Source organism: Theobroma cacao, chromosome 10 (genome assembly GCF_053813885.1).
Source record: "Theobroma cacao isolate CCN51 chromosome 10, ASM5381388v1, whole genome shotgun sequence".
Taxonomy (NCBI): Eukaryota; Viridiplantae; Streptophyta; class Magnoliopsida; order Malvales; family Malvaceae; genus Theobroma; species Theobroma cacao.
Genome location: NC_142648.1, coordinates 974,400 through 1,112,592, shown reverse-complemented (window position 1 = coordinate 1,112,592; position 138,193 = coordinate 974,400). Strand labels below are relative to the sequence as shown.

The following is a 138,193-nucleotide window of genomic DNA, read 5'->3' as shown; positions in this document are numbered from 1 at the left end:
AGATCATACCAGCACTAATGCATGCAATTAAAAGTGTTTGAACTAGAGTAATACTAGCATAGATAAATAACATACATACTTCATAAACGCACATGTGAAAATTTCAACTTATTCAATTCACGATCCCAATTTTCTGACACTTCAATTATATTTGAGATGGTCAAAGATCTTGGATTCAGCAATTATATTACATCAAATTAGTATATATCTTACCGGCTTGATTAAAGTGACTTATCTCTTTGTCGGTTTTCTTTGGAAAATTATAGATAGGATTGTGGAGGAATTTCCCTACTGGCTTTGATTGATTACGTATAATCTATACATTTTCGTAATTAAATTCTTATATTTTTATGGTTTTCAAATTATTTTTTATTTGTATTAAGTTGAGCATCTATTCTTTTATTTTACCTAATTGAACTCTTATCTTATAAAGAAAATATAACAAATGTTATTTCCAACAACTACCTTTTGTATACATGAAATTTGACAAGACGTACTGATTTAGCATAATGAGAATTGATGATGTGACTTATCATATCACAAGAAATTCCTTAGCATTAGTTCTTAGTGTATTTAGTTAGCATGTCATGTTAAATTTTATGTATATATGAAGCTATCACTGCATATAAAGTTGATTACACTTTTGTTACAAGATAAGTATTTAATTGAGTAAAATAAAAAATAAGGATTGATCAATTTGATTACAAATAAAAAAAACTTAATTTAGTACCATAAAAATATAAAAAATTGTTGAATTTTTAAGGATTTTATATTTCTTTTTCAACTACAATTACTTTGTCAAAAGCCAGGCCACATGCATGTCACTGGCTTCCCACAAAGTGTACTGGAAGGGAGAAACGGTTGAAACATGGCCCATCTCTACCACTACTCCTTTGTCCTATTATTTTCTCTTCCCTATTGAAAACTATTGTGACCTCCATTATTAATATACAGAAGCTTTGTTGCTCCACTTGTTCTGCATTTTATATGCTCGATTTCCTCTGAAGTTATTTAGTTTTTTTTTTGAATATTTCAACAAAATTTAATTGTAAAAAAGCATGTAATTTAGAAACTTTTTTATTATTTTAGTGCATCTCTTGTAGTAACATTTATGTATCAGAAGCTATGAAAATTAAATTTGATAGTAATAATTTAGTACTATATATTGCCTTTAAAAAAAAAGTACTATATAACTTGCAATGTAGTTTCCTTTTTAGTCATGGAAGTCTTCTCCCTGCAGCTGGAGCCAACATATGCTTCAGCCAAAGACAAGTTTTTCTAGACCACCGTCGTAGACGGGATCTATGAGTCTCAATATTTTTATCGTATCCAATAAAGTCGTTTGTTTTATTTGCATCCAAATGAACCTGTATTTTTTTATTCTATTCAATTGAGTTTTCATTTTTAAATATGATGGGTCGTATTAATTAGACACAATAAAAATTGAGGATATGACACGTAATATCGATGAAAGTTTATCATCATTAATCCTTGTGTTTTGACACGTATCATCAACAAAAATTCCATATCATCAATCCTTGTTGCGTTCGGTCAATACACTTTCATTAAATTTCATGCATGTAGCAAACGGCACTAGATATATTATTCGTTACGTTTCTGTTAAAATAGAAGAGCACAATTGAAAAAAAAATAAAAAAAAATAAGTTTCAATTGAATATAAAATAAAAAAGAAAAAAATTAATTAAATATGATCAAAATATAAAAATGCATATTATAATTCAAGAATTGTTTTTATTATTTTGGGGTAAGTCTTATAGTATCATTCATAGATTAGAAGCTGTCACAACTTAATTTAACAGTAATAATTAGTACCATAAAACTTTAGTAGTTTCCCATTTCGTCATGGAAGTCTTCTCCCTACAGCTAGAGCCAACATGTCCTTCTGCCGAAGACAAGTTTTTCTAGACTAGGTATGAAAGTGATCAATGTTAAACTACTGGCACTAAAAGCAATCAAGATTCATGTAATTATAAAATTTTATTAATTCTTGGTAGCGTAGTTCCTGTTCTTGGTCAAAAGAGAAGACAAAGTTCTGTTTCTAATCTGTGGGGGAAAGTTTTCTTGTAATGAAGACCCGTCCCCTTTGGGTGAAGACTTTCACAGTCAATGTTATTTCTTTCCTACGTTCAATTACTTAGATGTGAACCTCCCATGAATGGTATTTCCAGCAGGGGCGAGCTAGTAGTCTTCAGCTATAGTGATTAGGCCTATAGCCTACCAATTCTGAAGCCTTTTTTGGCTGGGGTAAGAGAATTGGCAGGACATGGACACAAACCTGCTTGCTGCTCAATTCACTTCCTCTCCCAAGCTAATGTTCTTCAAAGAAAATGGGTAAATCATGCTTAGGAAACACATGCATCGTTGAGATTTAACTTGCTTATTTGCTTTGTTATTTCACTCAGCTTATTGGTACCAGGATCCCTGAAATTTGCATATGTTTACTTTACCAAAGTCGCATGCCTGCCCTGTCCTAGACAGCAATAAACAAGGAAGTCTCGCTCTTTAGTCATTATTGTACATATATTACATGAACTACTGGTTAGCTCTATTAAGCAGGCTTACTTGATCCTCTGATGCAAGAAAATTTTCTTGTAAGGAAACTCCTACAGCAGCCCTCAGCTACAAAATTTCATATAGCAACATCATAGACTAACATTTGCTCCTTCGATACCAACTTAATTGGAAGGATACAGAGAAAATATTTACTTAGTACACAAACTTTTACAGAAACCAGTTTCCAAATAACCTTATCAGATACTCCTTTCGTCATTTTATATTCAGATATTTATTTAATTTTGTTAAATGAATTGGCTTATCAAAACATTCTGTAGAATCATAGCCTTGATTACAGCTATAGGATTCTTGTGTTGGAGATGATTACGGGGAGGAGACCAGCAGATGATATGTTTCATGGTGGCTTAAGGCTTCATAATTTCTGTCAAAGGACACTGCCAGAACAGTTGAAGGACATTCTCCATTTTCGATTGCTTGAAGAAATTGGTGAAAAAAGGAGGAGACTGAGAAGTTGACGGAACATAGAAGGGCAGATAAGGGAATGCTTGGTCTCCTTCACTAATGTCGGAGCTGCGTTCTCGGCAGAAGCACCTGTGAAAGAACGGGGATCAAAGATAATGCTACCACAGAACCGCATGCAACTAAGGCAAGGTTGCTTCGGAAATAGAGGGAACAGAAGATAGGCAGAAGCAGCAGCAAGCCTATGTTGGCATGTATTCAGATCATCTAGACTAGGATTATTTTTCAGGAATTTCAAAAGAATTGGCTTCAGAAATTGAAAAAGATACATTTCTGACTAGTGGTGCTTGGTTTTCCTTTACCATCCCCTCTAGAGTCAAGAGACCTTTACAATTATCTGCCAATTATGCAAATATCAACTAGAGTTAGCATCGAAAATTTCAACTTATTCACTTCACCATCCCAATTTTCTGATAATTCAATTATCTTTGAGAAGGCTAAAGGTCCTGGATTCAACAATTTATTACATCAAGTTAGTATATGTGTTACCGGCTTGATCAAAGTAACTTTTCTCTTGGCCGATTCAACAATTCAAGAACTCTTTTATTATTTTAGTGTAACCCTTACAGTAACATTCATTATTTTATTTGGGTGTGGCCACGTGCTGCCTTTGTATTTGGGTGTCAGTGTTACGGGCAGCCCACAACGTCAGAGGTGCGGCGGCTCGGTGTCATGTTGCACTGTCTTTATTTTATTTTTTTTCTTGCTGTCAGTGCTAAAATGGCGTTGCCACAAAAATGAAGAAGTCGTCTTCCTCATTATTCTGTTCCATTCTTGGATTTTCTTTGAAACTTTCCAACTCTCATTGATGGAATTTCCAGCAAGGGCAAACGAGTAGTCTTCAGCTATAATGATTAGGCCTATAGCCAACCAATTCTGAAACCTTTTTTGGCAGTGGTAAGAGAATTGGGAGGACATGGAAAGTTAAATCTGCTTGTTCCTCAATTCAATTCCTCTCCCCAGCTAATTTTCTTCAAAGAAAATGGGTAAATCATGCTTAGGAAACATATGCATCCTTGAGATTAACTTGCTTGTTGGCTTCGTCATTATACTCAGATTATTGGTGCCAAGATCCCTGAAATTTGCATCGGCCATGGGGAACGAAACTGACAGAATAGCTTTGCTTTCTATAAAGGATCAGCTTGTCAGTGCTTATCCAGGAGCTCTGGATTCATGGAATGCTTCTCTCCACTTCTGTTTGTGGCAAGGTGTTACATGTGGTCATCGCTACCAAAGGGTCACTGGTCTGGACTTGGATGGTTTAAAACTAACTGGGTCCTTATTCCTTCGATTGGCAATTTGACCTTCCTCAGAGGACTCAATATGTCTGATAATAGATTGCAAGGTAATGTACCAAAGGAAGTTGGCTACCTAAGGCGGCTGCGTGTTTTTGAGCTGTTCCAGAATAATCTCCATGGAAGAATCCCTGTAGAGCTTGCCAATTGCTTAAACCTCACAAGAATTGATTTAACGTATAATAACCTGACTGGTAAAGTTCCTTTCCAGTTGGGTCATTTACCGAAACTCAATATCCTCTACTTGGGTGCCAATAAATTGGTTGGGGGTATTCCATCTTCTTTAGGAAACATTTCATCATTGTGGAAGCTCTCGCTTGCTCATAATCATCTGGAGGGAAATATCCCTGATGCTCTGGGCAGGGCCGTAAACTTGAGAATTCTTCTTCTCGGTGCCAACAGCCTGGCTGGTACTGTTCCTCTGTCAGTTCACAATCTTTCTTCCTTGGAAATGTTTGACTTGGCTATCAACAATTTCTCAGGGAGTCTTGCAGCTGTAATAGGTATTTCTTTTCCAAATCTTCGAGTCTTTAGTATTGGATTTAATCAATTAATTGGAACTATTCCAAGGTCAATATCTAATATGTCTAATCTGGAGACATTGGATCTTACTTACAATAGTTTCAGCGGATCTGTTCCTAAAGATTTGGGAAACCTCAAGAATCTTGAATGGTTTCACATAGGCGACAACTACTATGGAAATGGGAAGGCAGGGGACTTTGATTTTCTTTCCTCTTTGAGCAATTGTAGCCTATTACAATTTTTGAATATACAGAGTAATCGATTAGGTGGCTTATTGCCACCATCCATAGGCAACTTATCAATCCAGTTCAGCATACTTTATATAGGATGGAACTCGATCTCTGGAAATATTCCGGATGAAATTGGTAATCTTATGGGCCTAAATCTTCTAGATATGAGGAGAACTGCCCTAACGGGTTCCCTTCCAACTTCTATTGGGAAGCTTCAAAATCTTGAAAGATTGCTCATCGGTTGGAATAATTTTTTTGATGAAATCCCATCCTTTATTGGCAACCTTTCTCGTTTGTTTGATCTTCTTTTATATAGTAATAATTTTGAAGGAAGAATTCCACTTGTCCTTAGAAATCGCAAAAATATGCAAAATTTGGATATTACTGAAAATAAACTTAGCCGTAGTATACCAGATCAACTGTTTGGTGCTCTTACAAATTTGATTGTGGTTAACATGTCTTACAATTCATTGACCGGTCCCCTTCCATCAGATTTTGGTAATCTAAAGAACTTGGTAGAATTATATGTTTATGAAATTAAATTGTCTGGTGAAATTCCAAAGACACTTGGTGAGTGCTCTGAATTAGCGGTACTTGATATGGCAGGAAACTTCTTCCAAGGTAGCATTCTCTTGTCTTTTGGCTCTTTGAGAGCTCTTGAATTTTTAAATCTTTCTCACAATAATCTATCAGGTACCATACCACATGAACTAGAAAAACTTCCATTTTTAAGCAGTTTGAACCTTTCTTTCAATCACTTCGAGGGTGAAGTTCCGAAAAGAGGGGTTTTCAATAAATCTAATGGATTTTCAATTGTGGGAAACAAAAATCTCTGTGGAGGGATACCTGAAATAAAGCTCCTAAAATGCATAAATCCGAAGCCAAGGGAAAAACAAAATGCTCTATCGACCAAAGCCATCATTATTTTGATCCTTGGCATTCTAGTTGCCTCTATTTTGGTCGTGTTTCTTTTCATTTGTTGTTGCAGAAAAAGGTCTGGAAAGAACTTTGTCCCTGCCGCTTTGTTAGGTGATAGCTACTTGCGAGTATCCTACAAAGAGCTTCTGCAAGCAACTGGTGGTTTTTCATCTTCCAACTTGATTGGTGTGGGAAGTTTTGGCTCTGTGTATAAAGGAGTTCTTCATCGGCAAGAAAAACCTGTTGCAGTGAAGGTACTAAACCTTCAAAACCGTGGCGCTGCAAAGAGCTCCACGGTTGAATGCAAGGCTTTAAGGAAAGTTCGACACCGGAATCTTCTCAAAATTATAACTTCCTGCTCAAGCATTGATTACCAAGGCAATGATTTCAAGGCTTTAGTTTTCGAATTCATCCCTAAGGGTAGTTTGGACAGTTGGCTTCATGAGCAACATGAGTCAAGGTATTTGAACTTTGTTCAAAGGTTAGACATAGCCATAGATGTAGCCAACGCAATAGATTACCTTCATCATAATTGTGAGGTGGTAATTGTCCACTGTGATCTAAAGCCTTCCAATGTTCTTCTTGATGATGACATGGTTGCACATGTCACCGATTTTGGATTGGCTAAGCTCTTGTCTACAGACACAGACACTATGGGTAATGATCGAGCAAGTTCCTCAACGATGAAAGGAACAATTGGTTATGTTCCCTCAGGTAAAATTTTATAAATCTCTCTTCTGTTGAAATTATAACTGTAATTTAACGAAATCTTATTGATTTAATTTATAATATGTAACATTGCTATTTTCATGTTAACAACTATTAAACTTCTTATTAAACATATAAGTTGCACAATCTCAAGTCTCAACTCTTAATTAGATCTAAAAACAAATGGTTGGCATTAAAAGAAGCATTGACTTTATAACAAATTGTTGCAGAATATGGAATGGGTGGGGCTGTGTCTCCAGAAGGTGACATATACAGCTATGGGATTCTGCTCTTGGAGATGATCACCGGAAGGAGGCCAACGGATGGTATGTTTCATGGCGGCTTAAACCTTCACAATTTCTGTAACATGGCACTACCTGAACGGTTGAAGGAGATTCTCGATTCTCGCTTGCTCGAACAAATTTGTGAAAACAATGAGAGATCCAGAAGTCAGCCGAACATGGAAGGAAAGATGTTGGAGAGTTTGGTTTCTTTCACTAAAGTAGGAGTTGCATGCTCTGCAGGAGCATCTGGTGAAAGAATGGGAATCAAAGATGCTATCACAGAACTACTTGCAACCAAGGCAAGGTTGCTTCGGACTGGGATCCATAGAAGGGACAGGAGATAGGCAGCGGCCACTGGTGAATCAGAATAAACTTTTACTGCTTGTTTTGTATCAATAATTCATATTTGAACTTTGTTTTGCATGTCTTAAAATCGTTTAAACTAGGAGTGTCTGTAAAAATTTAAATTTCTACAAAATCTTGTTTTCAATTTGTATTTTCTGGCTTCCATGATAGATAAAAGGTATGTATAAAACTTTGAATCTTGTTTAACACCTCGAAAATTTCTTAAAGAGTCAAATTAAATTGGTAAAAAAGAACCAGCACTAGTTATACTAAAACCATGACTCTGGATAATGTCTCCTCTCCTCTTAATTTTCTTCATCAAAGAGTTGTATATATGAAAGAACTCGGTCAAGACTTAACGAGGTCCTGCTTTCCATATTGTTCCATAGCTCAACTTGATTAAAACAAAAAAAAGAAACTGCAACTCCCTTGACAAACTCTGCATAAAGTTATTATTGGTAGTAAATAAGTTCATTTTAGCATTTCATAAGAAATACAGAACTTAGAAATTTGAAACATTTTTATTAGAAGTGAAAGGGATTAAACCCTTTTATTTTTTATTAGATGTGACCTATCACATCATAATAAATTCGTTATCATTAGTTTTTAGTGTGTTTAGTAAGCACATCACGATAAATTTTATGTACATGTAAAGTTATCACTGCATATAAAATTCATTACTCTCGAATTTCAAAATAAGTATTCAATTAGATGAAATAAAAGAATAGGATTGACCCATTGGATTGTAAATAAAAAAAAAACTTGATTAAGTAGGACAAACGTATAAAACTTTGTTGAATTTTTAAGGTTTTATATATTTTTTTTCAATTATAGTTATTTTGTCAAAAGCCAAACCACGTGTATGTCATTAGCTTCCCAATAAGTGTACTGGGAGGGAGAACCGGTGTGGAAACGCGGCCCATCTCTACCACTATTCCTTGTCCTATAATTTTCTCTTTCCTGTTGAAAGCTATTGTGGCCTCCATTGTTAATATACAGAAGCTTTATTGCTCCACTTGTTCTTCATTTTTTATGCTCTATTTCGTCTGAAAGTATTTAGTTTTATTTTTGAATATTTCAACAAAATTTAATTGTAAAAAAGCTTATAATTCAGAAACTTTTTTATTAATTTAGTGAATCTCTTATAGTAACATTTACGCATCAGAAGCTATGAAAATTTAATTTAATAGTAATAATTTAGTACTATAAAACTTGCAATGTGGTTTCCTTTAGAGTCATGGAAGTCTTCTCCCCGTAGCTGGAGCCAACATGTCCTTCAACCAAAGACAAGTTTTTTCGGATCACCGTCTCAGACGGGATCTCTTAAGTCAACTATTGAATTAGTCGTACTAAAAGCGATCTGGATTCATGTAATTATAAAATTTCATTAATTCTTGGAAGTGTTGTTCCTTATTCTTGGTCTGAAAAGTCAAAAACAAAAGAGAAGACAAATTTCAGTTTCTAAACAAAAGGAAATACTTGATTTTAAAGATGTCCTCAAGTTGCCAAACTTTCCACATTGCTTGCCAGCATAACCAATATGCATTGATTCCGAGCCTAAAAAGGGTGACAAAAGCCCCATCAAAGAGTTTCCTCTTAGGACAAATTTTGTCAATATTACTCCATAACATCAGCTCTGTGTGCTCTCATGCTTTATAAAACAAAAAGGGACGGGGGGTTGATAGGGTTGATAGAGAAGACAAATTAGTATGTTTCTTACCGGCTTGATTAAAGTAACTTTTTCTCTTTGTTAATTTACCTTCGAATATCATAGATAGGATTGTGGAGAAATTTCCCTCCTGGCTTTGATTTATTAAGTATAATGAATACAATTTCATAATTAAATTCTTATAATTTTATGGTTTTCAATTAAATTCTTTCTTATTTGTGTTAAGTTGAGCATCTATTCTTTTATTTTACCTAATTGAACTTTTATCTTGTAAAGAAAATATAACAAATGTTATTTTCAACAACTGCCTTATGTGTACATGAAATTTGACAAGATGTGCTGATTAAGCATAATAAGAATTGAGGATGTGACTTATCACATCACAAGAAATTCCCTATCATTAATTCTTACCGAGTTTAGTTAGAACGTCACGTTACATTTCATATATATGTGAAGTTATCACTGCATGTAAAGTTTATTACACTTGGGTTACTAAATAAGTATTCAATTATATAAAATAAAATAATAGGGATTGATCAATTGGAATGTAAATAAAAAAAAACTTAATTAAGTAGGATAAAAATATTAAACTTTGTTGAATTTATAAGGTTTTTATATTTCTTTTTCAATTACAGTTATTTTGTCAAAAGCCAGGCCCATCTCTACCACTACTGCTTGTCCTATTATTTTCTCTTTCCTGTTGAAAACTATTGTGACCTCCATTATTAATATACAGAAGCTTTGTTGCTCCACTTGGTCTGCTTTTTTTATGCTCGATTTCCTCTGAATTATTTAGTTTTATTTTTGAATATTTCAACAAAATTTAATTGTAAAAAAACTTATAATTCAGAAACTTTTTATTATTTTAGCGTATCTCTTGTAGCAACATTTATGCATCAGAAGCTAATGAAAATTTAATTTTAATACTAATAATTTAATACTATATAACTGGCAATGTAGTTTCCGTTTTAGTAATGGAAGTCTTCTCCCTGCAGCTGGAGCCAACATGTCCTTCAGCCAAAGACAAGTTTTTCTGGACCACCGTCTTAGATGGGATATCTTAAGTGAACTATATTTCCTTATTCTTGGTCTGAAAAGTCAAAAACAGAAGAGAAGACAAGGTTCAGTTTCGTAGTGGTTTCTTGTGGCGAAGACCTGTCCTTTTTGGGAGAAGACTTACACAGTCAATGTTATTCTTTCCAACGTTCTGATCTTCCATGTGGACCTCTCTTTGATGGAATTTCCAGCTGGGGCAAACGAGTAGGCTTCAGCTATAATGATTAGGCCTTTAGCCAACCAATTCTGAAGCCTTTTTTGGCAGTGGTAAGCGAACTAGGAGGACATGGACAATTAAATCTGCTTGTTGCTCAATTCAATTCCTCTCCCCAGCTAATTTCAACTTATTCAATTCTGGATCCCAATTTTCTCATAATTCAATTATATTTGAGATGATCGAAGGTCCTGGATTCAGCAAATTTATATTACATCAAATTAGTATATTTCTTACCCGCTTGATTAAAGTAACTTTTTCTTTTTGTTAATTTACTTTGGAAAATTATGGATAGGATTGTGGAGAAATTTCCCTGCTAGCTTCGATTTATTAAGTATAATCAATACAATTTTGTAATAAATTCTTATATTTTTATGGTTTTCAATTAAATTCTTTTTTATTTGTGTTAAGTTGAGCGTATGTTCTTTTATTTTACCTAATTGAACTTTTATCTTGTAAAGAAAATATAACAATTGTTATTTCCAACAATTACTTTATGTATACATGAAATTTGACAAGACGTGATGATTAACTTCAATTACTAAATAAGTATTTAATTAGATAAAATAAAATAATAGGGATTGATCAATTGGATTGTAAATAAATAAATAACTTAATTAAGTATGATAAAAATATAAAACTTTGTTGGATTTTTAAGGTTTTTACATTTCTTTTTCAGTTACAGTTATTTTGTCAAAAGCCAGGCCACATGCATGTCACCGGCTTCCCACTAAGTGCATTGGAAGGGAGAAAAGGTATGAAACATGGCTCATCTCTACCACTACTGCTTGTCCTATTATTTCTCTTTCCTGTTGAAAACTATTGTGACCTCCATTATTAATATACAGAAGCTTTATTGCTTTATTATACTTTTTTTAAAATGATTTGGCTTATTAGAACATTTTATATCCTCACATATTTATAGCATTTAAAACTAGCTCAACAACTTCAAGCCTAAATCATGTGACCCTCAAAAGTTAAGTTCAAATTGCTTGTAGTGATTGATTTATATCTTTATAGGTTTTTAACAATCACATTAACATTTGGCATGGAATGAGATATCAGACAATATCCCGTCTCTCCGTACTCTTAAGTTGGAAAAATTGTTTGAAAAGTTCCCAATTCCGTTCTCTGGCTTTGTGATAGCATGCATGTGTTAAAACTGTTAACGGTTTTTGTAATTCCATTAAAACTTTTATGTAATAAAGATGCAAAATCTCAAGTCTCAACTCTTAATTAGAGCTAAAAATGAATAGTTGGCATTAAAATAAGTATTGAGTTTATAATAAATCGTTGCAGAATATAGCATGGGCTGTGTCTCCAGAAGGTGATATCTACAGCTATGGGATTCTGATCTTGGAGATGATCACCTGAAGGAGACCAACGGATGGTATGTTTCATGGCGGCTTAAGCCTTCACATTTTCTGTAAGATGGCACTGCCTGAACGGTTGAAGGAGATTCTTGATTTCGCTTGCTCGAACAAATTAGTGAAAACAACGAGAGATTAAGAAGTGAGCGGAACATGGAAGGAGACATGTTGGAGAGTTTGGTTTCTTTCACCAAAATAGGAGTTGCATGCTCTGCAGAAACGCCTGGTGAAAGAATGAGAATCAAAGATGCTTTCACAGAAATACTTGCAACCAAGGCAAGGTTGCTTCGGACTGGGATCCACGAGGGGACAGGAGATAGGCAGCAGCCATTGGTGAATCAGAATAAACTTTTACTCCTTTTTTTATCAATAATTCATATTTGAACTTTGTTTTGCATGTCTCAGGATCGTTTAAATTAGGATTGTCTGCAGAAATTTATATTTCTGCAAAATCTTATATTCAATCTGTATTTTCTATCTTCCTTGATGGATCAAAGATGTGTATAAAACTTTGAAATCTTGTTTAACGCCTTGAAAATTTCTTAAGGAGTAAAATTAAATTAGGTTTGTCTCCTCTCCTGTTAATTTTCTTCTTCACTTTGGTTGTAGATATGAAAGAACTTGGTCAAGACATAAGGACATCCCTACTTTCCGTATTTTTTCTATAGCTTAACTTGATTAAAAATGGAAAAAGAAAAACAGCTGCGAACTCCCTTGACAAACTCTGCATAAAGTTATTATTGGTTTGAAACATTTTTATTTCTTTCTGAGAGTAAAATTCATTTTCTAAAAAAAAAGTTACATGCCACTATTAGGGCGATCAGACCAATGCTACTGCATGGAATTAAAAGTGTTTGGACGAAAGTAATACTAGTTTGGATAAATAATATATATACTTCATATACTCACATGTGAAAATTTCAACTTATTCACTTCACGGTATCAATTTTCTGATAACTCAATTATATTTGAGATGTTCAAAGGTCCTGGATTCAGCAGTTATATTACATCAAATTAGTATATATCTTACTGGCTTGATTTAAGTGACTTTTCTCTTTGTCAATTTACTTTGGAAACTTATAGATAGGATTGTGGAGAAATTTCTATGCTGGCTTTGATCGATTAAGTATAATCTATACATTTTCATAATTAAATTCTTACATTGTTATGGTTTTCAATTAAATTTTTTTTATTTGTGTCAAGTTGAGCATCTATTCTTTTTTTTTATTATTTAATTGAACTCTTATTGTAATACCCCTCACAAAGTATTTACTATAAAACATTTAAATTTATTAAGCTATAGTTTTATAAACATAATAAGTAGATATTATTTTAGTATTTTATTTATTTATAATTATAACCTTGGGTGCCTTAATAATTAGGAAATAAAAAAAGGGTCTCTAAGTAAATGAAGAAGTATAATTAAAGTCAATTTTATTTATCACGTTTAAGTTAGTGGGATTAAGGGTCAGTTTATTTATCACATTTAAATTAGTGGGATATGTTAGTTTACAAGTTTTAAAAGACCAAACAATAGCTCACTTCAGTTATTTCCTCAAACTCAAACGATAGGCAGTCAGAAGAGTTTAGCACCAAGGAAGAAGCAAGACAAAGAAAAGGGAAAAGTATTGAAGGAATTGTTGATTAAGGTATGTTGGTATTGTATTTTCATAGTTTGGGCACAAAAACCCTAAATTATTTGTATTCCCTTACCTTTTTATTCAAATCCAATACTTTTTCGATGACTTTCCAGTAACATGATAGGTACCAATGGAAAGGTCTTGAAAAGATCTTTCCAATGGTTTTTGTAGCATCTCATTTGGCCTTATGGTTAGGAAGATACAAATTTTTGAAGTTAATTTGAAACCTGGATTTCAACAGTTTTGACAGCTCGATTTTGGGTCACCGGAACTCCATATTTCGGTAACATTTTTGGTCGTTCTTTTAGGGCTTTTGTAGTATGAAATGAGAGGTTTTATTTGGCGTCAATGGTTCGGCTCGAGGCTTCCTATGTTAAGAGAATTAAAGCCTCAAAATACGCTCGTTGATACTGGAAACTCAGAAATCTTGGTATTTCTATGATAATTTCTTTAATTTTTGGCTTTCGGAACTTAGGAATTTTGTGTTCTTTTTAATCGAAAAAATTTTGGTCTTGTAGTATGATATGAATACTTCAAATTGGTGTTGATTTCATCACTGGAAATAATTCGGGTTAAAAGTTATGAGAGCTTGAAGTAAGTCAAATTGCCATCCAGATTTTGAAAATTTCAAAAAACAGAAAATTCCTTTTTAATTTGTTTAAAAATTTGATTTTAATTAATATGTGATAAATTCTATTGTAAACTTCATAAATATTGGATATGTGATTTCTACTGTATTTTTATGTCAAGAAGTATGTATCTTTATATTTTATAAATTTATTTCTTAAATTAGTAGATTTTATTAAAATATCAAAAATTTATGAAAAATTATAAACATGATTTTTACAAGTGAAATTAGTGTTATTTCTCTATTTGAAATTAAAATCCTTACTGATTTTATGATTTAAGTTTAATTCTCAACCTTATTGAAAATTTTGTTTAATTCAAAAATATATATAATAATAAAATATTACCTTATTAACAAAAAATGTTCCTAAATTGTAATAGAAGTCGCTGCACACCCTAAGTGCTTAGGATGGTTAACGGAAAGTCACCTTGTAGGATTTGTTTGCAAATTTAGTTCTGATTTTTGTATGTATGTGTTTCTCGAAATATTAGGCTACTAGGAGGATTCTCTACTTTGCTACTTGAAACTGAAATTAACAACATCAGGTAAGTGACTAATATCCCTTCGGTGTTTTCACACCCTAAAAATTAGCCTTAATCTGAATTTGTACATGAGATATAATATTTTGTCCTATAATTTATTAAAATTGGATTGAACATGCAAAATGTATATGTATATGAGTTTATATATTAGATTTAGAATGTCGCTTATGCAAAACATGATATCTGATTTCGAAATTTATATATGACTTTGTATAATGTTTGCATATATGTTTTCGTGAATATAAACATAAATATTTAGTCTGAAACGAATATGCTTTTGAGGTGTATGAGATATGCTTGAGAAATTTAATATACTGTTTTATGAACTTTGGGTAATCTAAAAATATATATTTCTATTTTGTCTCCTAGTATTGCTATGCTTTGACCCTGCCAATGGGGGTTAAATGTTGGCCATGTCGACATGTATTCTGTGATTAGAGATCGATCTCCCAATCGCACCATCGGTTATAGAATATTGGTATTTGTGATATCTGTTCAGAGCAGCCAATGGTTGCTTTTGATATGCTTATGACCCGTGCCACCAGGGTTAATTGTGATTCTATTTCTGACCTATGCCACAGAGGTTCAGTGTGATCGTAGCATATTACAAGAGACTATTAAGATTTAAAGTATTTGTTAATTATGTTTGTTCAGCTATCTGAAAGTGAAAATTTTGAAGTATATGATTTTGAATAAGATTACCCAATATTTTGTCTTGGCATGTATAAATGATATTTTGGCCTAATGTTTTAAGCATGCTTAATCCGACTGAAGGGATGTTAGTTACTTACTGAGTAGTTGGACTCACTCCTTTCAAATTTTTTTTCAGATTGTGATTTGGTCAACCACGTGAAAATTTCGGGGAGTGATGTTTAATCTAGTAGCATTAAAATTGTTTAGGATCTATTTAAATATTATGAACATCGAACTATCTCAATTAGTATTCAGACTTTTATCTTGACATAGTAGCTTTATGATTTTGAAGATTTAATTCTGAATATTGTCAAATTATAATCTTTGGAATTTCTATCGACAGATTTAGTTTTATAAATCATTATATTCTTCAGGTACATCAATCTCTTTTAGTAATTGGTATAAGATATACGTTTTAGAGCCTTGTATGTTTGTGGGATTATCTTACAGGTATGCAGTGTTTGTCATGTCTTGAGTTTGGGGCGTGACACTTATCTTGTGAAGAAAATATAACAAATGTTATATCCATTAACTGACTTTTGTATACATGAAGTTTGACGAAACGTGTTGATTAAGCATAATAAGAATTGATGATGTGACCCATCACATTACAAGAAATTCCCTATCATAGTTTTTGATGTGTTTAGTCAACATGTCATGTTAAATTTCATGTATATGTGAATCTATCACTACATATAAAGTTTATTACACTTCTGTTACGATATAAGTATTCAATTGGATAAAATGAAAGAATAAGGATTGATCAATTGAATTGAGAATAAAAAAATTAATTAAGTGCAATAAAAATATAAAATTTTGTTGAATTTTTAAGGTTTTAATATTTCTTCTTCAATTACAGTTATTTGGTCAAAAGCGAAAACCATGTGTCATTGGCTTCCCACTAAGTGTACTGGGAGGGAGAAACGGTATGAAACGTGGCCCATCTCTACCATTACTTCTTGTCCTATAATTTTCTCTTTCCTTTTTTTTTTTTTTTTAAAAGATGAGTTTTATTGCAGATAAGCTGTAATGCCATGAGGAGTCTCAAATATGAAGACTCCTGTCAGCATAACACTATCTTGAAAAGAGCCTGTTCTGTACAATTACATAAGTAGCAGCTGCTCATAGAGCACTTGGCAGTATCTCAACACACAAAATCTCACAGACACGCAGTGTTCTGAAAATAAAAACCCCTACACAAAAATCAAAAACTAGCAAAACTCAAGCAGAGTGAAAAACGAAGAGAAACGTCTATGGCCCTGACCAATACATTTCCTATTCGAACAGAAGAAATATTCGAGTCAGAACCCCCACGAGTCTACCAAGATAGGCAAAACAGAGGTCACGCCACGGAGCCACCAATAACAAATTTTCTCTTTCCTGTTGAAAACTATCATGACCTCCATTGTTAATATGCAGAAGCTTTGTTGCTCTACTTGTTCTCCTTCTTTTATGTTCGATTTCGTCTGAAAGTATTTAGTTTTATTTTTGAATATTTCAACAAAATTTAATTGCAAAAAAGTGTATAATTCAGAAATTTTTTAATTATTTTGGCTAATCTCTTATAGTAACATTTATGCATCAGAAATTTAATAGTAATAATTAAAAATTGCAATGTAATATTCGGAAACTTTTTTATTAATTATTTAATTTAATACAATGTAGTTTCCTTTTCAGTCATGGAAGTCTTGCCCCAGCAGCTGGAGCTCACATGTCCTTCAGCCAAGGACAAGTTTTTCTGGATCACCGTCTTAGACGGGATCTCTTATGTCAACTATAGACTAGCTATGAAAGTTATCAGTGATGAAATAGTCGTACTAAAAGCGGTCTAGAGTCAAGTAATTATAAAATTTCATTAATTCTTGGACGTGTAGGTCCTTATTCTTCGTCTGAAAAGTCAAACAAAAGACAAGACAAAGTTCAGTTTCGTATGTATATGGTGGAGCGTTTTCTTGTAGCGAAGACCTGTCCTTTTTGGGTGAAGACTCACACAGTCAATGTTATAATTTCCAACGTTCTGATTTTCCATGACCATCTGGACCTCTCATGCATGAAATTTCCAGCTGGGACAAGCGAGTAGTTTTCAGCTATACTGCGTTAACCAATTCTGAATCCTATTCTTGGCTGTGCTAAGAGAATTGGTAGGACATGGACGGTTAAACCTGCTTGTTGCTCAATTCAATTCCTCTACCCTGATAATTTTCTTCAAAAAAAAAAAAGGGTAAATCAAGCTTAGGAAAGATACGCATCCTTGAGATTTGTTAAAAAACAAAGAATTCTGGAAATCTGATAAACACAAGAACAGGGGAGATAGCTAATTTGGAGAGAAATTTGTTGAGCACAGAAAACCAGTGCACAGCTGCAGCTCGCTTTTCATTGAAAACAAGAATGGTATTTCTAGGTGGTTACACGAGAGAGAAAATAAGGACTCAGCATATCAGGCATGAACACCTAGCTATACAAAACCGCAGAGAGAATATAAGGCAAACAGATCTGTGCTTTGATTCTCAAAACAGCTCACACAGCCTACTGGGTATAATAAGTAAAAAGACACAGTATTCAAAAAAATTACTGGTAAACCAAGTAGAAGGTAACTGGTCAAACATATAAAGAAAAAAACGACTAGAACAAAAAAAACTTAAACCGACATAAGCTATTCTTCTATCTGCAGCTATGAATTTTCCTGTAACCTTCAGCCTTTGAATCAGCTTGGCAGCAAGATGAAGCCATGTTTCAACACACCTCCTTGGTATTCAGCTTGCTGACCCCAAACAGATCTCTTAGATAAGTAAATTTCTCCTTATTCAAACTTTTGGTAAATATATCAGCTACCTGTTCAGATGTGCCACAATACAAAACTGAGATTTCTTCTTCCTTAACAGCTTCTCTGATAAAATGAAACGTAACCTTTATGTGCTTTGTCCTGCCATGATGCACTGGATTTTTAGCAATGGATGTCGCTGATTGATTATCAATCATCAAAGGTGTTCCTGACTTCTGTTTGAACCCCAAAGCTCCCAGTACTTTTCTAATCTAGATAACCTGATTTGCAGCTGTGCACTGGTTTTCTGTGCTCAACAAATTTCTCTCCAAATTAGCTATTTCCCCTGTTCTTGTGTTCATCAGATTTCCAGAATTCTTTGTTTTTTAACATGATTAACTTGCTTGTTTGCTTTGTTATTATACTCGGCTTATTGGTACCAGGATCCCTGAAATTTGCATTGGCCTTGGGGAATGAAACTGACAGAATAGCTTTGCTTTCTATAAAGGATCAGCTTGTTGGTGCTTATCCTGGAGCTTTCGGTTCATGGAATGCTTCTCTCCACTTTTGTGAGTGGAAAAGTATTACATGTGGTCGTCGCCACCAGAGGGTTACTGCTTTGGACTTGGATGGTTTGAAACTAGCTGGTCCCTTATCTCCTTCGATTGGTAATTTAACGTTCCTCAAAAGACTTAATCTGTCTGATAATAGGTTGCAAGGTAACATACCCAAGGAAGTTGGCTACCTAAGACGGTTGCTTGTTTTTGAGCTGTTTGAAAACAATCTCCATGGAAGAATCCCTGTAGAGCTTGCCAATTGCTCAAACCTCCTAATAATTGATTTATCGAATAATAACCTCACTGGTGAAGTTCCTTTCCAGTTGGGTGATTTGCCGACACTCATCGTACTTTCCTTGGGTACCAACAATTTGGTTGGGGATATTCCATCTTCTTTAGGAAATCTTTCATCATTGTGGAGGCTCTCACTTTCTTATAATCATTTGGAGGAAATATCCCTGATGCTTTGGGCAGGGCCTTAAACTTGAGAAAACTTTTTCTTACTGACAACAACCTGGCTGGTACTCTTCCTCTCTCAGTTTGCAATCTTTCTTCCTTGGAAGAGATTAGCTTGGGTATGAACAATTTCTCAGGGAGTCTTGCAGCTATAATAGGCCATCCTTTTCCAAATCTTCGACACTTCGGTATTGGAAGAAATCAATTAATTGGAACTATTCCAAGGTCAATATCTAATATGTCTAATCTTGAGATATTTGACATAGTTTTGAATGGTATCGGCGGATCTGTTCCTAACGATTTGGGAAAGCTCAGGAATCTTCAGCAGTTCTTGATTGGCGGTAACTACTTTGGAAATGGGAAGATAGGTGATCTGGATTTTCTTTCTTCTTTGAGCAATTGTAGCCTATTACAATTTTTGGATCTAGAAAAGAATCGATTAAGTGGCTTGTTGCCAGAATCCATAGGCAATTTATCAATCCATCTCAACATGTTTTTTATTGGATTTAATCAAATCTCCGGAAATATTCCTGAAGGGATTGGCAATCTTGTTAGCCTAACTCTTCTAGATATGGCGAGAAATGCCCTCACAGGCACCCTTCCAACTTCTATTGGGAAGCTTCAAAATCTTGAAAGATTGCGTCTCGGTTGGAATAATTTTTTAGGTGAAATCCCATCCTTCATTGGAAATCTTTCTCGTTTGTTTGATCTTTTTTTATATGGTAACAACTTTGAAGGAAAAATTCCACTTACCCTTAAAAATTGCAAAAATATGCAAATCCTGATTCTTTCTGAAAATAAACTTAACGGTGGTATACCAGATCAACTATTTGGTGCTTTTACAGGCTTGATTCTAGTTAACATGTCTTACAACTCATTGACTGGTCCGCTTCCATCAGATTTTGGTAATCTAAATAACCTGGTAGGATTATTTCTTTATGAAAATAAATTGTCTGGTGAAATTCCGAAGACACTTGGTGAGTGTCCCGGATTAATGTACCTTGATATTGCAGGAAACTTGTTTCAAGGTAGCATTCCCTCGTCTTTTGGCTCTTTGAAATCTCTTGAAACTTTAAATCTTTCTCGCAATAATCTGTCAGGTACCATACCACATGAACTTGAAGAACTTCCATATTTAAGCAGTTTGAGCCTTCCTTTTAATCACTTGGAAGGGGAGGTTCCGAAAAGAGGGGTTTTCAATAAATCTGATGGATTTTCAATTGTGGGAAACAAAAATCTTTGTGGAGGGATACCTGAAATAAAGCTCCAAAGTGCATCAATCAGGAGCCAAGGAAAAAGGGGAATTCTCCATCGACCAAAGCCATCATTGTTATGATCCTTGGCATTCTAATTGCTTCTATTTTGGTCGTGCTTGTTTTCGTACATTGTTGCAAACAAAGGTCTGGAAAGAAGCTTATCCCTGTAGCTTTGTTAGGTGATAGCTACTTGCGGGTATCCTACAAAGAGCTTCTGCAAGCAACTGGTGGTTTTGCATCTTCCAACTTGATTGGTGTGGGAAGTTTTGGCTCTGTGTATAAAGGAGTTCTCCATCAGCAAAAAAAACCTGTTGCAGTGAAGGTACTGAACCTTCAAAACTGTAGGGCTGCAAAGAGCTTTACCGTTGAATGTAAGGCTTTGAAGAAAGTTCGACATCGAAATCTTCTGAAAATTATAACTTCCTGCTCAACCATTGATTACCAAGGCAATGATTTCAAGGCTTTAGTTCTCGAATTCATTCCTAATGGGAGTTTGGATAGTTGGCTTCATGAGCAACATGAGTCAAGGCATTTGAACTTTGTTCAAAGGTTAGACATAGCCATAGATGTAGCCAATGCAATAGATTACCTTCATCACTATTGCCAGGAGGTAATTGTCCACCGTGATCTAAAGCCTACTAATGTTCTTCTTGATGATGACATGGTTGCACATGTCAGTGATTTTGGATTGGCTAAGTTCTTGTCTAGTGGCACAGATAAAATGGGAAATGATCAAACAGATTCCTCGATGATGAAAGGAACAATTGGTTACATTCCCCCAGGTATAATTTTATATCTTCTTTTGTCTTTCTTAATTTTGTTTATGTGCTGTTTCTTTTTTAATCCTCAAAAAAAAAAAAATTTTTTTATAAAATCATAGTCTTGATAACCCAACATATTTATAACATTTAATATGTAATGGTTTGGGTTTAAGCATTATTTGTTCAGCAACTTCAAACTTAAATTATCAGGTTTAAATTCAAATTGTTAGTAGTGATTGACTTAAATTCTGATATATAACCATCGCATTTGTATACAGCATGAATTTGGGTATCGCACCATTGCTTATTCATTCTTCAAGTTGCAAACTTCATCAATGCCAGATACAGAGGATACCCTGTCTCCCCACTCTTAAGTTGGGAAAATTGTTTGCGAAAGTTCCCAATTCCTCTCTCTGCTTTATGTTAGCATGCATGTGTTAAAACTGTTAAAGTTTTTTGTAAAGTCATTACAACTTTTAGGTAATAGAGATGCAAAATCTCAAGTCTCAACTCTTAATTAGAGCTAAAAACAGATGGTTGGCATTAACAGAAGTATTGACTTTATAACAAATTGTTGCAGAATATGGCATGGGTGGGGCTGTGTCTCCAGAAGGTGATATATACAGCTATGGGATTCTGCTCTTGGAGATGATCACCGGAAGGAGGCCAACGGATGGTATGTTTCACGGCGGCTTAAACCTTCACAATTTCTGTAACATGGCACTACCTCAGCAGTTGAAGGAGATTCTCGATTTTCGCTTGCTCGAACAAATTTGTGAAAACAATGAGAGATCAAGAAGTCAACCGAACGTGGAAGGAGAGACGTTGGAGAGTTTGGTTTCTTTCACTAAAATAGGAGTTGCATGCTCTGCAGAAGCACCTGGTGAAAGAATGGGAATCAAAGATGCTATTACAGAACTACTTGCAACCAAGGCAAGGTTGCTTCGGACTGGGATCCATAGAGGGGACAGGAGATAGGCAGCAGACATTGGTGAATCAGAATAAACTTTTACTCCATGTTTTGTATCAATAATTCGTACTTGAACTTTGTTTTAACAAAATCGTTTAAGCTAGGTTTGTCTGTAAAAATTTAAATTTCTACAAAATCTTGTTTTCAATTGTATTTTCTGGCTTCCTTGATAGATCAAAGATATGTATAAAACTTTGAAATCTTGTTTAACACCTCGAAAATTTCTTAAAGAGTAAAATTAAATTGGTAAAAAAGAACCAGCAGTAGTTATACTAAAACAATGACTCTGGATAACGTCTCCTTTCCTCTTAATTTTCTTCCTCAGAGTTGTATATATGAAAGAACTCGGTCAAGACTTAACGAGGTCCTGCTTTCCATATTGTTCCATAGCTCAACTTGATTAAAGCAAAAAAAAAAAAAAGAAAACTGCAAACTCCCTTGACAAACTCTGCATAAAGTTATTATTGGTAGTAAATAAGTTCATTTTAGCATTTCATAAGAAATAAAGAACTTAGAAATTTGAAACATTTTTATTAAAAGTGAAAGGAGATTAAACCCTTTTATTTTTTATTAGATGTGACCCATCACATCACAATAAATTCCTTATCATTAGTTTTTAGTGTGTTTAGTAAGCACATCACGATAAATTTTATATACATGTGAAGTTATCACTGCATATAAAATTTATTACTCTTCGATTTCAAAATAAGTATCCAATTAGATAAAATAAAAGAATAGGATTGGCCCATTGGATTGTAAATAAAAAAAAAATTTGACTAAGTATGATAAAAATATAAAACTGTTGAATTTTTAAGGTTTTATAGTTTTTTTTCAATTACAGTTATTTTGTCAAAAGCCAAACCACGTGTATGTCATTAGCTTCCCACTAAGTGTACTAGGAGGGAGAAACCGTATGGAAACGTGGCCCATCTCTACCACTATTCCTTGTCCTATAATTTTCTCTATCCTGTTGAAAACTATTGTGGCCTCCATTGTTAATATACAGAAGCTTTGTTGCTCCACTTGTTCTGCTTCTTTCGTGCTCGATTTCCTCTGAAAGTATTTAGTTTTATTTTTGAATATTTCAACAAAATTTAATTGTAAAAAAGCATATAATTCAGAAACTTTTTTTATTATTTTAGAGTATCTCTTGCAGTAACATTTATGCAGCAGAAACGATGAGAATTTAATTTAATTGTAATACTTTAGTATTATACAACTTGCAATGTAGTTTCCCTTTAGTAAGGGAAGTCTTGTCCATGCAGCTGGAGCCAACATATCCTTCAGCCAAAGACAAGTTCTTCTTGACCACCGTCTTAGATGGTGTCTCTTACGTCAACTATAGACTAGATATGAAAGTGATCAGTGTTGAAATAGTCGTGCTAAAAGCGGTCTAGATTCATGTAATCATAAAATTTCTTTAATTCTTGGAAGTGTAGTTCCTTGTTCTTGGTCTGAAAAGTCAAAAACAAAAGAGAAGACAAAGTTCAGTTTCAAAGTGTTTTCTTGCAGCGAAGACCTGTCCTTTTTGGCAGAAGACTTACACAATCAATGTTATTTTTTCCAACGTTCTAATCTTCCGTGTGGACCTCTCATGGATGAAATTTCCAGGTGGGCCAAAGGCGTAGTCTTTAGCTATACTGCCAAGGCCTAGCCAACCAATTCTGAATCCTTTTTTAGATGTGGTCAGAAAATTGGGAGGACATGGACAGTAACTAAACCTGCTTGTTGCTGAATTCAATTCCTCTCCCCCGCTAATTTTCTTCAAAGAAAATGGGTAAATCATGCTTAGGAAACATAAGCATCCTTGACATTAACTTGTTTGTTTGCTTTGTTATTGTCCTCAGCTTATTTCTACCAGGATCCCTGAAATTTGCATTGGCCTTGGGGAACGAAACTGACAGAATAGCTTTGCTTTCTATAAAGGATCAGCTTGTTGGTTCTTATCCAGGAGCTCTCGTTTCATGGAATGCTTCTCTCCACTTCTGTGAGTGGCAAGGTGTTACATGTGGTCGTCGCCACCAGAGGGTCACTGCTCTGGAGTTGCCTGGTTTGAAACTAGCTGGGTCCTTATCTCCTTCAATTGGCAATTTAACCTTCCTTAGAAAATTTAATCTGTCTGATAATAGATTGCATGGTAACATACCCAAGGAAGTTCGCTACCTTAGGCGGTTGCGTGTTCTTCACTTGTCTCAAAATAATCTCCATGGAGAAATCCCTCTAGAGCTTGCCAATTGCTCAAAACTCCAAGGGATTGCTCTGTTGTATAATAACCTCACTGGTGAAGTTCCTTTTCAATTAGGTGATTTGTCGAAACTCATCAGACTCTCCTTGGGTGCCAACAATTTAGTTGGGAGTATTCCATCTTCTTTAGGAAACCTTTCATCATTGCAGGATCTCTCTCTTTCTTTTAATCATTTGAAGGGAAATATCCCAGATGCTCTAGGCGGGGCCGTAAACTTGAGATATCTTTTTCTCGGTGGCAACAGCCTAAACGGTACTCTTCCTCTCTCAATTCACAATCTTTCTTCCTTAGAAATGATTGAGATGGCTACAAACAATTTCTCAGGGAGTCTTGCAGCAGTAATAGACCTTCCTTTTCCAAATCTTCGATACTTTAGTATTGGAGAAAATCAATTAATTGGAACAATTCCAAAGTCAATATCTAATATGTCGAATCTGGAGATATTTGACATTGCTATGAATGGTATCAGCGGATCTATTCCTAACAATTTGGGAAACCTCAAGAATCTTCAACAGTTAATCATTGGCAACAATTACTTTGGAAATGGGAAGATAGGAGACTTGGATTTTCTTTCTTCTTTGAGCAATTGTAGCCTATTACAATTATTGGATCTACAATGGAATAGATTAGGTGGCCTGTTGCCAGAATCCATAGGCAATTTATCAGTCCAGCTTAACATGCTTTACATGGAACGGAATCAGATCTCGGGAAAAATTCCTGAAGGGATTGGTAATCTTGTCAACCTAACTTTTATAGATATGAGGAGAAATGCCCTCGTGGGCAGCCTTCCCACTTCTATCGGGAAGCTTCAAAATCTTGAAAGATTGTTTCTCAGTTCGAATGACTTCTCAGGTGAAATCCCATCCTTCATCGGCAACCTTTCTCGTTTGTTTGATCTTGTTTTATTTAATAACAGTTTTGAAGGAAGAATTCCACTTGCTCTTAAAAGTTGCAAAAATATGCAACACTTGGTTCTTTCTGGAAATAAACTTAGCGGTAGTATACCAGATGTATTTGGTGCTTTTACAAGTTTGATTCTAGTTGAAATGTCTTACAACTCATTGACTGGTCCCCTTCCATCAGGTTTTGGTAATCTAAAGAACCTAGTGGAATTATTTGTTTCTGAAAATAAATTATCTGGTGAAATTCCAAATACACTTGGCGAGTGTCCTGGATTAAGGTCACTTGATATGGCGGGAAACTTCTTCCAAGGTAGCATTCCTTTGTCTTTTGGTTCTTTGAAATCTCTTGAAACTTTAAATCTTTCACGCAATAATTTGTCTGGCACCATACCACATGAACTTGAAAAACTTCCATTTTTAAGCAGTTTAAACCTTTCTTTTAATCACTTGGAGGGTGAAGTTCCGAAAAGAGGGGTTTTCAATAAATCTAGTGGATTTTCAATTGTGGGAAACAAAAATCTCTGTGGAGGGATGCCTGAAATAAAGCTCCCAAAGTGCATCAATCAAGAACCAGGGAAAAAAGCGAATGCTCTGTCAGCCAAAGCCATCATTTTTATGATTCTGGGCATTCTAGTTGCCTCTATTTTGGTTGTGTTTCTTTTCATTTGCTGTTGCAGACAAAGGTCTGGAAAGAAGCTTATCCCTGCAGCTTTGTTTGGTGATGGCTACTTGCGAGTATCCTACAAAGAGCTTCTGCAAGCAACTGGTGGTTTTGCATCTTCCAACTTGATTGGTATGGGAAGTTTTGGCTCTGTCTATAAAGGAGTTCTTCATCAGCAAGAAAAACCAGTTGCAGTGAAGGTACTTAACCTTCAAAACCGTGGTGCTGCAAAGAGCTTCACTGTTGAATGCAAGGCTTTGAGGAAAGTTCGACATCGGAATCTTCTCAAAATTATAACTTCCTGCTCAAGCATTGATTACCAAGGCAATGATTTCAAGGCTTTAGTTTTCGAATTCATCCCTAATGGGAGTTTGGACAGTTGGCTTCATGAGCAACATGAGTCAAGGTATTTGAACTTTGTTCAAAGGTTAGACATAGCCATAGATGTAGCCAATGCAATAGATTACCTTCATCACAATTGTGAGGCAGTAATTGTCCATTGTGATCTAAAGCCTACCAATGTTCTTCTTGATGATGACATGGTTGCACATGTCAGTGATTTTGGATTGGCTAAGCTTCTGTCTAGCGACACAGACAATATGGGTAATAATCAAACAGGTTCGTCAATGATGAAAGGAACAATTGGTTATGTTCCCCCAGGTAAAATTCTATATCTCCCTTTATCTTTCAATTTCATAGTCGTAATCTAATGAAATCTTAATAATTTAACATGTACAAAATCCTAGCGATTTTACTTATAATGTGTACGATTGCTGTCTATTAACGATCATTAAACCTCCCATTGAATAAGTTGAAAAATCTCATGTCGCAACTCTTAATTAGAGCTAAAAACAGATGGTTGGCATTACAAGAAGAATTAAGTTTATAACAAATTGTTGCAGAATATGGCATGGGCGGGGCAGTGTCTCCAGAAGGTGATATATATAGCTATGGGATTCTGCTCTTGGAGATGATCACGGGAAGAAGGCCAACGGATGGTATGTTTCATGGCGGCTTAAGCCTTCACAATTTCTGTAACATGGCACTGCCTGATCGGCTGAAAGAGATTCTCGATTTTCGCTTACTCGAACAAATTAGTGAAAATAAGGAGAGATTAACTAATCTTCCGAACATGGAGCGAGAGATGTTGGAGAGTTTGGTTTCTTTCACTAAAATAGGAGTCGCATGCTCTGCAGAAGCACCTGGTGAAAGAATGGGAATCAAAGATGCTATTACACAACTACCTGCAATCAAGGCAGGGTTGCTTCGCACGGGGATCCATGGAAGAAACAGGAGATAGGCAGCAGCAGCTGGTGAATCAGAAGCAAACATCTACTCAATGTTTTGTATCTATAATGGATATTTGAACTTTGTTTTGCATTTGTTCAAATCCTTTAAACTAGGATTGTCTACAGAGATTTCAAAAGACTTGGCTATGGAAAGTGATATTTAAGTTTATGGTGTGAAATTCATATTTATATTTATCTCCTTTTATCCTTGTTTGATTCCGAAGTCGAAATTTTCCGTTGGCTTAATTACAGAATGAGAGATAATCAATTCCAAGCTTTGTCCAACATGATGAATCGAAGCTTAGTAAGTAGAAATGAATCAGCCAACCTGGAGCCACTTGCTTTGGGAGACAAATCAACAGAATCCATTCTATTTCATCACTCAAAATACTTAACAGCCACAGAATGTGTTAAGAAGAACTAGAGATAACAGTTAATCTATCGTGCTTGATCCTTACTTTAGCGCAACATGCTATAAATTAACTATAGTAATGTCCGATTTTATATCTTCAACAAGACACACAGCAACAGATACTGTCCGTGGGTAGAACCTTATTTTATAGACAATCCTTGGTAAGAACAGAAATAATTTCTTCTAAAAACATGGAAAAACTGTAATATCCCTCACAAAGTATTTATTATAAAACATTTAAATTCATTAAGCTATAGTTTTATAAAAATAATAAGTAGATATTATTTTAGTATTTTATTTATTTACAGTTATGACTTTTGGTGCCTTAATAATTAGAAAATGAAAGAAGGGGTTTTTTAGTAAATAAAGAAGTTTAATTAAAGTCAGTTTATTTCTCACGTTTAAGTTAGTTGGATTAAGGGTCAGTTTATTTTACGTTTAAGTTAGTGGATAGGTTAGTTTAAGAATAGACAGAAACTAACGTCAGTTTGTTCATCAGACTCAAACAACAGGCAGTCAAAAGAGCTTGATACCAGGGAAGAAGAAAGATAGAGAAAAGGGAAAGAAATTACTGATTAAGGTATGTTTGGGATTATATTTTCATAGTTTAGGTACAAAAGGTTCTGAATTATTTGTATCTCCTTACCTTTTATTCAAGTCCGGTACTTTTCCGATGACTTTCCGGTGGCATGATGGGTACCAATGGAAGGGTCTTGAAAAGATCTTTCCAATGGTTTTTGTAGCATCTTGTTTGGCTTTGTGGTTAGGAAGATATGAATTTTTGAAGTTAATTAGAAATCTGCTTTTCAACAGTTTTGACAGTCCGATTTTGGGTCACCGAAACTCCATATTCCGGCAACGTTTTTAGTCTTTTCTTTGAGCGCTTTTGTAGTATGAAATTAGATGTTTAATTTGGCGTCAATGGCTCGATTAGAAGCTTCCTGTGTTAAGAGAATTGAAGCCTCAAATTAGGCCCGTTGATACTGAAAATCCAGAAATCTGGGTATTTTTGTGACGATTTTGAGAATTTTAGCTTTCGAAACTTGGGAATTTTGTGTTCTTTTTAATCGAAACAAATTTTGGTGTTGTAGTATGATATGAATACTTCATATTGGTATTGATTTCATCACTGGAAAATTTTCGAATTAAAAGTTACAAGTGCACAAAGCAGCCCAACTGGCCATCTGGATTCTGAAAATTCCAAAAAAAAAAAATTTCTTTTAATCTTTTTAAATTTTTTTAAAATTTGATTTTAATTAATATATGATAAATTCTGTTGTAAACTTCAAAAATACTGGATATGTGATTTCTACTATATTTTTATATCTAAAAGTATATATATTTACATTTTATAAATTTATTTCTTAAATTAATAAATTTTATTAAAATATCAAAAATTTATGAAAAATTTTAAATATGATTTTACAAGAGAAATTAGTGTTATTTCTCTATCTGAAATTAAAATCCTTACTGATTTTATGATTTAAGTTTAATTCTCAACCTTATTGAAAATTTTGTTTAATTAAAAAATATATATAATAATAAAATATTATCTTATTAACAAAAAAATGTTTCTAAATTGTAATAGAAGTCGCTACACACCTTAAGTGCCTAGGATGGTCAACGGAAAGTCGCCTTGTAGGATCTGTTTGCAAATTCAGTTCTGATTTTTGTATGTGTTTCTTGAAATATTAGGCTTCTAGGAGGATTTTCAGAATTTCTACATGAAAATGAAATTAACAAGATCATGTAAGTGACTGATATCCCTTCGGTGTTTTCACACCTTAAAAATTAGCCTTAATCTGAATTTGTACGTGAGATATAATATTTTATCCTATGATTTATGAAAATCGGGTTGAGCATGCAAAATGTATATGTATATGAGTTTATATGTTGGATTTAGAATGTGGTTTATATAAAACGTGATTTCTGATTTGAAATTTGTTCATGACTTGGTATAATGTATACGTATATGTTTTCGCGAATATAAACATAAATATTTAGTTTGAAACGAATATGCTTTTGAGGTGTATGAGATATGCTTGAGAAATTTGATACATTGTTTTATGAACTTTGGGTAATCTAAAAATATATATTTCTGTTTTATCTCCTAGTATGGCTATGCTCTGACCCTGCCAATGGGGGTTAAATGTTGGTCATGTCGACATGTGTTCTGTGATTAAAGATCGATCTCCTAGCTGCACCACCGGTTACAGAATAGTAATATTTGTGATATCTGTTTAGTGCAACCAATGATTGCTTTTGATATATTTCTGACTCGTGCCACCAGGGTAATTATGGTTCTATTTCTGACCTATGCCACAAGGGTTAAGTGTGGTCGTAGCATATTATAGGAGACCATTAAGATTTAAAGTATTTGTTAAATATGTTTGTTCAGTTATCTGAAAGTGAAAATTTGAAGTATATGATTATGAATAAGATTACCCAATATTTTGTCTTAGCATTTATAAATGATATTTTGGCCTAAATGTTTTAAGCATGCTTAATCCGACTGAAGGGATGTTAGTTACTTGCTGAGTAGTTTGACTCACTCCTTCCTTCAAATTTTTTTTTCAAGATGTGATTTGGTCAACTACGCGAGAATTTCGAAGAGTGATGTTTAATCTAGTAGCATTTAAATTGTTTAAGATTTATTTAAATATTATGAACATCGAATTATGTTAATTAGTATTCAGACTTTTATCTTAACTTAGTAGCTTTATGGTTTTGGAGATCTAATTCTGAATATTGTCGAATTATGATATTTGAAAATTCTATCAACAGATATAGTTTATAAATCACTAAATTCTTCAGATATATCAGTCTCTTTTAATAATGGTTTAAGATATATGTTTTAGAGCCTTGCATGTCTGTAGGATTATACCTTACAAGTATGCGGCGTTTATCATGTCTCGGGTCTGGGGCGTGACAAAAACAATCAACTTCATAGGCAATCCTAGGTTAAGAATAGAAATAATTTCTTCTAAAAACATGGAAAAACAATCATCTTGACCGTTTTGAATATAGGGGCATAGGCAGGGAAGCAATCTTCCTAGAAAGAGAGATAAACATTTTCCCCACAACCACAGTCAAGAACATCTGCAGGCAGTAAATGCTTGAGAGATTTAATCAAATTGATCTCACTTGTAGCTTGTGCTCCTAAACAACGTTTGGAAAAGCTTCATTAGAAAAAACTCTTCTCAGGTACATATATCTCATGAACTACTGGCTAACTCTATTAGCAGGCTTACCTGATCCTCTGATGCAAGAAAATTTTCTTGGAAGGAAACTCCTACAGCAACTCTCAGCAACAAAATTTCATATAGTAACATCCTATTGCTATCATTTGCTCCTCGGATACCAACTTAATTGGAACAACGCAGAGTAAAAATTGACTAAGTACACAACCTTTCATAGAAACTAGTTCCGAAACAGCCTTATAACTATCCAGAATCCACCATCAGAATCTCCTTAAAACATCAGAGAGTGATCTACTTAAGCAAAATCTAACAGTCGTTTCAAAGCTGTAATCTTGAAGGAAAAGTGACAGGGGAGTCTAGAAAACCAGTTGCATTCACCAACAAATTGCAACAAGCAACCTCACATCAAGAATTTAGATCAAATATCGCCATTGACATTACTGTTGAACTGTGAGCATCTTCATTGGCAACAATCCGGTATGCAATTATGTGTGGCGGGAACTAACCTAAACTGCATTTATCTGTAAAAACAGTCTAAAGGCATTCTCTTTCAATCTTATCCAAGAATCAAGAAACCAATAATCCTTAACTAGCAGCGAAAACCCAAATCAACCAACAAATTCACAACAAAACTTAGATTAATTATCACTTCATTGAACAAAAAATTTAACTTTATAGAGCAAAAAAGCACGATTAACAGTCTGATCATTATCAAACATATGGGGAGTAATTCAATTCAGAAAAGCACAAACTTTATATATAAAAGAAAGCCAATTTACAAACAAGATATTAAAATACGTGCTCAATTACACAAATTTCAACTCAAAAAAAGAAAAAAAAAATGGATCTGACCGTAGGATCATCACCACTTGCTATCATAATCAACAATCTCGGAATCGGTGACCGATCTAGAGTGCTGAACTGTAGACCATCCGATCGAGTTGATCCAATCTTCCTTCTCGTTTTCCGAATCCGTAACGAAATACATAGTCTAGTTCCCATCTTTCTGATAAGTCAATTATATTTGAGATGATCAAAGGTCCTAGATTCAGCAATTATATTACATCAAATTAGTATATATCTTCCTAACTTGATTAAAGTAACTTTTCTCTTTGTCAATTTACTTTAAAAAATTAGACAGGACTATGGAGAAATTTTCCTGCTGGCTGGATTGATTAAGTATATTCTATACAATTGATAATATGAACAATTTAAATTTCCATAAAGCGGATTCCACCAAAAGTTTGGGAAAACTCTTAGGCTTATATGCAATTGAGTTCCAATATTTTTAATTTGCATCCATTGAGCCTGAAGTTCTTTTATTGCATCCAATTGAACTTTCGTCTCATAAAATATAATGGACTTTACCCCAAGTGATAACTATCATATTTTATAAATGTTAATAAGATATGTTGATTACACGGAATATCGATTGATGATGTGACCAATCATATAAGCAGAAATTCCTAATCATCGTTCCTTGTTGGGTTTGGTTAGCTTGCTTGGAAACTTCACATAAACAAAATTCCACATCAGCATTTATTGTGTTTAGTCAATAAGTCTTCCGGTAAATTTCATGTATACAACAAGTGATAACTGTTACAGGATAATATCTGTTATATTTCAAGTTAGAGATAAGAGCTCAATTGAAAAAAAAAAATTTTAAAAATATTCAATTAGATACATATATAAAAAAACCTTAACTTGTTTTTTAAAAAACTAGAAAAAATACCTTATAGTAACATTCATAGGTTAGAAGCTGTCACAATTTAATTTAATAGTATAATTAGTTCCCTTCTGGTCAGAGAAGTCTTCTCCCTACAGCTGGAGCCTACATGTCCTTCAGCCAAAGATATGTTTTCCTGGACTGCCGTGTTAGCCAGATTTAAGGGCGGCTCAATAAGATTAAAAGTTTAAAGCGACTATCATATATTTTTTAAATGATTAATATAAATCATTAATCAAAATTTTTAATTTAAATAAATTAATTATTACATAAAATAAAAATAATATAATAATATGATATAAACTCTAAATTAAAATAAAAAATTTGTAAATATTAGAACAATAGTACTTAATTGTTAAATACTTATTACAAACCGTAAATAAAGCTTACAGTTTTATAAAGATATTAACATAACAGACTTCTTATTTATTCTTTGAAGGAAAATTGAAGTTAAAAAGAAGAAGGAAAAAAGAGCAAATAAGAAAAGAAGAATGTCAAAATAGATATTATACATTGAAAAAAAATAATTGATTTTACATAAAAGAAAAAAATAGTTGTTGAAATTTATTAAATATGTTAATTGGAAATAGGAGAAAAAAGTAAAAAAAAAAAAACTGTTGGAGATGATTAAATACATATGACTGTTAGTTAATTAGAAATAAGAGAAATAATTGAGAATTAATAGCATTCTAGAAATTAAGAAATGATAGAAAATTAAAATTTATTAACCACATAATTAGAAAAGTGAGAAAATAGATAATTTTATTAATTATTAATTATTTTTATATATTTTTAATATAATTAATTATATTATAAAATTATAAAACCTTTTCAAATTTGAAGCCTCTCCAAATTGGGGGCTAAAACCCTTGCTTGGGTGGCTTTACCCAATGGCCGGCCCTATCAAGATTGTTAAGTCAACTGCAGACTAGCTATGGAAAGTGATCAATGTTGAACTAAACGTACTAAAACCAGGCTAAATCAAGGTCGGCCCTTGGGTAAAGCTACCCAAGCAAGAGCTTTAAGCTTCCAATTTAGAGAGATTTTATAATTTTATAATATAATTATTATATTAAAAATATATAAAATTTAAAAAAATATTAAAATAAAAAATAATTAATAAAATTATTTGTTTTCTCACTTCCTTAATTATGTGTTTAATAAATCTCAATTTTTTATCATTTTTTAATTTCTAAAATATTATATTATTTTCAATCAACTAACGGTTATATGTATTTAATTATCTGTAATAATTATTTTTTTTCTTACTTATTCTTACTCTTTTCAATCAACATATTTAATGATTTTTAACAACTATTTTTTTTCCTATAGATAAAACCAATTATTTCTTTTTCAATATATAATATCTACTTTTAAATTCTTTTTTTCTCATTTGCTCTTTTTTCTTTTTTCTTTTAACTTCAATTTTTCTCCAAAAAATACATAAGAAGTCCGTTATATTATTATCTTTATAAAGCCGTGAACATCATTTGCTATTTGTAATAAGTATTCAACAATTAGGTACTATTGTTCTAATATTTACAGACTTTTTTACTTTAATTTTTAATTTGTATTATATTATTATATTACCTTTATTTTATGTGATATTTGATTTATTTGAATTAAAAATTTTGATTGTTGATTTTGTATTAACCATTTAGAAAATATAAAAATTTTGCATCTCAAAAAGTTAAAAGAATAAAACTTTAATAATTTTTTTAATTTTAATAAAAAAATATCTCATTAAATATTTCGTTTTAAGCTTTTAAAATTATTGAGTTACTCTAAATACATGTACTTACAAAATTTCATTAATTCTTGGAAGTGTAGTTCCTTATTCTTGGTCTGAAAAGTCAAAAACAAAAGAGAACACAAAGTTCAGTGCCGTATGCATGGAATGTATGGAGGGAGTGTTATCTTGTAGCGAAGACCCGTCCTCTTCCGGTGAAGACTTTCAGAGCACAATGTTATTTCTTTCAACGTTCTGATTTTCCATCTCTGTTTACATAGGTGTGGACCTTTCATGGATGGAAATTTCCTGCTGAGAACGTATGGCTGAACCAATGAACATTTAGAGCGTCGTTTTACCACCACACTGAGAACATAGACCCGGCATCAACACCTTGTTTTGCTAATGCATCAGCAAATGAGTTCCCTGCACATAAGGTATGGACAATGGATACATTAAAGACCTTGATTATGACTGCTAGGCTGAATTTTTCCTTGTCTATTTAATTAGATGTTCAAATTTTATGAAATTTCCAGGCGGTGTGAATGTTGCTTTAACTACTCTTGGAAATTATTACCGTTTAACAAAATTGGTGTCATTGTCTCAGCTAAATGTGTATTTGTACAGTTCGACCTGCCTGTTGTTCATTCAGTTCTTTTCCCAAATTTCTTTTCTTCAGAAAAAATGGGTAATTCATGCTTAGAAAACTTTTGCTGTAAGAATAACTTTCTCCTTTGCACTGTTATACTAAGCTTGGTATCAGGATCCCTGAAATTTGCATTGGCCTTGGGGAACGAAACCGACAGATTAGCCTTGCTTTCTCTGAAGGATCAGCTTGTTGGTGGTTCACCGGATGCTCTAAATTCATGGAATTCTTCTCTCCACTTCTGCGAGTGGCAAGGTGTTATATGTGGTCGTCGGCACCAAAGAGTAATTGCTCTGAATTTGTCCGGCCTTCGGTTAAGCGGATCAATATCACCTTCAATAGGCAATTTAACCTTTCTCCGAGGAATTAATCTATCTTGGAATAGGTTGCAAGGTAACATTCCTAAGGAACTTGGTCGTCTAAGGCGGCTTCGTGCTCTTTATCTCTATATAAATAGGCTCCAAGGTCAAATCCCTGTAGAGATTACCAATTGCTCAAACCTCCAGATAATCATTTTAAACACCAACAGACTCACAGGAGGAGTTCCATCTTGGTTTCGCCTTATGCCGTGGCTCGTCAGACTTTCTCTTGCTGTCAACCGTTTCACAGGGAGTATTCCAGCAGCTTTAGGGAACATTTCATCATTGAATCATATCACACTGGCAATAAATCATTTGGAGGGAAGAATCCCTGAGGCTCTGAGTAGGGCATCAAACTTGAAGTTTCTTCTCTTGGGTAAAAATAACTTGTCTGGCACTATTCCTCCTTCACTTTACAATCTTTCGTCTATGGAATTTATGGACATGCATATGAACAAATTATCTGGCAATCTTGTGCCTGAAATAGACATTGCTTTTCCAAATCTTCAGGTTTTTGTTATTGGAGACAACCGATTCACCGGAACTATTCCAAGGTCAATTGCAAATATCTCAAGCCTGCAACAGTTTGACATCTATTCAAACGGATTCAGTGGATCCGTTCCTGACAATCTTGGAAACCTAAATAATCTTCAACTGTTGGTCCTTGACTACAACAACCTTGGAAGTGGGAAAGCAGGAGACCTTGACTTTATTTCTTCTTTAAGCAACTGCAGCCTATTGGAAACATTGGTTATACATAAAAATAGATTTGGAGGGAGGTTACCAGACTCCATAGCTAATTTATCAATACGGCTAAGAGTTCTTTATATGGGAGAGAATCAGATCACTGGAAGTCTTCCCGAAGGAATTGGTAATCTTGTTAACCTCAATGACATCAACATGGGGAATCTTTTCCTTACAGGCAACATTCCTGTTTCCATGGGAAAGCTTCAAAATCTTGAAGGATTGTCTCTCCCTTCAAATTATTTGTCTGGCAAAATCCCATCCTCTGTTGGTAATCTCTCTCGACTGTCTAAACTTGATTTGTCCAATAACAATTTTGAAGGAAGAATTCTGCAGTCACTGGCGAATTGCGACAGAATGGAGCAGTTGGACCTTTCACAAAACAAACTCAATGGTAGTATACCAAATCAGTTATTTGGTGCTTTCAAAAGTTTGTTTTATCTTAACCTGTCTCACAACTCTTTCACTGGTCTCCTTCCTTTAGATTTGGGAAATTTGAAGAATCTTGTACAATTATTTCTTGATAATAACAAATTCTTTGGTGAAATTCCCAGCAATCTTGGTCAGAGTTCAGGATTACGTATCCTCTACATGCAAGGAAACTCATTTCAAGGTAGCATTCCTACATCTTTCGGTTCTTTGAGATCTCTCGAAATCTTAGATTTTTCCAGTAACAACTTGTCTGGCAACATACCACTTGAACTTGAAACACTTCGATTTTTAGTGAGTTTAAACCTTTCTTTTAACCAGTTGGAGGGTGAAGTCCCAAAACAAGGGGTTTTCAAAAATGTTAGTGGATTTTCTTTTATGGGAAACAAGAAACTCTGTGGTGGGATTCTTCAACTAGAGCTTCCAAAGTGCTTTGATAAGGAACCGAAGAAAAGGGCAAATGTTCTGTCAACCAAAGTCATAACCATGATCATCCTTAGCGTCCTCATTGCATCTTTTTTGGCTGTGTTTCTTGTTAATCTTTGTTGGAAACGAAGGTCCAGAATGGAACTTAACCCGGTAGCTTTGTTGGGTGATGGCTACTTGCGTGTATCCTACAAAGAGCTTCTTCAAGCCACAGGAAGTTTCGCTTCCTCCAACTTGATTGGTGGTGGAGCTTTTGGCTCTGTATATAAAGGAGTACTTCATCAACAAGAAAAGCCTGTTGCAGTGAAGGTACTGAATCTTCAAAACCATAGGGTTGCACAAAGTTTCATGGCTGAATGCAAGGTGTTAAGAAAAGTTCGACATAGGAATATTGTCAAAGTTATTACTTCTTGCTCAAGCATTGATTACCGAGGCAATGATTTCAAGGCCTTGGTTTTCGAATTCATGCCTAATGGGAGTTTGGAAAGCTGGCTGCATGAGCATTCCGAATCAAAGTATTTGAACTTTGTTCAAAGGTTGGAGATAGCTATAGATGTGGCCAATGCAATAGATTACCTTCAGCATGATTGTGAAACGATGATTGTTCACCGTGATCTAAAGCCTACCAATGTTCTTCTCGATGATGAAATGGTCGCACATGTCAGTGATTTTGGATTGTCTAGGCTTGTATCTAGCCACTCACGCAATATGGGAATGGGTGATACAAATTCCTCATTGATCAAGGGAACAATAGGTTATGTCGCCCCAGGTAAGTTTCTTCCGTTCTTGCCTTATTATTGTTCGTTCCTTGTTTTGTCAATTTCGAAGTGATTTGGCTTATTATAACATTTTGCAGAATATGGCATGGGAGGGGTAGCGTCTCCAGAAGGTGATATTTACAGCTATGGGATTTTGCTCCTGGAGATGATCACCGGAAGGAGACCGACAGATGGCATGTTTCACAACGGCTTAAGCCTTCACAGTTTCTGTAAGATGGCACTACCGGAACAGTTTAAGGAGATTATTGATTTTCGCTTGCTTGAACAAATGGGTGAAGACATGGAGAGAATAAGTCGTCAACAGGAAGCAAAGATATTGGAGTGTTTGGTTTCTTTCACCAAGATCGGAGTTGCATGCTCCGCAGAAGTACCTGCTGAAAGAATGAGAATCAAAGACGCCATCACAGGGCTAGAAGCAACCAAAGCAAGGTTGATCCACAGGACGGGACATATGTAGGCCAATTCAGCTGGTCAATTGAAATTATGTTTTCTCGATGTTTAATCGTCTTTGTTTTGTACCAATAACTGATATTTACGCTTTCTTTTCCTATGAACTAGATTGTCTGTAGAACTTTAGGAAGAATTGGCAAAGTTAGATATAGTTATGGTCTGAATTTCATATCTTAGCAACACACAAGTCAGCAAACACGGTTTGAGGGTAGAACATGATTTTACAGACAGTCCTCAGTGAGTGAAGAACTAATTTCTTCTACAAACATGGAAAAACAGTCAACCCGACCTTTTTTAATATAGCAGCTTAGGCTGGGAAGAAATATTCCAGAAATGGCAATCTTGCACAACAGCAATATGTGGAAGCAATATTCAAGGAACGACAGATAAAACTGGAAGCTCATCAAAATCAACTTAATGGTCTCCATCTATCTTACTGAATCAAAGATTTGTTTCATGCCATCAATAAATTGGAAACAGCTTGTAAACTCTCATGTGAATGTAAATGCTTGGCTCATGTCTAAGCTTGGGGCAACACCAGATAATCAATAAACATTTTCCCCCACAACAACAGTCAAAACATCCTGTAGGCTATACATGTTTAAGACATTCAATGAGCTTGATCTCGGTTGTAGCTTGTGCTCACAAACAATGTTCGGAAAAGCTTCATTGCAAAATATTTTCTCTGTTTCAATAAGTACAGTCATTGGAAATGTCTTCTTATCAATACCATTTCTCATTAGAGATAATAAGAAGATATGCAGAGGTCCTGGAACTATTGTATGCCTGCCCTGTCCTAGACTACAATAAACAAGGACGTGTTCTCGCTCTTTAGTCATCATTGTACCAATATTACATGAACTACTTGCTAACTCAGTATAGCAGGCTTACTTACTCCTCTGCTACAAGACAAATTTCTTATAAATAAACTCCTAAAGCAGCTGTCAGTTACAAAACATATAGCAACATCCTAGAGCTAATGTTTGCTCCTCCATCACCAACTTAATTGGAACAACACAGAGTTCACTACATCATAATCGTGAATACAAAACCTTTTATATAAGCTAGTTTCAAAATCTCCTTATCCCTATAGAAAATCCACCATCAGAATCTCCCCAAAACATCAGAGAGTGGTCTGCTTAAGCAAAATCTAACAATCATTTCAAAGCTGTAATCTTGAAGGAAAAGTGACAGGGGAGTCCAGAAAACCAGTTGCATTCACCAACAAATTGCAACAAGCAACCTCACATCAAGAATTCAGATCAAATATCGCCATTGACATTACTTTTGAACTATGAGCATCTTCATTGGCATAATCCAGTATGCCATTTTGTGTGGCGGGAACTAATCTAAACTGCATTTATCTGTAAAACAGTCTAAAGGAATTCTCTTTCAATCTAATCCAAGAATCAAGAAAATCAATCATCCTTAACTAACAGCGAAAACCCAAATCAACCAACAAATTCACAACAAAAATCAGATTAATTATCACTTCAGTGAACAAAAAATTAACTTTATAAAGCAAAAAAGCACGATTAACAGTCTGATCATTACCAAACATATGGAGAGTAGTTTAACTCAGAAAAGCACAAACTTTATATAAAAAAGAAAGCAAATTTACAAACACCAGATTACAAAACGTGCTCAATTACACAAATTTCAATTTAGAAAAAGAAAAAAATGGATCTGACCGTAAGATCATCACCGCTTGCTATCATAATCAACGATCTCGGAATCGGTGACTGATCTAGAGTGCTGCACTATGGACCGTCCGATCGAGTTGATCCAATCTTCCTTCTCTTTCTCCGAATCCGCAATGAAATACATGGTCTCGTTCCTCGTCGAGAGCTCGAAAGCGTACTGCTTGTTCAGAATATCTTCGGCTCCCTTCACGGTTAAACAGGAAGCCACCGGGATCACGCCACGTGGACGAGAACCGCGTGTGATAGTCGATTCCTTGAACCAGAACAGCTTCCCTTGTTTCAAAACGAACCACCGGCGACGCCAGGTCTTTATGTACTCGCCTTGCTTCGTCAACCAGCCGGTTCGTTCCGGATTCGACCAGAATTCGACGCCGTCGTAGTCGTTCGGTTTCTCCGTTAGCGCTGTCGCGGCCCGCCATAGGCTCGCCATAGCTTTGATTTGGATCGTCGGAGGTTTCGAAGAGTTCAGACGGACAGACAGACAGATAGACAGAGTTACTTTGGCTTTGTGTGACTCGTCTTTTTGCAGATTTCTTTTATTTTTAATTGCTTTTGATAAATATATTTTTTAATATTATTATTTTATTATATCTACTTATTTTTTATGGAATGAACTTTATGATATATTCCTTTTATTTTTTTTAATTTTTTAAAGAATTTTAACGTTGGGAATTTTATTTTCATTTAATTTAATATAGTTCACGTTTAGAGTTTTAGTCTTTAATTTATTTATATTTTCAATTACTTTTACTGTCACAAGTGAGAGTAATAATAATTAAATTATAATTAAATACGTAAAATAAAATCACAAATATATTAACAGGTAATTTTAAATTAAAAGAAATTCATTAAGTATTATCTTAAATCATATATTTTCATTTTAATATATTATTCTTATCAATTTGAAAAACAAATAATAATATTTTAATTTCAATTTTCTTTCATAAAAATAATTATTTTTGTGGAAAAGCTCTACAAGCATTAATTAACATTTTCCATAACAATTTATGATATCAATCTATGAATATATATTGGTCAAGAACTTGATGACTGATAGCCCATAAGCCATAAGAACATTGGGAGCATTACCTTTTCCTTTGGGACAAAATGTCTTGTAAAAAATGACAACCCCATGATTGAATCACCTTCTTCTAACCTAAAGCAAGCCTGGTTTTGTCCCTTCCATTTGATTTGTTTTGGCATTTTGTTTGTAAAATCCTATGAATGGATAATTAGACCATTGTTCTATGATCAAGTGACTTTGATCACAAAACTCTGAAAGAGAGAATTCAAGATAAAATGCATGCAGTTTGAGTTCCTGGGTTCTTAGATTAGCAATGGAAATGATAGGCATGGAGAAGTATCAGAAAACAAGAATGAAGAAAGAGGCAGTTGGAACATTGGCTGTTAATCATCATTTTGCTTGCTCCTCTGGGAGCTTATTTCTATAAACTCCTCCTTGATTGCCTGCAAGCCCCTGCTGACTTCTCTCATGTTCATTTCATTTCTGGGCTGTTCTGCAGAACATGTTGTTGTGGGAATATTAGAAACAAAGGAATATAAAACTAGTAAAAGCAGTAATTGGTTTGAGGTGTGGTATCACTGTCTTTAAGGATAATTTCCGCCCCTTCGGAGTATAAAACTCGGTACAAAAAAACTGTAGCGGTTATCTTCCAGGATTCAACAGACCTTTACTTATAGTTTGCACAAACTATTAAGGGATGACAGGAATAGCAGAAAGAAAAAACAGAAAACCCAGCAGAGAAGCTTAAGAGAAGAGGCAGAGAAGCATTGTGGGATCCAGGATTTCCATCACTTGTTCTGGTATAGCTTTCTTTGCAAAGTTGTGGAGGTTTGATCCATCTTTGAATATGTCATCTGTTGGTCTTCTTCCAGTAAACATCTCCAACAACAGGATCCCATAACTATAAACATCACCATAAGTAGACACTGCTCCACCCACGGCATATTCTGCACATTGAAAGCAATAAATAATAGGTCACGCAGAAGTGAAAAGAACAGAAATATTGCGAAGAAAACCACTTCTTTGGTACATTAAAAAATTCTGGGAGAGGAATTTCAGGCTTCATTAGCATATTTTCTCTTGTTGTTGACTGCATATGCTTAGATTGATTACTACTGATTAAAAGCTTCAGTTTCTACTGCCAACAAGCTTGTTTGGAGAATTGGTTTCTGTCTATGTTTTAAGTTTTTGGGATTATCCAGTTTCTTGTTTTGGATTGAGTTCCCTTGAATCTGAAGAAGCTTTGACTATTTCTAGTTAATTTTTGTAAATTTTATCAGGAAGTTCAATCCCCCTTTTTCTCCAGGTCAGAGAAAGATAAACATGCCTGGAGCAATATAACCAATGGATCCTCGTACACCAATTGAACTGGTTTGGTTTTGAGAGTACGTATCTGTGCATTGTGTAAGGAACTTTGCTAGAAATTTTTCTAGCAAAGTCATGTTGCCAATGGAAAAATGCACACAGTTCAGTTCCAAAGAGTCGAAGGAATTGTTCCTTCCAGGTTGTTTCCATCCAATCGAAGTTCAAACAGTTCAGTCATGTTGCCAGTGGAGTGTGGGATATTCCTAGATAGTCTATTTCCATTCATGTACAGTTGTCTCAGACTAGAAAGTTTCCCTATTTCAATGGGGATTCCACCACTAATCATGTTATGGTCAATGTACAAACTATGCAATTTGACAAGGTTTTCAATTCCTGAATGAATGCTTCCATATATTTGATTGTTTCCTATTAGCAGTGTTTTAAGGTCAGCAGAAAAATTACCTATAAAGTTTGACTACACTCCACCAAAATTGTTACTATCTATACCCAACAGCTGTAATTTGCTACAGTTGATCAATGAATTCAGGAAACTCAAATCATCAGCCTCTCTACTTCCAAGTCTGTTGCGCCCAACATTTAGCCTTTGCAGGTTCTTAATGCTCCCTAGATCCGTAGGCATTCTCCCAACAAAATAGTTATCTGGGAAATCAATCTGTAGAAGACCTGTTGCATTGGATAATGTAGGTGGAATTGGTCCTGTAAATCGATTTACTCCAACTGCAAATATTTGAAGATTTGGAAAATTAGTACCCAAACTTTGCGGAAAGCTCCCTGTCAGTTTGTTATCTGCTGCTGCAAAAATACTGATCACTGAGAGGTTGAGAATTGAGGCGGGGATGATACCAGAGAGATTGTTCGAACCAGCCTGAAGAAAGTTCAAACTCGCAAGCCGTCCGAGGTCATCAGGAATGCTTCCACCAAGATTATTTCGAGCTAGAGAAAGATTTAAGAGGGTAGAAAGGTTGCCTAGAAATGGTGTTATGCCTCCTGTTAAATTATTAGCAGCAATATGCAAAGCAATAAACTTGGGCAAATTGCTGAGCTCCTCTGGAATTCTTCCTGTGAGCTTATTGAAATTTAAATGGATAACTCTTGAGTTCTGAACAATTGCCGAGGCTGGCTGGAATTTCCCTTCCAAATGAGTTTTCTGCCAAGTAAAGATACTTTAATCTTAATAAACGGCCGATTTGTGGTAGGATTTCTCCATGAAAGTTGTTGTCCGCAAGGTTAAGGACTTGGAGGAAGGTGAGATTAGCTACGGAGGGAGAGAGCTTTCCTTGCAGTTTTCTTGATTGTAAGTCCAGTGCAGTTACTCGTTGCCGTCTGCGACTGTCATGTAACACCCTGCCAGTTGCAGAAATCAATAGAACTATTCCATGAACTCAAAACTTTCAAGGGATCTTCAGTGATCTCTTTCTTGAATGAAAGCAAGGCGAGTTGATCGGTTTCATTCCCAAGCAAGGCAGATGCACAGTTTGAGTGAAACAGAAAGAAGAGATGCAATACCCAAACTTTTGAGCTTTCCATTCATAGCCTTCTAGTCTCTAGTTTAGTGTGGATCAGGGAAGAAAGAAAAACTGCAGCAGGCTACTCCAGGAGTATACTTTAAACAGAAACTGACATAGCAATAAACCTTCCACTTGGGGTAGGTTCAATCATGTCTTAATTCAGAAAGTCAGAAGCCAGGCAGTTGGTTCTTTTCTGTCAATCTATTGATGTCAACATACAACAACATAAAATAAGGAAATTATCAGTGTGAAATCTAATTCTGCTGATGCTTGAGGAAAGTGACAAAGTCCTCTGGTGAAAGAAAGAATTGTACCTTATGTCTAGAAGAATTGAAAACTTTAATTTAAGAGTATTAATTTACTCCTTTATGTGCCATGTCCAGTATTAAAACATATATTGATTATTACTAAAAGTTACCTCCTCAAATTAGCTTGAGAAAAGACAATTGGATCTGAATACTCTGGTAAAGAAGTATCTGCTAGACCTTTGAAGTTACTCAATGGCCATAATATTGTGGTTCGCACCAGCAATTTAAGGATGTCTGGTCTGTGGTATATATTGGTTAAGTAGGAGATTCCATTTAGTCAAAAAGAGATAAAAAGAAAATAAACCCAAAAGCAATCTTTCAGCCTCCAAAACCTTTTCTTGGTGGGTTTTCCTTCATAGATGTGAAAGATTGAGAGGAAAAATCTAATATTAAGTTTATATACAGTTGAGAAGCCGAAATTACCGAACTTTAGCATATCATACCATTAAAAAAATTTGTTAAGGCCTAGGTGCAGATGTTGACTGATGCCTGTGGAAACATTAAATAAATTTTCTTGCTGTTTAAGCATAGCCTCTATTTTATGTTATCTCTGAAACCATTGATGTCAGAAGCCACCACTTGTAGTTGTTTGTAAATTTCCCTTCAGTCTTTCAACTGTTAGAAAAGTTGAGAATCACCTACTCAGCATTAGCTCTTTTATTGAGCAGCTAGCACATCCATATAATAACAAAAGAAAACCACAATGTAATGTGAAATGAAGAGATGAATTATTCCATTTCAAGTACTTGAAACCTTGAAGAGGTATAGGGAAAAACTTCAGTTTAAGAGAATTACATCTACAACTAAATATACACCAAAAAGAGAAAAAAATCTAAAATAAAAAACACATAGAGGGCCAGGGTTCAAATCCATGCATATTGTTGTTTACTGCCTCTGGCTTTGGAGATCATCCCCCTGCAATTCATAACAGATAAGTAAGGAATGTGAACAAAATGTGACAAGTTTATGTAGCATTTCTCATGATAGATTGCAGTTTCAGGAGAATCAAGTTCTACTCTAGATGTATTAAGTCACAGGGAGATGTATCACAGGGAGACTAACTAGATACATAAACAAAGGATTGGTTTAATTTAAAGTTTGAACAATTCATTCTCCTTACCTGTTTGTGTGTAGGGTCTAGTCCGAGGTCCAACAAGTGCTTTTTTAACCATTTGCAACTCAGAAACAGCATTACTAATCTCCATACGTTCTTGTAGTGATTCCATCGAACATGCCACTCCAATCCCGATGACAGAAATTAGACATTCCTTTATTCTATCAGAATTTGAATGTCTCAGTCTGTTGTTTTCTGCTGCCAATTCTCCACCATTATTTAGCAGTGTTGGGTCCACAATGTCCATCACCTGGTTTGCCAAGGCCATCCTAGCAAATTTATGAAGGTTTAGGCCTCCATCAAACATTTCATCTGTTGGCTTTTTCCCTGTCATCATCTCAAGTAGTAGAATTCCATAGCTGTAGACATCTCCATCTGCTGAAACCTCACTTCCTAGACCATACTCTGCGGTTAACAGAATTTCACATGAAAATGACGAATTAGAATAAAGTGAAGTATCGATGTTGCAAATGTGGAAGGCATGCTTATATTTAAGGGAAACTTTTTGTCTGTATGTTGTGATTACCGGGGGCAGCATATCCAATTGTTCCTCGAATTCCAAGTGAGCTGCTTTGAGTTGGATTTGAGTGCTCCTGAAGAAACTTCACAAGGCCGAAATCACCAACATGAGCAGTCATGTTGCTGTCCAGAAGAATATTGCTTGGCTTTAGATCACAATGGAGGATTGGCTGTTGGCAATGGTGATGGAGATAATCTAACGCACTTGCCACATCGATCCCAATTTCTATTCTCTGACGAAGACTAAGATAAGGAATTTCAGCTTGTTCTCCTTCTGAAGCAGGATGCAACCAGTTTTCCAGGCTCCCATTAGGCATGAACTCATAAACTAGAGCTTTGAAATCATTACCTTGGAAATCAACGCTTGAGCAAGAAGTTATGATCTTGACAAGATTTCTATGTCGGATATTTGTCAAGGCTTTGCACTCAGCCATGAAACTCTTGGAGGCTCCTTGACGCTGAAGATTAAGTACTTTGACTGCTATAGTCAATCCATCCTGATCAAGAACTCCCTTATACACAGAGCCAAAGCTGCCAAGACCAATCAAGTTTGTCGAAGAGAATCCATCAGTGGCTTTAAGAAGCTTTTCATATGACAACTTAAGAAGTGTTTTGCGCAGCATGGGACTAGGAGATTGTTTCTCTCTTCTCCTTTTGAACCAACAAAACATCAGAAAGGCCACCATGGCTATTCCCAAGAAGGCACATGATATTGAGATTGTTACCTTAAATGCGAGGGAATCCTTTTGTTTCTTGGAACTATTGTTGATGTTGCATTTGGGCAGCTGCAATTCATGTATGCCCCCACAGAGTCTTGTATTACCAACTACAGACATTGCACTTGCATTGGTGAAAACTCCCTTCACTGGTACCTCACCCTCAAAATCATTGAAGGATAAGTTTAGATATCTCAAGGCAAGTGATTCCAGGAATTTAGGAATTTTCCCCGATAAGTTGTTACGAGCAAGATCCACCTGTCTGATAGCTCTTAAGGAACTCAGTGCGGGAGGAATGGATCCTTGAAAGAAGTTTCCCTCCATGTATAGAATTTCAAGGTTACCACAATTGCTGAGTTCAAGAGGAATTTCACCAGACAAGTTGTTCCTAGATACATCCAGTCTCATTAGATTCTTCATATCGGCAATGCTTGCAGGTATTTTTCCAACCAAATGGTTTTGAGATAGATTTAGTGAGATCATGCGAGGTGTTTTATGAAAAAGTGTTTCAGGTATGGTCCCCCATAAGTCATTTCGGGAAAGATCTAATGCTGCCAAGTTTCTTAACTTTCCTAGACTAGTAGGGATGGTTCCTTGTAGATTGTTATTTAGCAGATGCAGCTCTAGCAGTGATGACAGGTTTCCTAAGGTGGGAGGAATTTCCCCTGAAAGTTTGTTTCTGTGAAGATCCATCCATTGTAAGTTATGAAGTTTCCCAATTTCTGCAGGGATTTTGCCTGTAAACTGGTTCCATCCTATTGCGAACAAATATAAGTTAACCAAATTACCTACCCCTGAAGGGATGGTTCCATATAACTGATTTGAATCAAGGAGCAAACGTAGAAGTTGAGTGGAGAGATTACCAGACGAGTGAGGCAATACGCCTTGAAATCGGTTTACAGATAAATCCAAATCTTGCAAATTGCTGCAATTGGCCAAAGAATCGATAAATCTCATTTCATCAGGTTCTCCACTTCCTAGATCATTTCTACCTAAATTCAGATAAGAAAGCTGTTGCATGCCACCAAAATCAACTGATAATTTCCCAGATAAGTTGTTCCCAACCATTTCAATAAATTCAAGTTTTGAAGCATTGGATAACGAGACAGGAATTGATCCGCTAAAGAAATTGACAGATATTTGAAACCTTCTAAGATTAGGAAGAGCGAGGCCCAAGTTTGATGGAAGCCTTCCACGAAGTCGATTCTCAGACAGAGAAAAAATAGCAAGAGAAGAAAGATTGTACAGGGAAGGAGGTATTGTGCCAGAGATGTTATTTCCACCGAGTCCTAGAGATGTTAAGTACCTTAGTTGACCCAATGAATCTGGGATGTTCCCTCCAAAAGCATTATAAGAAGCTGATAGAGCTTCTAGAGAGGAAATGTTTGCAAGAAAAGGTGGTATGCCTCCAGTCAAATGGTTAAAGTGTATAGCTAGTTCTTTGAGATTTGACAAGGAGGCAAACTCCAATGGAAATTTCCCTACGAGCTTGTTCCATCCCAAATGTAAAAATGAGAGCTTGGAACAATGGGACAAGTTGACAGGAATTTGGCCAACCAAGGAGTTGTTGCCCAGATATAGAAAGCGCAACCTGAACAGACGACCAACTTCCTCAGGAATTTCACCATGGAGGGTGTTGTTTTCGAGCCTGATCTCCCTAAGGAAGCTGAGGTTGCCAATGTAAGGTGAGAGGGAACCAACCAATCTTCTTGACCTCAGGTTTAGCATGGTCACTCTCCTATGCCTGCGACTGCATGTGATTCCTTCCCACTCGCAGAAATCTTTAGACAGATTCCACGAGCTCATCACTCCGTCAGGATCCTGTGAAATTTTTTGCTTGAAAGCTAGCAGTGCAATACGATCTGTCTCGTTTCCAGGATTGGTTCTAATCACAAAATTGGCAGTGGCAGCAGCGGCAATTGTTGCATGCAACAACACGATGCTAAAGTAGAAACCAGCTAATTGGCAGTAAACAAAAGGGAACGCCATTGCACACAGCAAAACTTGCCTTTCTGCAATTCTTTTTGGTGACTTTCTGTATTGCTTTGTTACATATTTATAGGGTTGATTCATTGTACAAATTAATCAATGGCTACCCAAATTTATAAAGTTAACGAACAAGAAGAAGCTCGTTGACATAAATGCTGCCGTGTCCCAGGTGAGGAAAAATGGTCATAGGGTTCTAGTCTCTTTGACACCTAAAAGTCAGATTTATTAGGCTAGAAAATCAAATTCCTAGGCTAGGCCAGTCAAATAAAGAAAAAAAAGGGGCGGCCTTGGTTTTAACATAAGACAAGATCCTTCATATGAAATTTCTTTGTAACTCCATACCTATAAAAAAATTGTTTGATTTGATTATATTTATTTTTTCTGATTGTAAATAGTATTTATATATACTCTCCTAAAAGAATAAACTTAAAAAAAAAGGAAGAAAAAGAAAACTTTCATTGTCCATGATTAATTGGAAGTCTTTTAAGGGACCTTTGTAGACTTGGCCATGGCAAATGGCAATGGGAAATGAAGAAGATAGGTCTCTTTGTCTTTGGGTTTACTCTGACCAGTTGGATTCTCCATTTTCTTGCTCTTTTTCCCCTCAAAATATCTTCTAATGAAAAAAGTTATAATCTACAATTATATTATAACAGAAATTGTGGAATGATGCACAACAAAAAGGTATTTATACATGATACAGGGTAGTACTCCATATTTATGTTCTTTTCTCATAGCTAGGTGCTTGTAAGCAAAATCATCAATATGGCACTTTGCATGACCTTAGGTTCCTGCATGACATGATGGGAAAACACAAGTAAATCTCTAATCCATCATATTTACTTCAGCATAAACTGATATTCATCACCTATTCTGTGATACCCAACATCTCACATCTGATGTGAATGTAATTGTAAATACCTATATAATAATCCAAGTCCACCACTACTAACAACTTGAACTTAAATTTTTTAAGGTCACATGGTTTAAGTTTAAAAAACTGCTGAGCTAGTAGTTGAATTTGAGTCGTTACAAATTGTATCAGAACCTATACCAGTCTGATGTCGACTTTGAGCGAGTTAGATGAAGCTTGCCTATGATAAAACAAAGCTTGGCAAATGAATTTTTGATGTTGAATTTTGATTTGTACTTCAATATCATTGATTTTGTCTAGATATCTTTGAATTTCATTAATTTTTTGACAATAAAATTTGACATGACATTAATAGAATATCCTCTAAGATGTTGAATTTCATTGATTTCTGAACAATTGAAATTGGACATTATATTAACAGAATATTATCTACTATTTCAATTCTGTTATTTTTTATCAAATATTGACGAAATTAAAAATATAATGAACAATTCAATAAAATTGAAACACAACGAAAAAATTTAATATTGAACCATAACATAGTAACAAATTCGATATTAATCCCCTCAAAGAAATAATTAACAATTATTTATGGATTTTTTTCTCTTATTTATCTCATTTTTGTTAATCTCATTATTATATATCTTCATATCTATTTAAGTTTCTAATTCTATCTCATTAAGCATTAAATATCTAATTGAACTCATAGTTCTAAGGAATTCAAAGTTTATGGACCCCCCGAATATATTTAATCATATATAATTGGGAAAATGATGGCTAAATAGAGAATTATGTGTTAGTAGAAAGTCAATCACGTTTATCATATAATTAAGTAAAGTTCCATGGATTTGGCTAAATTATTGGCAATTCTATATGGTTTAAAATTATAACTATATTATATCAACTTGTTGTGTGCCTCTAAATTTTTATTTTGAAAAAGAAAATTTTCGTTAAAAATTTTTCAAGCATCAAGACATCTCTTAATGTACGAAACGAGTAGAACCATGTAATGTTAAATTTTGAATGTTAATTCACTTTGAAACAGCAATGGTGCACTATCAATCAATCAAGTAAAATTTAGAGAACCGATTTAATTAAAATGGAATGGTAGGTATAGTTTATATTTGACAAAAAATCCAAGGAAGTTTCTTTCTTTATTTCATTAATATTGATATAATTTATTGATTTTTTTTTTTTTTGTTTACTTAAGCATTGGCTAGAGCTGGCACCATGGCATATTCTTATAGAAAGAAAGAAAGGGGATGAGAGTATGGTCTAGATACTATACTTGACATCTCAGTAAACCAAAGTATACATTCCAAGCAAAAAAAGAACAAGGACAGAGCGATGCAACAACTAAAGAATCAAAGTAATTAGAAGAAAACGCTTTGGGGTATGTCGTTGGGCTGTTTTTTGGGATTATTAGGGATTCAGAATCCAAAATTATGTGAAATTTAAGACAATTAAGAATGTTGATTATTGAACTTGACCCCAAAATGGCACTCTTATTGGTACATAATGAGCAGCTTCGGCCATGGAATGATCAGTATACTTTTAATGAAATTGATGACGTTCTAAAAAAGATCGATGACATTGTGTTTACAGATTTTTCTGCAAAATTTGAACTAGATAGAGTTGAAATGCCTTTTTGCATGGCAGTAAATCAGATGAATTCGCATGAGATTATTTCTTCTGCTCAGTACATGGTGATTGCAGTAAGGTTCATGATTTTGTATCATTGATTGATGATTAATAAAAGAAAATGCTTTTCATACTTGTTCCGCGGAAGAAATCTTAACTCTGTCAAAAAGATAAAGCAGATAGAATATATACTAAACTTGATGCTTAATAAAGTATAAAGAGGATCATTCGTCAAGCTACTGTCTCGATCTAGTCAGTGTAAAGCACATAAATTCAGTGGCTAACGTACCCGAATAGCATCCGCCAAGTAGAAACAAAGAAACTTAACCCACCTTTTCTTCGATCCCTTCGTTTTTTGTTTCTTCAGGCAACTCAATTACACCACTTTTATTTCCAAATTTTCTGTAAGTGTCATTGAATTACCTGCTTTGAACCGTCAAGCCGGTCGGATTCAATGAGCAGCGACGAGGAGCTTCTGTGGGAAGTGAGAATTTCAATGCCTGAGATAGAGCATTCGGATTTCATCAGAGAAAGGAGAGCGAAATTGCAATCAGCCTTGCTGGAAGCCAAAAATGATCAGGAAAGCGGTCGAGGAGCCAAACCGTTAATACAAAGAGTTCCAGCATACCTGATCGATATCAAGGAGGATTTTAAGAAATATTTTGAACCAAGGTGGGTTGCCATCGGCCCTTTTCATCATCGTAATCCGAAATTTGAGCAGGGAGAGCACACCAAGCTTAAACTGGCAGCTCTCTTCGCAGAAGAGAATGAAACTACTGATGCAGTTCTATTCAACGAGATTAAGAAAGAGATAAAGGATCTGAGGACGTGTTATAATCCGGAGGACATAAAAGATTACGACGATGATGAGCTAGCTTGGATGTTCTTCGTGGACGGTAGTGCAGTGTTGTATGCCGTACACTACGGTTTATTACGAGGTGAGTTTCAAAAGTTGAACATTAAAGCAGAACTTGTGGTACTTATGGCACTTGATTTTTTCTTGCTAGAAAACCAACTTCCCTACCAAGTCCTCAAGATATTGATTCGCTTAGCCAAAGAACCCCGAGAGTGGGAGAAATCAATCACAGAATTCATACGTTACAGCGTTATAACATATACACGAGATGGGAAGAGCCAAAACCCAGAAGAAGAAGAAGAAGAGCAAGAGTTCACTCATCTTCTGGAGCGTTTGCGGACAAAACACTTGACGGGAGAGCGAGAGTGGAGCAGCAGTAGTATGATAGGTCATTTGCTTCTCTCAGGGGGAGACAACCGAAAGCATGTGAAGACAATTCGTAGAATCAAGGATCTTAAAGAAATAGGGATTAGTGTGAGGCCCAGCGAGTCAGAAAACCTGAAAAACATTTCCTTCTATTGCAACTTACGGGGAACACTAAAGATGCCATGCATTCTGGTGGATGACTCAACAGCTACCAAGTTCTTGAACTTGCTAGCCTTAGAAATGTGTCGAGATTTTGAGAATGATTTGGCGATCACCAGTTTCTTATGCTTCCTTGGTTCTCTCATTGACACAGCAGAAGATGTTAAGGAGCTGCGACTTACAGGTATTCTCCACAGTTACCTCGGAAGTGATGAAGAAGTGGCTGAGCTTTTCTGTAGAATGAGCAGGGACTTGGTGCCAGATCTGGCAATATACTATGATGTTGCAGATCGCATCCATAGATACTACAACTCTAGGGTAATGTGGATCTATTCCAACTATTTCGGTAGTAACTGGAGTTTTCTTGCGTTTTTGGGCGCCGTAATAGGACTTAGTCTCACTGTTACTCAGACTTATTTCAGTGCCAAAACCAAATAAGTAATTAAGGCTTAGCTTCCTTTAGGTACGTTTTTATGTGTTCAGCTTAGTTATAAAATTATGAGACATGTATACTTTCATTATTCAAAATGTCTTTTCCAAACTCAATGAGTGAAAATGTGTGATGTGCCAGAAAATGTATGCATTTGTTAATTAAATTCTAAATATTGGATTGGATTCAAAAATAAATATATGGTTAAGGTTTTCTTCCATTCTTTTTACTATGCCTTTTTGTTTACTTTTACTTCTTTAATAGAGGATGATGGCCCAGGGGCGGAGCCTCCTTATGCAATGGGCACAAATTTTTTAATTCTTTTTTCATAACATATAAAATTTTTAAATTTTTTTATATATTCTCTTAATTACCCCTTTAAAATAATTTTTTATTTAATTATTAATATAAATAAAAAATAATAAAATGATTTCACATATCTTTAAATTTTTTTAATTTATATTATTATTTTAATTTTTTTTAATTTTTTTATTTCTACAAATCATTAATCATATTTTTTTCTTTTTTGTTATATTATATGTGGTATCTACCTTCTACTTGCCATAATCTTCTTTTTTATGTTACATATATGATTTTAATATTTAAAAATAAATAAATTATTATATAATTTTTAAATATAAATTATAGTGTTATATTATTGCTTAAAATTTTATCAATGTATCATTTTTTTATTAATCTTGATTATATAAAAAATAATTTAAATATATTTTTTATATATTTTATGTTTTATATTTAATTAAAAAATTATCTTAAATATATAATTTTTAAATAATTCTAATTATATAAGAAAAAACTATTAATCTTATATATCGTTTTTAACTATTAATATTTTATGTATTATAATTTTATATTTAATTTCATATTTCTATCATGAATCTTTTTATTGTTAATTGAATTTAACATGTGAGTGTTTTAAACTTTATATTTCTATATTTGACCTTCTAACTTGTTAGCTCCACCGCAAAGAAGTTGAAACTGTCGGTCATATCTTTCGGTGCAAAATTTGTGTTATTCCATAGGCGTATACATATTATTACATCTTGTATCATACATGTAAAGAAAAAAGGATGACAAACGCAAGGGGAAACTAAACAAGAGATGAGACGAGTAGCACAGCAGTAGGTTAGCTAGGCTGTGCCGGTGACGCCCAAGTCTTGGTTGTTGTTGTTGTTATCATCTTTGGCAGAGCCAAAGATAGGGCCAGCGTCGCCAATAGGATCTTCCACCTTTTCTTCCAGCTTATCAACCTGAATGCCACCCTGGTCTTCCCTGGCACGTAGGTCCATCTTGGTCCTATTCTCCCCTCCTTCCACTGATTCGTATATCGTCGCCGTCTTCGCCTCCTTCGGCAATGCTCCCTGTGCCCCGGACATTATTATTACTTCACTTTCTACCTTGTTCTAGCTAGTTTGAGACAGTCCCACAAACATACCAACAAGCAGTCGGCTTTTCATAGTTGGAAAAGGGGTTTTCCTTGTTTCTGAGTAGACTTGAATTCCAGACACGTACAGTTGTAAGCGGCGAGGCGGGCCAGGTGGTATCAAACCCACGGATGCCTGACGAGGTTCTGCCAGATAATGCTTCTACGTGTGCCTCATGCAACGTTGTTACTTGGCAGCGTCTTTGGTGAACCACCACGATGACTTGTACTTCTAGCTAGGCAACACTTCACTTTTTCTTCCTTTTAATTTGCTTTTGAACGAGTAATTTTTCAATTAGAGAAGGAGAGCAAGAAGTTGAAGAACAATTTTTTCGTATACTATTATCAACATGTTCAATTTTAGAAGAGGTGGAGTGACTTTGATTAAAATACTCTCAATCTAATGTAGATGTTTTTATTATTGTTATTTTAATATATCTGATTTTATTTTAATTCTTGATCTCAAAATTGTTTCATTTGACTTCTTAAGTGATTTCGTTTTGATTTTTTGTTACGTTATTTTTTTAAAAATCGAAAAAAAATTTATAAGTGAAGGTCATATGTCGACGCATCATGTAATTCACAATATGATCGTTATGTTGATTTTAATAAAATAATTTAATTAAAAAAATAAAATTATTTTATAAAATTAAAGGTTCAAGTAGAACAATTTATAACTTAAAAATTAAAATAAGATCGAAATAAAATGTTGAAGATTATAAATGGAATTTAGCAGATTAAGTTAAAAGCTTCATAAAATTTATTAATCTCAAAATTAAAATTAGACCTCCCTACCTTAACCTCAGCCTTAATCACATGAAAAAGTATTTCATTCAAGAAACATTTAAATATTAGAATTGAAATTTTATTCATGAAATGGGAGACACATATGCATGACATGAAGTTATCAACTAGCTTATTAATCAACTTTAGGAAGGTCATCTCGAGTAATGACTATAAGCTAGAGGCTTCCTATAATTCATTTTTCTAGAATTAACATAGCTGAATTTACAACATAAATTTAAACATAATATAATCCTCAATCAAAGAAAGTTAAACACAAAGAAAAATATTTTATTCAAGAAAATGATAAGTACAACTAGAACTTGCAACGGAATTCAACATTCTTCCAGAGTTGATCCTTTAGAAAAACAAGGGAATGGTTACTTCTTATGGTGAGGTGGACCAGGAAGTTTTGTTGTTTATGCAAATTCCAATCAAAAGCGCAGCAACTTCACAAGCCAATAGACTATCACCTAATACCTGTAGTTGAAGGAAACATTTAACCTTAAAACATGTTGGTTCAAATTAAAATAGCACTTAAACAAGGACAGGTCATGGGTTTATAGTGAATTATATGTATTGTCAATTTTGTGTATTAAAACCATTCATGATTACTTGTCAGCCAATTAATAAAGAAGTCAAAAGTGACAAATGGAATCATGGGTCGACGAAGAAAGATTGAGTTAGCTTGAACACGGTTTCCACGCTCGACCACTTTCTCTAGGATGAGATTGTGGTTTGGTAGAGACTCTAACATGCCAGAAAAGGAGACCTTGAAGTAAACGCTGAAGACAAAGTTGGCTGTCATGGAGGATATTGGCAGCAGGGTTAAGAGTTTTGATTGCTTAGTTTGCGGAAGAAAGGATATTGAACAAAAGTTTTTTAATTTCCAAGGGTCATTCCACTTGAACGAGTTGGAACACAAGAAACACAGGATGAGACTGGAATTAACGTAGTCGATACTGCCAATACTCCCCAATTGCTGAATTTTTCAACACAAGAAAAGGTATTTCATTCAACGAACAATAAGCAATAGAGGTGGAATTTTATTCTTGAAATGGTAGACACAATATGAGAACTTGAAATCCAACGCTCTTGCAGATTTGGCTTCTCAGAATACAAAGGAATGGTTTCTCAGAAAACATTACATATATAATCTTCCATTGCGGAAAGTTAAACACAAGGAAAAAGTACTTTATTCAAGAAATGATAGGCACAAACACTAGAACTTGCAACTAAATCCAACAATTTCCAGAGTTGATCCTTCAGAAAACAAGGAAAATGGTTACTTCTTATGCAGAGGTAATAATTATCTTCTCTTTTTGCCAGTTCGGAGGACAGAGTGCACCGGAAGTTTTGTTGTAAATGCAATACCAATCAAAAGTGCAGCAACTTCACAAGGCAGTAGACTATCAACTAGTACCTGCAGCTGAAGGAAATATTTAACCTTAAAAACTATCAGGATTCAAATTAAAATAGCACTTAGATAAGGACATATCATGGGTTTAAGATTTGCAAAGGATGCAAAATTTTTTTTAAAAAAAAATTATATTGAATTATATGCTATTGCTACTTGGATTGTAACAGTATTCGTGTACCTGTTGCTCTTAATGGTCGAGTCGGAAGTAGCTTGTCCCTTATAGAACAAAGCTTTGCTACAACATCAGTCATATGCAATCGTTCAGTTGGCAAATCAACAGAACAGGCAACTCCGATTTCAAATATTGAATTTAAGCACTGAAGAAGCTTATAATTATCTCTTTGGTTGCTCTGATTGCGAGTATTGTTGGTCATTGTTTCTCCTCGGAAACTTTCTTGAAGAAGAGCTGGATCTGTAATCTCAACAACCACTTGATTTGACAAAGCTGTTTTAACAAAGTTATGAAGGTTCAAATTCTGTTTAAACATTTCATCAGTGGGCTTCTTCCCGGTAAACATCTCCAACAAAAGAATGCCATAACTATACACATCACCATATGTTGTCACAACACTTCCCAATCCGTATTCTGCAATTCATTTGTCACAAATAATTAAGAGCAACAATTTTGAAATAGATGCAAATGACTTTCTCACATCAAAGCTCTTAACATGTTAAATTAAATAACATATTGATTGTGAAAGAATGCCTTCTACATTTATCATATTGAAAGAAAACTATGGATCTACATCAAATTTGGTATTTAATTATAGACTATAGATATGATAGTAAAGTGTGCAGTAGTCTACTTACCTGGTGGTGCATAACCAATTGTTCCTCTTAACCCCAGCGAGCTTGACAGGCTTGACGCGTTATTTTGCATGTCTGATGTAATGAATTTTGCTAGCCCAAAGTCACCCACGTGGCTAACCATTTCATCATCAAGTAGAATATTGCTTGGTTTGAGGTCACAGTGAACAATTTGTGTTTCATAATAATGATGAAGATACTCCAATGCACAACCAACATCAACGGCAACATTCAATCTCTGAAAAAATGTCAACCTTTTAGCTGACTCGTCTGCCTCATTCATGGCAACGGATGGATGCAGCCAATCCTCCAAGCTCCCATTTTGCATGAACTCATAGATTAATGCTTTAAAATCATTCCCTTGATAATCGATACCTGAAACTGCTGTTAAGATCTTGACAAGATTTCGATGTCTGATGTTATTCAACGCCTCACATTCAGCCATGAAACTTCTAGAAGCTCCATGACATAGAAGATTTAGTACCTTAACGGCAATAACTACTCCACTCTCATCAAGAATTCCTCTGTATACAAAACCAAAGCTACCTGAACCAACCAGATTCGCCGAGGAGAATCCATTAGTAGCCCTTACGAGGATTTGGTATGATAAGTTTAAAAGTGAATTTTCTGCACAAGTTGCTGCTGTTGGCTTCTCTTTTCTACTTATAAACCACCAAATGAGAAGAAAAGAGAATACCGATGTCACTCCTAAAATTGCGAAAACAATCAAAATTTTTAATTTAAGAGAATTGCTCGATCTTCCGTTGGATGCTTTCAAGTTACATTTGGGCAAGTGTAACTCAGGGATGCCTCCACAAAGCTTATTGTTTCCCTCAACGAATGCAGCACTTGCATCTTTAAAGACTCCTTCAATTGGTACCATACCCTCGAAATCATTGAAGGAAAGATTTAAATATTTTAATGATCCAAAGCTAACAAAAAATTCTGGAATCTCACCCGAAAGATAATTGCCAGATATATCTAACGTTGTAAGACCTTTCAATGAACTCAAAGATGATGGAATGGGACCATGGAACAAATTGCCATCCAGGAACAAGCTCTCCAGTCTTACACAGCCACCAAGATTGTTTGGAAGCACACCTGATAACTTATTTTGAGAAACACGCAATTCACCTAGATTTTTCAGATTTTCTACTTCCATGGGAAGTACACCAGTTAAATAGTTTGAAGATAAGTCTAGGGCAATGGACAAGGATGAGAGCCCAATTACTCCAGGGGGTATAGAACCACTTAGGCTGTTATTAGAAAGATCCAATGCAATCAAATTTTCGCACTTCGCTAGACTTGAAGGAATGTTGCCATGAAGATTGTTATCAGCTAAAACAAATTTGATTAACATTGTCAAATTTCCAAAAAAAGGGGGAATAGCCCCAGTAAGAGAATTGTGAGCTGCAAAAAATATCTTTAGCTTTTGAAGCCTCCCAATACCAGGGGGAATAGAACCTGATAATTGATTGTATGATGCCGCTAGTCTCTCCAAGTTGACGAGATTTTCAATCCCAGCTGGAATTCTTCCCAATATTCTATTGCCTTCCATATTTAAAGTTACGAGATTGCTAGATAAATTACCTATGCACTCCGGTAATTTCCCTCCAAAGTTGTTTTCTAGTAGTTCTAGCCACTCCAGTTTGGAAGCATTGTTTAATGTGCAGACAAAGTTCAGGTCAGTTGCTGTCCTACTTCCAAGAAGGTTGACACCGATAACAAATCGTGATAGTTTATCCAGCTTTTCAAATGAAGGCAAGGGTCCATTAAAATTGTTTACCCCAACATTAAGATATACAAGATTTGAGGCATTGGATATTGAAAAGGGGAATGGTCCAGTAAATTGATTTTCCGCGACAGAAAGGGTTTCAATCTGTGGCATAGTGATTCCTATGTTCGACGGAAGACTTCCTTGTATCTGGTTTGTGTTCATACTAAGAGTTATAATACTGGAGAGATTGAAAAATGAGGCCGGGATGACACCGGAAATTTCATTGCTACTCACAGCAAAAACTGCAATATTTGTCAATTTGCCAAGAGATTCAGGTATAACCCCACTCAATCTATTGTCATATAGAGCAATATACTGCAGAGAGGATAAATTACCCAAGGAAGATGGGATATCTCCTCTTAAATTATTTCTGGCAAAACTAAATTGTATTAGATTTGACAAGAGACCAAGCACACCTGGTATTTCTCCAGTTAGCAGGTTGCCTCCAAAAGTAACTGATACAAGCCGAGAACAACTAGACAAATTGGAAGGAATCACACCACTTAAGCTGTTGTTTCGCAGAACTAATGCAAGCAATCTTCGCAAGCGACCAATTTCTTGAGGGATTGCTTGATTGAAACTATTGTTTTCAAGATTTAACACCCTAAGAAAGCTCAAATTGCCAATAAATGGTGATATAGACCCCACGAGCTTTAGGGATCCCAAGTCCAACATGGTGACTCTTTGATGTCTGTGACCGCATGTAACACCATACCACTGGCAGAAGTGGATAGTATTGTTCCAAGAGCGCATAACCCGGAAGTGATCATTGAGTATCTTTGCCTTGAACTCAAGTAAAGCTCGTAGATCTGTCTCATTTCCGGTAACCACAGGGGCTGCTGAACCAAGCAAGTTAGGACCTTGCAGGTTAAAGAAAGCAAGGAAAATAACGGGAAGGTAAACAAGGAAAAGAGAGCTGGACAGTTCCAAATGCTTGCTTGATAGATTCATCATCAAGCCAGATATAAGTTTCTGAACTGAGATTAGTTTTGTGCTTGAGTTGAGAGTGCTTCGTTCACCGACGAGAACTGAGTGGAATGCAGGACTTTCGGAACTCTGATTTTATCTGGGTCAATCTCCTCTCGTCAGTGAAGTTTTGGACACGCTAAATACTTGACTTAGTCATGTGGCCAGCGAAGGAAAACCATTTAGCATTGTTAGGTAGAGCTAGGATTGAGGGCTGTTGGTCATTGCCCCTTGCATTACGTCCAGCAAATTTCAAGTCAGAGCTGAAGTTGTAGGACTAGCATGCATGGTCCCTGGCCAACTTAATTACTATCATCTATTTGGGTCCGCTGATGAAGATTCATCCTGCATTTGATCAATCTGCTGCTGATTACATCTTAATATCTCTTTCATTAACCTTTGGAAGGATTTTCCTTTTTCATTATTTGCTTATTACTTAATGAAGTATTTAGATATGGATGTAAAACTTTACCTGCCACCTATATTGAAATGAATGAATAAGCAGTAAAAACTATATTTAGGCTTTGAAAGGAATTCTCTGCACCAACCTACAGAGAAGTTGGAGATGGAGCAACTTTATCATACAAATTACCTATATAACTGTCTATATAATTGAGAACCAGGAACTTAAATGGAAGAATCAGATTATGTGCAGAACAAGATTAAGATAAAGATTGACTCATTCAACATGTGTCAAGAGTAATGTCCTACTTGAATTGTTGGAACCTTCAGACAAGTTAAAGAGGAAACGTTGGATTCTATGGAGGATTTTCTCAGCAGGGTCACAATAATGGACAACCCCCCACTGTATGCTAAATTACAAACGAGAAAATAAGGGTAAGTTGCCTTGTAATTTCATTGTGGAAATTGAACAAGATACTTTTGAAGGAAAGCCACTCTCAAGCAATGAGGAACAAAGGTAACTAGCTCTTTTATTGCTTCGTGATGCTCTGTTCTAACCCCTGCTTCTAAAACTTAGCAGATTCCTTCTTTTTGCATGTATTTTCTTCTTCTTTTTCGCTTTTTTTTTTTTTTTGGATGAATAAAGAACTCATTTTTTCACAGATAAAAGAGAAACGGCTGCCAGAGCTTAAATTCATAACATAATTTGACAAATCAACTAAAAAACTAAGATATATATGTTGACAATTGATTGTTATCCTTAAAGAGTTCCAAATTTGACATGAACAAAGATTTGATGAGAAGGAAAATAGAGCCACAAGAAAACAATTCACAGGCAAAGGATTTATGAGGGTGGTGTTCCCTTGGACCACAGGAGATGGTTTGGAATAGTTGGGTCGCAGCCAAAAGATTATAATCTTACATAGATTAAACAAAATTCCTATTTGTTTTATAGTGCCTACTTTTGGCTGGTGGATTTTAATCTTACATAAATACATAGATTATAATCTTGCACAAATAAAATAGGAGGTGGTGTTTCTACTTTTGGATGCCTAATGAAGTTTCACATTGACTGAGCATAATAAAAAATAGTAATAAGTTACACAAATCAATAATATACATTGAACCATATCAATCAGTTGATGATACACAAGATGAAGAGAAACAGATCACATACTAATTGGAACTGATAATTCTTTCTAGGGAGGAGTTCGTGCAGGAGAAGTTGGGGATTTTACAAGTAGAACAGCAGCTTATGATCTGGATGGCTTGAAGCCATCGATGTTTAGAACACCTGCAACAGAAGGAAATAAGTAAATCTCTTACAAAGAGGTCATACCTTTACTTGAATTTTTAAGCAAATTATGTATTCTTGTTACTTTGATGCAAGACATTGCTACCTTGTGATTCGATTGTATATGTCTCTCTGGTCTTTGCTTAGTTGGAAATAGTTTGTTTCTGATCAAGCAAAGTTCAGCAACAACTTCGCTCATGTTCATTCGCATGGTTGGCAATTCAGCAGAACAAGTGAGTCCAACTTCATATATTGAATTCAAACACTGAAGAAGTATCTTATTGCTCTGGCTGCTTTCATTGCAATCACTAGTGTTTGCTACTGTTTCTCCTGTGACTCTTTCCTGAAGAAGAATGGGATCAGTCATCTCAACTGCTCGCTCTGGCAAAGCTGTCTTGACAAGGTTGTGAAGGTTCAAACCATCTTTAAACATTTCATCAGTGGGCCTCTTTCCTGTAAAAACCTCCAGCAAAAGGATTCCATAGCTGTAAACATCACCATATGTTGACACTTCACTTCCCAAGCCATATTCTGCAAATCATTTCATCAGAAGTAGTGGCTGCAATTGCCCGGTAGACCCCCCATACGAAAATTTCCAAATAATAAATTCCTCATATCCAAGTTATTCTTGTAGCTTTGGAGCTCATATTGCTAAGAAAACATCTAAAGAATGATTAAGAAGTGTACCTGGTGGCGCATAACCAATAGTTCCTCTTAATCCAAGGGTGCTTGACTGGCTTGCAGGGTAATTTTGCAAATCTTCTGAAATGAATTTTACTAAGCCGAAGTCACCTACGTGGCCAGTCATTTCATCGTCAAGTAGAATATTGCTTGGTTTGAGGTCACAATGAACAATCGATGTTTGATCACAATGATGGTGAAGATAATCTAGTGCACAAGCAACATCAATAGCCGCATTCAATCTCTGGTATAAATTTAAGCTTTTCTTTGACTCTGCCTCAATTTCGATAGATGAATGCAACCAATCCTCTAGGCTTCCATTAGACATGAACTCATAGACCAGCGCCTTAAAATCATTGCCATGGTAGTCAACACCTGAACATGCTGTTAATACTTTGACAAGATTTCGATGTCTAATTTTCCTCAAGGCCTCACATTCAGCCATGAAACTCCTAGAAGCTTTATGATTCAAAAGGTTAAGCACTTTGATGGCAACAACTATTTCATTCTCTTGGAGAATTCCTTTATACACAGAACCGTAGGCTCCTACACCTACCAAATTGGCTGAAGAGAATCCATCAGTAGCCTTTAGGATGCTTTGGTAGGATAACCTTAAAAGTGAATTTGCAGGAGAAGTTGATGCAGGTTGCTTTCTTCTCTTTCTAAACCAAAAAACAAGGAGAAAGAGGAGAACCAAAGTTACTCCTAAAAGCCCAAAAACAATAGCAATTATTAGCTTAATTCGACTGCTCGATTTCCTCCTAGACCTTTTCAAGTTACATCCATGCAAATGGAACTCGGGTGTACCACCACAAAGTTTATTGTTTCCCTCGATGGATGTAGCACTTGCATTATTAAAAACTCCACCAGTCGGTACCATGCCTTCAAAATCATTGTAAGAAAGATTCAAATATCGTAATGTAAAGTTCGCAAAGAATTCAGGAATTTCACCAGAGAGATTGTTGTGGGAAATGTCTAAAACTGAAAGACCTCTCAATGAACTGAAGGACGAAGGAATGGTTCCATGGAAGAAATTGTCACTCACCATTAGCTTCTCTAGCATTACACATAAACCTAGACTGCTTGGAAGCACACCTGATAACCTGTTTTGAGAAACAGACAATTGACCTAGATTTTTCAAGTTTCCTACTTCATTAGGAAATACACCAGTTAAGTAGTTCGAGGATAAGTCAAGGTTCAAGGACAAGGATGAGAGTCCAAGTACTTCAGGGGGTATAGAGCCAGAAAGGTTATTGGTTGAAAGATCCAGTAAGACAAGATTTTCACATTTACTGAGACTGGAAGGAATTGTACCCTTAAGATTATTTTGACTTAATTTCAGCTGAAGCAACATGGTTAAATTTCCAAGAGAAGAGGGAATACTTCCAGAGAAAGAATTATTAGATAGATCGAGCCACTGTACCTTCTGAAGCCTCTGAATAGTAGAAGGAATGGAACCTGACAACTGATTACTTCCTGCCAATAGCATCTCTAAGTTGATGAGATTTCCAATCCCAACTGGAAAGGTTCCTGATATTTCATTGCCGTCTAAAAGGAAAAATATGAGGTTAGTGGACAGATTGCTTATGCAAGTGGGTATTACACCTCCGAAGTTGTTGTAGTTTATCTCCAACGCCACTAGGCTGGTGGCATTCATTAAAGAGCAGACAAAGTCCAAGTCATTTACTTCCCCACTTCCAAGGAGGTTGTCGGTAAGGGTAAACCATTCCAACTTATCTAGCTTTTCAAAGGAAGGCAACTTCCCAACAAGTTTGTTGAAGGAAAACTCTAGGTTTATGAGATTTGAAGCATTGGATATCGAAAGAGGGAATGGTCCACTGAATTGGTTTCTACTGACATAAAGGGTTTCAACATATGGTATGGTGATTCCCAAGTCTGTAGGAAGACTACCTTGAAACTGATTTGAACCGATATCAAGTGTTCTAATGTTAGAGAGATTGAAAATTGATGAAGGAACAATACCTGAAAGTGCATTCATTGGCACGGAAAGAACAGTTAGATTTCTCAACTGGCCAAGAGATTCAGGGATAGTCCCACTCAAATCATTAATTGATAGATAAACTATCTCCAGAGACGATAAATTGCCTAAGGAAGGTGGGATACTCCCTGCTAGACTGTTGTTGCTCAAACCTAAATATTTTAGGTTGTACAACAGGCCAAGAACACCAGGTATTTCTCCAACAAGCTGGCAGTGTCCTATGTAAAGGCGTTTGAGCTTAGAACATCCAGATATATTGGAAGGGACTTGACCGCCTAAGGGGTTTTTATCAAGTATTAACTCTTCTAACCTATGCAGGCGACCGATTTCTTGAGGAACTCCATGGCTGAAGCCATTGTTTGAAAGATTCAACACCTTTAGAAAGCTCAAATTTCCGATATATGGTGTTATGATTCCCGTTAGTTTCAGTGATCGCAGTTCCAACTTGGTAACTCTTTGACGTCGGCTGCTGCATGTAACACCATGCCACTGGCAAAAATGAACACTGTCGTTCCACAACCGCATAACGCCAAGCTGATCACCAGCTATCTTGGCCTTGAACTCGAGCAAAGCCTGTCTGTCCGTGTCACTTCCATTGACTACTAACTTTGCTGAACCAATTAAGTAAGGACCTTGTGAATTACAGCACAAGAGCAGTGAAACAGCAAAAATAAGTGCCCAAGGCACTTCCAAGCGCAAGCCTGCTAACCCCATCAAGCAGATGAACTGACGAATAAGGTTTACTTTTGCCTATATATGGCACCGGTTGGTTCTGTTGGATTTTTGTCTTAGAAAGAAGCTTAACACAGTAGCAACCATGAATTGTTTAGCCGAAAGTTAATAGAAAGAACACGGAAGAATTGTGGGAAAAATTGTGTAAACCAAAGAAAATAACGAGAGCAAGGAGAGACACTGCAAAGTTCTGAGACATAAAAGGTTCATTTCATTAATTTACGGGCCTTTTTATATACATAATGAGTTAATAACTCTTGGTTAATAACCAAAGGTGCGTAACAAGTTCACACAACTAATCCCACATTGGTCCAAGTTTCTTTATGTTGACTGAGTCAGTGGCTATGCCCCATGCAGCCATCAACTCCTTTTACAGCTATAGTCACAAAAAAAAACTCCCTAAAGTAGTTTCATTTTCATTTTAGTTCTTCTTTTTCTTACCATGTTTTTATGCTTAGCCTGTACCCTTGCGGTTGCTTTTACTAGCTAATGTGCTTCCTGTTGACGTGTATTGCTGCATACCTGTAAGCTGGCGTAAGCACGTGTTCAGCACTCTATTTGTATCCCTCACTGCCTTTAGCAGAGTATTCATGAAAACCACTTTATTGGCTGAGCAAAAAAAGATTCAAAGCATAAACTGTAGAACTTTTGAAACTCTTCCATGTCTTCCATTGTCAAAGAGGTAGGCAGTTCCTGGCCAAAAAAAAGATTCAAAATATAAACCGTAGAACTTTTGAAACTCTTCCATGTCTTCTATTGTCAAAGAAGGTAGGCAGTTCCGATCAAATTCTTAAAGTCAGATATAGCCCACAAAGGAAGATATGGCCACATGAAAAGCTCAAGCACATCGACGGTTGCCACTCATGAAGATATGACTATCGATGATCAACTTCAGTTTTCATACATATTGTTGTCAAGTTTCATGACATGCAAGCACAACCACAACCACACGCCTACCAAACAACGAAATTTGAATGCAAAGAATAATTGAAGATTAGAACAAAAAAATATCCAGATGCCAAGAAATCAAATAGATATCTTTTAGTGCCAAGAATATCCAAATGCATGACTTTATGCAACGACACTGCAGTCACATTCACGTACCAAATTAAACTTGCATTCAAAAGGGATGCCTTAGCATTTAATTAGTTGAAAATTATCTCTCCTTTTGGTGTTCAAGGCAAATCTCACTAAAGATCCACATGATGATCTCTCCTTTTAAGTTCCTAATAAAGTTCAGATTCCTGCCTACTTCACTGCTTAGAAGTCAAAGAAAAAAGAAAATCCCCATTGCATATCTAATGATGGAATATCTTCAGAGATTAGCATGGATATTTGCTTTGGGTCAAATAATGACTTCATTGATAGTGAGAGTAAGAAAATGGAAACGAATGTTGAGTGTCAACAGCAACAGATGTTGATAAGGTTTATGACTCTGTCCTCTCAACTGGTTCAATATCTTCTTATACCAAAGAAGAGGCGTTTGATTCTAAGATTTCAGTGGTACAAAGTCTTGATTACAAATATATAAATCTAATTGTGAGGCTGTTTAATTCTCTTCAACAACTCACATACCAAAAACTTAATATAAAATTAAGAAAATCAAGTATATATAATCTAATAGTTGAATCAAACACTACAAAATATCTGAATTTTTCCAATAACCGGACAAATTCTGTTGAAAATTGGGTATTATCACAAATAGAATTTCGACTAAGTATTTGACCAAATTAATTGTTTTTTCAAAGAAATTACTGACGGACTATTGATGAAATTTTCAAAGAAGTGCAAGAAGGAAAAAAGAATAGCAGCAACTAATAGCTTCATAAAGACCAGATCAATCACATTGCTTATAGGTTACTTTATTCTAATTTAACCATGGATTTCAAGTGGTATATGGTTGGTATAGATAAAGATTCAACTAACTTGGAAAATCGAAAAAACCTTGACTCAGTCAACTTGTGGCAATGTCAATATTCTAATGGTTGGTAGAGAGTCTCATATAAAAAAAAAAAAAAACAATGGTGAATTGAACCTTTAATCTCTTAAATTCATAGCAAGCAATTGGCTTGCTTTAAAGTGACTTATGAGTTTTAAGCTATTTTCATCTCTTCAAAAATTAATGAATTAAATTATTTCTTTTGGGCTTGAAAAGGGCTTGTTAGTAGTCTACAAACCAGCCCAATTACAACACAATGAGACCCAAAAAATTTCCAGTTATTTAGCCTGTCCATGTAGAAATTTTCTTTTTTTTTTTCATTATAAGAATAATAAGAAGATGATACTCTTTCTGTCTCTAAATATTTATCTTTCTTTTAGCTTTCATGAAAATTAAAACAAAAAATTTAATTTCTATGTACTTTAATTAATACATCATTTTGAGATCAATTGGCTTGTGAATTTAACAAGATCAATTTCAATTTTAATGAAAAAGTTATAATATCATAACATATAATATGATAATAATTAATACACACATACATAAAAGTAGTATCCAAAAATAAAAAAAAATCACCAAAAAAAATATAAAAGCACTATCTTATAGATATATTCAAAACTTTACCTTTAACTATATAGAGGTAAGAAATCAATTTAGAGTGTATTAATTATTTTTTGAGTCAAATTTAAGTAACAAAAATGAAATTTAATCGAGTTCGACCCCGATATATAAGTGGTAAATATGTAAATTATGTCATTGACATTCTTTCATGTATCTCTAATATTCCCATTTTAGGAACCAAGCTGGTGCCATGTTTAGATAATCCTGAGATCACCCAAAAACCTACTTGATTATGCCTTGACTTTCCTTCGTTGGTTTATTAATTGTATGTAGAAAGAAACCAATCCTTTGGGAAACTTTTAGTTCCAACTTATGAAAGGGGTAAGACTGATTGAATTAGCCATCATTAAGTGGATTCCTAACTCATTTTTTCAGCTTTCATTTCACTGATTACAAGCTCATAGTGCTGATTAATTATAGTTTACAATTCTAGCTAGTCAACAAATCTTAGTCTTTTGTATTTGGTTAATGTCATTTTTTTGTCAAAATGCTAATCATTTGAGTGAAAAAATGACCCCATAATGTCAAGAAATTCAAGTTTTTTGACAAATGATGCTTAACAGATAAGGTTTAACAAGGCCAGGGCAACTATATGTATAATTAGTTCTTGTTGATGAACCCAACCAAGCGGCCAATCAAATCTAAACTCAATTTGGCAGTTTATTGTGCTCGATGGGATTATCAAGCATGAATTTCCATTTGATTTGGATTCATTTTTTCAGTTTACATTGTTGTTAGTCTCCTCTCTTGCCTCAACCAGCTCCAAGGTACTGCTAATTCATTTGGTTTAGCAATCTCTGCAGCTGGTGGAAATGATACTGATCAACAAGCTTTTTTTTTTTAAAAAAAAAAAAGTAGAAATTTTATTAATTTCAAAAGCTTACATGCTGTAACAAATCTTGAATTTTATAGATAAAAGACTTATAGTGGCATAAGAAGTCAAGCAATTGAAAGAAAAAGAATAATACACATACAAGAGGACTAAACTACTCCACACAAAAGTGATATCTAGTGGAAATCAGCCCCCAACCAAGTAGAGGCCTATCCCGTACATCAAATAACTAACTAATCCTAATTCAGATGTACTTACCTATTCATCAAATTACCAACTAATTCAAAACCTGATACTAAAACAAACATCAAAACCACACAAACAAAAAGAGACCCAATATTGTAACAAATTACACAAAAAAAACTGTAATCCAAGCCTATTGCCTTAACTTACAACATCCAGAAAAAGCAAAGCACCAACAGGAGTAAAAGCTCCACCCAAAAACAGACTTATGGTTGACGTCACTTGACCTGAACATATCAATTTAAGAATCATCCCTAATCTTAAAAGCTCTGATAACATTCATGCATCCATCTTTAAGCAGGCAGCCTGGCTCAATTCCTTGAAACTTCTCCATGCAAAACAACACTTATCAAGCCAAACACCAACCCATCAGAAACACTTTCACGCTTCCAACAACATCAGCTGGACATCTCATGTTAAAAGCCAAGAACAATGGTGATCAGCTTGGGAACATGCAGTTGTGGAACAATTCAGTCCATTTCTGTCGTTGGCCTGGAATTACATGCAGTCACCGGCATCATAGAGTGATCAAGTTAGACTTGCAATGAAGGAAACTCATGGGGTCTATATCACCATACATTGGCATCTTTAGCTTTCTAAGAGTGTTAAATCTTCAAAACAATAGCTTCAGCCATGAAATCCCATAGGAAGTTGGCCGTTTGCATAGATTGGTAGAGTTGAAACTTTCCACAAACTCCTTAGTTGATGAAATTCCTTCCAATATTTCTGCTTGCTCTAAAGTTAGAGTTGTTGATCTTTCAAGCAACCAATTAGTTGGAGAAATCCCTGTTGCTTTTGGCAGCTTGTCAAACCTAAAAAGAGTATCTTTATACAAAAACATTTAAGGGGAAGTACCCACTTTCCTTAGGGAACTTAACATCTTTGGAGAAAATTTCTATCAGTGAAAATAGATTAAGTGGACCCATTCCTGAAACTCTTGGCCAACTCAGGAGCCTTACATTTTAACTGTGGAAGAAAATAAACTTTCTGGTACTGTTCCTCAATATTCAACCTCAATACTCAGGAGCCAAGTTCAAGGCAGCATTACTTGGGAGCTAGGATTCACCATGCCATCTCTTCAAATCTTAGCTCTCAGTGATAACTAGAAGATTGGTTGCATCCATCCACCCGCATGAACGAGGCAGACAAGGCACCAAAGGAATTGAAGTTTTCTCAGAGATTGAACATAACTGTTGATGTTGCTTGCGCATTGCAGTATTTTCATCACCATTGTGAAACATCAATTGTTCATTGTGACCTAAAACTAAGCAATATTCTACTCGATGATGAAATGATTGGCCATGTAGGAGACTTTGGATTAACAAATATCATGTCTACAGACTTGCAAAGTTACTCTACAAGCCTATCAAGCTCATTAAAAGGAACTATTGGTTATGTTGCACCAGGTAAATACACACTTCTGTTTCATTCCTATCAATGTCAGTAGCTTTCCTGAATCCATTAATCTTAGCTAATTCACCATGATTTGCAAATTTCTAATAAATAAAAAAACTTATGAATATGGCTTGGGAAACAAGGTGTCTACCTGCAGTGATGTGTACAGCTATGGCATCCTTTAGTTGGAGATGTTTACAGGGAAGAGGCCAACTGATGAAATGTGTAAAGAGGATCTGAACCTCCACAACTATGTTAAGCTACCATTGCCAGAAAGATTGTCTGAGGTTATAGATCCCATTCTTCATCAAGATATAGCTAGAGGAGGAGAAACAGCTACAAGTAATAGCAGCAATAAGAACAACCAGAGGGATGAGAGATTCCTTCAGTGCTTGATTTCTATATTCAGTATTGGAGTCACCTGTTCTGCTAAATCACCCAGCAAGCAAATGAACATGACTAATGTCACTTCTGAGCTTGTTTCTATCAGAGTTAAGCTTCTTCCAACTCGATTACTCCATTGAAGCCAAAGGTGATAGCTTCCAATTACAGCACTGCAGCTTGTTCTTCCTCTCTGGTCAGAGTCGAAGTAGCATGGATCTCTAAATAATCCAATCAAACCCAAAAAAGGCCCAATAAAGCCCAAATAATTGTCCAAAAGGCCCAAAATAGACCCATTTAACCCAACCCAAAAGAAGATCATTTGAGTTATCGCCTTTCATTTAGACTTCCATAGATTTTCCATTAAGCCTTCGACGTGTCCGTACAACACCTTGCCCCAAAAAGCAAAAATGTCAACTTTCCCCGATTCGTTCACTCAACTCGACGACGACTCGGTCGAGTCTCTTCCACACCAGGAACATGACGGAAGCGGCTACGAAGGATACGACCCGTCTCAGCAATTCGACTCTTTCGCGGCCGAGTCGGACCCGGCCAAGGACTCGACTGAGGACGTGTTTGAATCGCAGCCGTACACGAATGGTGGAGGATTTGGCCAACATTTCAGCGGATCGGACGGCCCCATTTTGCCACCGCCATCGGAGATGGAGCACGAGGAAGGGTTTGCTCTCAGGGAATGGAGAAGGTTAAGATCTATTAAAATTTTGAATTTTTTTGAATAATTTCGTTGATTTTTTGGCTTTATTTTTTGTTACTGTAAAATTGGGGAAATTAAAAATTAGAACTTGGAGTCAAGAATCTGGCAGTTAGGTGTTTTAGGACTGTGAAAAGAAAAGGAATTAGAGAAAAAAGTTCTAATTTTTGGAGTTATTTTGATAATTTTAAGCTACAGTAGGGTTTTAAGTGGAGAAAAGTTTAGAACTTTGGGGGGAAATTTGGGGAACTAGAAGGAAATGTCTTAGGGTTTCATTTCTCTTTGAATCTCTGCACTTTTAGAGATTGAATTAGGAGAACATTTGGAAATAATAATTTCTCTATTTTTCAAAATTCCCTCATTTTCATGTAATGTTTCTTCATAATTTGGGTTCAATTTTGTGAGTAATGTTTTTGTTTTGTTAATGAAAATGTGTAAGATGTTGTATATTTTATCGGTTTCAGTGGTACTCATATTGGGCATTTTTGCTGTTTTAATTACATAGGGAGAATGCTATCCGATTGGAGGAGAAAGAGAAGAGGGAGAAGGAGTTGTTGAGCCAAATAATCGAGGAAGCTGAGCAATACAAAGTTGAGTTTTACAGAAAGAGAGAGGCCACCTGTGAAAGCAACAAAGCGAATAACAGAGAAAGGGAGAAGGTACTGTTGACTTTAAGCTGTATGGTAATACAGATATTGATATCATACTTTTCTTCGTCTATGCTTGAACTTTGAGCTGGTAATATGCATTGGGACGGAAACATATTCTTGAGTGGTATGAAACTCAGTTGTCCTATTGGAAGTTTGTCTTGCAATTGATGAGAAAATAGTAATGCACAGTCAAAACTTAAATATGTGGTAATTCGTTAGGAGTTAGGTGGTCAATGTTTTGGAGTAGGTTGGATTAAACCGACTTATCTTAATGAAAATAGCTTCTGTGAAAGTAATTTTGAAACCTATTCCCCAAATTAAATTAGAATTAAACTCAAGTGTGTTTCCTGAAACATGATTTTTTCATCATAAAAAAATTCTTCATGAAGCTTTTCATTAATTTGTCAAACAACTTAAGACACCAAAGAAAGGACAGAGGTGAGGGTGATTTCTAGAAATAAATGATGCAGTTGGTGATATTCAGAAGAAGGAAACACATTATGGTTCTATCTCAACATGCACATAGACAATGTTGAATTTCTAGTTTTACCATTTGTGAGCTGAGCAGCATCACAGATATTTAAAAAATTTCTTCACCTAGGGGCCAGGAGTTGTTGGTGTCACTTTATTTAACTGGCTTATAAATTAAGGAGGAATGTTGGTTTCAGATGTGGAGAGAGTAATTGATACTACTATGTGCTTGACCCATTACATCACACCACTTATTCTGGAAGTTGATTAGCAATGTAACTTGCTACTCAGCTTGTTAAACTGGTAATATGTGGTAGCTAAACACACTCTTTTTTAGTGAAATAATGAGGACTCAGTTTTTTGTGTTAGAGGATAACATTCGTGTAATTTGCTTAACTTTTGTTCTCTGACTTAGATGCAGAACAATGTATCAGGGCCATATATAAATTACTCATCTCCTTGTATTCTGTATGTCAGATATTTGTAGAAAACCAAGAGAAGTTCCACACTGAGGCTGATAAGCATTACTGGAAAGCAATTGCAGAGCTCATTCCTAATGAAGTGCCAGCAATAGAGAAGAGAGGAAAAAAAGATAAGGAGAAGAAGCCTTCCATTGTTGTGGTCCAAGGTCCGAAGCCTGGGAAACCAGCTGACCTTTCAAGGATGAGACAGATACTCTTGAAACTGAAGCACAATACACCTCCCCACCTGAAGCATTCTCCACCGCCAGCACCTGCCCCTGCAAAAGATCAAGATTCAAAAACCAGTAATACTCCTGTCACGGCTGCTCCTCCTGTCACAAGCACCCCCAAGGCTGTAGTTGCTGCTTAATATTTTCATTTCGACGTTTTTCAGCTTCTGTAATCAAAACTATCTTAGATTATCTTGTTCTGATATGATGTTTAGCTGGTCATCATAACCAGTAGGGTATATTCGATTGTATGAGATTATAAATTAGGAGTTTCTCTTTGCATGAATCTATGTCATTTGGACGGGATGTAGACTGAGATAAGTTATTTTGTCTATAGAATTTCTTTTTATATTCAAGCCCATAACTTTCTCATTCTCCTCTTTCGTTTTGGGATGGATACTAATGACTGCCTCTTATACCGTTGAGGATAAACCCCAAGCCTCAATCTAAACTTTACTGAATGTTCCCGTCCCACTGCCTGGAATGATCTCAGGACCTGGAATCTTGGACCAGCTCCTTGCAAGGGCTCTCTTCATGCTTCCTGGCTGAAAAAAGGTTGGAATTCCCATTCACAGAAATGGTTAGTGAAGCATATCCACAGCTGTAGGAGCTTGAAACCTAGGGAAGAGTTTATCTTATCTACCGTAATCAATGGCTGTCGTTGTTTACAGTTCTTCAAGTTGTATCAGAAGTTCCTGGCTACTTTAATTTTGTTTTTCTCCTATTGGAATGAAGCCACCAAACAATTCTGATGCAGAAAGCTTGATCTTATGAAGAATTATGGCCCACAGTTTGCTGCATTTCCCAGATTTAAAGACTAGTACTATTCTTTTTGTAATCACTTCTATGCAACCTGCAAAAACAGAGTTAGATGGGTGGTTAGATGTGGTCCAGCTTTCATGTACTGCCATACTAAGAAATATTTTCTTTCATGACAGGCCAACCTTTTTATCTTCCCTTTGGAACTGGAGAGGTTTTTCTTTCTCTAGTCACTTTCTGGGACCAAGTGGACATTGCGCCTTTCTGAATGGTCTTGCAAGCAATAATACAGCTGCAAAGCCTTTGAATTATCTTGCAAATTGGGCAATCTGAAAGAGCCTGCTCACATGCTAAAAGTTATCACTCAGCTTTCATGCTTCTTTCTATGAGAAGACAAGTTGCAAATGTCACCTATAGGAAAGTAGCGTATCTCAATCACATATCCGATAGGTAGAAAAATTTTGAAAAATTTATAAACATAAACAGTATACAATCTATCAAGTTAATCTTTTGCATAGGAAGTAATAATTTTATATTAAAATAATATCAAAACGAACCAAATATAAACTAGATTCACACCAAGCATCTCTAGAAGGAAGCAAACTAGGTGGCTGACGAGAACAAAAGTGTTTCAATCTCATATTGAATTTTAAAAGATTTATAAATATAAACATTACACGTCTTATCAAGTTAATATTTAAAAAATAATAATAATTTTATGATAAAATAATATCAAAGCAAACTCAATCTATATTAGACCCATGCCTTCGAAAGTTAGCAAGCAAGCATTTTGAATATCATGATGACTTGTTCTTTAGTTGTGATTCTAATTCTTAATTAGAGACAGGAAGCCATTTCCAATTGTTGTTTTAATACGATTAATGGATGACAGAATTCTGACATTGATGGACAAGGAGATGAAACTGGCCAAAGAGTGGTGGGTATTTGCAACTCGTATGAGCTTCAATTTCCATCTCAAAAATAAAATTCATTCCAATTGGGAACAGTGTGGTAGGAAGGTAAGCTGATCTCTAGTGTTTTTTCCAATGACAGGATTTCACCATTACAAAGCTAGTTCACAACAACTCAACCGTGTAGAATTTGGGGAAGAAACATGTTTAGCATCTACCTGGTGATCCCTAAATAATACAAAGATCGTGAATTACACAATACTAAAACAAATCTAATTAGCTTTACATCGATATTAGAATAACAAATCCGGAGTGGTTCAATCCTGGAAATTTGTTCTCTTCCAAAGGTCGAAGATTGAAAACAATAATGTATGGTCATATCTCATGGTTGTTACACCACTGACCATCATCTGGCATGCACACTGGCAGGGGATGGACCACCTCTCTCACTGCCAATATCATCTTCTACTTCGATCCCATCTAAACAAATGCCATTGTTATTGACACTAAGCTCCGAACTAGCATTACTGCTTGTAGCGAGAGGGGAATCCGAGACACTAATAGTTCTGCCTCGTGTAGGACCTGATCTCACACTGTACATAGATGATGCTGGAATATTCATCATCAATGGCCGTAAATTATTAGGAATGCTTCGCCTTATATCCTGCTCAAGATAATATCGAAATCAGAGAAATAATTAACTCAACTTTTCCCCTCAACCGTCAATTTCTATATGTATTGGCCCATAAAAACCAAAAAGTTGATACAGACTTGAACGAATGAGGGATAAGCATGTTATCCAGATACATACAACTATTAACTAGAGGATTTCGGATATCTTGACAACAACATATTTAGATTGTTGTACTCTCACATAATGGATCCTAGTTTAAAAATATAAAAGATGTTGCCATAGAAACTTTAAGGAGATACTTACCATATGCCTTATAGCCATATCAAGCGATTTCTTTGAAAGTGTTCTTCCAAAGCCCGAGCTATCTGGTGATGAAGACTTCCCAGACAAGTTACCATGAGGAGAATGTTTATCATCTTGCTTGGGTGGTGCCAGTTTTCGCATGTTTATCACCCTCTCAACCATTTTAGTTCCAATTACCACAGGGCTCAAGTTATCACTAACTTTAGAATACCCACGACTCACAGCAGGAACGGAGCTCCCACTGACATGCAGCATAGAACCATTAGGGAGACGTCCTCTTGAAGGAGAGCATGATTGTCGTCTTGGTCTACCAGTAGGACCAGGTTCAACAGAAGAAGATCGAGAACTTGGTGCTCCAGGCCTACCTCTAGTGGCTGAAAGTGGTCTATCAGGTAGTGATGTTCTTAAATTTGGTGGAGCGTCAAGTGAGAAACCAGGCATCTCAGAAGGCTTCCACGGTCTAGATTTTACTGTCGGAGAGGCACCACGTGATGGTACAGAATTTCTGGAAGCTGCAGGAGTTGGCTTTGTGACTGAAGGTGATGATTTAATTGGAGGAACAGATACATTAGAAGTACTTGATGGAGTTGATGGTCGACGAGTTGGTGTGGCTGCTCTTGATACAGGTTTGGATGAAGGTATAGATGGTCTTGCAGTTGGCGTTGAAGACCTAGCCGTGGACCTTGTTGGCGTTGAGGATCTTGCAGAGACTGTGGGTTTAGTTGCAGAGGATGCAGTCTTGGTTACAGAAACTGTGGGCTTAGTTGTGGATGTTACAGGCCTTGTTGCAGGCTTAGTTGCAGATGTCACAGGCTTTGCTGCAGAAGTCACAGGCTTAGTTGCAGATAGTGAGGGCTTTGATGATGATAATGTGGCCCGAGTTGTCGGTGTTGATGATCTTGTAGGTTTGGATGCTCCAGTCAATGTATGGCGTCCAGTGGGTGTTGCAGGTCTTGAACCTGGACCCCCTGATGATGAAGGCCTGCGAATGCCTGTACTTGAAGAATTCAACCCAGGGGACAGAGCCGGTTGCTTCGGTGCTAAGTTGCCCCTGGCAGCAGACTCTGGCTGGGGATTTGCTAGCTATAAACATAATGAACAAAAAAAATTCCAATAAGTTCGTCAACCCAATCAGCATAAAACCTAAAGGTCCAAAAACATAAAAATAACCATAGAAACAATCTTTTTGGGATTTTAAGATACAAAAACACTTTTGAAAATATGGTTAATCCATAATATATTAACAGGTACACAAAGAGTTTTAAAACTTCAAAATGCTGATTAAATTAGGCATTTATAGTAGTAATTCCTGCTAAGGTGCAAAATAGTACTAATGAAATGTAATGGCTAGTCAGAAACACACATGGAGAAAGTGCAATTAATGAGTTCCAAGATAGCAGGCAGTCATCCATGCCGGTTCCCAATCCCAAAATTAGACTGTTTAATGCAGATACAAAAATAGAGGGCCTTAATTTTGCTGATTCCTGGCCACACTCTGATCTAAAAGCTTGGTGGAAAATAATCAAATTTCACAGCAAAATGCCCAACACAGGGCTAAGTTTTGTAGAAAACAAGGCCTACAAGGATCGGACTTTCATTTAATAAATGTGGGATGGGATAACTTCCTATTTCCAGCAATTACTATATCATGTATTTTAATCATCCAATATCCAAACTTTTCAAAATACATATCATCCATATTATGGTATAAAGAAATTTTTCTTACTCTAGATTTCAGGGCAGTGGGACGAGGCTTTGGAGTACCAATCTGACTCATTACAGACTTTTGCGACTCCATCTCCAAAGAAGGAAAAAGAGGAGTACCAGGAGGTGTTAAAAGCCTGAAATGGAAAGAATTCCTGTTAATATCGTCATACTGAGAAACTATTTTCACTTAATTACATCCATGTGGAAAAGAAAGGATTAATACAAAGCTGAGGCGAATGTAATGACCTTAACACATCTCTCAACAGATGGCTGGAGTTCATCCAAAAACTTTTACAATCTAAATGATCTTGGATTTAAAACCCATATTTTAAAATCTTTTAGCACTCTTAAGATCAAGGATACACATATTTTAAGATTCACAACATGAAGTTGCAAATAGTATCACGAAGCTAAGAACCTGATTAGGGAATAACTAAAACATGTACAGAACAAAAGTTTACTTTTTCAATGTTTCAATAAATTAAGAACTTCTTTTGAAATTGTTACAAGTCTACATTCCTAACAAACCAACACTTTAAAAGATGTCAGAATTTCAGTCTTTAAAGCAAAATGACTAAAAGCTTAGTGAAGTTAATCAAGTTTTGTTTACTCCTGGATTCAAACAAGCCACCAAGTATTAGTTCTTTCCATCCTTAGTGTAGGCTTCAGCCCCACCAAAACAAGAATTTCCCAGTCTAGTCCCTACCTTGGGACCATTTCTTTAGTTATATCAAGGTATTGAAAGCTGATTGATTACAAAAAAAATCGAAGGAAATTTTTAACTAAATATTTGACATTGATATTTGACATTTGGGTTGTTTCACACACCTTGAACTTAACACTTTGAAGCAACTAGTCTAGAGTTGTCTATGGAGTAGCAGCTACAACCTACAAACTTTATAACTTCTTTTTGGAAAACAAAGCAAAAGGAATAAAAATAGGATTCAGAAAATATGACGTCCGAGTCTGATTAAATTAGTGACAGAAAGGAGACAGAACTGTGAGAATCAAACAGAATCATGGTTTTAACAATGAAATATATTTCATATCAATTCAAAAGAACTAGGAAAGTGAAGTTCGAGTTCCCAGCACAAGATTGCAAGCAATTCATCGAAAGGAACCATAACAAGTCATCATCAATACTTTACTTCAAAAAAGCCCAAACCAAAAGCAGCCACCAAAGATTAGATAACATAAATGCTCTAGTTGCTGGTACTGACCCCAGGGCACATGCTAAAAAATGCCCATCACAACCATCAAATTGTTAACTTTAATCAATCACACATGTCATCAATAATTATCATCCTTCTTTTTTGTTTCCTTTCCTCTCTGGCTCTCTCTCTTCCAATTGCCTTATTAATCCTTTGGCCATGTTTAGGTAAATTCACCGAAACCTACCAATAAATGATAAAAGAATACGCAACAAAAAAAAAAACGTCCATCCAAAAGCAATACTAAGCCAAGCATGAATATGACTTATAAAATGAAGGCTTTGTTTGGTTGTTCCTATTACTTCTTAAAAGCTACAATAAACCAGTAATATTATTAATTACAAATAAAGAAATAACTAAATTGTAAAGCCAATTTTAACATTATTATTCACTTCCAAATCGAAAGGCGCTTGCTGCATTTTGCTTTCAGTCAAACGATACCTATATTAATAAATTCAATTATATTAAAATGAATAAATAAACAAACAAATTACCAGTCATAGTCATTTTTATCATTATCAGAGTTAAGAAAATCATCAGCAGCAGCAACCGTCTTTCTCGCCGGAGTAGCCGTCGATGCCGAAAGATTAAATATCGGAGAAGTTCCAGGTTTAGATCCTACAAGTTCCAAAATTTTCCAAATTACCACAACAACCGAAAGTTTTCAAAACGAAATCAAGAAAAAAAAATTCAATTTTAAGAAAATTTCAAAACTTTACCTAAAGGAGCATCGAAGTCTTCAGAGGAGTGATTAAGAAGAAGATTACTCTGCTCTTTCTCTCGTTTCCGCATCTCGAGAAACAATGCGAGCTCTTCCTCTTTCTCCTTCATCATCGAAGCTCTTAATTGTTGCCGTTGTTTCAACGCCGCCGCTTGCATTGCCGTTTCTTGCTGAGCCCTAAAGCTTCGATTCATCTTTTCTTCACCTATCTCAAAAAATTCTTCTCAAAACAGATCAAAGAAGCCTTTTTTTTTTTTTTTATCTTTCCAACTCTAAACGCAGAGTTTCGAAGAGTTAGGTCGAGCTGGGGAGCTGGAAATGCGAGACCACATTGGGAGGAGGAGGAGGAGGAGGAGAAGGAAGGGAAGAGGGAAAACGACAATGGCGGAGAGTGGCAAGGAGTGTAAATAAGGGGATGGAGGGAGGGGTGAAATGAGAAGAAAAGGGAAATCTTGAATGACGGGACAACTGTAACTAGAGCTCTCGTTGTTTTCTCTCACTTAAAGGCTACGTTTTCAGATTTTTGCTTTTAGGTGGATGAGTAATCACGATAATACCCTCTTTTTTTAAATATTTCTTTTTTTGGTCACTTTTTATTTTGCAGTCATGCCCCTTGACTCTCAAATATTCCAATTCCTCCCATTATGGGCTTGAATGGGCTTCTTCATCTTCTTGCTCAGGCCCATTAATCAAATCCATGGGCCGAATTGCATCATTTTCGGGCCAAGCTTTCCAAGTTATTATAATGTTTTTCTTTATATTATTTAAAAAAAAAGAGATTCGGTCATGTTTTGAGTATAATGAACATGCATCAATCATTAAATCAAATGTTTAATTACATGTTATATAATGTTAAACAAGAATAATTCTTTTTAACCCTTGGATTAATATACAAAGCTTGATTTATTAAAAATAAAAATACATTTATTATTTGAATATTTATTCTCATCATACTAAGCATCTAATTTAAATATATATATATATATATATATCTCTCTCTTAAAAGTATCAAGTTTAATAACCGTTTTTCCCCAAATTTGTACTTAATCGATATAAAAATTACCCATTAATTCTTGTCAAGTAAAGATACTAGGAGGCTAAACATCATTCATATTAAATAATCACTTGATGTATGTATAACTCTTTCTTTAAGTATGATTTTTACTATTGAGTTAACTTGACCGAGCCTATAAGGAGATGGAAATAAATAAGAGATAAAATGAGTCTTGAGTTTACAAATAAGAGTTTTACTCCACCTATCAAGTATGTTTTTTGAATTAAAAATATAAACATGCAGCAACATGAGTCAAGCAAAAATTACAAAGCCTTTTAAGCTTTAATTTAAACTTGGAACATGGTCAGTCAAGCTAGGGTTGTTTGCTTATGTTTCAACCAACTGGAGTTATACACCAAGACAAAGATTCTTGAATGCATAAAGTGTATTCCAAGCTTACCCGAATTTACAAGCTAGTAAGCTCGAGAGTTTTTGACCTTTAAATGATCTTGAATCTTTGAGAGGTTTAGGCATGGCCAAGATTGGAACTAGATCTTAATTTAATGAATCTCATGTACATGTCCTTTCATAGTCTAACACATGTTTTGGTATTTTCAAAAAGATACTTTGGACTTTTTGCATCTTTTTTTCTTCTTTTATTTTTTGTTTTTTGGACTTATCGCCCATGTTTTCCTGGTATTTATTAAAAAGGTATATTTCAAGGCTTAACGACTGACCAAGTTACACAAATTAACCAAATAATAATATTAACAAAGGTGTTATTGGTAAGTGATGTTTTATAAGCTTAAGCATCACATGGGAAAAATAAGTAAGGTAAGGTTAGACCGAGTCCACCATCTAACAAAAAGGTTTAAGGTAATTCTAAGTTAAGTAATGCAAGTCAAGAAAGATAAACTTGATAAGTTGGGATTTTGAAAATCTATTTCAAAAAAGTAAAGAGTGCTCAATTACAGGATACACAAGATAGTTTCTATTAAGATTCGATTCTAACACAAATATAAGATTTGAAGAAAAAAAAAACATGATAAGATCGACGTTAGTACTAAAAAATATTATAAATAAATTGTCTATTGTATTAAGTATAGACTAAAATATTTTAATCGATTTTCATCCTTCAAAGTCCTTGACGATATGGTCTAGTTAAGGTCGGAATTTTATAATCGTCGCTTGTAGTTTCTTAATTTCTTATTTTCAATAATTTTAGCCTTTAAGCTTGTAATTGAAAAAATGAAACGCCAATTTCGGGTCATTCACAGAATATACGACTTCTTTAGGTCCTTAACTGCAAACCAGCGAAAACAAATGTTTATATATTTTTTATTTTATTTAAATTATTATCCATTTTTCGTCTTTCTTTTCGCACGAAACCAAAAAATAAAAAATAAAAAAAAGAAGAAAACAGGAATATAATAATATCTCGTCAATGGCGTAGTATCGTGGAAGCTCGAAGATTGATCCATTGGAGGTAGAAAGAGAGGATCTTTTCTAGTTGGAAAAGCGATGTCGTTTTAAACATATAAACAAAGCTCCGAAATTTATAGGATTGAAAGTCGGTTTTTTCTTCCTTTTTGTTTTTGACTGCGAAAAGGAATCGAAAATGAGAAACGAAGCGAGCAGCAGCAATAGCAGAGAAGAGAGCGTCGTCGTCGATTGCGGCCGCCGTCGAAGCTCCTGCGGTTATTGCAAATCCTCCGGTCGAACCAGTGTCTCTCACGGTCCGGTCATTTTAGAGTTCTCTTCCTTTTTTTTTTTCAAATAATTTTCATCGATTTTTATTTTCATCGTATTAGTAGTTAATTGATTTAGGTTTAAGCGTTGATTATATCAAGTGAATTATCGGTAAATGATTTTGAGCTTTGCGATGCCTTTGTTGATAATTTCTGATTCTTTTTATTTTCCTTTTGGTGTTGGATTTTGCAGGTTTATGGGCGCATAGTATTGCAGTTAATGATTATCAAGGTTCGATTTTTCCGTGCTTTTTTCCGGCGAACTCTATGCTTTCGTATTGTTAGCTGGAGAAACAATGTTTGATCATGCAATTTTCTGTTATGTTTAAATGAAAACATAAAGTAGAAATGAAGAATTGGAATGTGTAATTCAAGATTAGGAAATTTCGGGTTATTGAAAAAGGAAAAATGTTAATTTTGTTTGTAAGGGATTTGTGTGAGTATCGAGATTAGCACGTTGTCGATATCATATGTGAAAGTTGAATTTGAATGAGATAAGAGTTGTGGGGTTGTGATCATTAAGGCTATCTGCATTGTTCATTTCTAATTCGTTATTTTTTTTTTCATATTAATGTGTTTATATTTGTTGGTTGATGCTGTTTCTCTATTGCTGCTCTTTAGATCTTCTTGACTGTGGTTGGAGGAGATCCGGATGTTTCCTCTACAAACCTGAGATGGAAAGGACATGCTGCCCATCTTATACTATTCGTTTGAAGGCATGTGATTTTGGTCCTTCTAAAGAGCAACTTCGAGTATATGGACGAATGCAGAGGTATAGTCATACCTTATCTCTATCTCACTTTCTTGATATCTTTTCATGTTATAGTAATTGTTTTTTCATCGGACTGCTTGAAAGGAAGTTGCTTTCATATTCTAAATAAGCTCTTGTAATTGAGCCATTTAATCACCATACTCTTAGTCCTAGGCTATAGTTACCAAAGGGGTTTTGTTTACACGGGTTTCTAAATATGGAGATATCTCCTGTGTTTAGTCTTAATTACTCACTGACATATGAAATATTAGACCATGCATCCACCGCATTCTTTTGGAATTTGCAGATCCTTAGTTCTGACAGTAATGTATGCCTAGGTTTTTAGATGGCACGCTTAAGGTGAGAAAACCAAGTGAACTTGCAGAAAATCCAAATACTTCTACGCATAGAGGCAGCTCTGTCTGTCATGCTGTTTCAAGCTCAGCAGCGAATGAATCTTTTGCTTGTGTCAAGAAAGAGGAAAATAAGGCAGAAGAGTTCATGCATCATTTATCTGACCTAATAGACAAAGTGGTGCATACATATGTTGGAAGTGGGGAATTTCCTTTTGGAATTCAATTGCCAAAAGCTGCAGTCAAAAAGGTTTCGCATGCCAAAAGAAAGTTATCAGTTGAAGGGACAGAAGATCTTTTATACTCCAGCAACATTGCCTTCCAAATAGCAGCTACTTTAAGGCGGACATGTTCAGCTGAGAAGGACGTGCAACGATTACGATTGTCAGGACATAGTGCAGAAGAAAATGGTCTATGCCCCAAATCTGTTGCAGAAAAGTTGGCATGTTCTTTGAATCAGCTAGCAAACATTTCCAGCCTGTCCATTAGAGCTTGCAATGGACATGTTAATTTTTATTCTGCTGCAAAAAATGTATCTTCGGGTGGAGATGTTCAAATTGTTGCTCAGCCTGAAGAATCTGGGAGTGGAAGTAAAAGCTCTTGTAAAAAGAAGAGCTCTGAACATCCTCCAGGAAAAAAGAGGAAGCTTGAGATCCGTTTGAAAAAGTCCAGTTTTGATCCAGAAGAGTATGCATTGTATAGACGATATCAGATTAAAGTGCATAATGATACACCAGATCGTGTCACAGAAAGCTCATACAGGAGGTTTCTTGTCGACACTCCCTTATTATTCGTTTCACCTTCAGCTGATGGCATGGTTCCCCCATGTGGCTTTGGCTCTTTCCATCAGCAATACATCATTGATGGCAAGCTAGTTGCAGTTGGTGTGATAGACATCCTTCCTGGATGCTTGTCAAGTAAGTATTTATTCTGGGATCCTGATTATGCGTTTTTATCACTGGGCAAGTATTCAGCTCTGCAAGAAATTGGTTGGGTGAAAGAGAATCAAGCCTATAGTGCTGGTCTTCAGTATTATTACATGGGCTATTACATACACTCCTGCAGCAAGATGAGATACAAAGCAGCGTATTACCCATCTGAGCTTCTTTGTCCTCTTCGTTACCTGTAAGTTTTGCCCCAAGTGGCGATGTGCATGTACACACACTCACATACGCACACATTTGTTGATTTCCGGAAACCTCTGCCAGCTTTAGTTTGATTATTTTGATCTCCATAAGGTGAATACTTTCTAGTGCATTGGCATTTAAGTTTCTTAAGGTAAATGACCAAGAAGTGAAGGCATCCAGGAATTGTTGAATCATTCCAATGATCCAACTGTCGTAGTTTCTCTATCCAATGCTTGATATTCTTGACTTTATGTGGAAATTTCATCTTCAAGTCCTGCCTTGCTTTATGTAATTAGAGTTGAATATCTTGAATTGCATGTTTATGTCTGTCTGCTTATACCAGTGACATTCAGAGTCTTATGAGCTGAAATGATATTTCCAGGTGGGTTCCATTTCATATAGCGAGGCCGTTGCTTGATAAAAAGAAATATGTTATCTTATCTGATTTTGCCAGTTTACAAGATGGAGAGTCCACCCAATCCTGTATTCCTGAAAGTGTCATGGAATTGCAGCGTGATGACATTGGACTAGAAGACTCGAATGATGTTCCTATTGATGATGATGAAGAGATGATTGACATTGAATCTGAGAGCTCTGATGATGAATTGGATCCAGAACCAAGTGGCTTGGGGTCTACTGCAATAGAAGATGGCAATTTGACTAATGTTTTAGTTGGACTGAGGGGATCTCGACTAAGATACAAGGCAAGTAATTGCTAGATGCTTGTTCTTTACTTATCTTCTAGTGCAATCTGTTCAGCATTGTGTAAATGTTTTTATTCTAATTAACGGTTTCTTTTTAAAGGATCTACAACCAGCATTTGGTCCCACTGAAAGGAATTACTTAGAAATGCAATTGCACAACTACCAGAGAGTGGTGGGCTTAGAGCTGTCTGAGCGAATGGTTTATTCACTAGGCTAAACTTATTTGACTTAGGAACCTGGTCTTGAATCAATTTTACATTTAAGTCTTCCAAGCTTTCTGGTTGCTGAAGGAGAGCTGTTCCAAAGTTCGTTTCTTGGATCAGGGTTCACTTCCATTTTAATTCATCCAGTTAAGAAGCAGAAAATTCCTAATCCGGGTTCCTCTATGCAGCTTGCTTGCATGTGAACTTATTCTCTTGGTTTGCCAATTGAAATTGCGGTAGGTTTCTTCGAATTGAGGAATTCGAATATGCTGCTTTCTACTTGTAGTGACAATATATGGCATTAAATAAAATTTGCTTTGACTCTTTAAGCAAAAGAGGCTTTTCCTTCCCCCCCACTCCCCTTCTCTTCATCTTTGCTGTAGTTATACAATATAGGCTAATACCCAAACTTTTTATTCCTCACAAATCGCATATTCTGATTCTTTTCTGTTGAAATCAGGTTGATTGACATGAATCGTTTATAGCTTGAATCAAAGAACAACCCACCAAAAGGTTGGTGCTGCCATTAGATTATCTGGTTAATGGCAAAGCCTACCTAATACGTTTTCTATATTATGCTATTGATAGATTACACGTTTAAGATGTTACGACTCACTGTCGTAAAGAAGAGTCGTGAATCTCATATTGATTGTATATTAAAACGTGATTTAATACTCAAACGTTTATACTTTTCTTTTAGAGGACAGAATCGTATCCAATGACACTACTTAATACCATTTACGAAGGGAATGTCCGAATATGCCATGTATTACTTTTCCACTATATCAATGGATGCCAACCCAGCTTCAATCCAAACCTGTCTCCATACTTCTTTATTTATTTATTTTAAAGAAACTGTTAATAATACGTAAATGGGTTCTTTTTTAAGACAGACTCTTTATTAGAATAATTGTATATATACAAAAAAAAAAAAAACCTTCAAGTATGAATTCATTAATACGGTGACAGAATCCAACTTATTCAAGTTAGTGGTTTATGTCACGCAAGAAGATATCTCATTGAACTCATTCCTTCTTTCTTTTAAACCTTCCATTTTTAGTATGATTTCAGAGGGAAATGGTGTAATTGATAGAAAGCTCATTCCAAATTAGGCCTTGACACTTTATATTTAGTTTATTGATTGATGCATAATACCTTTATTTTAAGAGTAAAGCTCGAATCTCTTTCCTCCAATTATTTTAAAAAAAAAATTAAGCCTGAAACATGAAGCTAAAGATGGAGTACAAAAGATTGAATTGCAAGTAACATATATCAATCACTTCAATCAGAGAGCTTAGACTCTTCTCAAAGGCAACACTCCAAGGATTAAAACTCGAAATTTGTAGGTTTCAACCTGAAAATTTTGGGTGCAAACCTTGAGGAAATGAATGAGGTTTATGATGATTTAAGGCACGTAAATTATAGCATTCTGCGTAAAAGATAGAAATCCTTGAGTAAAGTTCATGAATATTGACATCTGAAACTTCAAGTTGCAACACAATAATCAATCAGGTTCTGACATTAGCTAAATCAGAATGAACAATTCAATGTTTTTCCAATCATGTTATTCACAGCAAGTTGGACAGGCTGCTTCAATAAGGAATGCCCAGTTTTAAGGATTCAGATGAGCTGAATGAGAACAAGGGGTTAACGAATGTACAATTGGAATGGACTGGAATTCATTGTTAATCAAACATCATCTGCATCACTCCCACCAACATGGGCGCCATGGCTGACCCAGTAATGGCTTCCGTCAGGACCAGAGACCTTAAACCTAATCAACAACATGATCCAGAAAATCTCTATTAAGAACATCCACTCTAACCAGATTCATAGTTTTTCTCCATATTTCTGATTATTTACTCACCGTTCAAGGACGGATTTTCCTTCTTTGTACTTCTGGTTCTTGTCATGGGCAGTTTCCTGAAAGAAACTATCCATGTAAATAACAGCAACAAGTATATAGACATAAACCATGAATTTTGAAATCTGTACCACTAAAGCTTACATATTTCCACCCCACAATTGATCCACATCCAACACAGAAGATGTCAGCCACAGTGTGCAACCCCGTCATCATATGTCTATCTTCCTTCTCCCCAGAAGAAACATTCACTCTGTGAAATAATGGGAGATGAGAATTTATCTATGAAAATGACCATTGTGTACAGATGATCACATATCATTTTCTCAAAAGATCATGTAGGTGGGATGTCTATGAAGTCCATCCTTGACCATACTAGTTCACTGTTAAGCACATTAAAAACATGATACCTGCAATCCCCCCATACTGTCATTCATCTCTCCTGCTCTGACTTGTATTCAAAAAGCTAAAAATGATAAACATAAGAGGGGAAAAAACCTTATGCTTTTGAGCTATTAAAGGCTATTACTAGCTCTAAAAGAAGTAAACAAATTGTTAGAATTAACAACTAATTCAACAAACAGAATTATTTATTATCCAATAAGCAAGATATAACTAGCCTCATCTCGCTTATCCAAAGGTATTAACAATAAAATGCTCGCGAGCACAACATAGTTTAAGAACCCTATGGTTCATTCTATCATAATAGAAGTGACTGGCATCTTTTGGCATAGGCAAGTATTAGAGTTGTTGGTCCTCTTCAGACTAATTTCTAGACAGAAAATCAAGAAAACTTACACCTTACTGAAGAGGTATGCTTTCCCATGCCTGCAGTGGAAGGACTGAATAAAAGAACACAGGCAAAACACATGATTAGAAACTGTGTTTCTAAGAGAACCCCAACCAATCTTTCTTTTCAGACACCATGAAAATTGTTAATACCAATGTGAAAGAGAAAGGAAGGAAAAAACCTTCAAAATGATGAACTATACCAATATGCATATTAAGTATATAATTGCCCCATTCTCATCTGGAAATTAAAGGTAGTATTACGCAGCACTTTAGCAGTAAAGCACTATCTGCATTCTTTACCATAATTATCATCCACTAAGCTGCTCTTAAGTCAAGCACATGCTTTACTTTGAAAAGATTAACCTCAGTCTGTAAGATGGTTACCATCTTCTTGACAGTAGCATGGCTTTCAGAGTCAGTTGTTGGTATCCAGTGTCAAACATCACAGAAACAAATAAACAAACTCTAACATTCATATTTTAAGGTCATTTTCATAGATACAAATGAAGTGAGACACACAGATCGGAGATACGTTTTGTGGTAATTAGGATAAACTTGGCATCCCTGCATCTTTTGGAGGATGCACCCCTCAACCACGGATGAATGAGGGGAAAGAACTCATACAGCCGACCCAACTACTTTCGGATTAGACTTGGTTTTCATCACAGAAACAAATTACAGCCGACCCAACTACTTTCGGATTAGACTTGGTTTTCATCACAGAAACAAATTGCAGTCCATGCCACAATAAAAGGTATAAGACTTCAATTCATTTCCGAATAGCTGGTTTAATCTCTAGCACAAGTCCTTTCAAATACAAAAGAAATATGTTTAACATCATATTTGTCCTAAAGACCAACATTTTGTCACAATCGTAAAGTGCCAAGCCCTTCCAAAAGACACTAAACTAACATTTACGCCTAAAATGAGACAAAAATAACAACATAAATTTAATATCCTCTCAGCATCGAGTTTATCCTTGATAAGTTAACATACAGGTACCATTGAACTTCCAAAAGCAAAATACATAATTACATTGCCACCACACTGTGCTGTTTAATTTCGATGCATTCCTTGTTTGATAATAGAAGAAATTTCAATCTAAGCTTATCCAAAAAAAAAAAAAAAAGAACTTTCAATCTAATCAATCGTGGAGCCCCATTAATTATAAAGTTGATCCAAATAGAAAATGTTTATTAAATATTACTAGTAGTAATAAATGCTATGCAACATCTTAGATATCTCCTAATCATAAATAAAACCATCATTACATGAACACAATTAACCCAAAGAAATTAAAAACACCCAGATGAAAATTTTCACAAGATTATCACACAAAAGCCAAAGGAATCAAATTTTAAGAAGAAAAAAGAAGCAACCTTGGAGACAATATCTTCACAAAGAGCAAGATGTGTTTTGCAGTGCTTGCAGCTATAGACCTTCCCTTCAAGATTCACCACAAATAACCTCCCCATCTATCCACCACCCACCAGATCTTTACAAAACAAGCAAAAGATAAAAAGACAGAACCTTTGTTTTTTGTATATAAAAAAATGAAAACTTTGAATATCAAGTTGGGATTTTTATAAGTAAAAGAAAAAGGAACAAAAGATTGATTTTTTACGAAAAGGGTAGTTAGAATTGAAGAAAACGAATGGAAATCACAAGTGAAGAGAAAAGAAAGGAAAAGAAAAGAAAAGAAAGGGAAGAGAAAACTTTGTAGCTCGGGATGGTTGAAATACTTATTGATTGCCTATGCTGCTGGGCTTTGCTTACCTCTCTCTCTCTCTCTCTCTCTCTCTCTCTTCTCTTTCCTCTTTGTCAATGTTTTGCGTAGGCTTTGATGTGTTGAACAAATGTTTTAGCGAGAAATGCGGCCCCAAGAAAGCTATCACAATTCACCATATATCTTCACCTTTTTCCTGTAAAGTGGCCAAGACGTGTAATCTACGGGTTACTGCCTTTCTTTCTTTTCTTTTTTTTTCCTTTTGCTTTGGTCTATTTCCCATTTCTTTTGCAGAAGTTGGTTTCCATCTTAATTTCACCATAGTTTTGCTAATGGAGTACTAAAGAATAATTAAGTGTTAATTAGTGAAAAGTTTGGCTAATTATGAATGTCATAATTATATTTTATATTCCTTTCTTTTCTTAGATCAGAAGTAAACATGTTCTTAATAATAAGTTTGGGATGTCACATTTTTAAATTCGATCGAAAAAATCAATTAATAATAGATAACAGAAGTATGAATCGAATAAAAACTTAATTTAATATTTTGAAAGTTGACTTTTTTAAAAAAAATTTCTTTTTTCATTTCTGGGTTTTTGCCATTGACCAAATAAAACCAAACTATATGTTTGGATAAGAGAAATTTCACAATCAAAAGAGGTTAAACTTACATTTTGGATAGGATTTTGCTTTTGGGTTTTTTCCCCCAACAAGCTCACATTTCTCATTGCTTGCTTTCTTTATACTATGTAGTTTACTACATGGGTTGGGTACAGCTTTCCAACCCAATCCAAAAATCAAAATCAGTCCTTTTGCCACCCTTGAAGCTTAACCCACAAGCAGCCCCATAAACCCATTCAATCCTCCATGATCATGATGAGTGTAGGGGACTCTCTTAATGTTAATAATAATGCAAGATGTAGAAAGTTTGGTTGGATTTGGTTTTTGGTAAAGGCTTTTGTCTTTGCTTTTTCTTTTGATTTTTTTCCCCTTTCTAGAACTAAGAATTTTGCATATTATTGATGGTATTTATGCTATTTTTTATTCTTATTTTATAGTTAATTTAGAATTAACAATACCTTAACAAAAAAGTAAAAGTGTCACCACCTACCAATCATATACCTTAAATTAATTCTTAATCAAGTGATGATGTTCTAGCTAGTCATAGAGTATTAATCAATTAGCAAAAGTAATAGTTATAAGTAGGGTGGGATAGGATATAGGGTTTTTGTTGGTGAGCATGAATTTCTTATTCCTTGCTTACCAAACCTAGCTAATCTCACAATTTAGTAAGGGCAACAAATCCAGTTGGATGATTCAAGTCCAAAGAGTCATGAATCTTTGTTGTGTTTGGGCCATTTTTCTTTCTAAATTTGTGCTGAAATCTTTAAGTTTTCTTGGCTATTCCTGCTCATGATTGAGCTGAACTGATTTGATGGTATATATAAATATATATAACCAGCATGGTCTGTCCACCTAGAGAAATTCCATGCAAATAAGATTTCTCCAGCAATGAACAATCCTTAGTTTGTTTTTTTTTACAAGAACATAAGATTAAATGATTCAAACTGTTATCCCCAACATAATTAAGTAGCATCAATTGTTAAAGCTAGCAATGAAGCTGAGAGGACCCTTTCCAGTTACTGCAGCCTGGATTCCAAAGATGAGAAACGCTACCATGGCAAGCCTGGAATGCTTGATCTCTGCCAGTTTCAGGTTGTCAATTTTCTGAGGGTCTGAGGCCAAGCCAAGGGGATCAAAGTACCCACCAGGGTAAAGCCTTTTCTCAGGGTCAAGCTCAGCATTTCTCTGGAACTCTATGTAACCAATCACCAGGACCTCTATCCAGATTAGTGCGGTCAGGGAGAAAGGAAGTGGCTGGCCAAGGTAAGATGATCCTTCCACTAACTCAACCTGAAACCAAAAGAAAAAAACTCAGCCAATAAAACAGAAAAGAAAAAGCAACAAAACCAGCATTTAAACTGACAACTTTGTCATCTTTGATCTGTTCATGGCATATCAACATCAATAATTTGTCATCATCAGCAGCAGATGCAATCAAAAATTTTGCTTGGATCACAAGAAGACACGACAGGTTGAAGAAAAATGAAATTGTTGTGGCATCCAGCCATTTTCTTAAATGGTCCCAAAAGATCAACCTCCCCTTCACGAAGGACAGTGATCTCACTTATATCCCTCCAAATGGCAGATATTTTTTGGGTTGTGATTCGAGTATTTGGATCAATATGCATCAATCTTTTTCCTCTACTCATCTCACCTACTCTCCAGGCTCTTTATTAATCTTTTTGCTCTCAAAATAACATTAAATTTACCATGTTTAGGTTGAATTTATGTATCATTTGTAATAAATAAATCATGTTGAAGAGTCCATGATGTCCATCAATGCAATTATTTTATGTATTATTCACAATCACTTACCTAATGGAAGTTGCCATCTATAAGTAAAATAAAAACAGACCCTAGTGGAAGAAATATATAAAATTTCCTTAATACTATGTTTGGTAGGAAGGAAAATTTCATATCTTTCTTTTTCATCCTCGCTCGATAAGAAGAAAATAAGAGCGTTTAAAGAAAAATACCTTTCCCTTTTCTTCAAATCTAATCCTTCTAAATCGATAAAAATATATTTTTATAATTTAATTAATTATTTATTCATTTTATTCATTTTATCCGTAATTAATACCTTTTTTCCCTCTATTATTCATCTTTAGTGCCAAAAAAAAAAAGGAAAAAACAATTTTCCTTCCTTTCCTCCATTGTTTTCTTTCCTAACTTTTTCCCCTTCCTTTCCACCAAACATGGTACTAAAGAAAACAATCACAAACATTTCAAAGCATGAGGTTTTATATAATAATCCAAAGGATACAAACTATAGTACATATATAAATCCAAATGGAAAGTGTTATATTGAATATATATAGATATATCCCTAACTGATTACCAAATAATATAGATTATTATCATGTGAACAAAGGGTATTTAATTAAAATAAAATAAACAGGGTAGCAATCTTGAATTAACCAAGTGATTTTAGATTTAATTTATATTTAATTATATTACATAATATATATTTCATGCAAACGTATTGCACAGTACATTGTAGGACATACCTTTCCTGCGTCTTGCCATGAAACTCCGGTGAGTGCTTCAACAGCAAGGGCACCAAGACTACCCAACATCGCCCATCTGCCATGGATCAGCTCACACTCTCTAAACCTTTGCAACCCAAACACCTCCGTGTACGGCTGAAACGGGGTAGGCTTCAGCTCCGCCGTCTCGCTAATCACCCCTATAACCTCACCAGCCACATTCTTGGCCAAGTTCTGGTCCAACGAGTCCAAGTCAAACTGCAAGTACTCTGCCGGTTTACCAAAGCCAAAAGGGTCGAACCCACGGTCACCAATCATCGACCCGTCCAGCCATTCCGGTGGGGTTGCACCGGGGAACCAAACGAGGCGGTCAGATGGTCGTTTTGGGGCTGCCTTTTTGGGTGGTGGTGGTGCTTTCTTGGTGCGAAGGTTAAACCCAAACCTAGATTGGATTCTACCAGAGCCTAGGTTGAGGTTGTTGATACGAGTTCCAAAAAAATGTGAAGTGGTGGCGGCTGCGGTGGTGGCAGTTGCCATGGCTGAGGACTAGATGGTGCTGCAGGTGGAGTAGAGCTAGAGAGGCCTTAGTCTACAAGTAGAGACCAAGTTTTGTACTATATATATTGTGCAATGTAGAGAACATTTGAACAAAGTTTTGTTGTTTCCTATTCTTTTTATCAAATCGAAGGATGTGAACGGAAAATTTTTAGGGCCCTTATTTCTGCCTTATCCATCTGTGGGTGAGGTTGGATGGCTGATGGCTTCTTCACCTTATTATTTTGTGGGCTCTTCGTAGGATTGTTCTGTCATTTTCCAGAACATATCTAATTTAAGGATACTTTTTAACCAGACAACCCCTTTTTGTGCTCGAGATTGAAGCATAAAAACTAAACAAAATTGCAAAAGAAAAATACTTATAAGATATAACATTGACAAGTGGAAAGTAAAGTTCCTTGTTTAATAGTAATGTTCATAGAATTTCCCTTAGGATTAACATCAAGTGGCAGTGTTTACATACATGTTGAATCCTACAGCAATGAAGGAATCAGTTGACGGGAGAGGAAAAATTTGAAGAGATAAATACACAATCAAGCTGACACAGCAGTGGGGGAGCTATGATTTTGCACCATGCAAAATAGTATAATGAGACAAAAGGGAACAGACTAGTGCACAGTAGTTTCGAACAATTGACTTGGTTTTGATGCCAACCAATGAGAAACCAATCTGTCAGACAAGTTAGATACCCTGCAAGTAGCATGATCACAACTCTAGAAACAAAAGCGACAAAAAGCAGCAGCACCCCTCCACAGTCAACTTCCTACTCTCTCCTCCCCTCCCAAAAGTTGCCTCGTGTCACTCTGATGCATCCTCTCACAAATATCTTCTTGGCATCTCCCCTGTGTTCTTTCCTTTCCTTTCCTCTCTCTTTCTCTCTTTCTCTCGTTCCCTGCTTTTAGTTTTACTCTCTTTGCTAATCTTTCTTTGAGTTCGTTTTTCTTCCATCGAAGAGGTATGTTATTCCCTTTACAAATTTTATGCACATATAGCTTTATCTGTTTGATCTAAGATTAACTTGCTTTTATTTCTGTTTATTTGCTTTGATAGTTTTATTTCTTTGGAAAAGCCTTTTGTTATGATCCTGCATGATCTCGTTGTGATTTTCCCTCTGATAGCTTTTGATTCTTCTCCAAGTTTCCCCATCTGGGTAATTCTGTTAGTTTTATAGTCTGATTTTCTTTTTATTGTGTGTGTTGATGAAAGGAACAATCTTTTGACTTTGATGTTATTTAGCTAGCTTGTTTCTCCCCAGAAATGATTAGCTTTTATGGCTCAAATTTCTTCTTTGGAACCTTTCAACAAATTTTGGGTCTAAGATTGAAAATTTTGTTAAAAATATGCAGTCTTTGTTGCAAAGAACACTACTTTAAGCACAATGATCCGGGCACTTTAATCCTAGATTTCCCATTCAAAGTTTTCTCCCAAGTTAAACATGATAATCTAAATCTAGATTTAGCATTCCTTGTTAGTTTAGTGACAGCTTGTTGCATGCACCGGATTTAATTTAGTTATGGTTATTTCAGGAAGCTTTCTTGTTAGAATGAAGGCAACAAGGAGCAGGGCGGCTGCAAGGAAGGACAACAAGGAAACAGTAAAACCTGTTGAGGACAGGTTATTTTCTTTTGCTTTAAACTTCAAGTGATCAATGTGGTCTAATTTCTGTGTAACTTTGTTATTCTAAGTCTTTAACTTTTGTTCCTTCTCATTGTTGATCAGAGAGTCACTATTTCAAGCATTGTTCTTATCTTGCATTTAATCATGTGTAAATTTCTTCTCTTTAAGGACTGTTGGAAAGCGAAAGGCAGCACTCCGGGCTGATAAGAGTAGTAAAAAACGCACAAAGAATGTGAAACCAGCTAAGAAAGACCCTAACAAACCCAAGAGACCTGCCACTGCTTTCTTTGTTTTTCTGTAAGTTTCTCTCAGATGGTTGTAACAAATAACAAAAATTTCAGTCCATCTGCAAGATATCATTCAACTATAAATTTGGTTGCAGAGAAGAGTTCAGAAAGATTTACAAACAAGAGCATCCAAAAGTGAAAGCTGTCTCAGCTGTAAGTAGGAAAATGTTGCTGTTAAAGTTTATAGATCTCTTCATTTGGAGTGTCTAATTGATTTTGTTACTGGATATTGTGATTGAAGGTGGGCAAAGCCGGGGGAGAGAAGTGGAAGTCCCTGTCTGATGCAGTAAGTGCTCCATATCACCTTAAATTACTTGTGTTGGTTGGGACGTGTATGGACAATGAATTATGTCAAACAGATCCTCCAACGGTCACCTTTAACTTGGCAAATACCATGAATTCTGTTTGTAAAGGTGATGCATAAAACTTCCACTGTGGCTCCCTCTGGACCTGGCTATGCACCAATCACATGTTCGACGACTTTGGAACTATTATGGCATGGTCAAGCCAATGCCAGTCTGGTCTTAACTACAGGGGACCTAGATATATGGTATTGCATAGGGCTGGATGGTGGATTTTGAGATATGCATCTCCTGATTGATGTCGCAAGTTGGAATTTTATCATATATGAATTAGTCAAATTAACTAGTTATGGGAAATGGTATATAAAGTTGTTAGTAAGTTCCATTCTCCATCTATGGCTTGATTCTAGCTTTTTGAAAGGTCAGTGCCCCCAAATGTTTACCTAATCTTCTATGGGTTGCAACTGGTAGGAGAAAGCTCCATATGAAGCGAAAGCAGCAAAAAGGAAATCAGAATATGAGAAGCTCATGGCAGCCTACAACAAGAAACAGGTAAACTAATAATGGCCATTCTGTTCTTGAGAAATAAATGCATAATTCATCCTATTTAAGATCGCCCTCCTGACTTCATTATGTCTAACTCAGGAAAGTACTGATGATGAGGAAGGAGCAGAGTCTGAAACATCGAAATCCCAGGTGAATGACAAAGATGACGCAGATAGTGAGGAGGTAATCTATTTAAGCTAAGAATACTTGCCTTGTCTATGTTTGTAGGGAATTTTTCAATTTTAACTTCTGCAGCAGTTTTCAGTTTTAGATGGTTAAAGCCTTTTTATATCTACTACACTTCTAAGTAATGTATTTAACCTATAAGCTGCGATTGAACATCCATGCATCTATATGTTGCTCTGAACAACATATCCAAAGTTACTGCTGATTTAGCTTTGTGTCCATTGCAACGACATCCTAATCAAGGGATATGTTATTTCAATCATGATTTACTTCAATCATATTCATTGACAGCTGATTCTCGTATTAAAACTTTCATTTTTTGTATATCTAATTTCTCTGATAAATTCTGATTTCAATTGGCTTTTGCAATTGCAGGAGGAAGAAGAAGATGAGGATGATGATTGAATCTTGCGTCGTTTCTGATCCAGTCCTGTAAATGAACAATGTTAAAAATTCTGGCTAGTAACTTTTGATGATAGTTTGTTTGCGTTATATGTCATGTGTGGTTGGTTTTTCGAGGAGAAAGAAAACGCAGCTCCTCCATTGCTATTAGTCCTGTAAGCTAACTCCTGTATTCAGTCAGCGTACATATGCTACCTCATTATCTCTGTGAATATATCTATATCCGAGTTGTGTACTTCAGCTTTGCCTGGCAAATTACCAACACACGGACTGATGGAGTTAGTCTGAATACCAATAGGGTTTAAATTCTTCAGCTACTGCACTATGGATTCAATCAGTAGCATATGAAGGTCTTAACAGTTATGGTAGATAGCCATTGAACCGACCTTCTCCTCCTCTTCTTACTCTATAGAATTTCACATACAGATATAAGCTCAGATTTCAGTTAAAAATTCATAATCAACATTGAAACCTGTGGTGAAACCAGCGAGGAAAGTTGAAATGTTTTCTATGAAGGTTTGCAGGAGTGAAATCATTATTCCTCTCATTGCAGCAGCAGCGACGGCTGGGTCGGGATCATTGTCTGTGATGACCTCCTTGCATGAAAGCAGCCATTGAAGATCAGATTCAAGTCCAGCAAAGTTGGGCTAGCTTTTTCATGAAGAGGCAACCAGTTCATCACCAGAAGGTCCATGGAAAGAACCCAAACTCATAGTACTGTGATTATCAGCATCTTGACCTTACAATGACCCCAAATCCAAAAGGGGTTAGGCCCAGTTTTCAGATTAATGCTAAGCCAATTTAATGTCCCCGAAGTTGTAACATATTTTATGTATATGTTGGACCTTGAGTCCCTGCTTTTAGCATATGATTGATCCAGGCATGCTACAAATTACTGTTAAAGTATGAACTTTACAGAATTAACAAAAGGGAAACCACTTTCCAAGCTATAATCATAGAACATAGTATATTTGTTTATCGTAACAATCTTATTGGAGTATTTGATTCACTAATTCCGCACATGATTTCGCCTCAAATAGATGGGCTGTAAAGAGCAAAATCATGAGAATCAACCATGATTCCACACGTGTACGTGTCGAAACATGTTGTCGGAAAAGTAAACATGCAAAAGCCACGTGGTGGAAAGAGACAGGCCCCAAGTTGGGAGCGACAAAGTGCCACCACCATCATCATCGCCATCATCAAACGAGCAAACATGGGAGCAAACAGTCATGGAAAAACAAAGCAACACACCACCATTTCTTTTCTCTTTTGTTTTCCCCTTTTTTTTTTTGCCCTTTTATGTATTATGCTAATCATGATTTAACATCCTATAATTTCAACCTTAATCATTTGTATTTCATAATCTCCAACATTAATCATTTCCGGTGTCAGTTGCAAACAAAAGAAAGCCAAAAAAAAAAAAAGAAGAAAAGATTTACAAGACATTTGTTTTTGGCTAATGTGGATTTGTTCGTGCATTCGATGATGTCGGAATTCTGTCGCAGGGATTCACGCATGCACGTGCGGGTGGGGCTGATCTTAATTATAATCTCTTATGGTAGTTAAGCTTTGGGATACATAATCTTTTCTTTTGTTTTTGCATTCACAAAATGCAAGAAGCACCAAGAAAACCTTGGCTTCTCATGAACAAAATGGAAACTTTCCTATTTATTAACTAATTTTGAGTGATTAAAACTTATCTTTATTGTCATGATAAGTTCTAGCAATTAAATTTTATCACTATCGTCACGTTTTTAATTAAATAATTAACGCTCCTTAATTTCATAATGTCAATAGGTAGTTTAGAATGTAAATATCTCTTAAAATGACAATGACAATAACTAAAATTTATATCTTTAATTGTCACTTTCTTAACAATCTTAATTACTTTTTGATTTAATAATCAATCAATTACATGTTTATATATATATATATATATTTCATGTTTTGCTTAAATAATTAAGACTGTAAATGAATTGATTTTATATAAATATGCACGGATGTCTATTCCGATAATGTAGAGTTCGAGTATTTTATATTTAGTTATAAGACAAATGCACGTAAATTTCAAGCATTACTTTTAAAATATCCGTTGTTCGAACTCGATTATATTAATACTTGAATATTATCAAATACCCAATATCTTAAACCCAATTATACATATATAAGCCATGATAAGGTGTTGATAAGCTATTTTTCAAGGGGAGAAAGAAGTCTATTTTTCTTGATTTCAAAAATTTCTTTTGAGTCAGTTCATATTATTGCTTTTGGTGCAATGTATTGAATCCAATGGCTTCACACGTTGTCCCATTTTTTTTTAGCCAAATGCAGCTTTATTTTTTCTTCTAGCATAGGAATGATAGAAGGCTAAGACCTTGGGGATGGGAATCATGGGAAAAAGAAAAGAAAAAACAATTGGATTCACACACTGTGCAAGTGAAGAGACATGAATGGCACAATTGACAGAAAAAAAAAAAGGCAAGGTCGACAATGAATGATTTCAAATGAACCTACTCTATGCAATATAATTAGGCCATTTTTGTCCCCATTTTTCACAGCAACAAGCAAAAATCAACAGAAGCTGGAAGCTGAAATCAAAAGGTGAATAGCAGATAGAGATTGAAGATAACCCAAAGTTTTGAATTGTATCAAAGCTTGTTCGATTAGTGGAATGATTGGTGCATAAGGTCAAGAAAAAAAGTCTTCGAAAATGGAGCACAAAATTAGGGTTTCTCTGATTTGGGTCCATGAAACTTTGTTTGATTAGAGACAAAGAAACCAAATCCCAAAAGATTAGAGAGGAATTTGGCCGACCAAATCAATCAAAGAAAATTAAAAAATTTTACCACCCACCAAGCATTTATAGAGAGAAAGGAAGTGAAATCATAGGTAAAAGTTTGGTGTAGGAATTTTCTAAAACCCACATCTCCAATGGGAACAAACCCAATACTTTTGGTGCTAAAATCAAAAGTGAACCCTCCCCATTTGTACATCATAAAGCAAAGGCAGATAACTCTTATTATAATATGCAAAAAAACTTGTTTAGTGCATATTGCAACTAAGCACCTGAAAAAGGTTTTTTATTTTTTAATTTTTCATGATAAATTATCTGAAAAGATAACAATATACCTATTCATCATTTTCACTTGCAGGATTCATTCAGAATTTTGTAAATTTTGTTCATTTCATTGCAATCATTCATCAATTTGGTAGAACCTATTAAATGAAGTATTGGGATGAAATGAATGTAAGTAATAAATGAAAAGAGTAAATGATCCTTCCATTTTCCTACTTAATTATACTTTTTTTTTCTGGTATATATGCTTTTCATGATGTAGCCTTCTAGGGCATGATAGTGGCCCAATGCCCCAAGCCTTCCAAAAACATGGATGATGGAATATGCTTTTGCAGGTTAAAGGAAGCTGAAGCTTTAGCATCTAGCTGCTCAGGATTTGAATAGAAACAAGTGCTGGAAAAATCAGTGTCATTGGATTTATTCGAAAATAGAAAATGATTCACCATAATCTGTTCTTCTTTCTTTCTTTCTTATGTCAGGATTAATTTTATCCTTTTTCAATTGTCAAGTTCGAGGATTAGATATTAATTTTAATTAATTTTATATTCAGATATATCAAAATTAACAAAAACCCTGATATCATCGTTTCTCAATAAAAGAAAATGATTCAATGTAATCTGTTGTTTCTTTTTTTTTTTTTTAGATTATTGAGTTTGAGTATTAGATATTAATTTTAATTAATTTTTTATTTAAATATTTTAAAGTTAATGAATATCTTAATTAAAACTTGAAATCAAGATAAAAACAAGCAATTTTTTCCATGACCAACAATTGACCAGATTTACAAAACAAAAAGAAGAAAACAGCTGTTGGGTAGTAGCTCTCAGAGCACCAAAAAATAGAGAGGAACCTAAGCTAAGCTTAAGCTCTCTAGCCTTTGCCTAGGCCCAAAGAAGAACAGCGAAGAACCAGACAATTAGCCAAAAGACAAGAACTCAAAAGGCTAAATTAGTCCAACATAAATTGTAAGAAAAAGATTAAAAAAAAAAAAAGAAAAAGATTTTTGCATGTGAAGAGGGGTTGGTCTCTTTCTGTTTTCGGGTCAGAGTCACGGTCCGAAAAAACAAACATTAAATGGAGGCACACGTGCAACTCTGACAGACCCCATTCGTGTGAAGTATCCAGACATTGGAAAGTGTGCAAATTTTTATTTTTTTTAATTTTTTTAAGTAATTTTTTTCTAATTTTTTTATTATATATTTGTCAGTGCCACACGTGTGGGGATCAGACCTCCTGTCTCGTGTGGGGCGGAGACTCCCTGACCCAAAACCCCCAGAGTTGACTCCCCTTTGACGTCACTGCTTTTCTTCTTTGTTCTCTCTGTTTCCTCTTCTGATCCTAATGGCATATGTATGCCCTTTCTCCAAAATGAAACACTTCCCCGCATAAGAACAAGTTCCTCGTCCGTGGCATAAGTGTAAATTAAGATATTGTAATCGATTCAAGTAATTTAATATTTATTAAAAAAAATTTCACCTATGATAAATCGAATTTATCATTTACTTTTAAAGCGATGAAATTTATTATCGTATTTTTTAATTTAATTCAAAGTTGATTATAAATTAACAGCAAAATAACTTGCCGTTAGAAATTTTGACAATTAAATTAAAAAAGTATAACAAAAAAAATTTACAACTGTTCTAAGATGGATGGTAAATTTGATTTACCATGTTAAATAAGAGTACGAATTTAAACATTATATCAAAAAAAATATAATTAAGGCATTATTTCTCTTGATTCGACGAGAATAATATAATAAATTTTTAATTAATCCTAACAAGTATTTCAAAACAGTCATTTATTAGATTTCATAATTTATTAGTCGTCCTTGTGCTCGTACCTCGTCTATAAATCTCTCTTGCGATGTTTAGGGTTAATCCCCTAAGAAAATATAAAGTCTATGGTACATGAGATATATTCTTCCTTAAGAGGAAAAAATATCATAATTATATTTTCGATAAGTAACGGAAAAATAAAATTTCTTTTTCATCTTATAAATCTATAAATCTGACCTCTAAAAATGGGAAAAAAAAAAAGAAAATATTTTGGATAAGATCATGGGAGGTGATAGAGTGTCATAGAGAATTATTGTGTGCTGAATTAATTATTGACACATTTGGACCAATAATTGGGTAGCCATCAGTTTCACCAAATTGGTCGACAAAGCCAGAAAGAATGTCCTCAATAATTTATATCCTTTCCCCATCCAACTTTTTTGGGAGGAATTTTGGGTAATTGTTGATAGCTAATGAAGAATTAAATTTGGCATTCAATCATTCATGCATAATGTTTATATCTTGGAATATTAAAAAAATAAATAAAAAAGGAAAATGAAAAAGGGGAAAACGAAAACTACTACAAGAAATTGACATGAATATGTTGACCTTTCTTAATTTCATAAAAAGAAAACAATTAAATAAACCTTATAATAAATAAATGAAATGATCCCAAGGCCTTAGGCTTAGCATTTTGCACATAAATCTCAAAAAAAAAAAAAGTATGTATTGTTTGTGTCACGGGAATGATTCAATAATTAAAATTTAAGGTTTTGATTTAGAGGTTTATGGAAAAGCGTGAGACGAGAAAAGTGTGGTTTACGGGAAAAAAAAATAAAATCTCTCGTTACGTAGTCAAAAATCATAAATAAAAAAATAAAAAGCAAGAATTATATTTTTTTGTTTGGTTATAACTTTTTCTTTGGAGTAGATGAGAATCTATCTAGTATAATTATTTGCCTTTTATATTTATTTTTTATAAAAAGGGAATTAAACTATAAGAAAATATGATTTTTTTATCATATGGTTTTGATTTGTGATATCTTGAAGATTAAATGGAGTGAATTATTTGGTCCCCTTCACAGAAGAATAAATAGGAGGTAAAGATTTGATGAGATTTCGTGGTCCTCTTTCTTTATAATTGGTACATTGACATGTTTATGCACCACAAAATGTCACCATTTGGCTTTTGTGGTCCAATAAGTGACCCTTTCTAATGACTTAGTACACCCAAATGCATGCCTCAATTTCATATACTATAGTTTTTTTTTTTAATTATAATTTGAGGTAATATTATCTATGTTTTGTTCCGGTATCTCATATAGGTATATATCTTTAAATTATAAGAAATTTAAGAAGTAAATTACAATCTCCAAAATGTTAATTTTTAGAGAGAAAATAGATTCAAGTTTTCTTAACAAAATCGATTGGAATAATATAAAAAAATTTACATATAAATACACGAAAATCGTTATGGCAAGCGTAGGTTATCCATATATCATATGTGGTATGAAATTATTTGAGTCCCACAAAACAAAAAAATAATGTAATTCTCATTGTCTCTTACATAAAATTAAATTTGATCAATCTCATACTTCCATTTTTATTTATTTATTTATTTTTGCATGACACATACTTTTCATACAAAACGTGACATTATGGAATTTTCTTGAGACTTAATTAGCACAGCAATGGGTAGGTCCTATTTTTAATGTAAAAGAAAGGGTGGGTTTGGGTGAGGGGGGTCGGATCAAGGGGACCATAGGGGAGGGGAAGGACGGCTCGTACTGGTGGGGTGGGTGGCTTGGATCTCCATGATCCATCGATCGGACAACTGGGTTTTGACCCCTTCCGAGGGACCGACCGGCACAAAGGCTTGAAATTATTGCTATGGTTGAGTCCAAACCTCCCTTACTCTAACAACCATTTTGCCCAAACCAGCTCATAATTTCATCGTATGAAACCAAGTTGATAGAGTAAACAAATGAATAACACTGCTTTCGAGCCATGGTACAAAAACTTGAAAGATTATGACGTGATGATGAACAAGGGCGAATCAAAAATGTTGACAGTCGTCATTTTTTAATTTTTAATTTTAACTTTAAATCGACTCATTTACTCGATTTATAATTTTATATGATTATTTTTTAGCTATTTTTTGTATAAAATTCTGAATTTGTCATTGATCAAATTCAAATTTTAAATCACTGAATAGACTTTGATATTATAATAATTAATTATTAAATTAAAAATTAAATTATATATATTAAAATAAAAGTGAATTAATATCGATTATTTACAATTAAATATCAAAAGTAAAGATTTATAGTAATCGCATACATCTTTGGAACATAAGGATCAATGAAACAAGAACACAAGGATGATTGGAACAAGAATTACATTATTTTGGCATCGATAGAGGCAATAAATGCAAAACACGGCTTTTACAATCATGAAATGAAAATCGAAAGATGACGATAAATGATCGTAAAGTGTTGGGATGACAAGATTCAAATTTGAAATCGTTGATTAGAGATTTAACATAGAAATAATTATTAATTGTTAAATTTACAATTCAAACATATATATTATAATTAAATTAAATTAATATCAATTATTATACATAAAAATTATATGCATTTGGAACTAATTAAGGATGATTGAATCAAAGAGTACATCTTTTGACATTGATTCTTCACCATACAAGGACTTGCCATGAACAATCTATAAAATACTGCCTTAGTGCATGGATATGGGGGCATGCAAAAAGATTCAAAGAGCACACTCAACGCATCACTGTCTCAATATTCCCAAGCCTATGATTATTTTGCAATTGATGTATGCTTATTTAATTAGCATCTTAATCAAACAATAAATAATATCCATTTGGAGGAATTTTTTAATTTAATAATTAAATTTGACATTGGTGCTAGTGTACCTAAGAAACCATAGGATGTGATGGCAGCCCATTAACCTCGAATTTTGGGGTTTGGATTCCCATAATCCAGCAAGGATTTTGCAAGTGTTAGCACATCTTTATCAAAGATTTATAAGCTAATTAAGCTACGAAAGTGGAATTCTGTCCAAATCCCTGAATTCAAGGGGATTTCTTAACCTGTCTCAAAACAACTAACCTACCTAGATACCCACTTAGTATTTAGATATATAATCTAAATTCCACTTATAGACTGTAAAAGAATATTTGTTTTGAAGATAAAAGAAAAAAGTTCGATTTGACATCAACAAGGTGAAAATTACAAGATTAAAAATTGTCTTGTATACATTTCATTTGACATCTAAATAAAAAAGTTCGAAGTTTAGAATCTTCATATTTTCTAATCGAAAAAAAGTGAACTAATATTTCGAATGAAACCCAATTTTTTTTATTACATATTTTCTAAATCAAACATTAATTCTTAATCAATACATATGTTATCATGTTATCATATTCATGTTTAAAAAGGTCTTCTTAGAGAACGTAAAAAGGAAGAGATGTGGGATCTTGTAAGGGATCATGATTTTATGGGGTTGTCTAGTGGGTAGAGGGCTTAATGTCCTTCGTGGGGACCATGTGAGATGACCATGCTATCATCACCTCATATTTAAGAGAAAAAAATAAAAAAAAAAAGAAAAAAATCGTTTTCCCTATAATTGCATGGTACTCCCTCATCACTATTCAACACGTGGCTGGTTGTTTAAGCTTGCTTCGAAGCTTCACTTTGGCTTGGAAAATGGCCATGGGATGGATTATCAACTATCAAGCTTCATTTGGCTTTGATGATGATTTCAAGAAAGAAAGGCTCCCTTTCGTTTGCATAAAGACAATTATCAAGAGGAAATACCTTAGCTTTATAGCTTCAAACATTATGGAATTGGTGGGACAATGTGGAGCGCATTATGACATTCTATTTGCATTAAAACCTTTAATTAATACAAGGTTCATTATTTTATTATTTTTCCCTAGCTAATTAATTGAAGCATATTTGCTTTATAAGGATAACTATGATATATTTGGTAAGTGATACAATGAATTAAAACAATACCCAATTAAGTTCATTATGTTATCTTCTCAAAAAGAATCCCAATATCTTCTAAATTTGAAGAATAATTAATTAAGGTGATGAAGACTTCTATCCCTTTTAAGGCCAAGAGAATTGATGGGGGATTAAGGTATTTTATTTGTATTTCTAGTAGGTTCATGGTGGGCCAAGAGAACACATGCATCATGGCAAAAAGGAAGAATTTTGGTGGCAAAAAGAAAGAGAAAAATATATGTGAAAATAAAGTGGGAAGAGTGTATACTTCCTACATACCTTTCCTTTTCCCCTCGTGGAATGGTGCATCCTTTTCTTCTCTTGAGGGACAAACCAAACCTGGGGTTCTGACCAAAGCAACTTTCATGGTTTTGAAAAATATTACCCTCTAAATTCCTAAATTAATTTAATGATATTAAATTAAATTAAATTAATTGAAGATAGGACATTATACCAAGAAAAAGGACTAATAGGAATTGGGATATTAATGGATAAATTAATCTTTAACAAATGACCCCAAAATTAATCAATTACACCATGGAAAAAGTAGTTTAACTTGGGATCACAAGCTTTTCAATTATATAGTCCACTTTCTAACACAAAAGATACACTAATAATTATCATGAGTTCTTTCTTCCTTTCTCTTTTTATTTTTTCTTGTATCTCAATTCTAAATTATAAAAATCACACAATCAATAAATTAAATATATGATTTTATCCATAAAAATAGGTACAAATCAATAATTATGTACATTGAAAGTAATTTTTTATGATTGCTTTTTAATATGCCATGAACCCACTTTTTCAATCTAAAAGAAATGTCTATTAGGTTGAAGTAGACCTATATTTATATGCTCAAAATCTACCATATCTCTTATTGATATGAGATTTATAACATTTTACTCCATTCATTTCACTCATAGAGAAGAGGGACTGTATCTTTATCTGGGTGTACTTTAATCTTGTTATCTCTTATAAAGGGTCTCGCACTAGTCTTATGTTAATGAAAAGTTAGATTTATTCTATACAATTTATCATAGATTTATATTTTTAATTTAAAAGACTTATAAACTTAAGACTCACTCCATCTTTTACATCTCTTACTATTACAAAATTCGTGACGCAATATCTAATTTTTTTATTAAAAAACAATTTAAATTCTTTTATTTGAAGAAAAAAATCATAATCAATTGTTATAACGTGTCGAAAATATCCTTCCACAAGCAATCAAATAGCAAGCAAAATTGAAAAAAAAAAAAACTTATCTAGTACTTTGGCAATTTGGCACTATTTTTTTATTTTATTTTCTATTTCCTTACCTTTTTAGTGTATGAAAAATCTTCATATAACAACACCAACATCTCTTTCTCTTATCTATTTGACGCCCATAGCTACCGTACTAGCTCTCACACCCATAAATTTCTTCCCCAATATATTTTTCCCATCCTCCAAACAGAAAAAAGAAAACAAAAAAGAAAATAAAAATCAAACCCTTTTTACAATATCAAAAATTAAAGAAAAAAAAAACAAAGCTGTCAGATATCGAAATGTCCCCCCCTTCAAACATTTATTTCTTCCTTCCTCTGTTTCTTCTCCCTTCCCCTTAGATTCTTACAGATACCCCTCGTGTGCTGCTCTACTCTCTCTCTTTATAAACTTCCCATTTCTCTTCACTCAAAAATCTCTTTGTATTTATATTCATAAAGCTTTTCTTTTTTTCCTTTTTTGTATTTGATTTCTCTTTTAACTTAATCTCAAAAAGGAGAAGAACCTTTTTTTTTTTTTGTTGTTTGTCATGGCTTTCTTTGTTTACTACTATCTCTGTTTCACCGCCGTCGTCTCCGCCGTCTTCTTCCTCCTCCTCCGTTCTTCCCGTCTCCGGCGGCTCTGTTTGCCGCCGGGAAACTTGGGTTTACCTTTCGTCGGGGAGACTTTACAGCTCATAGCAGCTTACAAGACCGAGAACCCCGAACCCTTTATCGACGAGAGGGTGAGCCGGTACGGTTCAATCTTCACCACCCATGTTTTCGGCGAACCCACTGTTTTCTCAGCTGACCCCGAAACCAACCGGTTCATCTTGCAAAACGAAGGGAAGCTCTTCGAGTGTAGTTACCCCGGTTCGATATCGAATTTGCTTGGCAAACATTCATTGCTCTTGATGAAAGGAAGCCTCCACAAAAGAATGCACTCCTTGACCATGAGCTTCGCTAACTCGTCGATTATCAGGGATCATCTTTTGGTCGATATAGACCGGTTGGTCCGGCTCAACTTGGATTCCTGGACCGACCGCGTCTTCCTCATGGAAGAAGCCAAGAAGGTAAAACAAACCAACCAACCAACCAAAAAAAAAAAAAGAAAAACCATATATTACTTTATCGGGACTGAGTTGACTCGGTGGTGGGTCGTCTAATGATTATGAACACGTTAAAAATGGAGGTGGTGACTCAGATTCCATGGGGTGGAGGGAGGGAGGGAATAAAGTTGACGGCTGAAATCATTCTGTCTTTAAAGCATCATTTCCATGCCACACCTCTGATTATTTGTTTACTTATTATTATTATTTTTAATTAATTAATTTGATTTTTTTTTCTTTTTTATAGATTACTTTTGAGTTAACAGTGAAGCAGCTGATGAGCTTTGATCCTGGTGAATGGAGTGAGAGTTTGAGAAAAGAATACGTTCTTGTCATTGAAGGCTTCTTCACTGTCCCTTTGCCTCTCTTTTCCACCACCTACCGTCGAGCAATCAAAGTAAGTGATAGCATTGCTTACGCCTACGCGTACATACACATATATATACTTAAAAAGTATACATCCGTAACACTACGGATACATATATTTGGATAAATATATCTGAAATGTTACGGATACGTATATTCAGATGATACGAAATGCTGAATAAGTTTTAATTTTGTTCAATGAAGGCGAGAACAAAGGTGGCAGAGGCATTGAGCTTGATAGTAAGGGAGAGGCGGAAAGAGTTTGAAGGCGGGGAAAGGAAGAACGACATGTTGGCAGCTTTATTAGCGGGGGATGACAACTTTTCCGATGAGGAAATTGTTGATTTCTTGGTAGCTTTGCTTGTTGCTGGCTATGAAACAACCTCAACTATCATGACTCTTGCTGTCAAGTTCTTGACTGAGACCCCTCTTGCTTTGGCTCAACTCAAGGTAAAATTCTTCTTTGGGTATTTTTCTTTCTTGAAAAAATTTTTTTTTTGGGTTTTTCATGGTGGGTCCAAAAGAAAAAGGAATGATCAAATTTGGCCATTGCTTTCCAAAGAACTCATCTTCCATTCTCTTGACCATTGTCACATGGATGGGAATGATACATCACATGGCTAAATTTTATTTTGTTTGGTTTTTCATGATATAATATTAACCAAACATTGTACTTATAGGGAAATACCTACCAAGCAATGACACACACATGAGTTTGATATGGGAACTAAAAATATATATATAAAAAATTTCTTTTGTTCCCCCCACAATCATGTGATCCCCATGACCCTTTTCTTTACTATCATTTTATATTGCTTTGGAGACATTCTCATTTTTATTATAACCTATGCTTTCAATTCAGCTTAGTTACATTCATTGTTATAGACATTCTTCATGTCATTAGGTAAAGAATTTATCCAACTGATATATATATATATATATATATATATATACATGGTGATAAACTCGAGATGGGTATTTTTATTTGTTTATAATATGAAAATTTAAAATTGAAAATGAGAAAAAAAGAAGGAGGGAATGGAAGGGGAGAAAAAAGGGTCTGTAAAAAATTTATGATAAGGTTGGAAGCTGTTTTAATGGTGTAGGTCAAAAGTAGAGGCAAAAAGTACAAGATCACAAAAGTCAAAGTAGGAACTGAAATTTGTCCAACCGGACAAAATGATGCCTCTTCCAAGTTGCACGCCTTAAGATGTGCTGTAAAAATCTAAAAATTAGAAAGGACATAAATTATAAAAAAAAAGAGAGAAAAGGGTTGGAAAATCTGACCAATTTGTCAGTACTTTCTGATCAATACTTACTCTTTGACCATTTTGTCTTTCCCAAAATGACAATAGAGCCCCTCAAAGGGGTATTTTTGGGTTACTGCCTCATTTTTATTGTGTGCAAAAGGGTGGATGATTTGACCCCCCATTTGGTGTCCTCTAGGTGGGGGGTCATTGGGAAATGAGCGGCTCTGATTTCAAGGGGGGAAGGACCATCAAACGGTGGGAAAAGTTTGAGAGATGGGGGTGATGTCATAAAAAGCTAGACTCTCACTACTAACCTTAGGGGAGTACAAAGCTCCTTTGGCTTCCTAGGATTGCTTTTGTTTAACTCTAATATACATTCATATGTGATGGTTTGAATCCTAGCCGTTTGACTGTGTGATGTGGGACCGTTTCAAGGGCATGAGGGCTGACGAAAACATCACATGGACCATGACTTCCATGATGGCTTTGAGGCCCACGGGTCGTGATCCAAGCCTACTATTTTTATTTAAATGTCTCGGAACACATTTAACATGAATTTCGTGTAATTTCATATACAATGTATATGTTTTAATAAACTTGTTTTAGGGAAGAGGCTTGTCCTCTCATCATTTACTTCCAATGCTCTAACTGTTTTGGTTTGGCAGGAAGAGCACGAGGGGATTAGAGCAAAGAAAAGTGAGTCAGAGGCTCTAGAATGGATTGATTATAAGTCAATGCCATTCACTCAATGTGTAAGTTCATTGTCCTGCAAACATTTCCATGGCAAAACCAGGGTACCTCTGTTCTTGCTTAATCACCGATTTTCGCATAATCGAATTTCCAGGTTGTTAATGAGACATTGCGAGTAGCAAACATAATCAGCGGAGTCTTCAGGCGAGCAATGACAGATATCAACATAAAAGGTCAGAAATACAAACCTTTCTGCCATCGGCCTGATAATCATGTAATGTTGCAGAGACATAGCCCTCGTAGCTAGCTTTTGTGCTCACTTGTAAACTCAAATTTCAAGCAGGTTATACAATTCCAAAGGGTTGGAGGGTTTTTGCATCGTTTCGGGCTGTACATCTCGACCATGATCACTTCAAAGATGCTCGCACTTTCAATCCATGGAGATGGCAGGTAAGCACTCACACGCATGCACATAGTCACATACTCGAAACGTCATACAACAGTGTTTTTTTATAGTTTTATGATGTTTAACAGAATAACTCCGGGATGAGCTGTCCTGGAAACGTTTACACACCGTTCGGAGGAGGGCCTCGACTCTGCCCGGGTTATGAGCTTGCTAGAGTAGAACTCTCTGTATTTCTACACCACCTTGTAACTCGGTTCAGGTATACCTATACCTATCAATATTCTTTCTTTTCCATCACCATTTTTGTGACTGAAATGTTTAACTAACCCTTTTGTCTCTGAACAGTTGGGTTCCTGCTGAAGAAGATAAGTTGGTATTCTTCCCAACAACCCGAACACAGAAGCGGTATCCGATCAATGTGCAGCGTCGTCTTCAGAACGCAACATTAGCCACATAAAGAGTTCAGACAGAAAAGCCAGGAAGAGAGGAAAAACAAGAAGGAAAATGGAGTTTTAAGATAATGTAGGAAGAGAGGTGTAATCATTTTGGATGGATCGGATGCAATAATCAAATTTTTTTTTAAAAAAAAGTAGAGTTAGTGAATGTAAATTAACTAAATTCTTATGTGTTGGGGAGTTGCGATATTGGTAGGGAAGAAGAGGCAGTGGGCATCATTTTGCTCCATATTCAAGTTTGTAACAATGCCCTAATGGTATTAGCAGCCAATTTTTACTTAAATGAAATGAGAAAAGAAAAGTAAGTTCTAGCCATAAAGTAAGTAAAGAGAGCACTCAATTTTCATCAACGGGCTGAAGCTACAAAAGGAAAAGACCCTGGAATTGTTTATCAAATATCATCAAACAATAAGTTTAATATATTCATTATACCTGTCTCCTGATTTGATTCTTAGTGGGCTGCCCCCTTTTTTCAAGTTTCTCGAGCCTTTCAATCTGTTCTACTTTCTTCCTTTCAGAGAAGAAAAGGAACCCACCTTTTTGCTTTCTTTTTCTTGACAACAATGAACAAGGAAACAATTGTCTGGACCTAAAAAGTTACTGGGAAGCTGCAAAATCACGTGCAAGGGATGTTAGCTATGTGTACACATTGTTTTCATAGAATCAATATACCGTGACAGTACCATAAAACAAAATTTTGATGATCTCAAGATAATATATGTTTATGTTCTAATCATCTGCTGCTACTGGTTCACTCTATTTCAAAGGAGAACAGGTCCTACTTGGATCCTTCAAATGCTTTCATACCTATCACTACCAGCTGTTACTCAATTGTGAATAAACGTATACCATCAGGTGTACTAAAATATTACCTTGACTAAGGAATGGTGGCAACTTCAGTCTTGGGGTTTATATTGGAACTTAACCAAACAAATAATCCTGCCTTGAGGAGGAAGAGAGCTCCGGGAGCAATTAAATGTATCCAACGCCACAGGCAAAAAGCTGACACAACTCCAGTTTGTTGACTACTCGTTCATGAGGAGATTGTTTTGTTTATGCTGCTTTCCTTGCCCTTTAATGCAGATTCAACGAGTTTAACCTTTTTTGAACTCTCGCTATTGACTAGTGAGAGTTTTGCAAGTGAAGATTTCAGTTGAGAGATTTGAGCATCCTGCATATGGTTCCTACCGGGCATTTTCCTTCGTTGATTTGCTAGGTTGTCCTTTGAAGATTGTGTATACCTTCTAAGCCTCCCTCTTAAAGTATTAATGGATGCTTGCAAAGCATCCAGTTCAACTCCAGTAAATTGATCTGCAAAATGACCAGACAAATTATCAAATGATGTGATGTGGTCATCAGCATGCTACAAATACAAATTTGTTATAATGTGCACAAAATTGATTACCAAGTTCAGACTTAAATTCTCGCTCTGCTCTAGACAATGGTTTCTTGTGTGCCCCAGGCAGGCTTCTCAGATGTTGCAAACGCTGCTCCAAAGAATTCTGTAGCCGGACTGCACAATCAATCCTCTCCTCCAGCATAGATTGTTTTGTTTCGACATTCAAAATCTTCTGTTGTGCCTCATTCAAACGAGCATGCTGGTCATCTATGATTCTCTTTAGCTGAGGGCCATGATGTTTCAGCTCAAAGTACACCTAGAGAAGTCAAGCAAAAATCTTCTTACAACTACATTAAAAGGAAATCATATACTCACAAGGGCATTTGAATGTGTAATTCTTCAGTTTTTGGAGACATCATCTTTTAACGGGCAAAGCCAGTCTTATTGTCAGAAGAAAAATGTTATACTGACAATAAACCTGCAAACATAAGCCTAAGAAGCTCATATTTAAAACTGCTATTAATCGTGGTGAGCTACGAATAACTATATCCTTTGCCAGCGTTGACTATGCTGAGCAGTCATATAAATTTCAGTCATTTTTAGGCCTTATAAGTTGACATATGCAGAAAAACTTTCAATTTGCAGTATAGGCAAAAGTCTTTCACATATTTCCAATAACATTTTCAACATTTAACCAGTGGGAAGAGAGAACTTATGAAAACAGAAAATGTGGGGAGCAAAAAGCAATGTCAGTAAATCTATGCCAATTAAATGATGCAATCTCACCTTATGTGCATATTCAACATAATTTTCATGGAAAAGCTTGAAGTACTGATGAAGAGCAGATCGACCTTCAATAGAATCTGCAGAAACAGAACGCAGATTAGGTGAGGCCTGAGGAGCCAGAACTGACTTAGGACCACCAAGGAGTTCTTTGCTTATGATATTTGGAGTATCTTTCTCTTTCTGCTCTTCCAAGCTAATGGGCTTCTCTTTATCAACTTGAATGGGAAGCAACAAATTCCAAGTTTTCATCTCTAGCACAACACATTCTTGAGTGGAAGTGACTACCACAACCCATGAGTATCCAAATGAATCTGACAGTGACACAAAGCCATATAGAGGAGAAGGTGAAGATGTTTCACCCTGGCATGTACACAGTACAGGATGCACAGAGGGAGTTTTGATACTCTCATCCTTCCCATTGATCTGAGATGTAAAAGGAAGAAAATGCAACACTATCGAATCTACCCCTCCCTCGTGAAGAGAATATATTCTTTCAGGCATAAGGGGATCAACATACATTGTGATAAGATAACTGCTTTCTATCTTCCTTGGCAAAGCCAAATCCACTATTGCCAGTCTCAACAAGGGAGGTAGATGCCCTAACCAAACACTGTTATCAAGTGGTTGATCAAGCTTCACAATAGAAAGCTCAGCAGGGTTTGGTTCACAGATCATAGCGATCCCAAGAACATGATCATGGGAATCAACACGAAGACGAGGTGCACTACCAGTAATCCAGACTGGCTGGATTTCATCAGCTAGGGCATCTATTTGCAATTGCCCACCACTCCAGGCAGTCACCAGAATTGAGTCTTTGCTGACTAGATTATAGAGAAAACTGACTGCACGGCCTTCACATTCTGCACCTCTAACTGCCAGAGCTTCATCCTCCCCATCACGACATACTTTATGTAACGGCCCCTGGAATGTTAGCCAATCAAAAGGTCTATTGGTGTTGCAAATATGTCATGACAAAGCCTTAAATATTCTCAGTAAAAGTTATCATGCTATGATACATAGAGACCCTAAATTGCTCGTTCCAAAAAGAGCATAAATTGCATATCCAAACAGAAAAAGAATCTCCAATTAAAACCAAATACATTCCTCACATAGGCTACAATACATTATTTCACATACCTGCAGAGCAAGTGATGCATCAAATAAAGCATGTGAACGAGCTTTTATGGTAGATGAATTTTCCCCATCTGTTCCTTGTTGAGCTAGCTCAGGAAAAGTTGCTTCTAACCAAGAGATTGCCAGATTAGAATTATTAACAGCCACAGAATTGGCTGACTTCAGTCCAAAAGTATGAGCATCACCATACATCTCCAATATTGACTCCCATTTATAAACACTGTTTAGAAATAAATCATCCAGTATATCAAAAAGAAATAAAACAGGAAACTAGTAGCAAATTAACATGTAACTCTCTAGGCAATGACATCATTATGATAATAGCAAGACACGAGAAGGAATGAGAGAAATTTCTAGGCCACACACAGTATAGGGTAGAAATAAGCTGCAGTCTTTACAACTTTCTTTTTTTCTTTTTTTTTTAGCATGAGGAAATGATGAAACCATAGCTCCATGACCTGTGGCATGTGGTTCACATGACAATACACAAAATTTATCCTCATAACCCTAATTTTCAAGTATCTTGATTTTCTTAAAAGCTAAGTGGAATACAGCAGAAGTGCTACATGTAACATCACTACCCACATAGTTCAAATAAAGTTATAAGCACAACATTTGTTGCGAATGTTGTTTAAATAAAAAAGAATAAGAAAAGGGAAAAACAGCAGAAAATTTAAAATCCTGAATACCTTCCAAATGGAACAACTGGGCAAAGGATGTAAACTGATCCATCGCTGAATAATACAAAGACCTGAAAATAACATAACAGGTAAATTAAAAAATTGCTGCAATATCAGAATAGTAATTAATTCCAAATGTAACAAGCTTAGCAATAAGAAAAAGATAGGAGTTGTATCGTGATAACACCATAAGAAAGAAGAGGATAACTTAATGAAAGTTTAAATGAGATCGGATGTTAACAATTTCATTAAGTAGAGAGAAGCAAGACACACTGAGGCAACAGATTGCCACATTTAAACTGTGAAATAAGATTTGTAGGTTTGATAATGCACCAGCAGGGCAACATTATGGACAAATTCATCCATAGAGCAAAGAAATATCAATTGCATCCCACCAATCTCAAGAAATGTTAGCAACTGAACTCATAGGGAGGTATGAAAAGTCATTGACTGAAATTGTACAAATCAAGTACTAAGATTGAAATTGCATTACTCAAAAGAGAAACCCATGCAACAGCAATAAATATACTTCACATACTAAACATATATTGAACTTACACTAAACCTGTCCCATAGGTGGTCTCCCCCGAAAGAAAAGTCAACAGGACAGATTGATGCAGCATTCCTAGATCTACCAGGTTCAACAGGCTGCAGATAATACTCTTGTTCTGGTTGCATCACACCAGATGATAAATCAAAGAGCCTGCAGAAAAGTAAAAGCAAGAAGTTAAATGCATGCTTCAATCAAACACAATAGACCATTTATACAAATTTCTTTTTAACCGGATTACTTCCATCAAAATTGAATTGCAAGACTTAGAAGAGTGTGACCAGTGAAAGAATGCTGCAGGTGAAACAAGATATAAGACAAACTTGTATACTCTCCAAAAGAGAGACACAAATTAAAATGGAATCGAAATCTTGGGGAGCTTGAAAGAAATGTATCACATATAAAGAAACAGACATGGACATTGATAGCAGCATTTAAATGTTTTCATATTTAAATAAGCGTCAATTGTTTAAAATAAATTATCTGCTATTTCTTTACAAGTTTTATTGCAATTCTTAACCACTCTCTTTTCTAAACCAAGGTATAACCTCAGAGCAAGTAATATAATTATAACCCATCAATTAGCCTCCAGACTGTGATCACTTAATACAACCTGAATATTATGGGATGAATATTCTATACCTGAAAACTGAATCAGACGAGAGAATTCCAACATGGATGTCACTGTAGGGATGCCAAGACACTTGTAGGATGCGAATTGCACTGCTTTCATTTGAATAAATTTGTGAACCGATTGAAACAGTCCTGCAGAACAAAATGTCAACTTTTAAGCAGATATGCTCAAGAAGATTGAGAAAAATAGCCACCACAAGCAGTGTGGAAACATTGGTATAAGCAAGAGCATCTATAAAGAAAGGGGAAAAAAAATAATCCAGACATCTTATGATAATAATGGTCCATTCTAAACCACAGATGAACTCACACCAGAAATGGAATTATTGCAATAACTGGTGTTGCAAACATCAACCTAGTAACACATCAAGCTACAGTCAACTCGTTCCTCACAAACACTACTACTAGAGAAACAAAATCCAGCATGCATAATAGAAAAAACAGGTGAATAGACCATCTTATTTCGCACAATTACCTGCAAATGATACTGTTGTCTTTAGAAGAAGTACGTCCATAAAGGTACATGACACATAAATCATCTGAACCAGCTAGGAGTAAAGCTGATCCATTCCTATTGATGGAGATTTTATTAACCACAAAATTCAGCTCCATATCTGCTTGCAGTACCTAGAAATTGCTTCAGTTACATCTTTTGCATTTAAACACCAAAATAATATATATAATTCACCATCCACATTGCATAAACGCAAGCGGCTGCTCATCCCAAGCTTTTAAAAGTAAGTCAAAGTTCTTATACTTCTCATGCTCAGCTCACATTTATCAAACCTAAGATTACTTTTTGATACGAAAGCAAACAATATTTTATGAAAATTAAGAATAAAAATGTAATCTTGGCTAATAAAATGCATGATTTTACTTTTATATAAATTAATTTTATTAGTTATTTATTCGAAATTCTAGCTCAATTCAAAATTTATAAACCTAAAAGTTCTAAGCAGTAAAAGCTTCTTCAAATTGATTCACTTTCTAAGTAATTAGACTAAAGTATACGAATTCAAAGATTTGAAACAAAATTATACAAAAAAGAAGACTAATTTGCTTCTTTTAAGTAAGATTTAAACTTACTTTAGAAGGAGAGGCGGCGACGATGGAGGTAGGCTCGGGCTCTCCCAAGCGAATGGAGATTCGATGGAGGCATCGCTTGTTGGAATCCCAATAATAGAGTCTCGAGGCTCCGTCCCAAGCTAAAAGGTTTTTAACAGCTCGAACTGACGCAGAAGCGGTTGCGGTTGCTCCGCTTCCGACGGCGGACGTGAACACCGGGTGATTTTGAAGCGGGACCCACTGGACTCCTTCTTTAGGTGTTAAGGACCTTCGAGAATCGTCCTCGTTCGATTCCGCTAACTCAAAGCTGAACCTCATTTCTCTCTTTCTCTCTTTCTCTGGGGAGAGTGGAAGCGCGTCGAGCTTCTTTTCTGCTATAACGCTGTTGAGGGAGGAGAAGGTGACGAAGGGTGAACTGAACGGCAGCGTTTTAGATATTCTGAAGCAATCGATACGATGTCGTTTAATACACGAAGAATAAATCGCAAATCAATAAATAAATATTTTTTAAATTAAATTTTTATTATAATATTTATTTAAAAATATCTAAATGGTTAATATCTTTTATTCCAGAATATGAATATAAATAATTAATTTTTATAAAAATTTTATTATTTCTTACCTTTAATTAATTTTTTATTTTTGTTTATTAAAAGTTATTTAAGTTTTTCCCTTAACCTTACAGAAAAGTTAACCTGATTGTAGAATTTGCCCTCCTATAAAGGTAGCACCAAACATGCAAACCTTAAGAAAAATTTATAGTCCTTTAAAAGAAAAAAATTAAAATAAAATATATAATATAAAAAATATATAAATAAATAAAAATAAAATAAATATAATATTAAAAATATATTTAAGAGATTATATTATATAAAAATTAATAATAAAAAATATGAATATATTAAATTTATATTTTACTAAATAGATGTAATTTTATAAATTGATATTACATTCCTCACAAAATATTTATGAACCAAATATTGTAATATTATTTTTTTATAATTTAATTATTATTTATTTATATATTAAACATTATAATATTATTTTTTTTACAATTATATTACTTATAATTACGTTGTATTGTCGAATATCAAACACATTTCAATTTTGAAGAAAACAATGTGAAGGAAGATGAGTAACCTTAAACCCACTAAGGTTCATTATAGCTATATGTATAGATTTGCTGTTTGTTCATCTTATTGCCCTTGGCAGTCTAGTTGAAGTCTCTAGGAAAGCTCTGTGCAATCCTGAGAGCTTACTCTTCAACATGTTAAAAGAGGAAAGTGGCCATTGATAGAACTTGCTTGTACGTTCATTCCACCATGTTTGCATTCATCTTTTAACTTTTCCCACACTTATTGGTATTTGTTTACTGGCCGCTGAATCCAGTGACCATATTCGTTTCCTGTTCTGACTTTTCCTCTATGTTTGCCTGCTGCAGCAGCCCGAGCCACCCAATGGTGGTCCTAAGCCAACTTGGAGCCTAAGCCTACTTAGGCCCATTCTAGTTATAGGTATAGATTAGCCGCCACCACTGTTAAATGAAAAGGATTTTATTAATTTTGAGTTGATCGTGAAGGTTTTTTTTTGTAATTCATATCACATCACGTGATAAATTTATAATTTACAAATATAAGTGTTGATTCAATCTTTTATTATATGTTTTTCCCCCCTTAAACATACATCCATTAGCTAACTATTGCTAACTTTGAATGGAGCAGTAAATACATTCTTGAATTGCAGGAACTGTCACCAATCTGACCTGCTAAAGATGCCATTCAATGTGGTGTGTATATTGAGTATATCTTCACACAAGATGGTCATGAAAGGCCTTTGCCCATTTCTTACTCCTTCGATTTTTTTTTTTATATATGTAAATACAATCTGTACACTCAAAATCATGAAAGAATGTTGGATCTATCCTCAAAACCAGAGCCTCTACTTACAGATACACGACCACCAGCTATAGTAATTTGTATATATGCAGGGAATTCATTCCCATCTATTTGTATATAGGGGTTTTAATTTTATACTGCTGCTGCCTAGCACCATGTTAACTTCTTTTGGTTTTCCAGGAACCTGATTTGTTTTCGATAAATCTGCAAGAGGGAGAAAAAAAGAAAGAAAAAAAACCCATCATGAGAAGCGTGATTTGGTTATCTGATGTCGTTAAATATAATAAACAAATCAAATATCAAGCTGGTTGGTTTCTGGTTTTTGACATTTTTTAATGTTTGTTCGTGGCCACCACATCATTACCCCAACTAACAGATGAGCACATGGACGATGATAAGAACTTGGGTTTGCAACAAGACAAAAATGAGACAACATGGGCAGTTAAGGCTGATTACCTGAAACCTGGCATGGAAGAATGTGATGAGCCAAAGGATGGGGGAAAAGGTAGATTGATTTCCTATGTGGAAAATCCTTTCCATTGTTGTAGTAGACTGGTATTTACTTCACTCTTTCTTCTTGGAGAATCTTCTGATACCTTGGGAACCCATTCTTGCAAGCTGAAATCTGCACACACGAGAAACATCATTCATCAATTATAATTCAATTTACACTTTTAACTTTTTTCCCAAAGGATTTCATATGGATTAGGATTAGCAAACAGTTCCATGTGAATAGAATAAATAGCTGGAAAGGTAGGCAGAAATGAGGCACACCGCCTTGTCTTTAATGATGAGGAAGCAAGCACACGGCTCCTACTCGCAAATTAGGAGGATACCATGTGAAAGAAATAAGCAAAGATTGAAAAAGTTTCACATATTCTGATGTAAAACATAGGAGGAATGTGGACACAGTTGCAAATGGCATATGCCATGTGATGGTCAAACATAGAATATATCTTAGTCCCCCCATACCATGGGCGGCGGTCCATCACAGATTCCATGTTCAAGATTCGACTGGATTTATTTTCTCTTGGAATTTGATCATGTCAATCTTTTAACCCTTTCCATCAAGGTGAATTTTAAAAACAATCATAGACATCAAAATTCAACCATTCTTACACACCCGTATTCGACACTCACTCCTAATTCCAGTAACATAGATTGAACAGATATCCGTATCCGACACTCGCCCCGAATTCTAGTAACATAGGTGCCAATAGGCAACTTAATCAGGGTAGCAGCCCTTTGGTTTCAAGGCACAGATAAAACAGAATTGCAGCAGTCAGCTTCAAAACTGCAAATATGTGCATCCAAAACCAGAAGTTGGTGTTTGTCATTAACCCAAGGTAACAAATTTTCTGTGAGGTCACTCTTAGTTTTTGGCCTTCCTCTACAAGATATCCTAGAATGGGCACTACCCAATTGGAAAAAAAAAAAAATCAAAAGAGATAATTAAACAGTTGACCTTCAGAAGCACAAAATTCCAACTTTCTACAGTCTTGGTGCAAATTGGTGGCCAATTGAAGTTTCCTTGTTCTTTCATTATAAGCATCTTGGCTGGGACAATTAATAGTCCTGATTTCCCTATGCAAATCGTAATTAATTGTACCATTTAAGTTTAATTAATTGATGACTTTCCTTCTAATTTATCAGATTAATTTAATCTGCAAATCATTACACTTCTGAAAATAGAGAGAGAAGGGGAACTTACAGCTTCAATGTCAATTTTGTAGACAAGGAGTTTCCTTCTTTCTCTGCAACTGGTTCTGTATGCAACAATCATATGGGCAATTGCCAAGGCCAGTGAAGAGATGAACAGAGCAGTTTCCATGGCTGTCACATACCCTTCTCTATGAACACTCGAGCTGAACACAAATGAAGCCTTTAATGAAACAAAAATCAAAGATGAAACAGAACAAATCATTGTAATTCCCAGGTAAGGTCCCCTGGAAAGTCTTGGCCCATCACAAAAGCTATAAACACCTGCCAAAAACAAACAAAAAACCAATCAATACAAGCTATAAACAAACAATTACTACTTGGGTTTTGGTTCTTTATGTACACTTACAGATTATAACAGCTGATCTGATGATGGATATAAGAGGGATATCTATGAGAGAGTATCTGAAATCATAGTTGCTGAAATGGGAAGAGAGACTTTTGAATGATAAAGAAGAAGGCTCAGAAAGGGAAGCAGAAAGCAAAGCAGAAGGCAAGAGGGCATCAGCAATAACAAGGAAAACTGGTGCAGAAAACAGAAGAAAAGAAATCACCATGGTGATTAAGAAAAACAAAGTCTTAACACCTCTCCATAATCTCCTCGATTTCTCTTCCTTTGAAAACCCCATCTCTTCTTTTTCCCTCCTTCAGCCTTGGGTGGTATTTGGCTTGGAAAAGAACCAGAGTTTTAAGAGGAAGAAGCAGAGAAAACTATAGCTTAAGAGGAAATGGAAACGAAGGTTCAATGTTTTGACTGGACTTGTCCTGTGGGGAGGAAGTGATGACAAAGACCTCGGAGCTTTACACGCGGAAGCAACTGGTCAATTGGATTGGAAGAGTCTTGTTAACGGAAATACCTATATATAAAGATCTTTTCCTTCTCTAAAGTACCAACTAACGACATCATTTTCCATTTTTCAACGTTGTTAAAATGTTTTTAGTACCCAATTTTTGTCTAAGAGAGGAGGTTCATTCCAATACAAATTGTGGCATAACAAGTGAAAAATTTGGAGTGAGATAACGATTTTGATAAGTATTGCTTTTAAGAAATCCTTAGGTCGATATCATCTACATTTAATTGCATTTCGGTTTTGTGTAAATTTCATTAAATTCGAGTTTAATTATCTATACATATCACGACCTATTACGAAAGTAAATTTTTTGTATCTAATTTAATTCTCGTTTTTAAAATTTAAAGCTTTCAAAATGACGATTTTGAACTCTATGAGTACTTAATGTTTCTTTAAGGTTATATTATTTACAATTAAATTCGAGGTTAGTTGATTTCTTGTAAATTTTATTAAATTCGACTCAATTATTTATAAGTTTCACCTATATTATGAAAGTATATTTTTGTAATTTAATTTTATTCTCAAAAATTTTGAACTCTATGAGTCAAAATATACTTAACAAAGTAAATTAATTCGACATAGGGAGTAAATGAATGATAAAAAAAAAAACATTTCAAGCTTTAATTTTAATGTTTCTTATAATTTTGAACTCTTTTTTTTTGGTAAAATCGATTTAGAGAGTCGAATTTCCTCAAATAATATTCATTGTTAGGATTAGACAATCACGATAAGCACGTTTAATTTTATAAAAAAATACATTATATATATATATATATACACATACTTTAAATTGGTTTGCCTAAACACAAATTGAAGAATAAAGAAATTTTGGGTTCTTTTAACTAAAGATCTTGGTAACTGTCTGCATAGATTATTTTATCATATATACATATAGATAATGATTTATTAAATGAGTAAATTATTCTTTTTTTGCTTAGGACAAAAGGGATAAATTAAGAGGTTTAGCTAACTTATTTTCAGTTACTAAAATATTTATTTTTATCACCAATTAGGCGGGTATGGAGGAACCGACCCTTTACAATCATGTGATCACATGCAAAATTTTGTCCTTGAGAATCTCTATATTTTTTTTTTCTAAAAAAAAAATCATGATTTGAATTTTGGAAGCCACTATATATACGAGTCTAAACTATAATTTATAATAAATTATATACGGGTCAGTTTAAATTTTATTTACTATCAGTGTATGAATTTTATACATTGTTGATGAACAAAACATTTGTACAGTGACATTTCATAATTAAATGATAGTGTAAGATTTTATATATTGACCATGCATGAAATATGAACTCGCTACATAAAGGTATCACTATAAGTTATTGTAATTATGTATTGTTAATTATGTTCAATGATTTGTGATCAACGGCAACGAATTTTCTTAACAGGTATTTTTCTTTTAAAAAATAATTTAACAATTTAAAATATCTAAAATGAAATTAATTTTTAAATTTTTTATAAATATTTTCCTCGTCTTATTATGCAAATTTGTACGAGACTGTGTTTGGTACAAGGGGAAGAAAAAACTCTAATCTACTATAATTAATTATATCTATATTTTGCTATCAATAACAACTCCAAAGAAAAAAAATTGTTCTTCCTATACATGTTTTCCTTCTAGAAGTAGTCCAAAATTGCAACCAGTTAAGTCTATGTTAGGGGAGAGAGCAGCCATTGATGTATACATTTGATACAACACCTTTTTCAGGTAGGACTTTGCCTATAAGTTTTGACGTGGGCAAGTTTGAATTTTTCAGCCTATTGGAGCTCATATTTTTGACTATATAAAGCTTTTTAAACATTTTGTTTGAAATTTTATTATATAATACAATTCTTAAGCTAACCTTCAAAGTGAACTTACAAAATCATTTTTAATTCCTTTTTTATTTCAACAATTTCTAACTTTCTAACCGTACCAACTTATTTATTCATGAATTTAGTGTCTACAAATATTTTATTAAAAAATATAACCGTAATTACATTTCATTGAAAACCGAGTACATTAAAATATATACGTAAAACGAATATTACAACTCTAATTTAAGATTTTTACTCAATTCTTCATCGACCCGTAATCATAAATGACACTAATCTATGTATTTCATCTATGAATGTAACACTTTTTACCAATAATAATTAAAGGTATGGGAAAATTTAGTTCATAGCTTTCATCTTCTTCCTTGATTATTGTTTGGAAAATTGGATAGGATAGTTGGATAAGACAATGCAAACGTGTATCCCATTTTTCTTTTTCCATTTGGTGGGTGGATTGGCCATCAATGGATGTCAATGTGCAACGCTTTTATTAATTATTCTTCCCAATTTTTTGCCATATCTACTCCTTTCGCCCTATTTAAAGATGCTCTAACTTGTACTATATGGTAAAGATTCAATACTTTTTTAATTTCTTTCTACACAAAGACAAAAGAGCCAAGAAAAACCCAATTCTCTCTAGGCATCTACTTTTCTCTCTAGCCAAAGAAAAAAACTAAAAATTAACCTTTTTGAGTAGGTGGAGACACCTCTGCTTTACATCAACACTTCACTATATTGTTATAATTTTTCTATAAAATGGGTGTATGCTAATTTTTCAAATTCCAAATCGGTTTTTTTTTAATGTTACAAATACAAAGATAAATTTACGTGATTTTATTTTTTAATAAAAGTAAAACACTATGAATGAAATTCAAACTTTGACATAAGTCTTAAAAGAAAGATCAATGGAGAACACCTTTCCCATGTGAAATCCCATGTATAAACAGAATCAAAAACCATCTGTTTCTTATTGTAATTTATATATTTAATTTGACCATGGAAATGTATACTGAAATTAGGGAATTCCCATTCTTTTTCTTAGTTGGAGAAGCCAAGCAGCCATTTTTGTTTTTAATATAATTTGGTCAAAATCCAAATGGAAGGGGTTGATTATATTTTATTTTTCTAGAGAGATATCTTCCTTATTGGACAAGTAGTCAAGCGAATTGCATAGGAAAGCCGCCCTTGGCCGGGCTAACAGTCAAATTTGCACCAAAACTCCTGGTTTCTAGATTGAAGGAGCAGGACAAACACAAGGTCCATGTGGCCTACACAAGAATCATCTCTCTGTCTCTAGGGATAATTAAAAGAAATTAAGAAAAAGTTGTTAATCGAGATTAAGGTTAAATTTATCACTATATTATAAGATGTAAATTGCAAATTTCTCTCAATTTCGATATCTTTTGTCTAGAAATTAATAAAATTGGAAGTATAAATTATAAAATTGAATGAAATTGAAATGTACGAAGGAAATTGAACATTGATTGAGAATGTATCGACAAATTCGGCTTTAGCCCCAGATTAATTTTGTTAATCACATTTTACATGATATTAAACCAATTAAATTAATCATGATCTGGTTGACTCAATAGTTATGACAAGCATATATGCAAGTTTGAGTTTGGTGAAAATCTATTGGAGTTTGCTTTTGAGGGGAATATCCCATTAGTTGCAAAATGAAAAGAGAGGATAATGGTGTAGTTAAAGAATTATTTGATTACAATTGGGTTGACTATGAATATTGGTTAGAATTAGGTTTGTTCATAGTGTTTTGGTGTAGTGTTTCCCCCCTTAATTACTCTCTTTTCCAAGCCAAAACTTTCTTAATATGTCTAATGTTCTATTAATTTTATATTTATTTTCTCTAATATTTTTTTGTCATTTTTAATAGGATAGTTTGAAATTTCATCCCAAGGGTTATGATAATTTTGGTGAGAAAGAAAAGCAACAAGGAAAAATTAATCATCCAATGATTAATTTACAATATATGAAAAAAATTAAATTAATATTAATTACATCAGAAAATTTCCTCCAAAAAGTGTACAAGTAAAAAAGGACAAAGAGATATCTTGAGAGAGAGTGTGAAAGGGAAACTTCCTCCAAAGAGTATATATTGATCACCCCTAACTTGAATTTGGTGTCAAAACTCTTTCAAAACAGGTAAATTCTTGTCCTTGTTACTTAATCCATAAGTTGAAAAACCTAAATACTAGTAGCACAAAAATTTAAGAAATCATACCAATGAAAATTAATTGTGTAAAAAAAAGAAGAAAGAAAATCCCATTTTGCATTGATGAAAATACGTCGTAGATGTAAGAAATTACGTGACAAAACATTTGAAGTGAAATCAATTAATATAAATTTAATTGAAATTCAATTAAAACACATCTTAATCAATCTATATTTTTTAATTTATTTTGTGGGTCTATGCTAAGTAATGAAGTGAAGCATTCTTCAAGCTTGCTCTAGAAAATACTACTATACTACAAAAAGAAAATTGTGGCCAGTGTTTTGCCTTGTGAATGAAGTCTGAGAAGAGGCTAAGGAATGGATTGAGATGGAAGATGCCCACGACTTACACACGGAGAGAATAGGGTCTTTTTTTCTTATAGAACATGATGGATTTTGTTTTGATATATTTTATTGCTTTCTAGAAAGCAAGTGGGAATTTGCATGAAATTGCCCCCATTGTTTCCTTGTTTGTATTTGCAACTTTTGCAAGGCTTACCACACACACCTTTTTAGCTTGAAAATTGACTACAAGATTTATGTCACCTATGAAGTCATCCAAGATATAAATATTGATAGAATAATCTAGATTATTCTTTCTTGTTAGTATATAATAATCTAGATTATGTCGACTTATTCATAAATTTCAAAAGTTAGGATATTTTTAATAATATAATGTATATTTATTATATCGATTTGATAGGACAATAAAATGCTGAATTTATGATCTTTTGAAAATAAATAAACTTGTAAATTAAAGTTTAAAAAAGAAATATAATAATCAACTTGAACCAAAAATCTTTATCTCCCTTGTAGTTTATAAATCTTACTCTTTTTACTTATATCTTATCTATGTTTTTGATTGAATGGTTTCTTCTTCCTGGTTCCGACCACCTAATCAGATAATTTCCCCCCAAAAAGCGCTGACTTAGATGCAAACGAGAAAGTAATAATGAAAATTAATTAATTTGGGGCTCTTGGCCTTTTCTTGCTTCTTGGTCAAGTGTAAGGCCTGGATTGTCTTTACATAAAGAATCAAGGTTCCACTTACCTTGCCCATGGGAAGATTAGGGCCATTGGAATATGATGTGTTTGTTTTTGACATAAATACTTTCTTGAAAAGCAAGTGAAGGATTTTATGACAGGTTTGCACATTTTGGATTTGGGGTGTGGCAAAAAGATGGGAACACTAGTATCTTTAACAGTTGTGCAAAATTGGAGACAATTGGTTGTGTCACCAGTAGGGGCTTATGAGTCACGCAAGATGTGACCTTCTTTTAATTCAAGAGAAGTTTCTCACTTTGAAATTGACGAAGGTATTAGGGTCATTCCATGTCTTCCACTATGGGGTTTTTGACATTTTACGTTTAGAGTTTTCTTGCCGGTGATGATCATAAAGGCAAGGCCTTTAACTATGGTTAAAGGACAAAGAAAAGTCAAGAAAGATTTCTCCTTGATGAGATGACACCACAAATATCAATCCAGATCTGACTTGCTCCTTTCTCCTTCACTATTTTCCCCCATGGGAAATCCTTCACATTTTCTTCCAAGTTGCTTCAAAGTCTTTACGAAAACAGCAGGCAATAGAAAATCTGAAATAAGTAAGGGAAATGAAAAACACGCCAGGATACAATATCCTGCAGCACTTCCTGAGGAAATTTGCCGTCAATTTTCTCTAACCGAGATCGAAGCTGCTACCAACAATTTTCATCCAAAATCTCTTATCCCTGAAGCTTATTTTGGAAACTTGTTCAAAGGGATTCTTAATGATGGAAACTTGGTTGCTGTCAAACGCTTCAATCCAGATTCAGTACGAGATGCATTCATTGAGTTCCAAACCGAAGTGAAGTTGCTCTGCCAGCTGTGCCACCAACATCTCGTGTCTCTGATAGGGTTCTGCAATGATAAGGACGAGTTGATCCTTGTATATGAACTCATGAAAAATGGGACACTCCGTCGTCATCTCTACGGTGCTGGTTATGATCCACTTCCATGGAAGCAGAGGCTAAAGATATGTATTGGTGCAGCTCGTGGATTACATTACCTTCACACTGGAGCAAAGCATGCGGTAATTCACCGTCACGTCACTAGCAACAGTATTCTTTTGGATGACAAATGGGTTGGTAAGCTTTCTGATTTTGAGTTGTCCAAGATGCGTCCACAACCTTCTTATTATAGCACGTCAAAAGCTTTGAAAAAAATGGAGTCAAGAGTGATGGGTACTTACGGTTATGCGGATCCAGAGTATATAAGGGATGGTGGAGTTTCAGAAAAATGTGATGTGTACTCATTTGGAGTTGTTTTATTTGAAGTTTTGTGTGCTAGGAAGGTGGTTGATCCAACGTTAAACCAGTCTGAAATACATCTACCTGATTGGGTCCGTCAGTGTATAGGCAAAGGAACCATGTATGATATAATCGACCCACATCTGAAGCGGAAGATAGCTCCAGAGTGTTTCAAAATATTCGTGGATATCGCTTATTGCTGTGTCAGTGAGAAGGGAGATACACGGCCTGAGATGGGTGAAGTGGAGCTCATGTTAGAGCTTGCATTGGAGATGCAAGAAAAAATAGATTCCCAAATGAGGGATGTTGATCCTCATAATGAATGTATGTATAGAGAAGTATCATTTTCTATACCTGTTTCTGATCACAGTTTGTGATATTCATACTAGTTTAAAATTGTAACGAAATAGTTTTTTTTTTAATCTTTACGTTTTTAAATAATATTGTAAATTAGTGGCAATTGTAAATTTGGCTTCACCAAACACGTGCTGCCAAAATCCAAAACCGAGTCAGGCTGTTAAAAATCCAACTCCGGAATAATCAAGCAATGTTTTACATGTAGACCATCAAATTTATTAATACTACTTTAGATTACACAATAAAAAATAATTTTGAAAATTCGTTATTCACAATATCATATTTATTTAATTCAAAATAAAAATTACATTAACAATTTTTCTAATAATACTTATTAAGTACTCGATTTTTGTATTTTTATAAATGTAGAACACTATGAATAAAATTCATGTTTTGATGTGAGTCTTAAGAAAGATCAATGGTGAATATTACTATGTGAAATTTCATGTTTAAACAGAATCATACCATATTTTTTTATGTGTAAATTATATATTTAATTGGACCATGAAAATGTATACGTTTTTTTATTTTGTAAAAAGTGGTTGTTATTTATTCGAACCAAAGCAAGCATGCCCAACCAAAGTCTTAGACTATGATGTCAAAGACTTTATTGACATAAAACTCAAGCATAGGTGGTAAAGTTCCTGTACAATTACAAAAGGCTTAACCTGCTCCCAGGAAAGACGGGCGGCTGGAGAACACAGAAAGGCCTAAGAGCCTAAGTATGGAAATGTATACTTAAATTAGGGTCATTCCATGTCTTCTACGATGGGGGTTTTTTGACATTTTAAGTTTAGATTTTCTTGACGGTGATGATCTTGAAGCCAAAGTCTTTAACTATGGTTTAAGTACGTGAATGACAAAAGCAAAGTCAAGCAAGACTTCTCCTTGATGAGATAACACCACAAATATCAATCCAGATCCGGACTTGCTCATTTCTCCTTCACTTCTTCCCCCCATGGGAAACCCTTCACATTTTCTTCCAAGGTGCTTCAAAGTCTTTACCAAAACAGCAGGCAATGGAACAGTAAGTAAGGGAAATGAAAAGCATGCTAGGAAAAGATATCCAGCAGCTCTTCCTGAGGAAATCCGTCAGCGTCAATTTTCTCTAACCGAGATCAAAGCTGCTACCAGCAATTTTCATCCAAAATCTCTTATTGCTCAAGGTTTTTTTGGAAGCGTGTTCAAAGGGATTGTTGATGATGGAAACTTTGTTGCTGTGAAACGCTTCTTTCCAGATTCAGTAGGAGATGCACTCAGTGAGTTCCGAACCGAAGTGCAATTGCTCTGCCAGCTGCGCCACCAACATCTCGTGTCTCTTATGGGGTTCTGCAATGATGAGGATGAGTTGATCCTTGTATACGAACTCATGAAATACAGGTCACTCCGTGATCATCTCTATGGTTCTAATTATGATCCACTGCCATGGAAGCAGAGGCTAGAGATATGTATTGGTGCAGCTCGTGGATTACATTACCTTCATACCGGAGCAAAGCATGCCGTAATTCACCGTGACGTCAATAGCAGCAATATTCTTTTGGATGACAAATGGGTTAGTAAGCTTTCTAGTTTCACGTTCTCCAAGATGCGTCCACAACCTTCATACTCTAACACGTCAAAAGTTTTGAAAAAAATTAATTCACCATTGGCGGGTACTAAGGGTTATGTGGATCCTGAGTGTCTCAAAGGTTATGGAGTTTCAGAAAAAAGTGATGTGTACTCATTTGGAGTTGTTTTATTTGAAGTTTTGTGTGGTAGAAAGGTGGTTGACCCAATATTGGATGAGAATGAACAATATCTACTTGGTTGGGTCTGTCAGTGTATAGACAAAGGAACCATTTATAATATAATCGACCCACATCTGAAGAGGAAGATAGCTCCAGAGTGTTTGAAAATATTCGTGGATATCGCTTATTCCTGTATCAGTGAGAACGGAGATACACGGCCTGAGATGGGTGAAGTGGAGCTAATGTTAGAGCTTGCATTGGAGATGCAAGAGAAAGCAGATTCCCAAATGAGGGATGTTGATCCTCATAGTGAATGTATGCATAGAGAAGTACCATTTGCTATATCTGTTTCTGACCACAGTTTGTGATATTGATACCAGTTTAAAATTGTAACAACATGGTTTTTTTTTTTTATCTTTACATTTCTAAACAATATTGTCAATTAGTGGTCCTGTACCTGAATCTACACATTTTCTAAAATCGAGAGATTTGTAAATTAAAGTTAAAGGATTTTAATACAAAGTTTTTTAGTTGTGAAAGTTTTGGAGAAAATGGACAACCGATTTTGTGTCCCCGAGAGGGGTCATGTAAGATATGACCTTTTAATTCAAGACAAGTTTTGCTTTCCTTCCCTTTCCTTTTCATTTTCCTTTTAATTAATTCTCCTTTGGGTTTAATAATCTAGTTCGAAAGGTAACAGTTTACTTGTTCTCATTCTCATAAGCCTTAAATTTTTTTTAATTTTTTTATATGTTGATAATTTTTCTCAATAATAAATATAACTATCTCTAATTTAAAATGTCCATGTTAAGTCTTCTTTCTCAAATCTTAATATATTATTTATATGGTTTTTTTTGTCTTTTTATGGGTATTTTAGTATTTTAGGCTGTTTGTTTATGTGGGTATGACACTATGGCTGGTATTTCAGACCAAACTCTTTGAAATTATAAATAAACAAACAAAGCATTAGTCAACTAGATTAATAGTGTAAAGAAAAAGGGAGGTGGAACATTTTAAGAGGGCAAGCAATATTTGATGAAGGTTAGCCCCTATTGGTCTTTAAATTAGGCCATATAATTGATGCTTAGCTAAGTTAATTCAAGTTTTTCCAATAAATTAATCCATAATTAATTCAATGTAATAAAAAAAATCGACCAATTTGAGGCAAGAAGGACTTGGGTTCACCAAACACGTGCAGCCAAAATCCAACTCCTGAATAATCAAGCAATGTTTTACATGTAGACCATCTAATTTATTAATACTACTTTAATTTAGATTACACAATAAAAGATAATTTTGGAAATTTGTTATTCAAAATATCATATTTATTTAATTCAATATAAAAATTACATTAACAACTTTTCTAATAATACTTATTAAGTACTCGATTTTTGTATTTTTATAAATGTAAAACACTATGAATAAAATTCATGTTTTGACATGAGTCTTAAGAAAGATCAATGGTGAACATTACCATGTGAAATTTCATGTTTAAACAGAATCATACCATATTTTTTTATGTGTAAATTATATATTTAATTGGACCATGAAAATGTATACGTTTTTTTATTTTTTAAAAAGTGGTTGTTATTTATTTGAACCAAAGCAAGTATGCCCAACCAAAGTCTTAGACTATGATGTCAAAGACTTTATTGACATAAAACTCAAGCATAGGTGGTAAAGTTCCTGAACAATTACAAAAAGCTTACAATTACAAAAAGCTTAACGTGCTCGCAGGGATTGGCCTTAGGAGGAACAAGAATACCCAGCAAGCGCTTGAGGGTGTGGCAATCTTTGGCAAGATGGCCTTTTTTGTCGCAGTATTGGAAAAAGAAGTTTCGTTTAGAACTGTTGTTGTTATTTGTGTAGCCATCGCTTTGCTTAGAATTTCCATTTGAGTGCTGATCTGTATATTGGTTGAATCGAAATTGTGAATGTTGATCATTGGACCGATTGTTGTATTGAGAATGAGAGGACTTGTTGCGATTATACTGAGCAGCATTTGCAGTGAAACCATTTGCATGTTTGGCCACTTCTTGTGCAAGAAAAGACTCATATTCAATGAGTTTATCATGAAGTTCCTCAAGACTGATTGGTGTGTCGCGAGCTCGAACAGCAGCAGCTATATCTTTGTATTCAGATCCCACTCCATTTAGAACATGGAGAATCAAGTTAGTGTTGGGAACAACGGATCCAGCAAGGGCTAGCTCATCAGCTATTGAGCGAATTTTTCCAATATATTCTGAGACCGTCATGGTTCCTTTGGTGATGTTGGCTAACTGATCCGTGAGGCCCATGATGCGAGAGGTTGAGGCACTTGCTAGTGCAGTAGAGAGACGATCCCAAACGTCTTTGGATGTTTTAGCAGAACTTATCATTGGAATGATGCGCTCAGTGAGAGAGGTCATGATTCCTATTTTAAGGAGTTGATCTTGACGGTACCAAAGAAGGTGGTTGGGACTATTTTACCATCAATAGTCTTTTCCTTGAGAGGACATGGATTTGTCCCATCTACAAAACTGATAAGATTATATCCGAGAAGCAAGACATCGAATTGGGATTTCCAAGAGGGGTAGTTGGTATGTGAAAGTTTTACTGGTAGTAATGAGGCATTGATAGTTATCAAGCTGTCTAAGAGTGAAGAGTTTGATGCTGGGACATGGTTTGTGAGGTTGGAGCTGGCTTCTGACATGGTTTTTTTGTTTTGAAAAAAAAAAGAAAAAGGTCAATGGATAGGATCGAACAAGACTCGTTGGAGCTAGAGAGGCTTTGATACCATATAAAGATTGAGTAAAGAATTGTTGAATCGGTTGTACATTTCAAAGGTGTGTGTAGACACCTCTAAAATATATATAATAATAAAATAAAAAATAAAAATAATAAAATAATTAAAAAAGAAAAAGAAAAAGAGAGGTATGGCTGGGCGTATGCCCAGCCATCCCTTCCCCAACCGCCATGAGTAATGGGGCTCTGGCTACCAACTCTTTGGTGCCAGAACCCCATTATTGGGTTGTCCAAATTTTTGGACAACCCCATTTTTAAAGAAAAGGAGAGAGCAAAGCAAAGGGCACCCGATTCATCTCCTGCAAAAAAAAAAGCCATAAAAAAAACTGAAACAAAAAAAAACACAACAATTAACCCCCAAAAAAAAGCAAAAAAAAAAAAGGAAGAAGACGAAGAGAGAGAGAGAGGTGAGAGGTCGGCGTAGGAAAGGAAAGAGAGGCGCCGATGGTGGGAGTGTTACGGTTGGGAGAGAGAGGAAGAAGGAGAAAGAAAAAAAAAAGAAAAGCTTAAGGAGAAGATAGAGAGAGTGGTGGCAAGAGAGAGAAAGTGAGAGAGGAAAGTGAAGAGAGAGAAAAGAAAAAGAAGCTTTATACCTAGGTATAAAAGATCAAAACGACGTCGTTTTGAAGCAAAAAACGGTGCACATTGAAGAGGATTAAGTGGGTTGTTGCAGCAAGCTTGATTTCTTCCTTGGGCTAAGACATTCTTGGACTATTCAAGCCCAAACCAAAAAACAAGTGCAGCAGGCCCTTTGGGCCCAGACCGAATTGGAGGAGACCTTTGAAGCCCAGTGGAGCTTGAACCCATTTGGAGCAGTGGGTTAGTTACAACCTAATAGGTATTGGACTTAATCATTAAATAATGGTTTGGACTTGAGTTATTGAAAGTGATTATTTAATTTCTTGTTTAAGTGTTATAATAGTTTTATTATTTTTGGTGTTGTTTGAAATTTATGCATATGAAAAATAAAACATATAAAAGCTAAAAATGAAAATCTTTAATACAATAGATAGTAGATGTAGTAAATTAATAGATATGCATGTATAAATAAATATATATATATATATATATATATATATATATATATATATATATACATACATATAACAAAAAATAGGAGAATGAACAAGGCAAAAAAAATTATTAATTAATTAAATGGAAGATTAGAAAGTACTTAGTTTTTTAAATATGTATAAAATAATTAATAAATAATAGAAATGGGTCTAAAAAATAAAAAGAAAAAAATGAGAATAAATTATAATTAGTTGTAAAGGCAAGAGAAAATAAAATATTCTAGGTATTTATAAATATATAGAATGTACAATATAATATTAAATTACAAGTATTAAAAAAATCAAGTGGTTAATTTGAGTTAATCCAATAATAGAATTCTGCTTAAAAAAGGGGCAAAGAGTTGCCTCTTTCGGGTGGATGTTTTTTGGGTGCGAAGTTCGAGACGAATTTTCACCGAAGCGTCAGGATAAATCCGAACTCTAAACTCCAATACCTGTTAAGTCAAATAATCGTTGTTAAAAAATGACATATATATTAAAAAATAATAGATTTACATAATATTGTATTTGAACTTATATTAGTTAATTAGTTTAAATAAATATTACTAAATAAAGTTAATTTAATCGTTAAAGAAAATAAATTAATTAATTATTTGATAAGCTATATAATCAAGTAAAATATTAATGAAAAAAACGTTAATTAAAGGATATGGATTTAAGTAGAAAGCAAAAAAAATATAAAAATAAATAAATAATCCATGAAAAAAAATAGATAATAATAAACATATAAACAAAATGATAAATTATTAAATATATAGTTGAGTGAATTATGAACCACCTAATTCAATAAACGCGTGCATGTAGACATCAGCATTTTATCCTGTCATAGCACGCCACATTTATCTTGCAAATGGTGCGAGAATTTCGATGATGGGATTTCCCCGAAGAGCTTGTAGAGACGAGTTCTTCCGGGGATATCTCTAGGTGAGGAGAATTTCGAGACTTCACCAAAACGTTGGGATGGTCTTCGAATAATTTTTCAATAAAAGATTACTGACCCCATTATTTAAAATAAATGAGTCATGACATCATTTTACGCTTGCATCACATGCATACGTAAAACCAAATAAAAGACTCAGGTAGTCAATTTAATAAAAATTTAGTTAATAAGTAGGGATTAAATCAAAAGTAAGCTATAATAGGATAACTTAAGATTAAATGGTATCGTTCATGGAACGGGCGCCACGGAGGTGCTAACCCTTTTCCGTACGTAACCGCGCTCCCGAACCTATCTCTAAAAAAACGTGGATCCGTTCTCGTTCTTTCGACGGACCTAAAATTAATTTAGGACTTCGTCGATTAAAATCGGGTTAATAGGTGATCAATCACACCTAGATAAAAAAAGATTGGTGGCGACTATTAAACCATTTAATTTTGTGTGCTAGAGAGGTGGTTGATCCAACATTGGACGAGTATGAACTACGTCTACCTGATTGGGTCCGTCACTGTATAGGCAAAGGAACCATTTATAATATAATTGACCCACATCTAAAATGGAGGATAGCTCCAGAGTGTTTCAAAATATTCGTGGATATCGCTTATTGTTGTATCAGTGAGAAGGGAGATACACGGCCTGAGATGGGTGAAGTGGAGCTAATGTTAGAGCTTGCATTGGAGATGCAAGAGAAAGCAGATTCCCAAATGAGGGATGTTGATCCTCATAGTGAATGTATGCATAGAGAAGTACCATTTGCTATATCTGTTTCTGACCACAGTTTGTGATATTGATACTAGTTTTAAATTGTAACAGCATAGTTTTTTTTTTTATCTTTACATTTCTAAACAATATTGTCAATTAGTGGTCCTGTACCTTAATCTACACATTTTCTAAAATCGAGAGATTTGTAAATTAAAGTTAAAAGGATTTTAATACAAAGTTTTTTAGTTGTGAAAGTTATGGAGAAAATGGACAACCAATTTTGTGTCCCCGAGAGGGGCCATGTAAGATGTGACCTTTTAATTCAAGACAAGTTTTGCTTTCCTTCCCTTTCCTTTTCATTTTTCTTTTAATTAATTCTCCTTTGGGTTTAATAATCTACTTGGAAAGGTAACAGTTTACTTATTTTCATTCTCATAAGCCTTAATTTTTTTTTATTTTTTTATATGTTGATAATTTTTCTCAATAATAAATATAACTATCTCTAATTTAAAATGTCCATGTTAAGTCTTCTTTCTCAAATCTTAATATATTATTTATATGGTTTTTTTTTGTCTTTTTATGGGTATTTTAGTATTTTAGGCTGTTTGTTTATGTGGGTATGACATTATTTCAGACCAAACTCTTTGAAATTATAAATAAACAAAAGCATTAGTCAACTAGATTAATAGTGTAAAGAAAAAGGGAGGTGGAACATTTTAAGAGGGCAAGCAATATTTGATGAAGGTTAGCCCCTAGTGGTCTTTAAATTAGGCCATATTATTGATGCTTAGCTAAGTTAATTCAAGTTTTTCCAATAAATTAATCCATAATTAATTCAATATAATAAAAAAAATCAACCAATTTGAGGCAAGAAGGACTAGGGTTCACCAAACACGTGCTACCAAAATCCAACTCCTGAAAAATCAAGCAATATTTTAAATGTAGACCATCTAATTTATTAATACTACTTTAGATTACACAATAAAAAATAATTTTGGAAATTCGTTATTCACAATATCATATTTATTTAATTCAATATAAAAATTACATTAACAACTTTTCTAATAATACTTATTAACTACTCAATTTTTGTATTTTTATAAATGTAGAACTCTATGAATAAAATTCATGTTTTGACATGAGTCTTAAGAAAGATCAATGGTGAATATTACCATGTGAAATTTCATGTTTAAACAGAATCATACCATATTTTTTGTAAAATCTGATCCTATAAACACATGTTATGACATACATGCACTGAGTAGCATGTTATTATGCTAGGAAAACACCTAAGAATAGACGAAACATGGTATCGTACCTAACGGTACACTTGAGTTGATTTAACCTCGAACTAGTTCAAATAGGAATTGTAGGATGAAATTTAATATTTTATAGTCCAGGAATGACTAAAAACGATTGTTCGGAGTTCGAGGGTTCATTAGGAGTAAAATTGAAAATTTTGATGTTCAGGGGCAAAAATCGTCATTTTGCCACCTAAGATAATAATTTGATCATGGAGTGAAATTTTTGACCAAGATTAACTTTTTGGAGTATAATTTAATGATAGGAAGTGAAAATTTTCAATTCCGACAATTTTCAGAACATAGGGGTAAAACGGTAATTTTATCATTTCGAGGTAAAAACCGTAATTTTCACCACCCAAAACTTGTCAAAATCATAGGATTTATTTATTTTTGGTATGAACAATTATGGTATGTTAAGTGGTGAAAAATTGAAGTTTAAAAGACGAAATTTTAAAAATGGGTCAATGAAAAAGTGACACATGACACTTTTTAATGATTTAATATTATTTTAATAAAAAGTCAGTCCATTTAAACCCCATATTAAGTGCTGGCCGGCTATAAGGAAAGAACAAGAGAGAAACTAGAGAGGAAAGGAAGAAAAGAGAAAAACAAAGGAAAACTAGAAAATTCAAAGGGAAAATCGCGTTTTTCGACCGTTTACGCGTCTAACAGTAAGATTTTTCGATTTTAGCTTGATTTCTACCTTTCTTATGCCTTTGTTTCCATTTAGCATGCTTGAGGAGAGAGATCAAAAAGTGATATCAAGGGCTGGACGAAATTCAAGGGGGAGGAATTTGAAATTTTTATGTTTTGAATTTTAGTTAAATTGATAGTTTTAGTTAGTTAAATGTGTATAGAAATCAAATTGGGCAAGAAAGCATGAAATTTTCACATTACCCACCCTTGGCTGAATATGCATTGATGTACAATGATGATGAACTGATTTTTATTCTAAGAGAAATGAAGAGAAAATGATGAAAAATGGTTAAATGTGATAGAAAAACAAAGTGAAAAATTTACCGAGTTAATGTCTCATTTTTGGCCGAATTTTTCAACGAGTAAAGTGAACTGATTTTGGTGATTTTAGAAGGTTATTGGCTGATATTTAATGGTTAGAAATGTTGGAGAGAAAATGGGATAATTTAGAGCTAAAATAGAGCCCGTTAGCAATTTAACGGGTAAAGTGCCAAAAATAGGTTAATACCGCGTTTAAGCCATTTTAAGCTATTGCATTTCATACCATGCATTAGTATAGGTTTTAAGTCAATTATATAGTGATTCAGCATCCATGAGGTGAATTGGGTAAATTTTGCAATGTGTCTAGGAGGAGAGCCTTCCGGTAAAGGCAAGGAAGTCGTACTTGACCAACAGTGATCGGGGCACCTAGGAAGCATTTCATCTGTACAAACGGTGAGTAAACTTATTATTATTGTAAATTATCTAGAGTTTATTTTTAAATGCTCTTTATGTATTTTATGAAATGAAAACGAGATTAAAACGGAATTTTTGATGTTTTAGAAATAAATGTGACAAATAAAAATATATTGTGTTGATTATGAAATTGAGTAATTGGAGGTTGCTAATTATTTTGAAATATATATTTTCTTATGAATGGCTGATGAAATATGAGTATAGGTGGTTATATTTGATAAATTGCATTGAAAATTTATGTAAGCTGTTTTTACTATGTAGG

At 34.8% G+C, this 138,193-nt stretch overlaps 21 protein-coding genes and 2 pseudogenes across 29 annotated transcripts; 13 read left to right on the top strand and 10 right to left on the bottom strand.

Annotated features, from left to right (window-relative positions):
• The first annotated feature begins 3,800 nt into the window (after positions 1-3,800).
• On the top strand, positions 3,801-7,560 carry LOC18585903 (receptor kinase-like protein Xa21). The gene is made up of 3 exons (XM_088810622.1): positions 3,801-3,951; positions 4,111-6,733; positions 6,958-7,560. Exons 2-3 carry the CDS (start codon positions 4,228-4,230, stop codon positions 7,353-7,355), a joined length of 2,904 nt encoding a protein of 967 aa, XP_088666748.1. The 5' UTR covers positions 3,801-3,951; positions 4,111-4,227; the 3' UTR covers positions 7,356-7,560.
• A 10,264-nt stretch (positions 7,561-17,824) lies between these two features.
• Positions 17,825-19,114, top strand: LOC148760226 (uncharacterized). The gene has a single exon (XM_088810628.1). It carries the CDS (start codon positions 18,321-18,323, stop codon positions 18,966-18,968), a length of 648 nt encoding a protein of 215 aa, XP_088666754.1. The 5' UTR covers positions 17,825-18,320; the 3' UTR covers positions 18,969-19,114.
• Positions 19,115-20,142: 1,028 nt separating this feature from the next.
• LOC148760225 (putative LRR receptor-like serine/threonine-protein kinase At3g47570) lies at positions 20,143-22,130 on the top strand. The gene is made up of 2 exons (XM_088810627.1): positions 20,143-20,980; positions 21,540-22,130. Exons 1-2 carry the CDS (start codon positions 20,275-20,277, stop codon positions 21,935-21,937), a joined length of 1,104 nt encoding a protein of 367 aa, XP_088666753.1. The 5' UTR covers positions 20,143-20,274; the 3' UTR covers positions 21,938-22,130.
• A 1,426-nt stretch (positions 22,131-23,556) lies between these two features.
• On the top strand, positions 23,557-27,205 carry LOC18585902 (uncharacterized). The gene is made up of 2 exons (XM_018128660.2): positions 23,557-26,397; positions 26,640-27,205. Exons 1-2 carry the CDS (start codon positions 23,703-23,705, stop codon positions 27,035-27,037), a joined length of 3,093 nt encoding a protein of 1,030 aa, XP_017984149.2. The 5' UTR covers positions 23,557-23,702; the 3' UTR covers positions 27,038-27,205.
• Positions 27,206-34,760: 7,555 nt separating this feature from the next.
• Positions 34,761-38,097, top strand: LOC18585901 (putative LRR receptor-like serine/threonine-protein kinase At3g47570). 3 transcript variants are annotated; one of them, XM_088802453.1, is made up of 4 exons: positions 34,761-36,236; positions 36,397-36,455; positions 36,593-37,466; positions 37,554-38,097. In XM_088802453.1, the coding sequence occupies exons 1-4, from the start codon at positions 34,778-34,780 to the stop codon at positions 37,931-37,933; spliced, it is 2,772 nt and encodes a 923-aa protein (XP_088658579.1). In that variant the 5' UTR covers positions 34,761-34,777; the 3' UTR covers positions 37,934-38,097. The 3 variants fall into 3 exon arrangements, with proteins under 3 accessions (XP_088658579.1, XP_017984239.2, XP_088658580.1); XM_088802454.1 differs by having other exon boundaries at positions 35,029-35,132; positions 35,269-37,466; XM_018128750.2 differs by having other exon boundaries at positions 34,761-37,466.
• Positions 38,098-39,423: 1,326 nt separating this feature from the next.
• LOC18585900 (pleckstrin homology domain-containing protein 1 pseudogene) lies at positions 39,424-40,164 on the bottom strand (annotated as a pseudogene). The gene has a single exon (XR_016028834.1). The product of XR_016028834.1 is annotated as a pleckstrin homology domain-containing protein 1 pseudogene (transcript).
• A 4,424-nt stretch (positions 40,165-44,588) lies between these two features.
• On the bottom strand, positions 44,589-48,153 carry LOC108663579 (putative receptor-like protein kinase At3g47110). Its single transcript, XM_018128748.2, has 3 exons — positions 45,436-48,153; positions 44,916-45,314; positions 44,589-44,710 (listed from the first exon to the last, which is right to left on the bottom strand). Exons 1-3 carry the CDS (start codon positions 48,131-48,133, stop codon positions 44,703-44,705), a joined length of 3,105 nt encoding a protein of 1,034 aa, XP_017984237.2. The 5' UTR covers positions 48,134-48,153; the 3' UTR covers positions 44,589-44,702.
• Positions 48,154-50,961: 2,808 nt separating this feature from the next.
• Positions 50,962-52,656, top strand: LOC18585898 (UPF0481 protein At3g47200-like). The gene has a single exon (XM_088802632.1). The coding sequence runs from the start codon at positions 51,103-51,105 to the stop codon at positions 52,465-52,467; it is 1,365 nt and encodes a 454-aa protein (XP_088658758.1). The 5' UTR covers positions 50,962-51,102; the 3' UTR covers positions 52,468-52,656.
• Positions 52,657-53,469: 813 nt separating this feature from the next.
• Positions 53,470-53,917, bottom strand: LOC18585897 (seed maturation protein). Its single transcript, XM_007008966.3, has one exon. The coding sequence runs from the start codon at positions 53,851-53,853 to the stop codon at positions 53,608-53,610; it is 246 nt and encodes an 81-aa protein (XP_007009028.3). The 5' UTR covers positions 53,854-53,917; the 3' UTR covers positions 53,470-53,607.
• A 1,840-nt stretch (positions 53,918-55,757) lies between these two features.
• Positions 55,758-59,838, bottom strand: LOC18585896 (putative receptor-like protein kinase At3g47110). Of its 2 annotated transcripts, none has more exons than XM_018128678.2 (3): positions 56,914-59,838; positions 56,282-56,689; positions 55,758-56,112 (listed from the first exon to the last, which is right to left on the bottom strand). In XM_018128678.2, exons 1-3 carry the CDS (start codon positions 59,639-59,641, stop codon positions 56,096-56,098), a joined length of 3,153 nt encoding a protein of 1,050 aa, XP_017984167.2. In that variant the 5' UTR covers positions 59,642-59,838; the 3' UTR covers positions 55,758-56,095. The 2 variants fall into 2 exon arrangements, with proteins under 2 accessions (XP_017984167.2, XP_088658674.1); XM_088802548.1 differs by having other exon boundaries at positions 55,758-56,106.
• A 1,316-nt stretch (positions 59,839-61,154) lies between these two features.
• LOC18585895 (putative receptor-like protein kinase At3g47110) lies at positions 61,155-65,463 on the bottom strand. Its single transcript, XM_018128677.2, has 3 exons — positions 62,037-65,463; positions 61,456-61,880; positions 61,155-61,349 (listed from the first exon to the last, which is right to left on the bottom strand). Exons 1-3 carry the CDS (start codon positions 64,741-64,743, stop codon positions 61,341-61,343), a joined length of 3,141 nt encoding a protein of 1,046 aa, XP_017984166.2. The 5' UTR covers positions 64,744-65,463; the 3' UTR covers positions 61,155-61,340.
• A 4,065-nt stretch (positions 65,464-69,528) lies between these two features.
• LOC148760224 (putative LRR receptor-like serine/threonine-protein kinase At3g47570) lies at positions 69,529-70,315 on the top strand. The gene is made up of 2 exons (XM_088802497.1): positions 69,529-69,802; positions 69,993-70,315. The coding sequence occupies exons 1-2, from the start codon at positions 69,529-69,531 to the stop codon at positions 70,313-70,315; spliced, it is 597 nt and encodes a 198-aa protein (XP_088658623.1).
• A 187-nt stretch (positions 70,316-70,502) lies between these two features.
• Positions 70,503-73,052, top strand: CLC2 (Clathrin light chain protein). Its single transcript, XM_007008962.3, has 3 exons — positions 70,503-70,875; positions 71,390-71,543; positions 72,483-73,052. The coding sequence occupies exons 1-3, from the start codon at positions 70,583-70,585 to the stop codon at positions 72,834-72,836; spliced, it is 801 nt and encodes a 266-aa protein (XP_007009024.2). The 5' UTR covers positions 70,503-70,582; the 3' UTR covers positions 72,837-73,052.
• A 1,370-nt stretch (positions 73,053-74,422) lies between these two features.
• On the bottom strand, positions 74,423-79,437 carry LOC18585892 (flocculation FLO11-like protein). Its single transcript, XM_007008961.3, has 5 exons — positions 78,941-79,437; positions 78,716-78,839; positions 77,030-77,144; positions 75,304-76,386; positions 74,423-75,030 (listed from the first exon to the last, which is right to left on the bottom strand). The coding sequence occupies exons 1-5, from the start codon at positions 79,134-79,136 to the stop codon at positions 74,773-74,775; spliced, it is 1,776 nt and encodes a 591-aa protein (XP_007009023.3). The 5' UTR covers positions 79,137-79,437; the 3' UTR covers positions 74,423-74,772.
• A 1,879-nt stretch (positions 79,438-81,316) lies between these two features.
• On the top strand, positions 81,317-85,157 carry LOC18585891 (arginyl-tRNA--protein transferase 2). 2 transcript variants are annotated; one of them, XM_018129561.2, is made up of 6 exons: positions 81,317-81,672; positions 81,878-81,916; positions 82,306-82,456; positions 82,774-83,913; positions 84,298-84,619; positions 84,720-85,157. In XM_018129561.2, the coding sequence occupies exons 1-6, from the start codon at positions 81,555-81,557 to the stop codon at positions 84,834-84,836; spliced, it is 1,887 nt and encodes a 628-aa protein (XP_017985050.2). In that variant the 5' UTR covers positions 81,317-81,554; the 3' UTR covers positions 84,837-85,157. The 2 variants fall into 2 exon arrangements, with proteins under 2 accessions (XP_017985050.2, XP_007009021.3); XM_007008959.3 differs by lacking the exons at positions 81,317-81,672; positions 81,878-81,916 and having other exon boundaries at positions 82,782-83,913.
• Positions 85,158-86,272: 1,115 nt separating this feature from the next.
• Positions 86,273-89,463, bottom strand: LOC18585890 (protein yippee-like). Of its 3 annotated transcripts, none has more exons than XM_018129594.2 (6): positions 89,221-89,463; positions 88,858-88,973; positions 87,485-87,528; positions 86,831-86,939; positions 86,690-86,745; positions 86,273-86,596 (listed from the first exon to the last, which is right to left on the bottom strand). In XM_018129594.2, exons 2-6 carry the CDS (start codon positions 88,951-88,953, stop codon positions 86,512-86,514), a joined length of 390 nt encoding a protein of 129 aa, XP_017985083.1. In that variant the 5' UTR covers positions 88,954-88,973; positions 89,221-89,463; the 3' UTR covers positions 86,273-86,511. The 3 variants fall into 3 exon arrangements, with proteins under 3 accessions (XP_017985083.1, XP_088666839.1, XP_017985081.1); XM_088810713.1 differs by having other exon boundaries at positions 89,255-89,463; XM_018129592.2 differs by having other exon boundaries at positions 88,858-89,461.
• A 1,158-nt stretch (positions 89,464-90,621) lies between these two features.
• On the bottom strand, positions 90,622-92,964 carry LHCB4.3 (light harvesting complex photosystem II). Its single transcript, XM_007008951.3, has 2 exons — positions 92,336-92,964; positions 90,622-91,118 (listed from the first exon to the last, which is right to left on the bottom strand). Exons 1-2 carry the CDS (start codon positions 92,849-92,851, stop codon positions 90,801-90,803), a joined length of 834 nt encoding a protein of 277 aa, XP_007009013.3. The 5' UTR covers positions 92,852-92,964; the 3' UTR covers positions 90,622-90,800.
• A 726-nt stretch (positions 92,965-93,690) lies between these two features.
• Positions 93,691-96,444, top strand: LOC18585888 (high mobility group B protein 3-like). Of its 2 annotated transcripts, XM_007008949.3 has the most exons (8): positions 93,691-93,824; positions 94,396-94,483; positions 94,655-94,783; positions 94,869-94,926; positions 95,015-95,059; positions 95,547-95,627; positions 95,721-95,804; positions 96,183-96,444. In XM_007008949.3, the coding sequence occupies exons 2-8, from the start codon at positions 94,413-94,415 to the stop codon at positions 96,210-96,212; spliced, it is 498 nt and encodes a 165-aa protein (XP_007009011.1). In that variant the 5' UTR covers positions 93,691-93,824; positions 94,396-94,412; the 3' UTR covers positions 96,213-96,444. The 2 variants fall into 2 exon arrangements, 1 of the variants encoding a protein (XP_007009011.1); XR_001929882.2 differs by lacking the exons at positions 95,721-95,804; positions 96,183-96,444 and adding an exon at positions 95,187-95,450 and having other exon boundaries at positions 95,547-95,624.
• Positions 96,445-106,471: 10,027 nt separating this feature from the next.
• On the top strand, positions 106,472-110,667 carry CPD (Cytochrome P450 superfamily protein). Its single transcript, XM_007008945.3, has 8 exons — positions 106,472-107,414; positions 107,698-107,847; positions 108,021-108,266; positions 109,732-109,818; positions 109,911-109,989; positions 110,100-110,206; positions 110,291-110,421; positions 110,508-110,667. Exons 1-8 carry the CDS (start codon positions 106,893-106,895, stop codon positions 110,617-110,619), a joined length of 1,434 nt encoding a protein of 477 aa, XP_007009007.3. The 5' UTR covers positions 106,472-106,892; the 3' UTR covers positions 110,620-110,667.
• Positions 110,668-110,937: 270 nt separating this feature from the next.
• MOS7 (nuclear pore complex protein-like protein) lies at positions 110,938-117,178 on the bottom strand. Its single transcript, XM_018129287.2, has 10 exons — positions 116,826-117,178; positions 116,215-116,366; positions 115,749-115,871; positions 115,115-115,259; positions 114,566-114,627; positions 113,880-114,096; positions 112,743-113,663; positions 112,023-112,272; positions 111,490-111,928; positions 110,938-111,225 (listed from the first exon to the last, which is right to left on the bottom strand). Exons 1-9 carry the CDS (start codon positions 117,120-117,122, stop codon positions 111,651-111,653), a joined length of 2,445 nt encoding a protein of 814 aa, XP_017984776.2. The 5' UTR covers positions 117,123-117,178; the 3' UTR covers positions 110,938-111,225; positions 111,490-111,650.
• A 1,443-nt stretch (positions 117,179-118,621) lies between these two features.
• LOC18585884 (uncharacterized) lies at positions 118,622-121,227 on the bottom strand. The gene is made up of 4 exons (XM_007008941.3): positions 120,768-121,227; positions 120,411-120,682; positions 119,156-119,324; positions 118,622-118,903 (listed from the first exon to the last, which is right to left on the bottom strand). The coding sequence occupies exons 1-3, from the start codon at positions 121,045-121,047 to the stop codon at positions 119,259-119,261; spliced, it is 618 nt and encodes a 205-aa protein (XP_007009003.2). The 5' UTR covers positions 121,048-121,227; the 3' UTR covers positions 118,622-118,903; positions 119,156-119,258.
• A 5,416-nt stretch (positions 121,228-126,643) lies between these two features.
• On the top strand, positions 126,644-128,177 carry LOC148760223 (receptor-like protein kinase FERONIA pseudogene; annotated as a pseudogene).
• A 713-nt stretch (positions 128,178-128,890) lies between these two features.
• LOC18585883 (receptor-like protein kinase ANXUR2) lies at positions 128,891-135,300 on the top strand. The gene is made up of 2 exons (XM_088802496.1): positions 128,891-130,065; positions 134,935-135,300. The coding sequence occupies exons 1-2, from the start codon at positions 128,932-128,934 to the stop codon at positions 135,277-135,279; spliced, it is 1,479 nt and encodes a 492-aa protein (XP_088658622.1). The 5' UTR covers positions 128,891-128,931; the 3' UTR covers positions 135,280-135,300.
• Positions 135,301-138,193: the final 2,893 nt, after the last annotated feature.

Coding starts and splice junctions, on each gene's coding strand:
- LOC18585897 (XM_007008966.3), bottom strand. CDS start 53,853: ATGTCCGGGGCACAGGGAGCATTGCCGAAGGAGGCGAAGACGGCGACG.
- LOC148760226 (XM_088810628.1), top strand. CDS start 18,321: ATGATTAACTTGCTTGTTTGCTTTGTTATTATACTCGGCTTATTGGTA.
- LOC18585902 (XM_018128660.2), top strand. CDS start 23,703: ATGGGTAAATCATGCTTAGGAAACATAAGCATCCTTGACATTAACTTG. Junction 26,398..26,639: donor AATTGGTTATGTTCCCCCAG/GTAAAATTCTAT, acceptor AAATTGTTGCAG/AATATGGCATGGGCGGGGCA.
- LOC18585892 (XM_007008961.3), bottom strand. CDS start 79,136: ATGAATCGAAGCTTTAGGGCTCAGCAAGAAACGGCAATGCAAGCGGCG. Junction 77,145..78,715: donor GATAAAAATGACTATGACTG/GTAATTTGTTTG, acceptor TTTCCATTTCAG/GCTTTTAACACCTCCTGGTA. Junction 75,031..75,303: donor ATATGGCTATAAGGCATATG/GTAAGTATCTCC, acceptor TATCTTGAGCAG/GATATAAGGCGAAGCATTCC.
- CPD (XM_007008945.3), top strand. CDS start 106,893: ATGGCTTTCTTTGTTTACTACTATCTCTGTTTCACCGCCGTCGTCTCC. Junction 107,848..108,020: donor CCTACCGTCGAGCAATCAAA/GTAAGTGATAGC, acceptor TGTTCAATGAAG/GCGAGAACAAAGGTGGCAGA. Junction 109,990..110,099: donor GACAGATATCAACATAAAAG/GTCAGAAATACA, acceptor AATTTCAAGCAG/GTTATACAATTCCAAAGGGT.
- MOS7 (XM_018129287.2), bottom strand. CDS start 117,122: ATGAGGTTCAGCTTTGAGTTAGCGGAATCGAACGAGGACGATTCTCGA. Junction 116,367..116,825: donor TCGCCGCCTCTCCTTCTAAA/GTAAGTTTAAAT, acceptor AGCAATTTCTAG/GTACTGCAAGCAGATATGGA. Junction 113,664..113,879: donor ATGCATCACTTGCTCTGCAG/GTATGTGAAATA, acceptor CTAACATTCCAG/GGGCCGTTACATAAAGTATG.
- LOC18585888 (XM_007008949.3), top strand. CDS start 94,413: ATGAAGGCAACAAGGAGCAGGGCGGCTGCAAGGAAGGACAACAAGGAA. Junction 94,484..94,654: donor GTAAAACCTGTTGAGGACAG/GTTATTTTCTTT, acceptor CTTCTCTTTAAG/GACTGTTGGAAAGCGAAAGG. Junction 95,805..96,182: donor ATGACGCAGATAGTGAGGAG/GTAATCTATTTA, acceptor TTGCAATTGCAG/GAGGAAGAAGAAGATGAGGA.
- LOC148760224 (XM_088802497.1), top strand. CDS start 69,529: ATGAACGAGGCAGACAAGGCACCAAAGGAATTGAAGTTTTCTCAGAGA. Junction 69,803..69,992: donor TATTGGTTATGTTGCACCAG/GTAAATACACAC, acceptor AGATGTTTACAG/GGAAGAGGCCAACTGATGAA.
- LOC148760225 (XM_088810627.1), top strand. CDS start 20,275: ATGATCCTTGGCATTCTAATTGCTTCTATTTTGGTCGTGCTTGTTTTC. Junction 20,981..21,539: donor AATTGGTTACATTCCCCCAG/GTATAATTTTAT, acceptor AAATTGTTGCAG/AATATGGCATGGGTGGGGCT.
- LOC18585895 (XM_018128677.2), bottom strand. CDS start 64,743: ATGGGGTTAGCAGGCTTGCGCTTGGAAGTGCCTTGGGCACTTATTTTT. Junction 61,881..62,036: donor TATTGGTTATGCGCCACCAG/GTACACTTCTTA, acceptor AATGATTTGCAG/AATATGGCTTGGGAAGTGAA.
- LOC18585896 (XM_018128678.2), bottom strand. CDS start 59,641: ATGATGAATCTATCAAGCAAGCATTTGGAACTGTCCAGCTCTCTTTTC. Junction 56,690..56,913: donor AATTGGTTATGCACCACCAG/GTAAGTAGACTA, acceptor AATGAATTGCAG/AATACGGATTGGGAAGTGTT.
- LHCB4.3 (XM_007008951.3), bottom strand. CDS start 92,851: ATGGCAACTGCCACCACCGCAGCCGCCACCACTTCACATTTTTTTGGA. Junction 91,119..92,335: donor CATGGCAAGACGCAGGAAAG/GTATGTCCTACA, acceptor TTTTGGTTTCAG/GTTGAGTTAGTGGAAGGATC.
- LOC18585903 (XM_088810622.1), top strand. CDS start 4,228: ATGGAATGCTTCTCTCCACTTCTGTTTGTGGCAAGGTGTTACATGTGG. Junction 6,734..6,957: donor AATTGGTTATGTTCCCTCAG/GTAAAATTTTAT, acceptor AAATTGTTGCAG/AATATGGAATGGGTGGGGCT.
- LOC18585890 (XM_018129594.2), bottom strand. CDS start 88,953: ATGGGGAGGTTATTTGTGGTGAATCTTGAAGGGAAGGTCTATAGCTGC. Junction 86,746..86,830: donor CAATTGTGGGGTGGAAATAT/GTAAGCTTTAGT, acceptor AGTTTCTTTCAG/GAAACTGCCCATGACAAGAA. Junction 86,597..86,689: donor GGAAAATCCGTCCTTGAACG/GTGAGTAAATAA, acceptor GTTGTTGATTAG/GTTTAAGGTCTCTGGTCCTG.
- LOC18585884 (XM_007008941.3), bottom strand. CDS start 121,047: ATGGGGTTTTCAAAGGAAGAGAAATCGAGGAGATTATGGAGAGGTGTT. Junction 120,683..120,767: donor CAGATCAGCTGTTATAATCT/GTAAGTGTACAT, acceptor TGTTTTTGGCAG/GTGTTTATAGCTTTTGTGAT. Junction 119,325..120,410: donor ACAAAATTGACATTGAAGCT/GTAAGTTCCCCT, acceptor TCGTGTGTGCAG/ATTTCAGCTTGCAAGAATGG.
- LOC18585898 (XM_088802632.1), top strand. CDS start 51,103: ATGAGCAGCGACGAGGAGCTTCTGTGGGAAGTGAGAATTTCAATGCCT.
- LOC18585891 (XM_018129561.2), top strand. CDS start 81,555: ATGAGAAACGAAGCGAGCAGCAGCAATAGCAGAGAAGAGAGCGTCGTC. Junction 81,673..81,877: donor TCGAACCAGTGTCTCTCACG/GTCCGGTCATTT, acceptor TGGATTTTGCAG/GTTTATGGGCGCATAGTATT. Junction 83,914..84,297: donor CTTTGTCCTCTTCGTTACCT/GTAAGTTTTGCC, acceptor TGATATTTCCAG/GTGGGTTCCATTTCATATAG.
- LOC18585901 (XM_018128750.2), top strand. CDS start 34,778: ATGGGTAATTCATGCTTAGAAAACTTTTGCTGTAAGAATAACTTTCTC. Junction 37,467..37,553: donor AATAGGTTATGTCGCCCCAG/GTAAGTTTCTTC, acceptor AACATTTTGCAG/AATATGGCATGGGAGGGGTA.
- LOC108663579 (XM_018128748.2), bottom strand. CDS start 48,133: ATGGCGTTCCCTTTTGTTTACTGCCAATTAGCTGGTTTCTACTTTAGC. Junction 45,315..45,435: donor AATTGGATATGCTGCCCCCG/GTAATCACAACA, acceptor TGTTAACCGCAG/AGTATGGTCTAGGAAGTGAG.
- LOC18585883 (XM_088802496.1), top strand. CDS start 128,932: ATGGGAAACCCTTCACATTTTCTTCCAAGGTGCTTCAAAGTCTTTACC. Junction 130,066..134,934: donor CTGTTTCTGACCACAGTTTG/TGATATTGATAC, acceptor CATTTAATTTTG/TGTGCTAGAGAGGTGGTTGA.
- CLC2 (XM_007008962.3), top strand. CDS start 70,583: ATGTCAACTTTCCCCGATTCGTTCACTCAACTCGACGACGACTCGGTC. Junction 70,876..71,389: donor GCTCTCAGGGAATGGAGAAG/GTTAAGATCTAT, acceptor TTAATTACATAG/GGAGAATGCTATCCGATTGG. Junction 71,544..72,482: donor ATAACAGAGAAAGGGAGAAG/GTACTGTTGACT, acceptor TCTGTATGTCAG/ATATTTGTAGAAAACCAAGA.